This window comes from Caenorhabditis remanei, chromosome V (genome assembly GCF_010183535.1).
Source record: "Caenorhabditis remanei strain PX506 chromosome V, whole genome shotgun sequence".
Lineage (NCBI taxonomy): Eukaryota > Metazoa > Nematoda > Chromadorea > Rhabditida > Rhabditidae > Caenorhabditis > Caenorhabditis remanei.
The window spans coordinates 5967769-6089664 of NC_071332.1; the positions used below are offsets into that span (position 1 = coordinate 5967769).

At 37.9% G+C, this 121896-nt stretch overlaps 34 protein-coding genes across 34 annotated transcripts in view; 13 read left to right on the forward strand and 21 right to left on the reverse strand.

The window, feature by feature from the left end:
* GCK72_017600 (uncharacterized protein) overlaps positions 1-1674 on the forward strand; it is a gene marked incomplete at both ends in the record, with an annotated part of 2556 nt that extends 882 nt beyond the window's left edge. The window contains 7 exons of the mRNA XM_003112455.2: positions 118-163; positions 392-524; positions 573-813; positions 884-1166; positions 1216-1308; positions 1356-1481; positions 1530-1674. Coding sequence (XP_003112503.2) covers positions 118-163; positions 392-524; positions 573-813; positions 884-1166; positions 1216-1308; positions 1356-1481; positions 1530-1674 — 1067 coding nt within the window. The remainder of the gene's footprint in view (positions 1-117; positions 164-391; positions 525-572; positions 814-883; positions 1167-1215; positions 1309-1355; positions 1482-1529) is intronic.
* A 344-nt stretch (positions 1675-2018) lies between these two features.
* On the forward strand, positions 2019-3692 carry GCK72_017601 (uncharacterized protein; the record flags this gene model as incomplete). Its single annotated transcript, XM_003112368.2, has 5 exons — positions 2019-2058; positions 2126-2261; positions 2311-2596; positions 2810-2975; positions 3466-3692. 5 exons carry the CDS (start codon positions 2019-2021, stop codon positions 3690-3692), a joined length of 855 nt encoding a protein of 284 aa, XP_003112416.2.
* A 95-nt stretch (positions 3693-3787) lies between these two features.
* Positions 3788-4615, reverse strand: GCK72_017602 (uncharacterized protein; the record flags this gene model as incomplete). The annotated part of the gene is made up of 5 exons (XM_003112597.2): positions 3788-3888; positions 3937-4033; positions 4104-4316; positions 4360-4443; positions 4541-4615. The coding sequence occupies 5 exons, from the start codon at positions 4613-4615 to the stop codon at positions 3788-3790; spliced, it is 570 nt and encodes a 189-aa protein (XP_003112645.2).
* Positions 4616-5739: 1124 nt separating this feature from the next.
* Positions 5740-7005, forward strand: GCK72_017603 (uncharacterized protein; the record flags this gene model as incomplete). The annotated part of the gene is made up of 3 exons (XM_053732161.1): positions 5740-5852; positions 5934-6735; positions 6781-7005. 3 exons carry the CDS (start codon positions 5740-5742, stop codon positions 7003-7005), a joined length of 1140 nt encoding a protein of 379 aa, XP_053581074.1.
* Positions 7006-7597: 592 nt separating this feature from the next.
* GCK72_017604 (uncharacterized protein) lies at positions 7598-10657 on the reverse strand (the record flags this gene model as incomplete). Its single annotated transcript, XM_003112464.2, has 14 exons — positions 7598-7649; positions 7696-8087; positions 8136-8300; positions 8350-8421; positions 8468-8571; positions 8617-8677; positions 8723-8923; positions 9118-9414; positions 9462-9800; positions 9851-9957; positions 10010-10208; positions 10260-10361; positions 10408-10542; positions 10595-10657. The coding sequence occupies 14 exons, from the start codon at positions 10655-10657 to the stop codon at positions 7598-7600; spliced, it is 2289 nt and encodes a 762-aa protein (XP_003112512.1).
* Positions 10658-17158: 6501 nt separating this feature from the next.
* Positions 17159-20907, forward strand: GCK72_017605 (uncharacterized protein; the record flags this gene model as incomplete). Its single annotated transcript, XM_003112576.2, has 6 exons — positions 17159-17434; positions 18189-18329; positions 18692-18745; positions 18798-18890; positions 19467-20416; positions 20463-20907. 6 exons carry the CDS (start codon positions 17159-17161, stop codon positions 20905-20907), a joined length of 1959 nt encoding a protein of 652 aa, XP_003112624.2.
* GCK72_017606 (uncharacterized protein) lies at positions 19449-20772 on the reverse strand (the record flags this gene model as incomplete). The annotated part of the gene is made up of 4 exons (XM_053732162.1): positions 19449-19870; positions 20135-20386; positions 20433-20541; positions 20605-20772. 4 exons carry the CDS (start codon positions 20770-20772, stop codon positions 19449-19451), a joined length of 951 nt encoding a protein of 316 aa, XP_053581075.1.
* Positions 20908-24506: 3599 nt separating the features above from the next.
* Positions 24507-27387, forward strand: GCK72_017607 (uncharacterized protein; the record flags this gene model as incomplete). Its single annotated transcript, XM_003112679.2, has 6 exons — positions 24507-24702; positions 25600-25681; positions 25729-25960; positions 26005-26205; positions 26254-27019; positions 27194-27387. 6 exons carry the CDS (start codon positions 24507-24509, stop codon positions 27385-27387), a joined length of 1671 nt encoding a protein of 556 aa, XP_003112727.2.
* Positions 26619-29499, reverse strand: GCK72_017608 (uncharacterized protein; the record flags this gene model as incomplete). The annotated part of the gene is made up of 3 exons (XM_053732163.1): positions 26619-26814; positions 28397-29278; positions 29327-29499. The coding sequence occupies 3 exons, from the start codon at positions 29497-29499 to the stop codon at positions 26619-26621; spliced, it is 1251 nt and encodes a 416-aa protein (XP_053581076.1).
* Positions 29500-30651: 1152 nt separating this feature from the next.
* On the reverse strand, positions 30652-35353 carry GCK72_017609 (uncharacterized protein; the record flags this gene model as incomplete). Its single annotated transcript, XM_053732164.1, has 6 exons — positions 30652-30816; positions 31426-31708; positions 32707-32907; positions 33111-33673; positions 34591-34735; positions 34779-35353. 6 exons carry the CDS (start codon positions 35351-35353, stop codon positions 30652-30654), a joined length of 1932 nt encoding a protein of 643 aa, XP_053581077.1.
* GCK72_017610 (uncharacterized protein) lies at positions 31211-31991 on the forward strand (the record flags this gene model as incomplete). Its single annotated transcript, XM_053732165.1, has 2 exons — positions 31211-31727; positions 31903-31991. The coding sequence occupies 2 exons, from the start codon at positions 31211-31213 to the stop codon at positions 31989-31991; spliced, it is 606 nt and encodes a 201-aa protein (XP_053581078.1).
* A 5451-nt stretch (positions 35354-40804) lies between the features above and the next one.
* On the reverse strand, positions 40805-42413 carry GCK72_017611 (uncharacterized protein; the record flags this gene model as incomplete). The annotated part of the gene is made up of 6 exons (XM_053732166.1): positions 40805-40928; positions 41054-41255; positions 41301-41608; positions 41981-42104; positions 42151-42254; positions 42301-42413. The coding sequence occupies 6 exons, from the start codon at positions 42411-42413 to the stop codon at positions 40805-40807; spliced, it is 975 nt and encodes a 324-aa protein (XP_053581079.1).
* Positions 42414-44589: 2176 nt separating this feature from the next.
* GCK72_017612 (uncharacterized protein) lies at positions 44590-45832 on the reverse strand (the record flags this gene model as incomplete). Its single annotated transcript, XM_053732167.1, has 7 exons — positions 44590-44698; positions 44788-44989; positions 45039-45175; positions 45229-45348; positions 45392-45515; positions 45564-45667; positions 45720-45832. 7 exons carry the CDS (start codon positions 45830-45832, stop codon positions 44590-44592), a joined length of 909 nt encoding a protein of 302 aa, XP_053581080.1.
* Positions 45833-46204: 372 nt separating this feature from the next.
* On the reverse strand, positions 46205-48078 carry GCK72_017613 (uncharacterized protein; the record flags this gene model as incomplete). The annotated part of the gene is made up of 8 exons (XM_053732168.1): positions 46205-46238; positions 46286-46420; positions 46716-46917; positions 46961-47097; positions 47144-47263; positions 47308-47431; positions 47815-47918; positions 47966-48078. The coding sequence occupies 8 exons, from the start codon at positions 48076-48078 to the stop codon at positions 46205-46207; spliced, it is 969 nt and encodes a 322-aa protein (XP_053581081.1).
* A 375-nt stretch (positions 48079-48453) lies between these two features.
* On the reverse strand, positions 48454-49721 carry GCK72_017614 (uncharacterized protein; the record flags this gene model as incomplete). The annotated part of the gene is made up of 7 exons (XM_053732169.1): positions 48454-48631; positions 48680-48881; positions 48930-49066; positions 49124-49243; positions 49289-49412; positions 49456-49559; positions 49609-49721. 7 exons carry the CDS (start codon positions 49719-49721, stop codon positions 48454-48456), a joined length of 978 nt encoding a protein of 325 aa, XP_053581082.1.
* Positions 49722-49898: 177 nt separating this feature from the next.
* Positions 49899-51333, reverse strand: GCK72_017615 (uncharacterized protein; the record flags this gene model as incomplete). The annotated part of the gene is made up of 6 exons (XM_053732170.1): positions 49899-50106; positions 50152-50353; positions 50398-50534; positions 50581-50818; positions 50873-50976; positions 51176-51333. The coding sequence occupies 6 exons, from the start codon at positions 51331-51333 to the stop codon at positions 49899-49901; spliced, it is 1047 nt and encodes a 348-aa protein (XP_053581083.1).
* A 211-nt stretch (positions 51334-51544) lies between these two features.
* On the reverse strand, positions 51545-54132 carry GCK72_017616 (uncharacterized protein; the record flags this gene model as incomplete). Its single annotated transcript, XM_003112628.2, has 7 exons — positions 51545-51751; positions 52172-52296; positions 52348-52441; positions 53515-53617; positions 53663-53754; positions 53973-54062; positions 54127-54132. 7 exons carry the CDS (start codon positions 54130-54132, stop codon positions 51545-51547), a joined length of 717 nt encoding a protein of 238 aa, XP_003112676.2.
* Positions 54133-54524: 392 nt separating this feature from the next.
* GCK72_017617 (uncharacterized protein) lies at positions 54525-55748 on the reverse strand (the record flags this gene model as incomplete). The annotated part of the gene is made up of 3 exons (XM_003112501.2): positions 54525-54787; positions 55383-55611; positions 55659-55748. 3 exons carry the CDS (start codon positions 55746-55748, stop codon positions 54525-54527), a joined length of 582 nt encoding a protein of 193 aa, XP_003112549.2.
* Positions 55749-56475: 727 nt separating this feature from the next.
* GCK72_017618 (uncharacterized protein) lies at positions 56476-61288 on the forward strand (the record flags this gene model as incomplete). The annotated part of the gene is made up of 14 exons (XM_003112568.2): positions 56476-56563; positions 56992-57296; positions 57375-57442; positions 57494-57607; positions 57655-58127; positions 58174-58936; positions 58985-59091; positions 59136-59414; positions 59466-59553; positions 60037-60135; positions 60180-60357; positions 60407-60675; positions 60721-61080; positions 61126-61288. 14 exons carry the CDS (start codon positions 56476-56478, stop codon positions 61286-61288), a joined length of 3354 nt encoding a protein of 1117 aa, XP_003112616.2.
* A 201-nt stretch (positions 61289-61489) lies between these two features.
* On the reverse strand, positions 61490-62140 carry GCK72_017619 (uncharacterized protein; the record flags this gene model as incomplete). Its single annotated transcript, XM_003112580.2, has 2 exons — positions 61490-61871; positions 62085-62140. 2 exons carry the CDS (start codon positions 62138-62140, stop codon positions 61490-61492), a joined length of 438 nt encoding a protein of 145 aa, XP_003112628.2.
* Positions 62141-64377: 2237 nt separating this feature from the next.
* Positions 64378-66786, forward strand: GCK72_017620 (uncharacterized protein; the record flags this gene model as incomplete). The annotated part of the gene is made up of 5 exons (XM_003112669.2): positions 64378-64434; positions 64479-64578; positions 64753-65147; positions 65194-65299; positions 66629-66786. The coding sequence occupies 5 exons, from the start codon at positions 64378-64380 to the stop codon at positions 66784-66786; spliced, it is 816 nt and encodes a 271-aa protein (XP_003112717.2).
* A 348-nt stretch (positions 66787-67134) lies between these two features.
* GCK72_017621 (uncharacterized protein) lies at positions 67135-68241 on the forward strand (the record flags this gene model as incomplete). Its single annotated transcript, XM_053732171.1, has 5 exons — positions 67135-67219; positions 67275-67558; positions 67617-67745; positions 67793-68005; positions 68053-68241. 5 exons carry the CDS (start codon positions 67135-67137, stop codon positions 68239-68241), a joined length of 900 nt encoding a protein of 299 aa, XP_053581084.1.
* A 37-nt stretch (positions 68242-68278) lies between these two features.
* Positions 68279-69814, reverse strand: GCK72_017622 (uncharacterized protein; the record flags this gene model as incomplete). The annotated part of the gene is made up of 5 exons (XM_053732172.1): positions 68279-68347; positions 68393-68792; positions 68842-69182; positions 69231-69602; positions 69647-69814. 5 exons carry the CDS (start codon positions 69812-69814, stop codon positions 68279-68281), a joined length of 1350 nt encoding a protein of 449 aa, XP_053581085.1.
* A 210-nt stretch (positions 69815-70024) lies between these two features.
* On the reverse strand, positions 70025-71538 carry GCK72_017623 (uncharacterized protein; the record flags this gene model as incomplete). Its single annotated transcript, XM_003112758.2, has 5 exons — positions 70025-70045; positions 70090-70489; positions 70541-70881; positions 70933-71304; positions 71371-71538. 5 exons carry the CDS (start codon positions 71536-71538, stop codon positions 70025-70027), a joined length of 1302 nt encoding a protein of 433 aa, XP_003112806.2.
* Positions 71539-71785: 247 nt separating this feature from the next.
* GCK72_017624 (uncharacterized protein) lies at positions 71786-73405 on the reverse strand (the record flags this gene model as incomplete). Its single annotated transcript, XM_053732173.1, has 5 exons — positions 71786-72042; positions 72095-72750; positions 72876-72970; positions 73020-73306; positions 73363-73405. The coding sequence occupies 5 exons, from the start codon at positions 73403-73405 to the stop codon at positions 71786-71788; spliced, it is 1338 nt and encodes a 445-aa protein (XP_053581086.1).
* A 401-nt stretch (positions 73406-73806) lies between these two features.
* Positions 73807-74349, reverse strand: GCK72_017625 (uncharacterized protein; the record flags this gene model as incomplete). Its single annotated transcript, XM_053732174.1, has 4 exons — positions 73807-73876; positions 73926-74041; positions 74092-74149; positions 74198-74349. 4 exons carry the CDS (start codon positions 74347-74349, stop codon positions 73807-73809), a joined length of 396 nt encoding a protein of 131 aa, XP_053581087.1.
* A 4563-nt stretch (positions 74350-78912) lies between these two features.
* GCK72_017626 (uncharacterized protein) lies at positions 78913-80892 on the forward strand (the record flags this gene model as incomplete). Its single annotated transcript, XM_003112533.2, has 8 exons — positions 78913-78939; positions 78997-79147; positions 79193-79364; positions 79413-79600; positions 79647-79744; positions 79796-79948; positions 79998-80201; positions 80539-80892. The coding sequence occupies 8 exons, from the start codon at positions 78913-78915 to the stop codon at positions 80890-80892; spliced, it is 1347 nt and encodes a 448-aa protein (XP_003112581.2).
* Positions 80893-81030: 138 nt separating this feature from the next.
* Positions 81031-89807, reverse strand: GCK72_017627 (uncharacterized protein; the record flags this gene model as incomplete). The annotated part of the gene is made up of 22 exons (XM_053732175.1): positions 81031-81486; positions 81538-81833; positions 81877-82039; positions 82141-82232; positions 82293-82412; positions 82462-82747; positions 83792-84298; positions 84348-84643; positions 84868-84961; positions 85012-85103; positions 85152-85569; positions 85617-85783; positions 87516-87792; positions 87846-88168; positions 88211-88312; positions 88355-88441; positions 88491-88605; positions 88658-88752; positions 88856-88981; positions 89034-89127; positions 89179-89639; positions 89750-89807. The coding sequence occupies 22 exons, from the start codon at positions 89805-89807 to the stop codon at positions 81031-81033; spliced, it is 4725 nt and encodes a 1574-aa protein (XP_053581088.1).
* A 5401-nt stretch (positions 89808-95208) lies between these two features.
* On the forward strand, positions 95209-98070 carry GCK72_017628 (uncharacterized protein; the record flags this gene model as incomplete). Its single annotated transcript, XM_053732176.1, has 10 exons — positions 95209-95270; positions 95336-95564; positions 95615-95805; positions 95852-96122; positions 96173-96357; positions 96415-96601; positions 96647-97282; positions 97326-97544; positions 97591-97832; positions 97884-98070. The coding sequence occupies 10 exons, from the start codon at positions 95209-95211 to the stop codon at positions 98068-98070; spliced, it is 2409 nt and encodes an 802-aa protein (XP_053581089.1).
* Positions 98071-98639: 569 nt separating this feature from the next.
* GCK72_017629 (uncharacterized protein) lies at positions 98640-102322 on the forward strand (the record flags this gene model as incomplete). Its single annotated transcript, XM_053732177.1, has 12 exons — positions 98640-98675; positions 98731-98876; positions 98923-99094; positions 99321-99533; positions 99578-99931; positions 99988-100172; positions 100222-100429; positions 100478-100944; positions 100992-101492; positions 101553-101687; positions 101732-102046; positions 102094-102322. The coding sequence occupies 12 exons, from the start codon at positions 98640-98642 to the stop codon at positions 102320-102322; spliced, it is 2961 nt and encodes a 986-aa protein (XP_053581090.1).
* Positions 102323-102540: 218 nt separating this feature from the next.
* On the reverse strand, positions 102541-104765 carry GCK72_017630 (uncharacterized protein; the record flags this gene model as incomplete). Its single annotated transcript, XM_053732178.1, has 6 exons — positions 102541-102683; positions 102735-102814; positions 104028-104219; positions 104271-104354; positions 104407-104531; positions 104691-104765. 6 exons carry the CDS (start codon positions 104763-104765, stop codon positions 102541-102543), a joined length of 699 nt encoding a protein of 232 aa, XP_053581091.1.
* Positions 104766-105162: 397 nt separating this feature from the next.
* On the reverse strand, positions 105163-106601 carry GCK72_017631 (uncharacterized protein; the record flags this gene model as incomplete). The annotated part of the gene is made up of 6 exons (XM_003112268.2): positions 105163-105332; positions 105386-105548; positions 105648-105975; positions 106028-106164; positions 106225-106275; positions 106323-106601. The coding sequence occupies 6 exons, from the start codon at positions 106599-106601 to the stop codon at positions 105163-105165; spliced, it is 1128 nt and encodes a 375-aa protein (XP_003112316.2).
* An 8382-nt stretch (positions 106602-114983) lies between these two features.
* GCK72_017632 (uncharacterized protein) lies at positions 114984-119296 on the forward strand (the record flags this gene model as incomplete). Its single annotated transcript, XM_053732179.1, has 9 exons — positions 114984-115077; positions 115252-115412; positions 115809-115875; positions 116275-116369; positions 116420-116558; positions 116655-116733; positions 116778-116865; positions 118900-119140; positions 119184-119296. The coding sequence occupies 9 exons, from the start codon at positions 114984-114986 to the stop codon at positions 119294-119296; spliced, it is 1077 nt and encodes a 358-aa protein (XP_053581092.1).
* Positions 118666-120939, reverse strand: GCK72_017633 (uncharacterized protein; the record flags this gene model as incomplete). Its single annotated transcript, XM_003112396.2, has 6 exons — positions 118666-118755; positions 118891-119345; positions 119389-119458; positions 119510-119620; positions 120372-120474; positions 120869-120939. The coding sequence occupies 6 exons, from the start codon at positions 120937-120939 to the stop codon at positions 118666-118668; spliced, it is 900 nt and encodes a 299-aa protein (XP_003112444.2).
* Between the last annotated feature and the right edge of the window lie 957 nt (positions 120940-121896).

Genomic DNA, 121896 nt, shown 5'->3' on the forward strand with positions numbered 1-121896 from the left:
TCTCTGTGCTCTCACACAATAAAACACAGCAAAAAGACAACATTCTTGACTATTACTGTGTTCTTTCGTCACATTACTTCCTCTAACTCATGACTGATTCCCCTCTTTTTTTTTCAGTTGTGCTCGACGCGGTCAATCAAACCACCTCGCTCCTTTTCTCCAGGTAAGCCACTTTCACTTTCTGTCTTCCTTTCTTTTTACTTTTTTCTCCTCCGGTTTCCAAAATTAAAGCGATTTGTCACTCTAATCCTTTCTCTCTTATCAAAAGTATACATATGTGATGCTTCTTGGTCTTCTTTACGTAATGGTAGGGAGAAAAAATATTTGTGACAGTCAGAAACAGGAACCAAAAAAGTTGATAATATAATTATTTCAAAAAGAAATACTTCAGATTCCCAAATCAAACTATTCTCCCAACATTTGGAAACCATGACTATGCTCCCTCGAACGGCTTCGAGTCGGATTCAAGTCTCTACACAAAAACTTGGGAATTGTGGAAAGGAAAATTGGGAGATGAGAATAAGGTTTTGTATCTAGAAGACTAATTCTGAAACTCAAAATGATAATTTCAGGCCACATTCTTGCAAGGCGGCTACTATAAGTATCGTCTTCCGAATGCCACCGCAGTGGTTCTCAACACAAATTTATACTACAGTGCTAATAAAGCTTATGTGAATTTCACGAATAAGGCGGATCCAGCAGATCAATTCGCATTTTTGGAGACAGAGTTGGCGAAAGCTGAGAAATGTCCGAATAGAATTTCTGATAATTGTACTTCACTGGTTCATATCATTGCACATATTGCGCCAGGAGGTAAGTCGGTTACTCGTGGATTCTTAAAGAAATGAACAACGTCCTTTTCCAATAAATCACCAACTTCCAGTATTCGAAAAATCGCCTAACATCACTTGGTTCCGCGACGAATACAACGAACGATTCCTCAATTTGACTATCCGTTACGCCAACTCTATCGGCTGGATGATCTTCGGACATCACCACACCGACACTTTCCATTTGATCAAAGATCCTCTCGAGAATGTGGTTCAATTGGCTTATATGTCTCCTGCAGTCACTCCATGGTTCTCGGATCTTCCAGGAGCTGGAGCAAATAATCCGACTTTCAGAGTCTATGAGACGGATGTGTATAGTAAGATTGAGGATATTAAGTGAGTTTTGAATCCTCAAGTTCTGAAATTCTATGACTCTTGACTTCAGAACCTACTACATAAATCTCGACGAGCTCAATAAGAACGCATCAACGCCATTCGTCTTTGAGTACTCCTTCAAAGACGTTTATGGAATCACTGGGTTCGGGTTAACTCGAAATTCTTTAAAAATCCACTTTAAAATTTCAGAGATATCACACCAAGTACCATGTCAGATGTTCTTGAGAAAATGAAAACTGACGACAAACTGTTTATGAAATATATCGATTATAATACTGCATACTGGAATCCAGTGATGCCGGTGCAAGAATATAGGTGAGCAAACGCGCTCCAGAGCTAGATTTTCATGTGAAACATTTTCAGAGGCGCCCAACTGTGCTCCATGGAATACGCCGACTATCCACGCTACTACAGCTGTCTCTCAAAGTACACAAAGTCCTCGGATAGTTCTTTGAAACTACCAATTTTCTCACTTCTCGCAATTCTTTATACTGAATTTTTGTTGTAAATTATCTACTTATCATATCTATAGGTGATCTGGTAAGTGCGCTCTAATGACAACTCTTCAATGTTTTAATCAATAGAGCGTACTTTTCAGTCTCCCAATTCCCTGTTTTTTTGCACGGGTTGCTCCACTTCTCTTACTAAAAAAACAAAGTATCATGGTCACTTGCCCTGGTTTTCGGGCTATGGCCGTGCCGGTGTCCGGCCTGTCCCAGCCTGTAAATAACCATGCAAACCGACCGAAATCCTGACTCCGATGGCATCAATTAATTCATTTCTTTTCTCGCATTTTTCCTTCACGGTCAAAAATAAACGTTTCTCTCGATTTCATTTCTCGATTTCTCCCCGATGGCAGTAAGCCGCAAGAACTCATCAACAATCTACTCAGGTTTATTTTTTTTTCATTTTCAAAAAAACAAATTTCAGTTTTAAAAAAAGAAAAAAGAAAATTCCAGAGCACCCGACTAGTAAGAACTCATCACATTATTATCAGAAGAAGAAAGAGAAAAAGGATCCGAGAAATGCGGTTATCATTAATTTTTCACAAGGCGAGAAGGTTACTGTAGAGGATGTGAAAAGGGAATTGGCCAAGTTAGTTTCAGGTTTTAATCTTCTATTCCAAAGCTCCGCCCACTTTCAGATACGGATCAGTTCGTTCCGTTCAATTGTGCACAATGGATTCATGTCAGGCATTTGTCACGTTTCAAAAGTCATCTGAATTCTCAGCTCGAAAAATTGTGTCAAAACTTTTGAAATTAACCAGTGGAATCCTATTTGTCAAACAGTTCATTTGGACGATTTGTAGACCAGAAGAATGGAAAAAGTGTATGGAGCATCCTGCGGAATCCACGAATTTGGCTGGGAAAGGAGTAACGGTGGACGAGTTGAACAGCATTTTCACGAATTTCGTGCAGCACAACTCTTCGGTGAGTTTTCTCTATGAGATCTGAAGTCGTGGGGATTCCGAATCTGTTTTCAGATTTTGTCTAGAGTGAAAATGAGCCGAGTTATACTTCTCACCTTTGTGGCTATCTATCTCTGCCAACTTTTACGTTGGGAAACATTTAAAAGCAGATTCTGAATCCCCACGTCTTCAGCTTTTCATTCATATTTCCTTATCTCAAAAAGATTATTTCCAGATGTCTCAAACCTCGATTTTCTCCGATTCCACTCAATCGTTCTCCTCATTTTCCTCACTTTCCCTCTCCAGATCATACAGTTCATCTTCTTCACCAAACGCCGATAGTTGTGATTCTTCAGTGACAATCACTCCTTTTTCGTTTTACCCTGCTCAGAGCACTTCTGGTGTGTTCGACATTTTTTGGGTTTTGTTATCAGAAGGGATGGGGTGCGGTTGGCGCGTGAAAGGGAATCGCGGGAGAAAGAGAAAACATGTTTTAAAAAGTTGGAGGGACGTGACCTTTCCTGAATAAAATAATTCTTCGGAATTTCTATTGTAAATCGTGCAAGACGCTTCAGAACTATGAAGTTTTGCAACTATACCATCTAGATTGTTCTGAATGAGTCGACAAAATTTTGGCACCGTTCTAGAAAAAAGATAATACATGCATAGTTGCAAAACGTTTTAGGGTTGCGAAACTAGGAAAACTTATTTCGAATAAAAATTAGCCGCTTCAAAACAGACAAGGATGGGAACCACTACCTTTAGAACAACTTAGATTGACAGTATTCTCATTAGCTTCACGTTTCGCGGCTCCGTTTGGGTACTGTAGTTTGTCCCTACTGTTTGTACAGACTTAAACCAGTTCCCACCATCTGAAATTCTGATTTCCAGGATTCATCAACCTTCCGCCTCCGTACCATACTCTTCCGGACACTGCCTTCTTCCGTCGAACAAGAATCATTCCTCCCCCATCGATTCAACCCATCTCGATCACCCAAACCATCATGGATTGTTATATCAAAAGTATCCAAAAAGGGGATTCTCAATTCCATCGACGTCGTCCGTTATCGATTGGTTCACGGATGGATTTGGAGTGTAATTGGGCTATTTCTTTCTGATTCTAATTCTCTCTCTCTCTCTCACTTTTTATTGAACTCATCATGTTTCTGTTTTCTAAGTTTGAAGACATGTTCCGATAAATAACACCGATATTTTATTTTCTGTTTTCATTTAAATATAGATTCAAAGCAGCTTGGAATTTAGTTAAGAAGTTGATAAGGGCATTGCTGATCTCCGTGTTGTGCTCTCGAAGTACTGTAATTATTTATTGATTGACACTGTCAGAAAATGCGCTCTACTTACATTTCTCAAAACTTTGAATTTGCTCGAAATTCAAATAATTCACTGGATCAGCTTGTCGCGAGAAGCGTTGCATTGGGAACTCATCGTTTTCAAAGACCTGAATACACTTAATTTAGTTTTGTTTTCCATTGAAAAGAAACCTCGCTCAATCGAAATTTCAGACTTACTTTCAGAACTCTCATCGCCAACTCATCCGGTCTCTTCCCCTCTCTCACCGGTGCCCGAAACTTCTTTTTCCCATCAAAAAGAGTCGAACACATTCTGAAATTCTCGCATATCTTCTCAGCGGGTGTCCAATTCAAATAGATTCCAGCAACTTCAACGGCTCCATTACAGACCAAATCATTCTTCAGAAATGTGTTACATGTCTTCTTTTCTGCCTGAAAGAAGCGGAAGTTGTAACATTTTGTTCTGACGACATACTTCTTTGACAGTTGGTGATTTGTTCGTGTTTTTGACAGCAGTTGCAGCGAAAATGCACGGTTGACATAGTTGGTGAATTGGGTTCTGTAAATAAGGTTAGAAATGCAAAGAAAATTATTGTGACTAGGCCGAGCAATGAACTCGAGAACTTCAGATGCCCAAAACAGTTAAAAAACTATACCAAATCTAGCTTCAATTGCTCCATCTGAGCCTCCACCGCCACAATAAAGAGGACAATATTCAGAGAGGATCTCATTTTTCAGATATTCTCCTAAATTTTTTCACCTTTTTATACTCCTTTATCGACCTTTACTCCATAATATTTTTACATGTTCCTGCTTGTTTTCACTGTTTTTACATTGTCTGCTATGAGGTGGCATCTGTACAAACATCACGTTTTTAAAATAATTTCCAAAAAAAGTGCATCGGTGTCAGTATCAGTTTGAAAGTAAAGATGGTGAGACTTAAAGGAATTGATAGAACAATTCATGATTGTCTGAATCATGGAGACTGGTTGAATCGATAGTGGAGTGATCTAAAAATGGTGGTCATTAACATGGTCACAAACATTTCTTATAACACAACAAATATTTTCTAAAAATTACTGTGGCTACAGTAACTCAAAATCGAAAAAAAGACGCTGAAATGGAAGCGTTTGCCCATACTTTGAAAGTGACAACTCTGATACCTCAATACAATAGTTGAAACATTTGAGTTAAGTTTCAGTTTCAGTTCGAATCAAAATTCGTTTTCTTTTCAATGTTCTATTTGCATTTTTAGAACGATTAAAAATTCCCACCGATTTGGTTGGAAAAGATAATAAAACACAGATGTTTTGAAACTGGGACTAACAATAATTCATTTGATTAAATAAGCTGGTTTCGTGATTGCTCAGATTTCTAAATCGGCTCTTCTGGTTTAAGTTTTCAAGAAAGCAAATCAATTATTCGGAAGATATTGGGTAGTTATAGCAGTTTTCGCTTTCTCTGATTTACACGTGGATTGAAATTCCTACACATCCGGAAAGTCAGTGAAACATGAATTTGAAAAGAAATGGCTAGCTCTTCCAGTTCGGTAGAGAAATGATAATAGTGGGTTTCTTGTTCAAAATGTTTTGGATTTCCTGAAAAAGATTACGAAAACTGTATCTGACGTGATCCTTTTTCTCAAATGCTCGTTTACTCCACACGAATAGTTTTCCATTCTTGAACGTGACATGAGCCGCTCTACTTTAAATATACAACCATTAATTCCGTTTTGTGAAATTCACTTTTATTTTTTACAAGGGGTGCATCACTTCTCCCATTCCTTTTCGAGTGAGTTTTTCCTGGCTAAAAACTAAATTATAACATGTTTTCAGATAACAGAATATTGCAACAAATGACTTCATTCGAACCAGAACAAGTTGATGTCGGGCTCATGCAAACAGGACTTCTGACCATGCCGGACTTGGTGGAAAGAAGGATCCTCGACAACGTTGGATTCCTTGCTCTGTAAGTTTGGTCTCTCCAATTTCTGCAGATTGAGCGAAAGCTATCAAAAATGAGATCAAATAAGCTTGTATCATTTTACAGCATCCAACTTCGAAAAGTGTGTCGCTATCTCCGTGACCGTATTGAAAAAGTGAACCCGGATTATGGAGTGGAGTCAATCTACTTGGCATACTATCGATCCTCCATTAGAACCTATATAGATTCAACGGACGGTTCAAAAATTAAATTAATATTGGCAAAATGTGGAGACGATACACTAATACAATGGGATAAACGAGATGCTCGAAAGACAATGTTGATTAAGAATGAGGAAATCGGAGCATCGTTCTGGAAGATATTGGAGCCTATTTTTGTGAACCAGAAGACACCATTGACTTCGTTCACTCTCGAAGAAAGTTACTTTAATGTATTCCAAGACACACAATTTGATGAGTACTTCAATGACACCACCGGAGATACAATTTGCTCTAAGTGTGGTCATCAACTTGAGAAAGACGGCCACGGAGTATTCCATCTTCGTAAATTGAACAAAGATACACGTCATGCAAGAATCGAAGAGCATCTCGAACGCCTCAGATGTATGATGGGATCAAGAAAAAAACTCCTAGAAGTAGATAACCTGATACTGGACGGGATCAAACAAGAGCAGCTCTATATAATGTCTACATACATCAATATGAAAAAGGTGAAGACAATCGATATTGAGGACTTTCGGTCTGAGGAACGAAATATCCGTTTCGATTTGAAAGGACTGGATTCTATTGAGACACTGAGTTTATTTGGACCTTACCTGGCGGCGCCTATTCACCCCTTTAACTCCATTCGATCAATTCACTGTGCTGTGGCCACCATCGATCCAAACTTAATAATGGAACTGAAAAAGGTGGTGTTAATAGGCAAAAACGGTTTCTTCATTTATACTTTCCAGGTAATCTCAACATCCCCGTCCCTCCAGGATTATGGGCTTTCATATGATACAATTAATGAGGAAGAGGAGATGTACAGGAGACTTGGACCCGACACAACTGGCGAATGGTTTTACTCGTTGAAAGGCACCAATATGATTCTATGCATCAGTAACAACGATGATTGTTTTATCAGATTCCAGAAGATCGAAAAATCAAAACTACCTGTAAATGCAATTATTCAGTGATCTAATAAATTATAGTTTCTATATCAGTTTTTTCAAGCATGAAGTTTCAGGTGTTTGAATTAAAAAAGTCAAGAAAATTGAGTCTTTATAAACAATTCGGAATTTAAAGACTTCATACAGACTTCAGACAATTTCCACATTATCCTTTTTGCTTTTAGATGGAGATCGTTGCGATGACGATTAGTCTCATCTGCCTTCAGTCGTTTGTTGAAACAGAGTGTACTTGCTGATAGTCTGAAGGGATCAATTAGTGTTCACTAGATTATCGCATTTCCGCGTTTTTATAATAATTTCAAGCAAAAGTGCATTAAATTCAAAGTCAGTATTAGTCCGAAATGTAAAGATGGTGAGGAGAAAAATACAAACAATGGGATAAAAGTTAGCAAAGTATCCGGGACCCATAGCAACGGGAAGATAAGAGAGAAGGGGAAAATGGCATTATAATACAGGTAAATCGGGACGAAAAAAAGAAATAAAAGAAGCAACGGTAAGATTATTGTTGGGTGTTAACATGCTAGATCGAACAGGAAGACTATTTCACATGAGATACTAAGAAAACTGCATCAAAATGAAAGAACGAGTTGATAATTGCTTAGGCGAGGTAGACAAAAGTGTTTATATCATCTGGACGACGCTCCATGTATCTGAAAACATCAAAATGAAAATTGAAAATGTTATTATGAAACTAACTGATTCTCAATGAGCCAATCGATTTGTTCTTTGATAATTTTCCGATTCGGAATGAACAACGGCTTCAAAATCTCTACCAACTCCATTGTTAACTGAGCGAGAGTCGTCGTTTTTCTTGTCTTCAAAATCTTCACAATTCCCTCTTGTACACGATATTCTCTCAGTGCAACAATACTTTCGTGTTCTTTTTCAGCATTTGCTTCCAATGATAATTGAAGACGTCCGATCAGATTCACTTTTCCACGTTGTTGTGGCTTTCCATTTTTAATCAAATGAAAGTTGTGATTGATATAGAAATTGGTTGAATCAGTGAAGTCTCGGAACGTGATATTTTGAGACGGCACATCGCAAAGGAGAATTTGAGAACGCATTTTTGGGTAGGCGACGAGAGACTAAAAGGAGAGAATATAGTTTTTCCAACTAAGATTCTGTTTAAATACCAATAAAGTTCGCATAAGTTCTGCATCAGGCAACTCTGTTGCTAATCGAAGAGTTTCCAACGAGATTTTATCATTAGCTCTATCATTGAAACAGAAAAGAACTGCCATTTGGAATGTAGTGATTTCCAGATCGAAACGGCCACCACTTCCAGTTCCGAATACCATCTGAAAATATGAAAGTTGCAAACTAGTGTAAGATAATAACAGATCCAACCGTTCCACTGCTCCAGTGATGCATCCAACAAAGCTTGCGGCCATTGTGTTGTTTTTTGTAGAAAGCTTCCATCTGATATTACAATAATTCAGTGAAAATCAAACACTTTATTGAATACCTCGGGAACAAAATCTTCAAGTTCTCTCGGAAGTGAGAATCGAATCTTTTCGGAGCCACCGCGTCCCCAAGCTCCACCATTGAGTACTTTCAGATTTATTGAATCTGAAAATTATTATAAACATTACACCTAAAATATTAGGATAATACCAGCGACAGATTTGTTATTATTGGTTCCCGTCAGCGCTTTCTTGAACGATGCATTCATATCCTGCGAAAAAATAAATAACTTTGACACGAATGACGGTGTTCTCACCTTATTCAGCTCAATATCCTGCAACATTCTCGACAATTTGTTCACCGCGTCTGACGGCATTCCGCATTCTCTCAGTTTTGTCACCATCATTTCTTCTTTCTCCTGATCGGCGCTCATTTCGAGAATCAAGCGACGAGAGAGATGAGCTCGGTGGAATCGCATGAAAACGTCCTTGTTCTCGACATATTTTAATACGAGAAGCTGAAAATTGATTGTTCATTTTTTGAAACGCAAGCTTCTTTCTGTCAAGTAGCCAAAGATTGTTGAGAACTTTTAAAAATTAGCATTGAAAAGTTGCTTTGCGCAAAGAGCCATTATCGTGTCGATTTACGAGTGTCCGTAAATCGACACCAAAAACGGCTCTTTGCATCAACGAGCGATACACAAACACGTACCACTTGATTAAGCTTCTCATCAATCTCCTCCGATGTCAACTTCTTGCTCAATTGCGTCTTTCTCAGAAGCAAATCACAATAATTTGCAAGCAACTCGGCGCATTTTGACTCAACGGCAAATGAACGACCTTTCTTATTCATCATTTCGGTTTTGAATATCGACGAATCATTGACAACCGCTCGGAAAGCTTTATCACGAGCAGTAAGAAGACGCGCGTCGTCGCAGAACCCTTCACGAACTAATGCGGAGAACTTGTCGAACATTATGAGAAGCTGTTGAACGTATTTTTCAGGGTCCTGGAATTTTTATTATATCTATAGGCTGACAACAAAAAAACCGATACCGTTGCGAGACTATCTGCATTGTTCTTCATGTCATTCAGTCCTTCTGTTCGGATATGAGCATCGATACATTTGAGAACAGTGTCGATTCCGGTACGGGTGCGACGAATCAAGCGATAAAGACGCTGTAATCGTTCAACATCTCTTTCAGCGATGAGTCTTGAGCATTCGGCGAGAATGGTATCTTCAAAGTTTTCAACCAATGCGATTACCGCTGCTTCCATGTGACGAATCGATGATGGAGAGCTCATTTCGAGATATTTCTGTGCTCTCTGTTGTTCTTCATCCAACTTTTTGTCAGCGTATACCATATATTCGAGCACTCCGAGCTCGCTAAGCAGCTAAAATGAATAATTTAGTTTTGTTTTATATCTGAACAAAGAAAAATTACTTTTCCGCAGATTTTGCTGTAATATTCTGAGGTCTGCTCGATGAATTGTTTCTCAAATGTTTTTTGGTACACGAGGAGCTCCTCCCCGAATTGGTTGTTCAATCCAACTGAAAATTATCAAGTTTTTATATTTTATAATTTTAGTGCAAAAAATCGAACCGAAACTCTCGCGAATTCCGATGACGTTATCGGCATTAACAATATTTCCATCCCGTTCCTCTTTGACAAGACGAAGTGCTTCAATCAGTAAACTGTCGGAGATTTTTGAGAATATGACTTCATTCCATTTGTCAAGCATCACTACTCGAATTGGTTCAAAATGTTGTTCTGAACTTTTTACTCTGTTATCGTCGAGTTTCTGAAAATATTGAGAATTTAAGCACATTCTTCAAGTGAATTTCACAAAAACCTTGAATGGAAGCGGCAAAATACTGGATTGCCGATAGAATCGATTCCATTCTTTGATGTATCCATTCAGAAGACTCTCATCCGATTTCAATTTTCTAATTTTCTGGAATAAATCATTGAGCATAAAAATGAAGCATTTCAAAACTTACTTCACTTGCTTCCTGAACGTATCCGTTTATTTCACGTGTGAGAATATCCCGTAACCGTTGAGGTCCATCTTCGACCCAAGAAGTGATTTTGTACACGTAGAAGAAGAGATCTTGCCATTCCGCCGGTGTCACAGACTGAAAAATCTTTCGATTCATGTTTTTTAGCTGGAGAACTTTCGCGACAAACCTTTTGATGAAGAAGTGCGTTCACAATTGGTTCCGCTTTGACCCATTCATCGTCGAATAGCATATTCTGGCTGACTACTCTGGTTCTGAAACAAAACGAGTTGCGAAACGAAATGGAGCTCGAAAGAAGGTGATTTTCGACAAAAGTTTAATATAATTAGAGTGAAAATAAGAGGTATGCGACGAGTGAAAGTGAGGGAAACTAGATTTGATAGAAAGAAAAAAGAGAGAAAGATAGAGTGAGAGAGTGGCGATGACAAGAACCGGTTGGCGTCTGGGAGGCAGCAAACGCGCTCCGTCGGACTATGACGAGGGCGGTGGCCATATCACGGTGATTTTTTCTGTACATTAAATTTGGGTTTCTCTTCCATATTTCTGCTTCTCGCTAGGTCACGACCCCGTGAGGGAAGTGCGCTCCGCCAGACAACGCAGTGTAATTTTCTCTGCCATAATTTTTAATCAGCTATATAAAAAAATAGAAATCGAAATTGAAAAAAAACGGCCTCATGAGATTAATTTTTTTCGATCTAGTTTTTGTAGAAAAAAATTCCTGCCGTTTTAAGGCCTCCTTCGTATAGAAAACGGGAGTTTGTTGAAGTGATTTTCGTCAGTGTTATTTTCTCTTCCACAAACTTTGAAGAGGTTTTTAAAAAAACTGAATCCATGAATTAAAAAAAACGCTTTCATGAAAATTTTTTTTTTCGATCTAGTTTTTGTAGAAAAAAATTGGGATAGTTTCCGATTCGTTTTCTTATAGAAAACGGGAGTTTGTTGAAATTAAAAATTCCTGATGGCCTAGTTTTTAAAATGACGATGGCCTAGATTTGAGAAAGCTCACGAAGAAGCACATCTTCTAATTTAATTAGGGAAATATCACGAATCGAGATGGAGTTATGGGTCAAGACATGTATCACAAGAATGGAAATTTTGTACTGATTTCAAAATTTTATTCGAATTTTGCAGAACGATTCTGTGAAAAAAGTTATTCAGATTTTAGTGAGATTTCAGTACTAAAAATGGAAACTTTGAAGTCATGTAAGTCGTCCAGAGAGTGGATTCAGCGATATTGAAATGAACCATAGTATGTTTCAAACGACGGTGAGCATTTCCAGTCGTTTTATAGAGAATTAAGGAGATTTTCAATCGGCAAGAAACAAGATCTGGAAGAAGCAAATCGGGAAGTGACGAGTCGAGAATAACGTTTTTTTCTAAATTTCAGTGTCGGAAATGAAAAAAACTGTCATTTGAAAGTGTATTGTGTATTTATTGTCACTTTTAATCGTGTTTTTACCTGTCTTTGATGACAACTTTGAACTTCACACGAAATATCATCGTCGCGAAGCAAATTTTCATAAAATCAGTTCAATAACATGAAAACACACCATTTGTAAGCTAAATAACTAAACTACACAAAAAATTATCAACTTTTCGTTCCTTTCAAACACTGGAACTTGCGAAAAAGTGTTATTCGCGATTCGTCACTTCCCAATTTGCTTCTTCCCGATCCAACATTCTTTCCGATTTGTACGGTGTCTCTTGTGTGATTGTAAATGTTTCAAATAGGAGTTTACAACGTTTAATTTATCAGATTATCTCTTAGATGCCTTGAAAAAGTTAGAAACGAGGGAGATTGATCACTGGATTGCACTTTTTACGCTTCTCTTCGCCGGAAAACGGATGAAGACAGTTGAAACGTCAAATTTTAGATGTTTTTCACTTGAAACTTTCTGGTTTGATAACATAAATACGTTTTTCGAGCAATTTTTGACTTATCTACCATGTTTTTGTTTCCAAACGAACACTTTTCATTAAACTTTCTCTGCACTTCACTGCAATTTATTAACCTCATTTTTCTGTGCCGCGGGGTTACATCCTTAGCCCCGCCCATTTTTCTGCGCACCATGGGGCGAAAAATTGTCAACGGGAAATGTACATAAAAAATCACCGTGGCCATGTGCACACGAGTGAGCTGCTGATATCATGTATATGTACATGGATTACGATGAGATGAATGCAATGAAGTGAAAAGGAAGGAAGAGAGATTATATGTATTTCTTTTCAATCAACCCACACTTTATCTTCTTTTCAGAGATGGAATTTCAGATTGAGCATTTGCACGAAAAAGATCAAACGTTTCTATTTATAAACTTTTGTTTTTATATAAGAAACATAAATCTTTTCGATTCATATCAACTTAGAAAGTGACGAGAGCTTCCTCTCCACTTGCAATATGTCATTTCACTACGATGACGTCACTTGGAGTATGCTGCTCGACGTCGCGTCCTTCAACAAGAAATATTTCAGTTCGAATTTCCTTCCGGAGCTCTTCGTTTTTCCTCTTTTCCCTGCTCTCATTCTGCTCTTTTCCGTGTTCAACGAGCTCTTTTTTTGTTTAGTCACGGCACAAATCTAATATGTGAAATTAGAAGAATTCAATTTCGAACTGCAACGCCCACTCTGCCAGTCCCCATGAAAAAATTATTCTTTGTATTCAGATTTTCAGAGAAATATCAAATCAGAATCGAGCAGATGACTCAGTTTTCTATATAATTATTTAGAACAGCTGAAAATCTGAAATTCAGAATGCTCGTTCTCAACGATTATACTACAATTTCCATATAACATTTCACCAAATTCCATTTTTCAAATCCTCATTTTCTCACGAAATTGAAAAAACTAATATGAAAAAGAAATAATCTCTCTCTTTTTGTTTGTTTTGCGCTTTCTATACAGCTTCGTTCTCTGCAATAAAATTGGATATTATCTCCCATTAACTCACGTCATTTTAGTTACCCACTGGATCTGTTATTCTGAACTTTTTCTAGTTTTTCTAGTATCAAATTTGCACTTTTCGTCTAGTGGTTATTGAGAGTACATTGCAAATATTTTTTATCGGAAATTGGAGATTTCAGAAGGTGTTTTTAATGATCTGACTGGTTGTGGAAGTTGAGGAAAGGGTACTGTAGCTTCACTGTATTTTAGCCGGTTACCTTCGAAAGAACTTTTTTCGAAAGCTAAAAGAGTTATGGAAAAGTTATCAACTACAAAAATGATCAGCAGAACGTTTTCTATATTTGGTCAGTTGACAAACTGTTAGTAGCTTTGTTTTTTTCAGAGATTTGTGCATTCCCAGTTTTCACTTTTCGTTTTTCTTGCTGTTTCAGTCAGTAGTCTTTAAATGCCTATATCTCTGTAACTATACAAGTTATAAAAAAGTTGTCCACTACAAAAACATTAGACATGAATCTGCCTATAATTAATTTGTTACCAACTTCTTTCTTTTTTCCTCGTTTCTGAGATGATTCGGTAGTTGTCCAAATGTTATGAGCATTTTCGGTTGTCTGTCTTTGAGGACACTCATCTCCAAAACTAGAATAGCTATCAAAAAGTGGCCAACTACTAAAATACTCATAATAACATTTTTTACACCTTGTTAGTTTACACTTTTATTTTAACTTTTCTCATTTACGAGTTGCGCCTATTTTTGTTCGTATTCTTCATTTTTCCTGGTGGTGTTTCAGAAGTTTCTCTTCGAAGGACTCTATCTCAAAAACCATGAGAGTTACCGAAAAGTTGTCAACTACAAAATTGAAACTCTAATTTTTTTCTATAACAATCTTATAAATTCAAACGTGTTTGAACGGTTCCTGATACCTTGACGGTCCCTACAATTTCTCTGATTTTCAACTCCGTATTCTGAGAACTCTTCCAGTCCTAACTCTTTCTATGCAATCCTCTTATATTTTTGTATGTATATAACTATAACACCAATCCGGATGACATTAATCTAAGATTCCTCGATTCTAAGAACCCGAAACATTAATCTGTCGGTTTAATTTGTGCGAAAAAACACTTGAAGTTTTCAAAATTTTCATCGCTTTTTTCAGCTTCCTGGTTGATTTCGGGAATTCTGACACTTGTTATCGTCTCTGAAAAAACACAAAAACTCAAAGATTAGATGACTCAGGCTGTCATTTGTATTATATCTTGATGATTATTAAGTCTTCGTCAGAAAAAGTATCGTCTGGAGAAAATAAACCATTCAGTTCACTTTTCCGTATTCTAGCCACTCATTATTTTTCTATTGAACTTTAGAAAATAAATGTTGTTTTCAGCTTTTTCAGAAAAAAGTTCAATAGTTCTAAGTGATTCACATATCCAAATCATGTGCATAGAATCTAATGAGTTGTCATTCAACCGGAACCCAGAAGATTCAATACATTCAAAAGAGGTCAAAGAGCTCTTCCATTAGGTTAAGCTGCTTTCATGCTTCCCATGTCGTATGCTGAGAGAGAATAAGCTCTAACTCTTTTCCAAGAAAAGGGCTCTTTGAACTCTTGTTTCCTCCCTTCCTGAGAGTTGTTTTCTATGACCGCTTTGTCCCCCTCTATCTCTCTTCTGAATCCCGAAAACTTGAAATTTAATTTCCTGCTTCTTCAACTTTTTGATCATTGATTTTCTTTTTGGGTTGTTTTCAGATTTCTTCAGTTTTTTCCAGAAAAGTCTAGAAGTTATCATAGTGGCGAAAACAAGATTTGACTACATTGTTTTTCCGGTTGAAATTGAGAAAAATGAGGGATGTAGAATTTGTATCGTAGCACCACATGGCGTCTGTGAGTGCGCTCTATTCAGACTACAGTAAGATGAGGAACCGGGGAAATTCGAATTTTCGAGTGATTTTAAGACACATATTTATTCGATAAGTCAATAAGGTTCCAGATTTAGTAAATGCTCTCAAAATCTCCACATTTTTCATAATAACCTGCTAAAATTAGTACATATTCTGATTCTCCATTTATCATTTAGTATTTCAGCCAATTTTCAGAAAACTAGAACGAGTCATAACTTTTCCAGAAGAACGCATCTTCTCCGCGTTCATCATCTACAGTACCCTTCTGGCCTTTCCGAAATTTCTAAATTTCAGACAAATTCCCCCGAAACTCCCCTTTAAAATATGTATTACGCTTCCCCCATCATTTTCATCTCATTTCGAGCATATCTGCCGAAAAACACGAAGGGCTCCTGATGATGATGATGATGAATCTAGAGGGGCAAACACATATATCCAAGAGAGCACATCTTCTTCTTCTTCCCTCTTTTTCCATTTTTCTCTATGTGTCATTCATTTGATTATCTCTTCACTTGCTCTGACTGGAAACGAGGCAGAAAAACGGAGGGGACGACAAGAAGCATGTGAGTTGGGCAGAGACTCGATCTCCTCGGAATGTCCACTCTCTCGTCAACGTATTCAGGAGAAAAGAAAAAGACGACGTCATCTAGAAAGAGAGAAGACTCATGAGATCTCTTCTCTCTCTGTGTGTGCGTGAGTGTGCTCGTCGAACCGGAGCCGCCGCGCTCAGATCCTTTCTCTCGTCGGATCGATAAGATGCTGCCTCTGGAGTCGACGGACGACGGCTCCATCGTATCGATCAGTGCGGGCACGCGTGTGCGCGTGAGCACAGCTTTCGCCCCCACCACCTCTTCATCGTCGTCTCCTTTTTTTCTGCTTCTTCTTCTTCTTTTTCTTCTTCTTTTCCCTTCGCTCTGTCCCGCTGTCCGCACCGCCCACTTTTTCAGCATCGCTCTGACGGCTCAACCAAGACACTGACAGCTTCTTTTCCGTTGCTGCCCGAGTTTTTGCTCGAGCTGAGCGCCAAAAAAAGAAAAAAGATTTTGGCATTTCCGTTTTTCAACCATGTCATTATGAATTAGATGAATGTGTTTTGTTTTGGAAATGACAACTCACTCTTGTCCTTTTACTGCTCATTTTCATTCTGAACTCGCTTGACGATAACGACGTCACGTCTTTTGACGATAAATTAGAAGCAGTTCCGGGTAGAGACATTCTGACATACATACTCTTTTTCTCCCTGTGCTCTTTCTTTTCAGCGGAAATGAAAAAAGGGATTCATATTTTCCTTTTATCGAAATTGGATTAGAATGAATCATGGAATACAGTAAGCTTCGGTGTCTAGTGAAGAGCATTGAATTGACCTTCTGAATCTTTTTGAGATGAGTAGATCTAACATTGCAAGACTCAAAAAGCTTAAATTTTGCGGATTCCGAATCTTTTCTCAGATTCTGTTTAGGATTCAAATGAACCAAGATACAAAGTTTTTCTTTGTTATTTCTTGAAAAATTGGAAATCCCACGGTTTTTGAGATTTTTGAAAAATAATATAATTAGAAAGCTGAAAATGTGCGAATTCTGATGATGTTTCCAAATTCCTTTTAATATCAAAATAAGCAGAGATACGGTGACTCGCATATCGACCAATTTTTACTCAATTAAAATTCCGAAAACGTCTTTCTCGTTCCTTCCGCATTTCATACTCTTATAATCAGCATATTCAAGGAGAATGACAAAACATTGATGCCTTCAGGTTTCTAGAACTGATAAATATCTGTCATAACTTACCCTTTCTAGACCCATTCAACGTGCGTCGTTCAGAACACATCGTTCAGACAAAAAAACAGCTTGACTCCAATGACTCATTATCGTGTTCTTGCTCTCTTCTCACTCTTTTTCCTCCACTTTCTCTATTCTCAACTAAATCATTCCAGGTATGAAAAACACACATGTCGACCTAATATGTGTGTTCCTGTCGATTATAATCGGCATCGGTGAGGCGGTCGACGTCTACACCAACCATTTCCATGTTCATTTAAAAGAGGGAGGTGGACTGGAGGATGCGCATCGGATAGCCAAACGACACGGATTCATCAATCGAGGACAAGTTGCCGGAAGTGATAATGAGTTTCATTTCGTGCAGCCCGCTCTCGTTCATGCACGCACCAGAAGATCCACTGGTCATCATGCCAAGCTTCACAATGATGACGAGGTAAGAGGACACGGGTTACTGTAGGTGAAGGTGTTTCTATTTTTGATTTTGTATTAATATAATTTCATTTATGCTCCCATTGTATTACCTACTCCAATGAGAAAGGGAGAGTGTAGAGACTTCTCTGCACTCTATCATCTGAATTACTTTACTATAAAATCCCATATCTCCAAAACTGTAATAGCTATCAAAAAGTCAATAACTACAATAATAATTAAAGTGTTAGTTCCAACATTTTGGTAGTTGATCACTTTTTGATAACTGTGCTAGTTTTTCAGATAAAGCAGGCGAAAGTTTGGTGAGATGGTGCGGTAAAATCTTGAATGCACTTATTTCAAAGAGGCATGCCTCAAAAACTAAAAGAGATATCAAAAAGTTGTTAACTACAGAAATCATTTGAATAAAATTCTTTATATTTCAATAGTTGACAACTTTTTGACAACTACTCTGGTCTTTGAGTTATAATTCTTTAAAGTTGAGCCAAAAAATCTCGATCCTCCTTTCCTTTTTTCGATAAATTCCAGATAATTATCAGTCACTCTATTTTCCAGACTTTTTCATAATCTTTTTTGAATTCTAAGAATCACATTCAGAACAGTTTTAATCCTATTACCAGATCACAAACCACTAGATATCTGTCCGAATCCAATCGGAAAAATGTTCTAGTTGGTCATCTAAAGTAATGTTATATTCTCTCCCTTTATTGACGTCATCCATTTACTTTTCCACCTTTTTTCCATCATTGGATATTCAGGTGCTTCATGTCGAGCAGCTGAAAGGATACACCCGCACAAAACGAGGATACCGTCCATTGGAACAACGTCTTGAGTCTCAGATCGACTTCACATCAGTCATGTCGCCATCGGATCCACTCTACGGATATCAATGGTACCTGGTAAGTTGGAATATTCTAGAAGTCTCATAGCCTTCGTGACGCACTTCTGAATACATGCATTAGATAATTAGAAGAGGGAGAAGAAAACAAGGGAGAGTTACCTAAAAAGGGGGAATGCAATAACTCTTGAGTGGTATCTTGAAATGCACGAAAACTCATAAAACATGCAGAACAAGTCTCCCCTATTGACGTTTTTTCTCTCATCGCTTCTCCCATAAATTAGGGTCCTTTTTCCCGTTTCCCTCCTTTTTTGGTTTTCCTGCCCTGAGGCCCTCATCAGGATTTCCTTTCGTCTCGCTTCGCTCTGTAAATAATTCATGAGATAACTCCTCGTCATGCAATGCAATAGAACAATTTTTCAGAAAAACACTGGACAAGCTGGAGGAAAAGCCCGTTTGGACTTGAATGTGGAAAGGGTAATTGCTAATTGGAGGGGACTGGAAAAGAGAGAAAACAAAAATAATTTAGGCCTGGGCAATGGGATTCACTGGAAAGAACATCACAACAGCAATCATGGATGACGGAGTGGATTACATGCATCCGGATATTAAGAACAACTTTGTGAGTAGAGAGAGATATCGGATTACAGATGTGACATTAAGACTTGTTTTTAGTAAAATAACTAGTTATAAGCTTCAGAAGCCATACGTTTTTTGGTTGACTGAATTTAAAAAATATCATTTTTTTTGAATGTCAAAACACAACGATTTTGAACAATTTTGATCTACTAAGTGTTGTAGAAGAGAAAGAGAGTGTGCAGAGAAGTCAGAAACTCTAGCTTCTCTGCCGTCTCTCACACTTCTCGTCAATTATGTCGCTTGTTTTCGAAAGCGCATAGCTCAAAAGCAAAAAGATTTGCCAAAAAGTTGTCAACTGCAAAAATATTTTACACATTTGAATCTCTATCTTCTAGCGTTCACTACAACCACCTTGATCGTTTCCTTTGAAAACGTATATCTCAAAAGTTAAAAAGCTGTCCGAATGTTGTAAACTACAATATTATAAAAATGTGAATCTTCATTTTCGCAATAAACAAGTTTTTGCTAGCATTGTTAGTTTTGGAGATACGACGGTTTCAAGCGAGCAGTTGTTTTTCTACTGACTTTTCGGACAATTCCCTCATCTCAATCTTTCCAGAATGCCGAAGCATCGTACGACTTCTCTTCCAACGATCCATTCCCATATCCAAGATACACTGATGACTGGTTCAATTCCCACGGAACTCGCTGTGCCGGAGAAATCGTTGCCGCTCGCGACAACGGAGTCTGCGGTGTCGGAGTCGCCTACGACGGAAAGGTCGCAGGAATCCGGATGCTTGACCAGCCGTACATGACCGATCTCATTGAAGCCAACTCGATGGGACACGAGCCAAACAAGATCCACATCTACTCGGCCTCCTGGGGTCCAACTGATGATGGAAAGACTGTTGATGGACCACGTAACGCCACAATGCGAGCAATCGTGAAAGGTGTCAACGAGGGACGTAACGGACTTGGATCCATCTTCGTTTGGGCAAGTGGAGACGGAGGAGAGGATGATGACTGTAATTGTGATGGATATGCTGCAAGTATGTGGACTATCTCCATCAACTCAGCCATCAACAGCGGAGAAAACGCTCACTACGACGAATCCTGCTCCTCGACTCTCGCTTCAACCTTCTCCAATGGAGGACGTAACCCAGAAACCGGAGTCGCCACCACTGATTTGTATGGAAGATGCACCCGCTCTCACTCTGGAACATCCGCCGCTGCTCCTGAAGCCGCCGGAGTGTTTGCTCTTGCTCTCGAAGCAAATCCGTCGCTCACCTGGAGAGATCTTCAACACTTGACCGTCTTGACTTCCAGCCGTAACTCTCTTTTCGATGGACGATGCCGTGAACTCCCATCCCTCGGAATCAAGGACAACCACAGAGATTCTCATGGAAACTGCTCTCATTTCGAGTGGCAAATGAACGGAGTCGGACTCGAGTACAACCATCTCTTCGGATTCGGAGTTTTGGATGCTGCTGAAATGGTTATGTTGGCTATGGCATGGAAGACCGCCCCACCACGTTATCACTGCACTGCTGGACTTATTGACACTCCACAGTAAGTTTTAATTCACTTTTAAAGATATAAATCATTATTTTTCCAGTGAGATCCCTGCCGATGGAAACCTGATCCTCGAAATCGAGACCGATGGATGCGTTGGAACCCAATACGAAGTCCGTTACCTGGAACACGTTCAAGCCGTTGTCTCATTCAACTCGACTCGTCGTGGAGACACCACTCTCTACCTGATCTCTCCAATGGGAACCCGCACCATGATTCTCTCCAGAAGACCAAAGGATGACGACTCGAAGGACGGATTCACCAACTGGCCATTCATGACCACCCACACCTGGGGAGAGAACCCAACCGGAAAGTGGACCCTCGTCGCCAGATTCCAAGGACCAGGAGATCATGCTGGAACCCTGAAGAAGTTCGAGTTGATGTTGCACGGAACACGCGAGGCCCCCTACAACCTTATCGAGCCAATCGTTGGCCAGACCAACAAGAAGCTCGACACTGTTCAGAAAGCCCACAAACGAAGCCACTAATTCTTGTACAATTCTCCCTTTTCCCCCTCTCTTCTTCTTTCTTCCATTTTCTCTTCTCTAAATTAGTTAAAAATGAAACAGATCATCGATATCATCCCAGTCGACCCTCCCATCCGGTGATCCGTATTGTTATAGTCGCTTCCGGGTGCCGCATTCAAAAGATTTACAGATTTCTATTTTGTAAGTATATTCCATCTAAAGTTGTCGTCCCACCCCTTTTCCCCCGTCTATTTCTTCTCTTTCCCTTCATATTTTATTGTCAGTTTTCGACCCGATCATCACATCACAATTGTTAAATGAGCTGAGCCACACACACACACAAAAAAATAACGACAGACACAAACACACCATCCAAAAAAAATCCATCATCATCTAGAAAGAATAACGAAAAGAGCCCTTTTGTCTTCTAATCATCATTTTCTTTTTCACTCAACATCCATTCATTCGCAATGCAATCCCCCTGCGCGTGCACAAGTCGAACCATCCCATCCCCCAAATCAACAACAACCCACAATAAATCGTTCGGAATTGTTATTAAATAATGCAAATAGTTTGAAAAAGAAGGCTTTTTGTCTGCTTCTTCTCAACATGATTCATCGTTCTTTTTTTAGAGAATTGGAATTCATCAGACCACATTTATTTAAGAATGACGCTATCTGGAGACCCGGTACCAGGTGCAAAGGTCGGGAGACAGAAATTCTAATGTGCAATTTTTGTTGGATACATCTGTTGGATGGTAACAGAGGGTGTCTGGTAGGAAACACGTGCTGGGGCCGTTTGAAAAATCCAATTTCTGCAGCTGGACAGCTTCAAAACCAGTTGCTTGTTTTCTGTTCCCAGACTGCTCAAACCGTATATAATGAAATAGTCTTGTGTCTTTTCTGGATTTATTAAAAGTATCAAAGCTTTCGTAAGATAATCATTTGAAAATACCATCAGATGTAGGTGAATTTTAATGCTAAAAACTGAAAATAGATTCTGAATTTGAAGATCTTCAGTTTTCCAAAGAACCCTGTCATTCCCAAAAGGTGCGAGTAACAAAATTCTACTTGAGAGCGATACTATACCGCCCAAACAGTTACCAACTTTTGTTATTCCCTCGAGAACGTATCATAGTTTCATGTTATAAATCTTGCAATGAGGGTAGATTCGAGTGGGATATTACTTCACTGATTCATAACTTGTGCCATAGGTCTCATCCCATGAAGTTGTCATCTATGGCGAACAAATTCTAGATGTAATCTACATAAAGTTTTCAATTTGACTCTGATGTCTCCTACATTATTTTGGATCTTACTGTAATTTCAAATGGATATTCCTAACAGACCTTTCCCTTTCTTGTTGTGGTGTCTCGAAAAACTCAAAATTTCGATTCAGAATCCTTGCTGTTATTGTTAAAACTTTCTAAAGAATTCCATCAAAGTTTAACAAGAAGTTGCACAATTGTGAGTTGGCTCTTTCAGCTTTTTTGCTATAATAATTTCGATTTAAAAGCGGCCTCAAATTGGAGTAAAATGTGTTAAAGTCGTCACCTTGACCTCCGAGATTTTACGATTTTGTTTATTATTTACTTGTTTTTTTCCCTAGAGCAGACATATATTGTCACATGTAGGCATTTTCACACTTTTTATCACAGTTTTGGTAAATAAATATATTCAAAAAAGGTACTTAAAATTGTTTTCAATAGAATTGTACAGTAAAGATCAAAATGATTCAGCATTTATAAAACAGTGGAGTTAGGCGAAGATTGGAACTTTGTTATGATTAGAGCGCACTTACCACCCTCCTTTCTCTCAAATACATAATGAAAAACCATTTTTCTAGATGTTTCAACCATTCTTGTTTATAAAAATAACTTCCTACTTCCTTGTTTCACTTTTCAAAACTATCAAACCATTTGTTTTCATTCCCTCTATCAATTTCTAGTTCTTCCAACCCCACCCCATTTGATTTTTGTCCAAAAAAGGATGACCGAATCCATCTCTCTTTCCATGCCATCAGTAGTCGTCAGACGAAATGATACGCCGTCTATTTGTCCCTCGTTTTCTCTTTCTCTACAACAACGGCATTATCACATTTGTATACAGACACACGGAGAAAAATGATCATTTCAATTCTTCCTGTATTTTCTTATTTCTTCTAGTTCTTCCTACTTTTTTCCGTCTCATACGAATGATTTCATTCCTTCCTTCTTTCATTCAAAAACTTCATTCATTCAAAACGAACACACCTTCTCTCACTTTTTTGACATTTTCTGTCAATTCCACCCTGGCAAATTGCCAATTACCTCCATTAGTCACATCCATAAATCGTCTTTTCCTCTTCATATCTATCTCCTCACTCAATAAAATCTTCATTGATCAACCCCTCATATGATATCATCTTTTCCTCCCGGGTATCATCTTTTCTTTTGAATTTTGTTAATTCGAACTTCTTCGTCAAACTAATTATAAGGACAAATAGTTCCACATAGTCAGAATAATTGTTTTTTCAACCGCCGACCGAAAAACACGAAATGACTAGAATCCTGCCAAACAAAACATATTAATCCGTCTATCTACATGTTTGTTTGATTCTCTTTTTTTTCGTATTTACTTTGCTTCTAGTAGTAAACGAGACTGTTGTTTTTAGGAAAATTGAAACGCAGGTTTTTGATTTGGAAGAACATTTTGAAATTGAGGAAGAAAAGTTAGATAGAGAAGAAGAGTAGTTTTGCGGGTTATCTTTTGAAAATGTTCACAAAAAACCTATTCAGAAAGTGAGCTCTCTATTAGCACCCACCTCTTCTTACAAGCACGGGTCATCGAAAACGAGAGAGTATCGAAGAGAGACGCAGAGTTTTTTTTTCTCGCATCGGCACAGATTTTCACAGTTTTTCCTCAATCTTCGCATTTTTTTAAAAATATTTTTTCTTTGTAAAACTGCTAAAAATAGTAAAAATAGACAAAAAAAGTTTGGAAATTCTCTAATATCAAGAGAAAAATCTCCAAGAATTTCCATTTTTCAAAGAAAATTACTTTTAAATATTTATTCGAAAACATTTTGAATCGATTTTAGCATTTTTATTCCGAAAACCGGTCCGGAAAAACTGTCAACACCGGTAAAATGCTGGGTGATTCAACTCTCTGCAGCCACTACAGTAACCAACTCTCTTCTGTATTCCGCATCTGAAAAACGCAAAAGTTTCCGAAAACACTTCACGTTTAAAACATTTTTCACGTGACTTTTTCAAAAGATGAACTAAGAAAAGGTTTCATACGTTCACGTATCGCCACGTGGCTGCCACAACAGGAAAAAAATAAAATTGAAAAAAAACATTTGTCATTCACTTTTTTCTCTCTTTCTCCCTCCCTTTTCCCCTGTATTTCTCCAGTTTCCAAAAAAATTCAAACATCCAAAAATTCATATCTATTCCAAAAAAGTTCCTGTAGTGGGTGTCAGTCACCTCTCCATCCACTTTACATACAATACACAATTCCCAGTAATTTGCATATTCTCTTTCGAGTTCCGTGCGAAAATGTGTTGAGTCTCCGTGTCGATTTCCTCTTTGCCACCGTTCTCGCCTTCAAAAACTTCCTTGATTTTACAGTAATTCCATCATGGATTACCCTTACCCTGAGAAGAAGGTGGAAGTGAGGAAGCAAACGGCTCAACGACCGTTTCTCAGAGCGAGAGATACACCTCCGCTCGCAATTGCTCTTCTTTATGGATTCCAGCAAGTGATGGTCTGCGTCTCCGCATTGCTTACAGTACCCATCATTATGGCTGATTCGTTGTGTCCAGGAGAGGATATTGGTGAGTTGTTCGTTTTTTTTGTTGGGAGCACACAAGGCTTGGTTTCATTTTTTTCGAGCTTTTTTTTCGAAAAGTTTCACAAAGTATCAGCAAAGTTCATATAGAAGCTGTCCTCAAAAATAATAAAAATATGAGAGATAGAGAGACAGAACTCGCAGAGAAATCAAACACTCTCTTTTCACTGTTGAAATTTCATTGAATTATATTTGACAGCTCATATCTCAAAAACTCTGAGAGCTATAAAAAAGTTGTCAACTAGGAAATCGTTTATCAAATCTTGTTGGTGGTTTTTGCAGTTAACAACTTTTTAGAGACTCTTGTGGTTTTTGAGATATGCAGATTCAAAGAGCGCACCGCAACCCTCTTGTTCCTGTCTTCTCTTTTCCAGCTAGCTCGTCTTGAGATCATAATAACTCAAAAACTATAAGTGATATCGAAAAGTTGACAACTTCAAATTTTTAAATTAACTTCTGATACTTATTTTTGTAATTAATAACTTTTATATAGTACTTGTATTTTTCGAGTTATGTGTCTTCAAAAAACGCATCGCGAATCTTAAGTGATAATGTCCTGTCACAGTTCTCTCGGTTTGATATTGTCATATTTCAAAAACTATGAAAGTTGATTGAAAGCTGTTAACTATATAATTGTAAATCAAGTTTCGTTGATGCTTTTTGACAACTTTTGAATAGCTTTTTTCATTTTCGAGATACGTGGCCTAAAAGATTAGTTACCAGAAAACTGAGAGAATGAGAAGGCGCAGAAAAGCTAGATTTTCTGAATAATTTTCTCAAACCTCAAAATATTTCAAAGTGAAAAGCAATTCTGTTAGTTTAAAATTCTTCTTTTGAAAAGTACAAATTTCGAAAAGTATTATCTTTAATTAGCTTTTTTCAGCCAAACTCCGCCAAGTACTCATCAGCTCCACATTTGTCAGCAGTGGAATTTCAACAATCATCCAGACACTCTTCGGAATGAGGTATCCAAATTTTTTGTTCTAATCATAGATTACAAATCAATTTTCAGGCTAGCTCTTCTCCAAGGAACAGCCTTCGCTTACGTCCCATCAGTCCAAGGATTCATGAGCCTTCCCGAAAATCTATGCAATGCCACCGAGCACGACCACGTGGATCCCTCTGTATACTATGCAAAACTGTGCATTCTTCAAGGATGTCTGATGGCGTCATCTCTGATTCCAATGTTCATCGGATGTACTGGACTAGTTGGAATGCTCACAAAGTTTATTGGACCATTGACAGTGAGTTTAATTTTTCCTAATTCTATTCTGAATCCTTTTTCCAGGTATCTCCACTGATGCTCCTTCTGGCTTTCAGTCAAACTGATTTGATGGTCACCCATATCAGCAAGCACTGGGTTGCTATTGTTCAAGCGGTCACTCTATTCGCCACAATTCTCTACCTTGCTGAAGTGAAAGTCCCAGTTCCTGGAATCAAAGATCGCAAATTCCATTGGTACAAAGTGAATATATTCGGACAATATCCAGTAAGCACTCTTTCCTTTTCATATCCAAATTTATTTTATTTATTTCAGTACCTCATCGCCATCTGCACCTCCTGGTTGTTCTGCATCGTTCTCACTGTTTTCGATTTGACTCCACCAGGGAGTGCTGCTCGTGTCGACAAGAACATCTCCCTTCAAGTCATCGAAAGTGCTTCTTGGCTCGAAGTACCGTACCCAGGGAAATTCGGAGCTCCACAATTCAACCTTGGCCTCTTCTTGCTCTTTTGTCTTTCCGCCATGACATCAGTATTCGAATCTGTTGGTGATTATCATGCAGCTGCCAGAGTCTCAGAAGAGCGTCCACCACCAAGTCATGCTATCAACAGAGGAATTCTCGCAGAAGGAATCGGATCCTTGATCTCAGGACTTCTTGGTCCAGGTGTTGGAATGACCACTCACACCGAAAACATCGGAGTGATTGGAGTAACTCGAGTGGCATCCAGATGGACGATGGTTATGGCTGGCCTCTTCCTCATCGTTCTCGGACTTCTCACCAAGATCGGAGCCCTTCTCTCCACCATTCCTGATCCTCTTGTCGGTGGAGTTCTCGCTTCTTCAATGGCAATGGTAGTCGGAGTTGCAGTTTCAAATCTTCAAACAGTCGACATGGCTCTTTCTCGTAATATGGGTGTCTTCGGATTCTCGATGATGTTTGGTATGATCGTGCCAAAGTATTTCACAAAGTTCCCAGTGGCAACAGGATGGTCATGGGCCAATGATATTCTCAATGTGTTGCTCCAGATGCCAATGTTCGTTGGAGCGCTGTGTGCTTGTATCCTGGATAACACTATCGGAGGTAAGGCTTGGAAAATTAGGAGCCTTGTTGAATTTGCTCCGCCTATCTTTGCGATGTAGAAGTTGTAGTTACTGCGAAAGTGGGAGGAGATTATGTTCCAAGATTTTCTACCTAAATAGAATATTTTAATAAACATATTGTCCTGCTCTCTGATCACCAGCTCTATGTTTCCAGGTGCAACACGAGAACAGCGAGGCCTCCGACCACGAGGAGAAATCTACGAAGGCGGAATCGACGAGTGCACCTACAGCTATCCGAAATGGGTGATGAACATCTTGAACCGTATTCCTGGAGTTCAATACATCCCGTGTATGCCAAAAGAAAAGAAGGGAACGAATCGTGTGAGCGGAGAGGAGATTCGTCTTTAAAATCTTCAATTTTTTATCCTTTTTGTATTGCCAATTATCTTATTCATATTTTGTATTATTGCCTATTTATAAGCCATTTGATTTGGATACTTTAATAATTTTGTGTGCGCATAACAAAACAAAAAATCAAAAATGTCAAGTTTTTCCTATTGCTGTTGAACTAAAAAAGTGAATTTTCTCATAAATTTTTCTTCTTTATACATTGTTTCCGCTCCACTTTCCCTTCTTTTTGTTTTATTAAAAACACCTTTCCTCTCATTCTTTTCTTCATTTTTGAGGAAAATTATGGTTTTCGAAGGAAGTTTCCGAAATTGTGATTATTTTGCACTGGAAAAAATTTCGCACTGAAAATTTTATCTTGCAAAGTTACAGTATGAATAATAAGGGTGAATAGTACTTTGTCGGGTTTGAAATAATCATGAGATGTACAAATAGGAAAGTCAAATTTTTGTAAAATGCAGGATTGCGTAAACAAGATAAGTGATTATAAATTACAACGAAATGCAATAGAAAACAAAGAAGAAATGAATGAAAGTTGTACCAAATCTGATTGAACTGAATTGGTTTCTTCAGAAACTACTGTAAAATCGTCTGCGTTTTAGACCTCGTTCAATGAAAATTTTGTGTATGATGGTGAATTGCGTTCAGCTTCACAACTTACCCAAAACATTCCAATGTGATTGTTTTGGACTAAAAATTCACCAATTGTTCCATCCGGACGACGTAGGCAATAGTGAATAATACGTTTGACTCCATCATTATCCTCATATATTTTTTCTTCCCGATGGACTTGAAGATTAGAATTTCTGTAAAATTATAGTTTCAGGGTAAGAGTGTCAAACGGACAGCCGCGGATTAACTAAATGTACAGAATTTCTGCACATCGATCTTCTGGTCTTGTACAAGTTCGCCTGAAGAAGCAAACATTTTCGATGGCTGGGAACTCCGATATATAATTGCCCCAGAGCCTGTTTGCCAGCATTGTTTCAGAGTGAAAAAAACACCATACCTTTCCATGAGTCTTAATGAATCGAAACATTCATCAATATCAATATCTTCACAATAATCTGTTATTATCATTTTCCATGGTGGTATCCATCCATCGTTCCAACTTTCGATAAACCATTTGAAATGAGTTTTGTTTAAAATTGAATTTGATAGACGAATAATAGATGATTTACATTTGAGGATCTGTTCAAAAATAATCCAATGAGAGTGATGAGCTTCAAAATAAATTGGATTGCGTTGCATATAAATAGGGTTGAATTTGAACTCCGGAGTAGGTTCCAATAGGAGCTGGAGCTTGTATCGAGCTTCTTGGCGGCAGAGAATTGAATCAACGACTTTATCATCTTCTGGTGTATTCAAACGCTTTCCAACCAATCTCAATGATTCTACAGCTCGTTCCGTTCCACGATTACGACAATAAAACTCAATAATGTCTTCGTTTTCCACTCTTGTGAATTCTTGGAAATGTAGTTCAATAGTGAGCAATGGCACGTTGAAAACATCAGATAGGTGGAGGATGAATGTGTACATAGTTGCCGTTTGACCTTCTTGTGACGTGAATAACTGGATAGACATCTCGGATATTGATTCGTTTTCCATTGGTACCCAGTTAAGTATAGGCACTTCTATGTAACCAGGTTTTGGGCTTTTTTGTTCGTTTTTTGGAAACATTGAAAGAAACTTTTGTAGAAAATTTCTTCGAGGTGGAGTGCTTATTTTGAAAACCCATTCAGTTTTCGGGTAATAATCAAACTTCAAACGAATCTCATTATTGGATGAAAACTTCAATACGAATTCTCTTGTCGACTTATAACATTGTAGTTGACTCCGTGTTGACTTACAGATCATTTTACTTTTCTTACTGCATAGTGAAATGGCAACTCTAAATTTAAAAATAAATGATTTGACATAATCTTATAATAAAACTCACAATTCAAATGGAGTTACCAATTTGAGAATTCGTTTCATAATAAGCATTGGTAGATGAAACAAAGGGAATTCAGAAGGCATTTCGTGTTGGTATTTGGTGGATGAGAGATGGAAGAGACTAGGAGGAAGAGGAGAGGATGGATTGAAGACAAAGAGGATTGGAGATGTTTGCATTCGATAGGTTTGTTGGTTTTGAGGTAATTGCTGGTTCATTAGAGAGAGTAACGAATAAGACAATAGTTCAAGTGAGACAGGTTTATTGGTCGAAGAGGTAGTAGAGATACATGATGATGGATAACTCGGGAGAAGCCACGAACAACGTGAATAATCATATTTATAGACCTTCATTGGAATGTGGGGCGGGGCATCAGTTGGAATGTGGGCGGGCATCAGTTGCTGCAGTTCTTAAAATTGCATGCTCTTCATGGTGAGAATCTTTTTAAAATTGTTTTGACGATTGCTTGCGAACCACCTCACAGTCGAACAGCATTTCTTTATTACGTTCGAGACCTAATCAAACCAGTTATGTCATTTTCAATAATTTTGAACTCTAAAATCACGCTTTGTCCAATTTGATTTCGTTCCGAGTAAGGCTTTCAAGGAAGTTGGTGGTTCTGAAAAAGTCGTCGTCGCCACGAACTTTTTGAAAACATAATACATCAATTTCGTACTAGAAAATCGGGCTCTATTCCAGTTTAGATGTCCTTTGAAAACTTGAACGTCCCAAAAAACACTTGGACGTCCCTTAAAACACTTAGACGTCCCTTGAAACACTTAAACGTCCTTTCAAACATTTAAACGTCCTTTCGGTTCCGAATTATGTTCAAAAATGTTTAAACGTCCCGAAAAACATTTAGACGTCCCAAAATACGTTTCGACGTCCCACAAAATTTTGAGACGTCCCTTGAAGTCCGAAAATTTGGTTTTAAATAATTAAACGTGCTAAAAAACATTTGGACGTCCTAAAAAACATTTAAACGCCCCAAAAAAGTTTAGACGTCCCTTCAACACTAAAAGTCACTGAAAGTGCTCAAGGGACGTCTAAATATTTTTTGGGACGTCTAAATCTTCAGAACTATGTTTTGGGATTTCAAGGGACGTCTAAACATTTTATGGGACGTTTAAACGTTTTTTGGGACGTCTAAACTTTTGAAAGGACATTTAAAAAAAATTAGAGTTTGAAAGGACGTTTAAGTGTTTCAAGGGACGTCTAAGTGTTTTAAAGGACGTTTAAGTGTTTTTTGGGACGTTTGAGTTTTTAAAGGACATCTAAACTGGAATAGAGCCGAAAATCGAAATAAAATCTCCACTCTCATTAATCTTATTTCAGGAAAAAGTCCGATCGCTGGCTACAACGTCCTCATGACTCGACTTTTCATCAAAGCAAACATGCCAAAAGTCGAAGAGTTCGCCCACTATCACTCCATCGTCGTCGCAACGATCAAAGGGCTCGTTCAACTCTGGTTCCCGCTTCTCAAAATGACTAGAATCCTGTCAAACAAAACATATTAATCCGTCTATATACATGTTTGCTTGATTCTTTTTTTCGTATTTACTTTGCTTCTAGTAGTAAACGAGACTGTTGTTTTCATGAACATTGAAACACAGGTTTTTGATTTGGGAGAACATTTTGGAATTGAGGAAAAAAAGTTTGAGTTGATCGAGAGGAAGGGTAGTTTTGCGAGTTATCTTTTGAAAATGTTAACAAAAAACCTATTCAGAAAAATGGGCTCTCTACACCCACCTCTTCTTCCAAGTAATTGAAAACAACAAGACTAGAAACAACAAAAAAGTTTCGGAAAACTCTTCACGTTTTAAATATTTTCTACGTGACCTTTTGAAAATTCAAGAACTGAAAAAAAGTTTCACGCGTTTACGTATCGCCATGACATCAGTGTTTGAATCTGTTGGTGATTATCACGGCCAGAGTCTCAGAAGAGCGTCCACCACCAAGTCATGCTATCAACAGAGGAATTCTCGCAGAAGGAATCGGATCCCTGATCTCAGGACTTCTTGGTCCAAGTGTTGGAATGACCACTCACACGGAAAACATCGGATGGTTATGGCTGGCCTCTTCCTCATCGTTCTCGGACTTCTCACCAAGATCGGAGCCCTTCTCTCCACTATTCCTGATCCGCTTGTCGGTGGAGTTCTCGCTTTTTCAATGGCAATGGTAGTCGGAGTTGCAGTTTCGAATCTCCAAACAGTCGACATGGCTCTTTCTCGTAATATGGGTGTCTTCGGATTCTCGATGATGTTTGGTATGATCGTGCCAAAGTATTTCACAAAGTTCCCAGTGGCAACAGGATGGTCTTGGGCCAATGATATTCTCAATGTGTTGCTCCAGATGCCAATGTTCGTTGGAGCGCTGTGTGCTTGTATCCTGGATAACACTATTGGAGGTAAGGCTTGGAAAATTAGGAGCCTTTTCGAATTGGCTCCGCCTATCTTTGCCGATGTAGAAGTTGTAGTTACTGCGAAAGTGGGAGGAGATTATCTTCAAAGATTTTCTACCTAAATAGAATATTTTAATGAACATAGTGTCCTGCTCTCTGACCACCAGCTCTATGGTTCCAGGTGCAACACGAGAGCAGCGAGGCCTTCGACCACGAGGAGAAATCTACGAAGGCGGGATCGATGAGTGCACATACAGCTATCCGAAATGAGTAATGAACATCTTGAACCGTATTCCTGGAGTTCAATACATCCCGTGTATGCCAAAGGAAAAAAGGAACGAATCGTGTGAGCGGAGAGGAGATTCGTCTTTAAAATCTTCAATTTTTAATCCTTTTTGTATTGCCAATTCTCTTATTCATATTTTGTATTATTGCCTATTTATAAGCCATTTGATTTGGATACTTTAATAATTTTGTGTGCGCATAACAAAACAAAAAATCAAAAATGTCAAGTTTTTTCTATTGCTGTTGAACTAAAAAAGTGAATTTTCTCATAAATCTTTCTTCTTTATACATTGTTTCCGCTCCACTTTCCCTTCTTTTTGTTTTATTAAAAACACCTTTCCTCTCATTCTTTTCTTCATTTTTGAGGAAAATTATGGTTTTCGAAGGAAGTTTCCGAAATTGTGATTATTTTTCACTGGAAAAAATTTCGCACTGAAAATTGTATCTTGCAAAGTTACAGTATGAATAATAAGGGTGAATAGTACTTTGTCGGGTTTGAAATAATCATGAGATGTACATATAGGAAAGTCAAATTTTTGTAAAATGCAGGATTGCTTAAACAAGATAAGTGATTATAAATTACAACGAAATGCAATAGAAAACAGAGAAAAAATGAATGAAAGTTTATCAAAACTGATTGAACTGAATTGGTTTCTTCAGAAACTACCGTAAAACCGTATGTTGTTACTCATCGTCATACCAGTCATCCCATGATGTTGGGTATGATGGTGAATTGCGTTCAGCTTCACAACTTACCCGAAACAATCCAATGTTATTATTTTCGACTAGAAATTCACCAACTGTTCCATCCGGACGACAAATACAGTAGTAAATATTATGGCTGACTCCATGATGATCATTAAATATTTTTTCCTCTCGACGCACTTGAAGTTTAGAGTTTCTGTAAAATTTTAATTTCAGCGCAAGGCTGTCGAACGGACGGCCGCGGATTTACTACATGGGCAGAATTTCTGCACATCGACTAATCTGGTCGTCTACAAGGCCGCCTGAAGAAGCGAAAGTTTTCGATGACTGAGAGCTCCGATATAAAATTGCCCCAGGGCCTGTTTGCCAGCATTGTTTCAGAGTGAAAAAACACCATACCTTTCTATGAGTATCAATGAATTGACACAGTCATCAATATCAATATCTTCAGAATAATCTGTTAATATCATTTTCCATGGTGGTGTCCATCCATCGTTCCAATTTTCAATAAACCATTTGAAATGAGTACTGTTTAAAATTGAATGAGATAGACGAATAATAGATGATTTACATTCGAGGATCTCTTCAAAACTAATATAATGAGAGTGATGAGCTTCAAAAGACATTGGATTGTGTTGCAAATAAATGGGTTTTAATTTGAACTCAGGAGTAGGTTCAAATAGGAGCTGGAGCTTGTATCGAGCTTGTTGGCGGCAGAGAATTGAATCAACGACTTTATCATCTTCTGGCGTATTTGATCGCTTTCCAACCAATCTCAATGATCTTACAGCTGACACTGTTTCACGATCACGGCAGTAAAAATCAATAATGTCTTCGTTTTCCACTCGCGTAAATTCTTGGAAATGTAGTTCAATAGTGAGCAATGGTACGTTGAAGACATCGGATAGGTAAAGGATGAATGTGTACATAGTGGCCATTTGATCTTCTTGTGACGTAAATAACTGGATAGACATCTCGGATATTGATTCGTTTTCCATTGGTACCCAGTTAAGTATAGGCACTTCTATGTAACCAGGTTTTGGGCTTTTTTGTTCGTTTTTTGGAAACATTGAAAGAAACTTTTGTAGAAAATTTCTTCGTGGTGGAGTGCTTATTTTGAAAACCCATTCAGTTTTCGGGTAATAATCAAACTTCAAACGAATCTCATTATCGGATGAAAACTTAGATACGAATTCTCTTGTCGACTTATAACATTGTAGTTGACTCCGTGTTGACTTACAGATCATTTTACTTTTCTTACTGCATAGTGAAATGGCAACTCTAAATTTAAAAATAAATGATTTGACATAATCTTATAATAAAACTCACAATTCAAATGGAGTTACCAATTTGAGAACTCGATTCATAATAAGCATTGGTAGATGAAATAAAGAAAATTCAGGAGGCATTTCGTGTTGGTATTTGGTGGATGAGAGATGGGAGTGAATAGTAAGAAGAGGAGAGGATATGGATTGATTGAAGACAGAGAAGATTGGAGATGTTTGCATACGATAGGGGGGAGGTCTGTTGGTTTTGAGGTAATTGCTGGTTTTTGAGGTAATTGCTGGAGATTTAAGAGTCACTGTATGTTTTCTTTCTCTGAATAATATTTTCTCGGATTTGAAATATTCATGAGATGAACATAGGAAAGTCAAATGTTTGTAGAATACAAGAATTTTATACAAGATAAATGAATGTAAATTACAATGAAATGCAATAGAAAATAAAGAAGAAATGAATGAAAGTTTTAACAAGAGTGATACATCAAATATATAATTGGTTTCTTCAGAAACTACTCATAAACCCTTTATTTTTAGACATTGTTATTCAATGAAAATTTCGGATAGAATGGTGAATTGCGTTCATCTTCACAACTTACACAAAACCCTCCCTTTTTATTGTTTTGGACTAAAATTTCACCAATTGTTCCATCCGGACGACGTAGACAGTAGTGAACATAACGTAACATCTGCTCATCAACAGTATCTATTCTTTCTTCTCGATGCACTTGAAGGTTATTAATTCTGCAATATTTTAGTTTCAGAGCGAGAATAAAAAATCACATACCTTCCAATGAGTATCAATGAACGGACACATTCATCTATATCTACATCTTCCTCAAATATTGTTGCTATCATTCTCCATGCTGGTGTCCATCCATCGTTCCATTTTATAATCAGTGTTATTAAATGTGTTCTATTGATAATTGAATTCAATAGAATAATAATACGTGATTGGAATTCGAGGATCTGTTGAAAACTAATCCAAAGAGAGTGGTGCGCTTCAAAATAAAATGGATTGTGTTGCAAATGAATTGGTTTTAATCTGAACTCCGTAGTAGGTTCCAATAGAAGCTGGAGCTTAAATCGAGCTTGTTGGCGGCAGAGAATTGAATACACGACTTCACCATCTTCTGGCAAATTCAACCACTTTCCAACCAATTTCAATGATTCTACAGCTAGTTCCGTTCCACGATCACGGCAATAAAAATCAACAATGTCTTCGTTTTCCACTCGTGTGAATTCTTGGAAATGTAGTTCAATAGTGCGCAATGGTATGTTGAAAACATCAGATAGGTAGAGGATGAATGTGTACATAGTTGCCGTTTGATCTTCTTGTGACGTGAATAACTGGATAGACATCTCGGATATTGATTTATTTTCCAATGGTTCCCAGGTAATTATATATAAATTGTTTACCACTTTTATGTAAGCAGGTTTTGGGCTTTTTCGCATTTTTTTTGGAAACATTGAAAGAAACTTTTGTAGAAAATTTTTTTGAGGTGGAGTGTTTATTTTAAAAACCCATTTAGTTTTTGGGCAGTAATCAAACTTCAAACGAATCTCATTATTGGATGAAAACTTCAATACGAATGCTCTTGTCGACTTACAACATTGTAGTCGACTCCGTATTGACTTACAGATCATTTTACTCTTCTTACTGCATAGTGAAATGGCAACTCTAAATTTAAAAATAAATGATTTGACATAATCTTATAATAAAACTCACAATTCAAATGGAGTTACCAATTTGAGAACTCGTTTCATAATAAGCATTGGTAGACGAAACAAAGGGAATTCAGGAGGCATTTCGTATTGGTATTTGGAGAAAAAGAGGTGGAACAGACTAGGAAGAAGAGGAGAGGATGTGGATTGAAGACAAAGAGGATTGGAGATGCTTGCATTCGATAGGGGGGAAGGTCTGTTGGTTTAGAGGTTATCGCAGGTTCATTAGATAGAGTCGTTGATAACTGGAAATGAGATGTTCAGCAAGTTAAGGACAACATTTGGATAGAAGATGCGGCAGGTTTTTTTTATATCAAATTGAAGAGAGTAGAATGGAGTTTTTAGTAATTACAGATAGGTTTATGATGTTGGTTTATCTTTATTTAAAATCCAGGACTCTATTAAAAGCCATTCGTCACATATGATTATTAGATGGTTATCGGTTATGACTGAAATATTATACATTTCTCACCAAGATCGGAGCATTTCCAGATCTTCCTGTTACTTCCATTAGATGGAGTCACTGCGAAAGTGGCAGGAGTTTATATTGCATGACGTTTCCACTAGAATATGATAAGTTAATGAACATATTACCTATGCTCTCTTACCACCAGCTGAACAAATTCTCGTTGTTTCCAGGTGCAGCACGAGAACAACGAGGAGAAATCTACGAAGGCGGAATCGACGAGTGCACATACAGCTATCCGAAATGGGTCATAAACATCTTGAACCGTATTCCATATGTCAAAAGAAAAGAAAGGAACGAAGCGGAAAAGAGATTCGTCTTTAAAATCTTTAATTTTCAATTCCTTTTGTTGCCCATTCTCTTATTCATATTTGCCTATTTTTTAGCCATTTTTGAGGTACTTTGATCATTTTTGCGGGCACAACAAAACAAGAAACCAGAAATCAAAAATGTCAATTTTTCCCTGGTGCTGCTGAAATAAAAAAGTAAATTTTCTCATAAATCTGTCGTTTTTTCTCTTTTTTATATTGTTTCCGCTCCCCTTTCCCTTCCATTTGTTTCAATAGAAAGCACCTTTCCTCCCCTTCATTTCTTCCCTATTTCCTTCTTCATAAGTGCTCAAACTTTTTGAACCTCTTCTTCGAGTATCCAAGACATTTGGTATCGGTAGGGCAGTGCGAACAATCGGACAGCAGAGTAAACAGAACTCTGAGCGAGCCGCTTGAAAAGAAGAGAAGAGACAGGTGTTTGCGCACTGCGAGTTACTTACTAACTGCCACATCTATCACCATTTCATTACCTTTTTATTATATTTTCTCCCTCTTATCATTCTGTGATTTGTGTAATGTTTTCTCGTTCGCATAATTAAATTTCCGTTAATTCCGAAACCTTTTCTCACACCTGTGCCGATGAAATTTAATCCGTTTCCGTTTCATTTCGCCGAGCAGGAAAAAATTCGAAAAAAACACAACCAACTGAATAATTCCACGAGAAGAACACGCAGCTTCTCTAGAATATTCTCAAGAATTTATGAGTTTTCCAGACGAAAAAAAGTTCTGGAAAACAAGTAAAACTTTGAGAAAGAACCCTTCCAACCCAGGAATTTCTTGAAAACCGTATGAGTAAATGTCAATATATTTCGTTTTCTGGTGACACTGTGATTCACGAATCATTGTGATATTTACTTTCCCGACCGGGTGAAGAAGGACTTTTGTTGAGAAACAAGCTGATTCACTTTTCACTTTTTGACTTTGGTCGGTACTTCAGAACTTGATTATTAATGTTGTACACATGTTGTTCTGTTTTTGATTTCATTCGTAAACCAATAAAAATTACTTTTTCAAAAAAAAAGGGAAAGGAAACGTCATTTATAAAACCGCACCCTTTGATTTATTTGAAAGTTTGAATTATTTTTAGAGCTGAAAGTTTGAAATCATAAAATTGGTGCCTTAGACTTCTGATACCTATTAGAGAAAACTTTACGTTTTCTGAAATCGAATTAGAAGATTTCTTTATGCGGCCACCATTGTTCTTCTTTTCATTTTTATGGAAAACATTCAAAACCTGGAAGAAATACTTGAAAAAATTAATGGCCGATGGCCTAAGATCTGTGAAAAAAGTTCGGCCAGTACAGACCGTTTTCGTTTTTGGGAATTAATTAAAAACCGTATTTTGATTTTTGAGCTTTAAATTTCTAAACTTTCAAATTGTTTTGTTGCTCTTTCTCGTCATTTCCCTCCAAACCTATTTCCACCAAATCTGACGCAATCTAAAAAAAAATAGCATTCTTTCTCTCCTCCCATTGCACCCAACACATTGATCTGTAAAATGGGCAATTCGTGCTAATAGCCACCAACTCAATCAAATGGCGACAAACAAGAAGAGAGAGCAAACGACGACTCTTTTGTTAGAAGAAGACGTTCCAAACTCTTTTTTTTCAATTTCTTCTTTTCGGGAGGGCGTAGAAATGTATCAAGATTCCTCCCGTTTTCCTCCCGTTTTTTGCATGTTTTCTTTCTTCTCTGTCTCAGTTGAGCAAGCCAGCAAGGATTATAATACTTAGCAAGGCGAGATCTCTTCCCCCTTTTCTTCTATATATTATTTTTTCCTTTTCTTAATTTCCTACTCCTTTCCGCTTCTTCATCTTCTTCGTTTCCCCCCATCTTCTTCTTCATCTTTTTCATTTTCTTCCCTTAGTTTCTTCTTCTTCTTCTTTCACACCATAAGTTCTTTCCACCTTTTTCTTTTTTTCGTTTTGTATCTGGTGCTTACATTATTCATCATCTTCGGTTTCCATTCTCCCACTCTCTTCTTTTTCTTCTTTCTTACGTAGAAATAACGAGCAGCTGGAAAAATTATTGCCGAAAGATTTCGGGGGGGTGGAGCTTTCTTATTCAAAGAGAAATGCGAATATAATTAGTCGAATTTGCAGTTTCTAGAACTCAAATCTAAACTTTTGAATCCAATATTTTAATTGAAAGCAGCTGCTCAATGAAAGGTTGTCCTCTTCTCTCCAAACCCTTGAATTATCTTTTTCATCTGGTTTGCCCATGTCTACCTCTTCTTTTCTTCTTCTTCTTTCAACAAATGCACTCTTCGAACAACAACTTTCTGGCAATAATCCGCCTTTTCTCATCTTTTGTCCTTGATCTTAGATTTCTTAGGTTTTTGAAAGGATGTCTGGTTTTCGAGAGTCTGACATGGATCACCGGATCCATTTTCAGTTTGGTTCTAAAAATGTTAATTTCCAGTCAGATTTCAAATTGAAATTTCAAGGAAAACCAAAAGGAAAAGTCCGAATTACTTCTTAAATAGAAATTTTCAATTTTCTGTGACATTGTTATAGAAAGAGCCCTAAAAGCATAATTACATTCCAACTGGAATTCACTGTTTTGATTTTCGAAATCCGATAGCATTTTCAGAATCAGAATAGTTATTTCAGTTTTCAAATGGTGTACAAATTCTCCTAAAAAACCCAAACTGGGTTTGAAACTGCGCTTCACCGTAACGGAAAAATGAAGAAAACGCAAGACAAGTGATCAGTTTTTCAAAGTTCCGGTAGAGCGCGATTGCCAACATCGTACTCTGACAATTTATTATTAACTGATTTCACGACCCTTACCTAGTGGAAATATCTTTCAAACTGGAGGAGATCAGAAGTTCCCATTTCAGGAGATTCAACTTCATAGCTCTGATTTTTATCACTATCTCTGTATAAACCCAAAACTCCTCTTCCGATCTTCACCTTTTGCCAACACTCTAGTACACCACCTGAGTTATTTTTTCCCATTTTCCCCTATTCAAATAACCGTTTATCACTCTTCTCGGTCAACTCCCATTTGTCATTGTATTCGTCACTCTCTGGATTATTTCCTCTTCTCACTTTCTCCCCCCCCCCCTCTTCTCTACTTTCCTGACAGGTGCATTTACAGTGTGACTCAACACTTTTTGTCTTCTCCTTTCTCGCCCTTATCAGCTCTCTCCATATACGTCAGTTATAGTTAACGCACGCTGTGTGATAAGTCAGAGAAAAGGACAAGTCAGAGGAAAAACATTTTGATTTTTATTTCAGATAGAAGAAGAAGAAGAAAAAAGAAGAAACGTGAACTGCCACGCACTCATAACACGTAGAACCCCCCACGTCGACTGCTCCCCTCAAAGCCATCTCTGATTATTCTCGCCTCAAGAAATGTTGCTTCTCTTCGTCTATCTTGGCTTCAACTTCATGGTTACTGTATTTGGATTCACATTCTTCTGGAAACTCTTCCCGAAGAATCGGATGGAAGCCACGTCACGGCCGAATGGTGAGGTGAATATTCATTTTTTGTGTTTGGGTTTTGATATTAGTTGGAACTGTGATTTCTAGCAATCGCGCTCTAGCCAGATACCAGCAGAGCGTGTTTACTGCGTGTTTACTGCATGTTTAACAATACGTCCTCGTGAGTAGTTCTCCATAACCAGTTTCCCAATTTTCAGCCGATTTGAAAAAGTTGGACAGCGAGAACAACAATACAATTGAATCGAGAATAGTGGAGGAAGAAGATCGAAAGTGCAGATGAAACTGGAACAAAATGGAAAACAAAAAGAAAGAAATACGAGTAAACTGTAATTCCGGATACCCGAATATGTTAGCAATTCATCGGTTAGATCTATTTTATATTTGGTTTGTAAAAAGAAAAATAAAACTTGTAAATTTTATTTTCTAGGGTTTTTAAAAGCATAGCGGGTTCCCGTATTCCAAAGTGTTACGGATTTTCGATTCTGTTCGAAATACGTACCATTTTTCTGTTTTGGTAGAGCGCAATGTGTCGAGAAATCAGCAACTGCGTTCCTCCGAAATTACTGAAGAATGGATCTCGATTTCTTTGAAGTTTTCGGTTAAAATAATTTCAGTAATTCTAAATTTGGCTCGAAGAAAAACTGTGTCTAAATCATGATTTGTGATTTTTCAATATGTGTTTTCAAGTATCGTTTTGAAAACATTTCAAACTGCTTGCAGCAAAGTTCTGGTCAATACAATTATGCAAAATTCATTTAGTAGAAAATGAGAATTTGTAGAATATCGAGATCATATTATTATATCAAAATGAAATATGTTTCCGAAATATCACATTCACTTTTCCTTACGACTCCTGCGACTTCGTTGCCTTTCTCAAATTCTGAAGTTCACTTCCAGAATCTGCAAACGCTGGAAGCTTCACACATGAACCATCCATCAGCATCTTTACAGTCAGTTGGTATTCGGGGCTGAAAATAAATATTGGTGATAAGACTAAACAAATAAATGTTGTCTCTCCAGTGTTCTGGCCTGATTATCAGAAAACATGTGGTTTTTATTTTGTGGCAGTCGTTAAATTTCAGTCTCTACTCACTTGATTGTATAGAAAATAAATAGGTTCGATGATATTGCAATGTTGACTGTAATTCCAGAATACATTTGGATTAAATTGAAAATTTCTTGGTCATCAGTAACGAAGTAGCCAAACGTGTTGGATACTGTAGTGATAGCCCATCCAAACAGAACGATTCCAACAGTGACTCCTATAGATTTGAAGACTGCTTTGAAACGAGAACCTGTAAATTTGAGAGCTACAGTAACCCAAAACTCGGTGGACTCACTCGTGTCGTGAAACTTCAGAAGTACAGCTGTCATCGCGTACGCCAATATAATTGACACGTAAATTGCATGGCTTGAAAGAGTGAACACTTTGAAGGAAACGCCTGCCAAAGCAGTTGGTATCGCACACTTCACTTGTCTGTAATTACGGAAATGCACAATTTGGAAAAGGGCATAAATCAATTCGAGGGGAACCCACTCATTATTCCGTTCGATGAAACCGAGGTAGAGGATGGCTGAAGTGTAGAGAATGGGGAAGATGAGGTGGATTGAGGTGTAGAGAACTTTTTGGAATTGCAGCTCGCGATATCTGGAAAAAGGGGTTTGAGTATTTGTCAGAAAACTAATGGACATCGGAGTATTCAGATCAACAGACGATCTGTCATTTGGAAAGTCAGAAGCTGGGACTTCTGGACAAACAAAAATACAAAAATAAATTTCTTTGGTTTCAAGAAAGTCATGAAAAATTGCCGCGGGAATTTTTCGATGTTTCAAAAATTGCTCGAAAGTTATTCCAAAAATCAGAAGTTCACTTAAAACCTCTTAAAATTTGACAATATTTGAGCATTTTCTGAGAAAAAGAAACTATTCTTCCGAACTCTTCATTGCTGCTACTATTTCAATAGATCTAAATTTCTATTTCCCTCGACATCCATACTCACAGACATACAGATAGACTCACTTAATTGGAAACGAGACCGCTAATAGTCGATCCAGACCAATTTCCATTAGAAGTGGAGCTGCAATTGTCAAGCCAATTACTGGGAAAAAGTTCAAAAGATAGCATGTTGATTGGTAGGAGAAGGCTGAAAACGAATTTTCATACCCCAAGTTTTTTTGTCTTTGGCCTACAATTCGTGAGCAGTTGAATGACGAATACTATTTGACCGCAGACGTGAATTCCATCAGCCAGACAGGTCAACGTGAGGAGAATATGAAATGGGGAACGGAGGCGACTGGAAATAGAGAGAACGAATTTGGAGAACGGATATATAAACTCACGGATTCACGAAAAAGCAAATGATCATCACGGCATTGCTGAAAACTCCGATTGGAATAATAATCAAATAGAAAAATGTCAATGGAATCATCCATGGATGCACATCTTCAAACATTTTCTGAAAAAAAAGAGAAATCTGAAAATCTGTTTCGAAAAAAAGAGAAAAAAACAAAGATCTCGAGACAAGATATGAACCGGAATCGAACCAAAAAAGTGGGAAAACATGAAGAAACGTTGAGTTCACAGAGGTGGTTTCCGGTCTAACTTTTGCACTTTGCAGAATTTTTAAGCGAGTGGGAGGAAGCCCTCTCTTCAGAATTCGTTGGGTCCATAAAAACAAAACTATTTCAGATTCCAGTCTTAAAACTGAAAATGACTAAACTCTGAACAAAACTTCTGCTTTTATAGTAAAAAAATTATTTTGTATTTCCCAAGTGAGTTTTTGGATTCAGAATTCAGGGAAAAACAAGTAAGCGGATTTGTGATTTTAACTAAAAGTACATGTTTAATTAGCTACAAAAGGAATAAAAGTACATATAAATCACGATGTAAACGTGATATGAATCGGATTTATATTTTCTTCAAATTCTCAGAATTTCGAATCTGTAAATAGAATAATGTGTGAACGGAGTCTGATCCTTGGACTGAAAAACAGATACATGTGTTTCAATCATTTATTCATTACACCACGCAAAGGGTCCCGTCGGAATTTTATTTTCGCTGGTTTTCTCAGGATGGGAGCAGTGAGAGCTCTTCTTTCATTTCATGTTTCTCAAATTTCTTTTTATTTTTTCCGGGGAAAATTTGGAAATGAAATCAATCAGTGACAAATTAACGAATTTTTTCTTCAAAACTGATGTTAACCAAAATCTGAAAATCACAACTATTTCAAAAACTCGAATTCAATTCCAAATCCGAAATCTCTCATGTCATAGATCAATCAACTAAGACTCATCTCCAATATACATCGCTTCAAAGCAGTTGACACCTGTTCACTATGTTTTACACGCTTCCAGACTCCTCCCACTTTTCTCTCTTTTGTTTCTGAAGGCAAAATAGAACATGATTTTTAGAGAAAAGTGCGATTCTAACGATTTGAACTGTTTTTCGAAAATAAAAAGATAAAACAGCGAGAATGAGACCAATTTCTGACGGTACAGATATGAAAGTTTGATGAATATATTTGAAATTTTTTAAGTTAGCAAAGCTTTTATCTAGATTTTTAAAAGCGAGAAAAAATTAACTTTTAAAAAGTGGGAACTGCTAAAACAAAGTGAGTTTTCCATTGAGTGTCCTCTCAAAAAAATGAACAAACTCGTGGTCATTCTTACAAAAAAAGGAATTGCAAATAATGTGTAAAAGTAGAAAAAAACGAAAACACATAATCCTTAAAGTGACTTCCTTCCTCTTTGAACCCTCTTCTCTCGAAATGAAATAAAAATAGAAACGATCAAAAACTAAACGGATCCATTAAATAGTTGATGAGCAGTGAGGGGAATGAGAGAGTGAGAAAAATTAAAGAGAGTAGAGAAGGGACTACTGAAAATGACGTTCTCGTAAAACTCTAATTCTCTTATTTCTCAAATACAATTATCTCATCATCAAGTGTCTATAACTTTGCACTCTGAAAAATCAATATCTAGGTGCAAAATCATCAAGAAATTTTTAAGAAAAAAAAGAAGAATAAAGTAGAGAAAGAAGAAACGAAACATTCTTCCTAATACAAAAGATTAAATGTCTTCTTTTAATGAAAATGACCTTCTCGTAGGGAATGTAAAACGATGACAAACTCCCTCCCACGATGAACGAAAATCCAGAATCAAAATTGAAAACAAGTGACTGAAATCTCAAATTACACTATTCTCCTTGAAATGATCGGTGGTTTTTTTTTTGAGAAAGTTGAACCTAGGTGGTCTACGACTTGCAAAACATCGGACACATGTGTTGCACTTTGATGGACCATGGACCACAGAGCATATCGAAAGAGGTTTCGGATATTAATGCAAATTGAGTTTGGCGCGGGTTCACTTGTGTCTGTGAATCATTTTTTAGTCAAAAAGAAAGTGAGGAAAAAGAGAGATCGCCAAAGCCTACTGTGAGGACTTTCTGTTTGAAAATGGGATCAGCAGTCTAAATGACTCTTGCATCATTTCGAGCGAGAAAAATGCCGTGTTTCTTCTGCCCAGGTAATCATGAAGCTTCTGGTGAAAAATTATGAATTTTTTCACGAAATCAATTTTTATCGCAGTTCAAATGCTTTATTGTGAAAAAAAGAATTCCAATCTTTACAACTAATTTATCGATGCCATCGTCAACTTCCTTTTCTTCTGCATTTGAGAAACCGAAGATACCGTAACCATTGTGCTCGACGCCTCGAATGCCGGTGACTTTGCCTTGCTTCTGCATCCGAACAACGATTTGATCACTTCTCGATACTCCGAACGGAAAAACGAAACTATGATGCTTCACTGTTGCAAACTAGGACTCACTTGATTGCATAAAAGATGAAAACATTTGAAGCCGCTGCAAAATTGACAGTTATTCCAGCGTACATCTGCATCAGTTGGGCTGTGAATGCCACAGAAGTAATCTCGTAGGAGAGAGTGTTGGTGAGAGTTGTGGTAACCCAACCGAACAAAACGAAGCCGACAGTAACCATGATAGAACGAAACACACTTTTGAATCGTTTACCTGGAATTCGAGAATGATTAAATAATGGATTAATAATAAGAAAACTTACTAGCACTGCTAGCTTTCAGCAGGTAATATACAATTCCATAGACCACGACAACAAGAAAATAGATAAGAGCACTTGAATAGGTGAAAAACTGGAATGGTGTACCCATCAGAGCTAGAGGGACCGCGCATGCGACTTGTCTGAAAATCGTCATTTGTAAGTGAGTGGTCCCTAAAAATAGAAAATAACTGACAGCTCTTCATCTACAATTCGATAATGAAACCCGTAATAAAGGAGAACCAAAGTGTAAACTATCGGGAAAACGAGTTGTCCAAAGATATAATATTTTGCTTCGTCTTGCAATTGACGGTATCTGAATACACTTATTGAAATCAGCCTTCTAATAATTGGTTTACTTTGTAGGAAGCTTCACAGCAATCAGTCTATCAACACCCATTGCCAGAATCAATGGACCAGATGCACCAACTCCGGAGAGAGGGATGATGAGCATGTAGAAGCATTGAGCTTGGGAACTTGTCACTGGAAGATTCCGAGTTCAATAGGTTACCAAACTTTCAGACCACTTACTATTCCCAAACAAGTGAACACAATACACAAACTGTGCACAGAGATGCAATAGGTCAGCGATACATGTCAAGCTGATGAGTATATGGCATGGAGAACGGAGGCGTCTGGAAATTTAATTTTCAAAAAACATCCTGAATCCTAGTTCCAAAAACCCACTTATTTCTGAAGAAACAGATCAACATGATACCATTCCCAATGACACCAACAAATGAATTGATGAAGAAAAAGAATCCAAGTGGAAGGATCAACGGATGAATATGAGCGAACATTTGAGTCTAAAAACTTATTTTTGATCTCAAAAGTTTTAAAAAAGAAGAAAAAACATCATTCTATCAAAGCAAGTGCCAATTTACTGCATATAACTTCTAAAAATGAAAACTATGATTTATGAAAAGTGGGAGACACATGTTGTCTTGAGATTAGACTAGAGAAAAAACATGGGGGTTGATCAAGAGTCTGAACTGCGGAGTTTGCATGTGATAAGCGTGAGAATCGGTGTCCCAAATATGAAGTTTTTGTAAGATCCTATTCCAATCCCAGGAAAAAGCAAAGGTTTTGATGTGAGGTGATTCAGATGTTTCGTTTTTATTATCAAAAAAAGGATTCGAAAAAAAGCGTTGTGAATGGAAAATGATTGGAAATCAGTTGATAATGGGAACGACGGATTTTGATGACCTGAAAGGAGAAATTATTTTTGAAAATTTGAATGAAAATATGCTCACAAGATCGTAGATCGTCTCTTCTGTAAATTTGCATCAGACTTGACGGTGACCATAGTGCTAGACGCTTCGAATGCAGGGGAGTTGGCTTTGCTTTTCATTCCGAACAACGCTTTGATCACTTCACGGTATTCGGAGCTGAAAATTCAATAGGAGTTTTAAAGTAAACGTGGTATGGTTGGAGACCTGAATTGTGGGGATTCAGATAGGTTTTCAGATTTTGCTCAATTTCAAAATAAACCAAGTTATTCTGGCAAGTCAATTCAAAGACCTTCCCCATAATTTGTACTTATTCTCCCTGAGGTTCAAAAGATATGCACCCTATCATGTGTCCTCTCTAATTATCCCTTATTATTCAAACTCAAATTCTTTGACGCAGGTTCTAAAGAGCCCATAGTGCACGCCATGTGACTGATGATGTCTGTTTGCTCACTTGATTGCATAGAAAACGAAAACATTCGACGCCGCTGCAGCATTGACTGTAATTCCAGCATACATTTGAATGAGTTGAGCGGTATAAGGAGTGTCAGATATAGAGTAGGATAGGGTGTTGGCAGTGGTGGTGGAGACCCATCCGAACATGACAAGGCCTACTGTAACGGCCAGAGAGCGGAAGACACTTTTGAATCGAGCACCTGGGAAAGTAGTTTGAAGCAGGGATTCTTTTTTTTGACTCACTAGCTTTGTTGTTTTTCAGAAGCAGATATACTGTGAGATAGACTATAAACACGAAAACATAAATGACTCCACTGGAATATGTGAACATTTGGAAAGCAGTTCCATTGAGAGCCAGAGGGTTCGCACAGATTATTTGACTGGAAATTTACAAAATATTTATGAGAAAAGGAGGCGAATCGATACTTTTTGACATTAGTATCCCTAACTAGGAATCCATAAATCAGAAAAATGACAGCATAAGCCATCGGGAAGAGTAGTTGAACGAAGATGTACAGTTTTGGCTCGTCTTGAATAATTCGATATCTGGAATGCAGTTTAGAATGACTGACTCGAAGAATTGACAGTACCTTGTGGGATATTTGACAGCAATAAGACGATCTATACCCATAGAAAGGATGAGAGGGCCACCAGAGGTTAAACCGATAAGAGGTACGGTGAGCATGTAGAAACATTGGGCTTGGGTGGAGGTTACTGTAACAGAAATTGGTTTTTTGAATAAGGATGTAATGAGAACTGTGATTTTATGACTAAATTTAAATAGTTTACAGGATTCTCATATTTTCAACTTCAAAATCATGTTTCCGTTTTTAAATCACAATTGGCAAGTGGATATTTTCCGGATTTTTTCGTCTTCTGAACCTGATAACTCAGGTGTTCTCTAGAATATTTGTTACAGGTCTAGACACAACATGATGTTGTTTTTTTTTCTGGAGGCGGCAAGAATCAGAATACAAAAAATTAGGATGACTTAATTACAGATTTGACTGAACAGCTTAATATTATTCGATCCGGGAGGTGTTGTGGCACTCGTAGGCTTAAACTACGTTTTTCAAACAATGATCTCTGCAACTCACGATTTCCAAAAAGATGAACACAGAACGGAAACTGGCCACTGATATGAATAGCATCTGCCAGGCATGTTACAGTAATCAAGATATAACATGGTGATCGAAATCTTCTGAAAACCAAAAAGTGTGTGACCATTTTCCAATTACAGCAGCTCACTTTGTCCTGAATGAACACATCAGCATCACAACGTTCCCTGCAATCCCAATAACTGAACAAAAGAAAAAGAAGAATCCGAGAGGAAGAATCTCTTTTGGGACGTAGTCGAACATCGTTTGGATGTTTGAATGAATGTTGTTGTGTCACGACGATGACATTCATTTGGTTCCCACGGTTTCTCATGTACCCGGAGGAGTTGGTACGCCTACCGACTGCATGGTGACACATGGGAGAGAAAGAGTTCAAAAATCGTCGAAACAATTTTTTGAACTTCCACTTTTTTGGAAAAGAAGTTGTCACTTAAGTAACTGATCACTAAATTGTGACAGCTCAATGATTTGATTTAGAAATGTAATTACTCATATTTGATTATTGAAAGTAGATCAAATAACCAATTTATTGGACTCGCTATCAGAAACAACTTTTAAAGATTAAATGTTTACATAACTTTTCAGGGTAATAGAAAAATAACATTTCAAAATAATAATTCAGACAACTGTCATCCGACGAGCAGCTGCTGCAGGTGACTGTTGAAACATCACAGATGGCTGGGATACTGAACGGGGGACCACTTTGGTGACTGTCTGGGTGCTGGATGGCTCGAAAATCATTCCGCCCTTCTTGCGGATTCCAAACATTGATTGGATCACTGCACGGTACTCGGAACTGGAAATATCTCTTGTAAGGAGAGAACCCGAACACTAGTAGGCTTACTTGATCGCATAGAAAACAAAGACATTTGAAGCCGCCGCAAAGTTTACAGTAATCCCTGCATACATTTGAATAAGTTGGATGGTTAGCAAATCATCTGTGATAGAATACGACAAAGTGTTTGCTGTTGTAGTGGTCACCCATCCTAGCAACACAAAACCAACTGTCACAAGAATGGAACGGAACACATTTTTGAATCGGGCACCTGGAAATTTACAAGATTTTTGGTAGATATGGTATCAGAAAAACTCACTAGCTTTATTGGATTTCAGCATGACATAAACTGAAAGGTAGATGAAAAAGACTGCGATGTAGATGATTCCACTGGTATAAGTGAACATTTGAAAAGAGTATCCGTTTAGAGAAAGGGGATTGGAGCAGACCATTTGACTGGAAAAGGAAAGTTATATTAATAAAGGCCAAGGCGTTCCATCAAAAGCCACTCACTTTTTCACATCCGTATCCCTCACGAGGAATCCGTAAACCAGGAAAGCAATACTATAGAGAACCGGAAATGCTAATTGAGCAATCACATAGTTTCTTGGCTCTTCTTGATAATACCGATATCTGAAAACTCCTCAGTTCCTAAAAAATTTTCTCCAAATAACTCACTTTGTTGGAAATTTCACAGCAATCAATCTATCAATTCCCATACTCAGAATCAAGGGACCGCCCGTGGTGAAGCCAACAATCGGGATAGTGAGGATATAGAAGCATTGAGCTTGGGAGGATGTGACTGTATACCAGAACATGGACTCGGAATGAAAATTTCAACTTACGATTCCCAAAAAGATGGACACAAAACGGGAATTGGCCGCAGACATGGAGCAAATCGGCAACACAAGTTGCACAAATTAAGAGGTGGCACGGGGATCGGAACCGTCTGAAATTAAAAAAAATATATATCACAAAAATTGAGTTCAATAACTCACTTTGTCCTAATAGTGCAAAAAACCATAATTGTGTTACCAATCACTCCAATCACAGAGCAGAAAAAGAAAAAGAAGCCGAGAGGCAAGATAGCTGGGTTGATATAATCGAACATTGTTTCCAATTAGACAGCTTTCAGAAAACAACTTCTAGTTTGTAGTAGAAAGTTTAAAACATCAAAAGCAAGGCTCAAAAACACGGATTCATTTATTTTCACACCCCTCGTGCGAGGGTGAGCATGTAAGCAATAAGGGGGCGGAGTTTGGCCAGACAAGAGTTAGAAATTATCAAATTAGATCACCAGTGTCATTCTTCGTGATGATTTGGGAATTAATTTGGAGGATGAGAAAAATTTGGGCATTGAGAGTACAGAAAGAGACTTTGATCTCTTTGAACTATGAGCTCCGAGGTCTTGAGTGGTTGATGTCTCCGTGTGGGCAACCCCTAGTTTCTTGGATTTTCTTCCGAAGAGTTTTTGAATAGCTTCACGATATTCAGAGCTGAAATTTTATATTTTCACCAGATAAGATGTGTCGATAACTGACTTGATAGAATAAAACACGAAGACATTAGAGGCGGCTGCAAAGTTGACTGTAATTCCAGCATATGTCTGAATCAAATGAGCCGTATCAAGGTTATCCGTGACAGAATACGAAGAGGAGTTTGCAATTGTAGTTGTTGCCCATCCCAAGAGAACAAAACTGACAGTGACGAGGATTGAGCGGAAGACACTTTTGAAACGGGAGTCTAGAACTGGACAGTTGACGATGAAGGGGGCCTTGAAAACTTACTTGTCTGACTATGTTTCAATAGAAAATAAACTCTGAAATACACAAAGAAAATAGCCACATAAATGAATGCACACGTGTAGTTATACCATTGAAAAGATGCCCCCTTGAGAGCTAACGGGTTGGCACATGTGATTTGTCTGGAAGCGAAATTAAGATATTTTCCTTTTAGTGTTCCTCTCTCACTCATTAATATCTCGTTCCAAAAATCCGAAAACTAGGAAAAAAGATGTATAGATAGTTGGAAATATTAGTTGGAGAGCTAGATATTTCACAGACGATTGTTGATAATAACGATAAGATGTCGGGAACGTCACGGCTATGAAGCGATCAATCCCCATTGCAAGAATCAAGGGACCGCCTGCAGTGTAGCCAATGATTGGCAGGATTAGCATGAAATAGCATTCCGATTGACTGGATGTGACTGAAATGAGTTGGTAAGGTCTCCAGGAATCTTTTGAAACTTGAAAAAACCTACATCCAGTAAAGAATTGATAGATGAAGGGGTACTGGCCACTAATATGAAAAGCATCAATGAGACAGGTGAGGGAAATTAAGAAATGGCATGGGGAGCGGAGTCGTCTGGAATTAAAACTCATAGTTTTCGATTACCGAGGCTTCGAATCTAGAATCGCTCAGGAGATAGTCACGTTCAAATCGTTGTATCTCAAAAACTAAACAAGATTGCAGAACATTTCAGATTAAAACTCAAAGATTTATACAGTCACAAATTTTTGTGATTGATAAACCAATTATAGCTCTATTAGTTTATGAGACTCACTTTGTAATTGCACAACATAATATCATTATAGTATTCCCAATAACTCCAATAGTAGAACAGAAGATAAAGAATATTGCAAGAGGAAGAAGATACAAGTCAACCATCTGAAGAATCCAGGAACTGGGATCACTAGCAGCAAAATACGATTCAGTTCTCATAATATTCCCAAAAAACTCCCACCGACCCGTATTCGTGCACATTGCAACATTTGTCCCGAGACACGGAATACGTGCGTTTATTCATAAAAGTCAGCAATTATGTTTAGATTCAACTAGAAGAAAGTGAACCCTGCAGCGCGAGGGGAGAAAATAAATGAAACGAAAAAGAATTCATTGACACAACAAACATCACATAATTATAACATGACTACTACTTGCGGAGCATAACGATTAGAAGTTTCTCCTCAAATTCGAACTTTCCAGACTTGGCGACACAGAAGTCACGAATCGTGCGTTCATCACATTTCGGAGTATTTTTGACAGCTGGGAAGCATCCGGAGTACAGGATATTCTCCCATTGAACTTTATCGACACATATTGGGACGGCGGCGGAGAAGCAGGTGGCGTTGAGTTGGGCCTGGAATATGAATGGTTTGGTTGGAAGCTACGGAACGGTGCAGCTAAGGAAACTTCGAACGGTTTTAACTTGTCTGAAAGTTACCGTACAGACTGGGTATTACTATCGTTCGAATCGTCTTGGACATTTTGGTGTTCAAAAGTTGTATGTTTTATAATTTACTTGATTTGATAGCCCGTTTTACATAAAATCATGCTCAAAAACATTTTGAAATTACTTTTTTAATTCAATAAATCCTGTTTTACTCAAATTATTGTAACATCAACATTCTTCTTCGTCATCACAGCCACCTCACGTTTCAAGTCATGATCAACATCAACCCCAAGATCTCAAATTCTAGTCTGATGACCGATGTTCCCATGCCTCCGTGGGAACTCATTCCCAAATTCTACGTAAAAAGTCAGGTGCATGATCACTCACTGCATTTGCTGATGCAAGCAATTCCTCCTTCGTCGCTGCAAGTTTTCTCCAAAGCATCAGACAAACGTCTGGAACTGGAAGTGGTGGATTCTTCGGGCGAGAGAAGAGAACGATCTGGCCAGAGTCTGGAAGATACATTACTAGATACATTACTGTGGTTTAGAATGCTTGATTACCCTTGAGAAGTGGTTTCAACTTCTTGAACAGTCCATCGATATCGCCGACTTCATGGGAGATCTCATTGAAGATGATCAGATCAAACGGACCATTCTGAAACTTGTTGTTCATAAGGAAGTTGTTTTTGGAAAAGTTCTGCAACAACATTGGAGGTGTGGGAAAATCAAAAAATCCTAGAAAATATCTTGTAGTCGTGGTGCAAAAAATGTATTGAAAGATCAGAACACATTTTGGTGGTGTTGCTCATGGGAATCTCGGGAAGAAAGGAGAAATCTGGGGAAGGGACTTGGACAAATGTGGTAAGGTTACTGTAGTTGCCCTGAAACTTTGGGTCAAATGATTTTCACTTGTATGAATTGTTAGAAGAAGCTGAGGCGTCTTCGGAGTACGGTATCTTGTAGTTACAGTATCCATCTGCACCTTGTCTGTGCAAATGTGCTCATTTGACCTCAATCAGCTTGATTTTGAGCCATTTTCAAAAATATCATCTATTAAATGATTTATCTAGAATTTTGAATAAAACTCCATACTTTTCCAAGTTTTTGATTCATCAGAATCGTTGCTCAAGGTAATCTTTTGCCTTCTTTTCTCCGAGCTATCTGTGTTTACGGACAACCGGACACACAGAAATCCTCCTATTTTCAGTGTCAAGATTCACTGACAAGAGTGACAAGATTCTAGACATTTCTTGTTCCCAAACTTTGACCTATTCTCCCATGTACTCTCCCCTACCGTAACAATTTGTACACATTTCTGAAGTAGTGTCAAAACCTTTCCTAAACAAAGTACGTAATTCGAGTGATTTTTGGCCTCTCTCTCTTCTCCCGCCACTCCAGACCGTGTAACCCAATCCGCCATTCTTGAGCCGAAAAAAAACTCGCCGATGGCGGCGTAAACTTCAAAAATCGGACCTGGATCGAAGGTTCACGCCTCAGCGACAAATGTTTTGTCGCGTTGTTTTGGGGTGACTCCAGAGAATCGTGGCATGTGTTGTTACATAACAGATGGCTTAACTCACTTATCTCAATACACACACGTACACACACAACACACGTTGAATCAGATCTCTCTTTTCTTAATCAATTATTTGATAGGTCACATTATCTTGATTTTAATGGGATTGGTTCCTTCTTCAAGTGGTTGAAAACGAACACTTTCAGACTCACCGGAGCGATCGCATCGGCACTTCTTGTGATATATCCTTTGTGATAATTAACGTTCGACGGGAAAGTGAATGTTGGCTTTTCAGCGGACGACATAATTGTTAATCTGAAGAAAAAATATGTAGTTCGAGATTTTCTGGGGAAATCTTACTTATTAGTTGGATGGTTTTCAGCCAAAGTGAGAGCAAAAAGACAGGCTTCATCGGAAACATCAAGGATGGAGAGGCCATCGGATTTTCCGGTCTGGAATTACACAGATCATTAAAGAATACAGTAGGCAACTGGAGGCAGCCAGCTAATATCATATATGCCTTCGCTATTAAGTTTCTGATGGCTGGGTGGCTCAGTTGGTTTTGCTTTTGCCCTATGCGCGGAGGGTCGTTGGTTCGAAACCAACTGAACGTAAACTCTTTTGTGGACCAATTGAAGTCCTTTTTGACTGAGAATAATCGTAAACTAACTTTATCCATAATCAATTTCCAGAAATCTCCATGATGTTGAACCTCGAACTTTTTGATAGCATCATACTGATCCTTTCCGAACTTTACTCTCTGAAATTTCATAATCAGAAACTCGATTTTAAACTCAAATTATAGAAATGAAGCTCAAACTGACCACCATTTTTTAGCGTTGATTGTTGTACACCTGGACGAGAGAGGGGACAGTGAGAAATATCTTCTTCTTCTCTCCTCTTGTTGAGGGTAGAGAAATGAGGAAACAACACAAGTGGGGGAGTGGGAAATGAGGATGAGATGAAGAAGAAGAAGCAGAAAAAGATGGATGAGCAACAAGTGGAGGAGCACCGCGGAGGAAGTTTGCACACTGTTAAATTTCGATCGGCTTTCTGGCGAACACATGTAGTTGACGACACATTGTGGGAAGTTTCGGAGATTTACACCTGAAGCTAGGAAGAGGAGATTTATGAAGTGGAAGTATACTGAGATTCAAAAATTTATAACCCTTTTTCAACAACATAAAATTACAACAAAAATGACTAAACATGAGAAAAATAACTAGAAAGAAGGAGTATTGGATTTAACGAAAATGCTCTCTCGATAGTTTTTCAGCTCGGCAATCGACTCCATGATATCGTCGAATGCTCGATGAGTGCACGCCTTTCTTGGATGTTTGAAGTCTGGATACCACCGTTGAACGAGTCCTTTGATAGTTGAGACGTCGATGCATCGATAGTGGGCGAACTCATCGAGTTTTGGCATGTACTTCTTGATGAACAGTCGATCCATGTAGATGGAATTTCCAGCGATCGGACTTTTTCCTGAAATAAGAATAATGGGATTAGAGATTTTATTTCAATTTTCTAGTACGAAATTGATGTATTATGTTTTCAAAGAGTTCGAGGCTACAACGACTTTTTCAGAACTATCAACTTCCAATTAAACGCCTTGCTCGGAACGAAACCAAATTGAAACGAAAATAAACATCGATGTTTTTAGAGTTCAAATTTGTTGAAAATTCGTTGAAAAACTGTCTTGATTAGGTCCCAAACCAAATAAAGAAAAGCTGTTTGATTGTGAGGTAATGGTTTCTCAAACAATCGTCAAAACCATACTTGCAACAGGCCGGGCCGGGTCACAGTACAAAAATTTGAAAATTTGAATTTTTTGAAAATTTTTTTGATTTTTTCGCAAAAAAGTCGAATTTTCGACTATGTTTTTACATATCGATAAAACTCAAGTGTACATAGAATTTTTGAGTATTTTTGATGAAAATTTCTAAAAATTTCGAAAAATTTTGTGAAAAAATTGTGCTCATTTTTTGACTCCGGGCCGGCAACTTTCTCTACCGGCCCGAGCCGGGCCGGGCCGATATTTTGCAAGTATGGTCAAAACAATTTAAAAAAAAATTCTCACCAGGAAGAGCATGCAATTTTAGGAACTCGACAACTTCATTCTCCGCTTCGGTCATTGAGTACTTGCTGCTGATGATTTTATCCATCAGCCCATTCTCCAAAAACGTCTTTCTTGGCCAGTCTTCCATTTTGTCGAGAACTTCTTTTGGCTGATGAATGACAATATCTGGGCCAGTGGCAATCGTGTTCAATTCCGAGTCTGTGACAATAACAGCGATTTCACAGAGAGTCTAAACAAATAAAAGATTAATTTTTATAAACTTCCAAAACTAATTACCTGCTTCTCGACATTTAATCCCGTCATCTCGCAGTCAATCCAAATGATTCGCTGCTCGATTTTGTCGCAGACGTGGTAGAGAGTGGACATTGCTCGCCTGGTAATAGGATTATTGATTGACTTTATCGCAGCAGCAAGCATTCTCTTCTAAAACGAATAGCGAATGAGAAAGCTTGTTGAATTGAGACAATTTTTCGTTTTACGTTGTTTTAAACACAAATTGTGATGAAATTTCGAAAATTTCACGTTTTATAGATAAATTAATTTTTTCTTGTTTTAACCGAATAATTTTTAAGCTTGAATAAGTTGAGAAAAGTATAGAAATCAAGTCTGAAAGTCTGAAAATTGAAAATAAAGTTAATAATGCAAGCGCGCTCCGCTGGACCGGCAAAGCGTTTTTTTGAGCCGCGACGCCTTCAACGAAATGAAATTTCACGAAACTTTTCAAACTTTGACGCCTTCTACTCTTTTTTTGCGTCTATTTTGTGCCAAACCGGTTTTACGTGTATTCATCTCCATTCATTCTTCTCCGAAAAATATTATTGTCCTTTCTCACCGAAAACTCCGGGCTTGAAACTCGTTTTCCCAGTTTTGCAAGTCGTATTTTCCAGATTTTTGACTGCAAACTGCTTTATTGACATAAAAAATGATGAGCAGACTGGCTTGAAATGCGGAATGTCGCGAGTAACCTCAAAGTTAAGGTTTGTATTGGTGTTGTGTTGAATTCTGTGCATAATTTCGCAATGTTTCCTGGAGAAATTCAGTATTTGTTCGAAATTTGTTTCTCGTAATTTATTCTTCTTCAGACTGGTTTCACATGATGATGCAACAGCACATGCTCGGACCGTCGACTTCATTAGGTGGTAATAATAATTCTGCTCTCCAATCATCCGTCCTGTCAGACGGTAAGTTATTTTATTGCAAAAAGAAGCGAAAGCTAGAAAAACGCGTTTCAATGATAAAAACCTCACTCGAAGCGAGCGAAATTGTATTTTAACCATAAAAATGCCAATAGCAAACTATTAATAAGGCAAAACGAAAAATTTTCAAATTTAAATATACATTTTGATAATTTCACCTGCGACTGCTACCCTCCACCTTAATTTTATTTTGAAAATTTAGTTGTTGACAATAAAATAGATGTTTGATCGGTCCGCGTCACATTTGAAACAAAAACTGAAGAACTAGAGAAAAAAATGTATGTCTTGTTCCGAAGCTACTTTGATTCGTTGAGCCTTATTTGAGATTTGCCGATAAGAATCATTACCGAAAATCTCGTTTTTTAAAGATGAAAAAAGTAAGATTCGAATTGACGAATTCCGTGTTTTTTCAGGTGTCCTTCTGTCTCATTCTCAACCTACACGAGAAGAGATAAAGAAAAGTTTCGTGGCCGCAGACGGCGTCTATCGAATAGTTCAATCGGCGGAATTATCGCGCCCTCGACCTCTTCCTCACTACCAAATGGCGCCCGGACTCGGTGCGGCCGCTAATCAGATTGCAGTCGCAGGCTCGACAGTTCGCGTCAGTTTCCTCAACGCGGCGACGAATTCGGCTGGTACGCCTGACACTGCAGCGGGTAGCTCCTCCTTCTATGAAACACACAAAAAAGAACTGAACGGATCTCCAACGCGACTAGAGGTAAGATATGACCTTTTCTGCAGAAAGGAATTCGATGAGATAAGATTTAGTTTTAAAAATAATTTTTCGTATTTATAGGACAACGAGGACGCTGCGGACATCATTTGCTTCAATGTCGGGAAGGAACTATACGTCTACGGGTACAGGTTAGTCAATTCGCTTCGTTACTGTTATTTTCACTTTTTTTTATATTTCAGAGGCACTCAAACCGATACGGATCTGTCTCGTCCTATCGATAAGCGAGTATACAAGGGTACCTCACCAACGTATCACATATTCAACCAGGAGACAGCTGGAACAGGCAGTTGCCAGTAAGTAACCGAGACTTTGAAGCATAATTAATTCAATTTTTTTAAAGATTGGTGATTGGATTCACGTTGGGTCAGCTACAAATCATCGACCCACTGGATAAAACGACACCTGTTCCAACTAGTAAACTGTACAACGAGGATCGTTATATCGACAAAACCTCTGTCACGTGTATCCGTTTTCTCCCGGGAGATTCAAATATATTCCTAGCTTCTCATGTATCTGGAAATTTGTATGTTTATGATGAACGAGTATCTGCAAGTAGCAGTAGTAGCAACGGTAGCTCACAGCCACCGCCATGGATTGTACAAAATGAAGGAGAAAAGTACACAACATACGGTTGGAAATCAAAAAATCCTCGAAATCCCGTGACGAGGTGGCAAATCGGTGAAGGGTCAATTCATCAGTTCAACTTTTCTGGTCCAGATGCAAAAATGATGGCAACTGTTTCTCATGACGGGTTTCTTCGCGTTTTCATGTACGAAACACAGGAGCTGATAGCAGTGATGAAATCATATTTTGGTGAGTTTTCTGTTAATTTCATTTCGAATCATATTGATATTTTCAGGCGGGCTACTGACTCTTGCTTGGAGTCCTGATGCAAAACTGATTGCTACTGGCGGTGAAGACGATCTATTGACGGTTTATAGTGTTGTACAGAAGAAGGTCGTTTGTCGAGGACAAGCTCACAAAAGTTGGATTAGTCAGGTGCAATTTGATCCGTATGTTGTTAGAAGATCGAAAAAAGACTCGGAGAGCAATGGAATCGCACCGACGACGACTCTAGATGATGTGAGTAGAGAAGTGACTATGCGAAGTGGCCCCTCAAGTAGTGGAGAACCAAGTTATGGAATTCCGAAAGCAGTTTCCACGTTATCGAAAAGTTCTCTCGCTTCTTCGAATACGATAAATGGAACACAGAAAGGAGATGAAATTGTCTATAGGATTGGAAGTGTCGGCCATGATACATTCCTCTGTTTATGGGATATCACTAACGATATGCTGAATCAAAGCAATCATCGACGTCATCGCAATTCAACAATCATCGCTCCTCCAATTGGTTTAGATTGTCCCAGCAATCAGATGATGGGAAGGCTTGAGGATTTACCGGAAATTTCACCGGGCGGTGCAGGAGGATCATCTACAGCATCTGATTCTCAACATAACACACTCACACAGAATCAGTCCGCCCCACAGGAGAAACCGAAGAAGAAGAGGTTCAACAGAAAAGCATTTGGACTTGCCAAGTTTACTTCCGGAGGTAGCTCGAATGCTAGTTCAAGTGGACAAAGAACGAATACGTTGAGTGGTGCAGGGACCAGTAGCGATGGGTAAGTAGTTTTTTTTTCAAACAATTGAATGCATTTCTTGGATTTCAGCACCAGAAGAAACACTCCTGGCATCACTTCTCAAATCAGTTGCTGTAAGGAGACTCGTCTCTTGGGTTCAACGTTTTGTCCTGGTATTCGAGATGTTCCTATCATTGGTATGATTTTCATATGGAAATTTCACTCATATTTTTCAATTCAGAGCCTCTAACATGCAAGAAAGTGTCTCATGATCGTCTGACTGTTCTGGAATTCCGAAAAGATTGTGTCGTCACCGCTTGCCAAGAAGGATTCATCTGTACTTGGAGTCGTCCGTCGGATAAAGACGACATGAAACAAGAAGGTGTCAATTCTACAGCCGCTGCCACTCCAGAATCAGAACAAAAACCATCAGTTTCTGCGACGGCTTCATCATACGGTTATGGTTCAGAAATGTCGAATGGAATCCCTCCATCTCGTTCGTCAAGTGCCTACAGTAATCGTAAGTATCTAGTTGAGAAGAACTGACTAACTCTTTTCGAAAGAGTTTTAGACGAATTACAACAACTACGTTCGCCTAATGCCACATCGCCTTCGTATAGAGTAGCGGCAGCAAGTACTTCCGCTTATCATCGTCCAACGTATGCCTGGCAGAATGCAAACTAGCTATCCTCGTACCGGGTAATGTAATTTTCTCATCTAGGTTTCTATTGTATCGATAATTATTTATTTTCTCTGTATGTTTGTTTCAAAAGTAATTATCTCTAGGATATACTCATATAATATGATCACGAATATTCTCTTTCCTTTCGACAAACTGTTTGCCATTGTTGCGAACCCTTGAATCACTTGCTCACTGTTTTGTATAGGTTCCCATGTTTGTAATCATTAGTTCCCTCTCTTTCTAATCAATTCCTGTGCTAGATGGATTCATGTGCCTAGTTTCTGTTTCTTCCCTCCCCCCGTTCCAAACCCCGTTGTCTCATTTCTGGTCAAATAAATGTTTGTAATTATTTTCATAATATTATCAATATATTCATTTTTTCTGGTTGTTAATCCACATTTGTACCTTCATTTGATATATTGTTTATTGTGTGGTTATTACATCTAATATCCTGTTACAGAATGACTATCGAGCAGAGTGAGAACGTGGAGGTTAGCAAGCAGGAGCTGCAAATCTACGATCGGCAAATTCGCCTCTGGGGAATGGAGGCACAGACAAAGTATGTTTTTCTCATTAAAATATATCGTAACTTTTATGTTTCAGGCTGAGAAACTCCAAAGTCCTCGTCATCGGAGGCTCACAACTTGGCGCCGAAGTTGCCAAGACACTTTCATTGGCAGGAGTCGATGAAATGCATTTAGTCGATCACAGATTCGTGGAAAACTCGGAAATCGGTGCCAACTTCTTGTATGATGCTTCGATTGATAACACAAGACTGACGGTGAGTCTAGACAAATGTTCAAAGTCCGTTATAATTTAATTTATTTTAGAAATGGGTTGCTGCGAAAAACTTTCTGACGAATCTTAATCGCAATGTGAAACTTTTCATTGTTGAAGACGATATTCTATCGAAGTCTGACGATGAAATCGAATCTTATGTTCGTGGTTTCACTATAGTCATTGTTCTCGATGAGACTTACACCAGAACGGCAAAGTTGAATGCAATTTGTCACAAGCACCAGATCCGCTTCGTTGCTGGAGCAATCTACGGATGGGTTGGATACGCATTCTTCGATTTCGATGGACACTCCTTTTTGACGTAAGAATCTGGATTTTCTTTTCTAATATACATTATCGTTTTCAGAAAAGTCGAGGATCCATCGTCGCAAGGGATGACAACACTTGATGATGATCACAAAAATAATTCGACCGCTGTGGTTACAGTAGAAGATGAACAATTCGAGCAGAAAACCTACTCGTACCCAACGTTTTCCGCCGCTTTCAACTCGGATTTCTCCTCGAAAAAAGCAATGAGAAAGTGCAAAAGAGTCATTCCAACTTCCTATTTCCTCGTTAAAACCATGTTGCGAGCTTCCATGGACACCAGTCTCACTGGAGATATCGATAAAGATATTGAGACATTGACACCGATTTGGAAGGAAGAAGTGCTCGACGGAAATCATACTATCGAGATGCAGCCAGTGCAACCTGATAAATTCGATCAGTAAGATGAATACTATTGCTTCAATAACTCATCATATTGTTACAGCCTCTACCCACCGGAGTTCAGCCCAACCTCAGCCTGCATTGGAGGAATTATCGGACAAGAGGCTATCAAGACAATCACCGAGGGAAAACTGCCGATTCGAAACATTTTCATTTACTCTGCTCTCGACTCCACCGGAATCGCCTGCGATTTCCCACTGTCATAATCACGTTTCATAATTTATTTCTTTTATCAAATAATTCCTTTGTATCGTTGTTATCTCCTAGCCAGAATCTCAACATTCTTGACTAACTTATTACTTTTTCATTGGCTCGGTTTTTCACTGGTTTTAAACGATTTCATTCTTTTTTACAATCTCCGTGGGTGCATGATATAAATTTTGACAAAAAAGTTATATGAGTAAAAATTATAATCCTCTCCATCCACCGAATGGGGGTGGTGGTCCTCCATGAGGAGGTGGACCCCATGGTGGAGGTGGTCGTCTCCACCATGGTCCACGTCTCCATGGCGGACGATGATGCCATCCATCAAAGTCCGGCGGTGGAGGTCCTCTATCTCTCCAATCCGGTGGCGGCGGCCCTCGATCCCGCCATTCCGGATTCCAATTCTCCTCTGCAGGTGACTGATTCTCTTGTTCTTGTCCCCAATTGTTCTGTTGTTGTTGTTGTTGTTGCCACGTGTTGGGTGCTTCAGTTTGAGGCGCCCATGTTACCGCCTGAGTAACCACCGGTTGTCGGCGAATTGGAGCAGCAGTTACAGGATTTGCCGATGGTATTCCAGGAGGTCCTCTGAACGATTTTGTGATAAATTATTTTTATTTGAAATGGAGAAAGTTAGGAATTCGTCGAACTGAATGACATTAAATGTCAATTCGATACGAAGACACAAACTATGAGACCGAGAAATCGCGTATCGAACTCGAATAAAACTTATAAAAATATGGCGATTTATCGAACCATTCAAGAATTAAACATTCAGATTTTACAACAAAAAAAACTAACCTTTGCTCGGATTCATAGACAAAAAGAAGAAGAATAGAAGTCAGAAGACGTTTCATTTCTTACGTTTTACCATTCATCAACAGTTCGTGAGAATTGAAAAAAAGAAGAAAGAAGAGGAGAACCGAAGCATTCTCTCTCTCTCTCTTTGTGTCCAGCCCACCAAGGTTCGATCATTAACCGAAGAAAATGTTAAAGAAGAAAGAGAAGAAATTAGAGATTGATAATGTGATTAGAGAAACACAAAAGAAAACAGAAAATTGGAGAGAACATATGATCAGAATAGAGAAATGAAACCAGTGAAGCAAGGTTGTACGGGCAAAATGAAGAGTTTGAAGATCGCAGTTTCAGAAATAGTAAAAATGAACCAGAAAAAACCAGTTTAGAAATCGATTGTTGTAGTTTATTGCTAACTTCTTGGAAGAGGTGAGATCTGGAAGTCTAGAACAGCTGTATCTTAGAAACCTTTATAGCTATCAAAAAGTTATCAACTACAAAGTTAAAGATACCATTAGGCACAATAGTTTTGTAGTTGAAAACTTTTCGATAACTTTTTTAGTTTTTAGGGATGATTGAATTTGTGCAGCTGAAACAAAGGATGATGGTGAGGCTAGCGAACCCCCGTTCAAGTCGTTTTTTATAATTGTCCAATGAACAGAATTAGCAAGAAACATTGTAAAATTGAAGATACTGTCGCAGTTTTTTAGTTTACAATTTTCTGATACCTTTTTTTAGTTTTTGAAATACGGGCATTTAAAAGAAACTCTCAAATCTATCAAAAGTCATCAACTACACAAATTAATTTCTAGATTTCATCTATATGGTTTCTTCCGAATTCTGCGATTATTTTAAATTTTTGCGTTTTCTTTGTCTTACTGTAGCTAGTACTGATACAAATCTTATGTTCCAGCATCACATCAGATTTCGATACGCCTACATGTATACATACATTCCAGCTGCATTTCAGATAGATTTCACATATTTATCAAACGGATTATTTCTACAATTTCATCGAAGAAAAATGTATCTGTGGCAATAAAAATCTTCCCTACAAAAGGGAGCATCCTACCGAGAAAATCATTCATTCAGTTCACTCATAATCAGCTTCTATACGAATTCGCTTTTTCCGTTCAAAAGTTTTTATTTCACTTTTTCCTGAACAGAAAAAAAGTTTCATGAGAACAGAGAAATCTGATGTAAAAACAAAAATGGAAAGGTTGAATTTATCATAACTGATTGTTTGATCTCGACCTCGCCACTCCAATAAGTTATGAAATTCTAAATTTCCAATTTCAAGACTTCCTACGTTATCTTCCAGAACAATTATCCCGCTTACTGTATGTACTGTGCAAAAGGAACTGGAAGAAATCAAGTTTCAGACTTAATTTAAAGATCTATTCAATTCTATTTTTATCTTCATATCCCTCCTCAAAAGTTCACCTTTTGATACCACGCATTTCTCACAATCTGAGGCGGCGAACTTTCTTTTTTTCTTTTTGAAAAAAATCTCGAAATAGGGAAGTCTGAGTCAAAAAATGCCACTATTTCCTGAAGTGCAGCCTAGAAAAATGAACGAATGAATTCAAATTGAATTGCACTGAACTGGATTACTATTCCTGATGATTCTCATTTTTTGGAAAAGGCACGTTTTGGGGGAAAGTTCATTAGAAAATTGAGAGACGACTAGGGTTTCTAGAATTTCTAGAATCTTTTCAGATCCCATATTCATTTAAAAGATTATTCTGACTGCCTGGAAACTGTGATCTGAGATTTTTAGCAGTTTTTCTGCGGACTGAACAGAATGGAGGGTGAATAGCGTTAATGGGTTACTGTAGTTTTGCACCTGCATCTGAAATTCCCCCACTATAAGTGTTCTGAAACATCTCTAATTGATCTTTCTTATAGCAATAATAATAATTCATTTATTCTTCTGCTTATGACATCATTCATCTGTTTCACAAACAATATTTTTCCATCTACTCTTCCCTAAATCCATCCTCTCCAATTTACATTTAAATAGAGATATCCTTCTTCATTTTTCTTCTTCCACTTTCCCGTTTCTCTCTCGATTTCCTCTCCTTTTCGTATTATTCGAGTGCATCTTCTTATTCAGATGCAATTGATTCCGAATGCCTCAGCTATCCTGCTAAAAAGTAAGATATCTTCGTATCGGCAAGCATTCAACGTGTGAGTTTTTGTATCTGAATCCTCTTCTGCACGGCTTTGTTTTATAGTTTTCACCCCAATTTTTTCCTGTTTGAAGTTTTATAATTCTTGTTCCAGGCATAGCGAAATAATGCCTCTGATTTCCTACAGCCAAGAGTCATTCTATTCAAACAACACTTTGATTAAAGTGAGTTGAGTTCAACATTGATTTTCTGAGAGTAAGATTTCCAGAGCGATTTCATGGATGGGATGATGATTTTGACGTATTTCACACATCTATTCAGTTATTTGTTCAATATAGTCTTGTTCTATGTGGTCTCAAGGAATAGAGGTAAGTCACGTTTGACAAAGGAAGATAGTTTTTACTATTTTGAATAAAAGTTGTTTTACGTTTCTTTAATTGACAACTTTTCGATAGAATTGCTATTTTTCGAGATACACGACTTTGAAGACATCCGTCTATCTAGTGGGAGTGTCATCTAGTAATTCTTACATTTCCTTCCAGCCATCAAAACGAAAGCCTACGTAACCCATATGATCTGGGTGGAAATAATTCTCAATGTGTGCCAACACCTATCCGTTGAATTCGTATTGGGAATGGAGGATCAAACGAATATTTATGTTTTCAAAATGGTCTGTATCCTATTCATGACTCTTCAAATGTGGACAGTCAATACTATTCGATACACTATGACATTCATGATGGCTGCAAATCGATTCATCTGTATTCTGAATCCCAAATTCAACAAATATTTCGACTCGGAAATTATTACTTTATTCGGGATTGGTGTGTGGATGTTGGCGTTTATTGGTTCGTGGTATCTTCTCCTCCTTGGATGTTTCCCTCGTTTCAACACGTCAACTTTTGTGTTGGAAACTGATTGCGACTATCTCACATGGGTTGGTGCGGGTGGTTTAAGAAAACAATTAGAAATAAATGTTTCAGCCAGACTTCATCTACAAGTCCCATTATCTGCTGCTTCTGACATTGATCCTAAATATTTTGATGGTTGTTTATGCGAAACTTCGAAGGTGTGGATTCTTTAACGTTTGTGAGTTCTCTCTATTGCCGTTATATCAGGCTGGTGCATAAGTTTCTTTCTTTTTTTGGATCATTTTTGTCATGAAATTTCTAAAAGGCTAATAACTCACATAATGAGAAATATAGTTATTTAGTACCTATAACTTATTGTGATTATACCTGTGACATGACGTCTGCCATTTGCTTAATCTCAGCCGTAGACAAGTCAAAATACTTGAGGAACCCTTTTTTGGTACCATTCTTCGTCTCTATTTTTTTCTCAGAAAATGTTGACGAGAATGGGTGATCTATTCAAAATTAAAACAAGCTAAAAAAATTATGTTTAGAAAATTAATAATGGCATTTGAACTAAGCAACTGTAGTTTAGTGCCGGTCGCTGAAGAACGGCGAGGATCAGCAATTTACGGATGTGTGAGTTTTTTCGATTTTTCTTTAACGCTAGATAAGGAAATTGGTAGAAATGTTTATTATTGAGTAGAGTAGGCATTGACGTTTCTGAATTTATTTAGTTTCAGATGATTAAGCAATTTGCTTTTTTTCACAGGAAGCGCGAACTCAACTTCATCAAAATCACGTGATTTCTAAGTTTCATGAAGCCTGCTACTCGTGCTTCTGAATCAATCCACTAGATCTTTTGCACATTTTTAGAGCAATGTATCTACTGTTGATTACTTGTAAAGGGAAAGTTCTGACTTGCTTGAAAGCGTTGAGAAGAGACCTAGACTTCACCCAGGTCTACTACACAAAATTTCTTAAAAGCACCAAAATCATAGAAAACACGCGATCCACGTTTTATCACTTAATTGAATGGTTTTCTTATCATTTTTTTCTGGAATCACTTACTCATGTTGCCTTCTAACTTTTACACATAGTTTGGCATAAATGCTCTCTCGGATGTTTCTGTAATATCCTTGAACGTAGCTGAACAATGATTTCTAGTTGCTCTCAATCGTCTGATCATAATTTTTTCGCCTTTAACGTTCTGACCGAAAACTAAAATGTGACAACAAGATAAAGTATTTTTCTATAATTTTCATTTAGTTTCCCATTAAGATTGTCAAATTTTGATACCAATGTCGACCAGAACCAAAAACTTTCCAAAATAGGCGTTTGGTTGACCACAGAAAAAACCATTGTTTTAACGAGCGGAATGTCTAGGCACCAACATAAAACTGTATTTGTTAGCCACTGAGAAGGTCATTAGAATGCAAAAAAGTTTGGGTCGATAAACAATCACAGTATCTAGAAACCGTGAGTCAAAGTTCAACCTCAAAAAAAGAAAGAAACTTATGCACCAGCCTAATAATAACGTGCATCTTCAATCCTCTTTTAATTTCAGCCGTCGCCCGAGTATCTGTAGTCGCTGCAACTCGTCGATCTCGCCACGAAAACTATTTCATCATTCAATCTTTTATCGTCTTCCTCGTGATGGCATATGACGCAGCCTACACATCACTTCGTAAAAATTACGAGCCAGTAATATTTATTACCTCATAAACTTTAACATGTGACTTGTTCCTTTTTCAGCAATTCCATTCACTTCCTTTCAATCTTCGCATATGTCTTGGCTGGTTTAACATTTACTCGTCGAATTATATCAACTCTTTAATCTACTTTTTCTTCCACAAAACAAATCGAATTCTGATTCTTCGCACTATTTTCTGTGAGCCAAAATGGCTGAAAACTAAGAAGGTCCGTCCGGCATAGACAAATTTACTTCCGAGAGCAATTATCTTTTTCAAACCTCATAAAAATTCCCATTTCTTTTTTGATCTCTTGTGTTCTTTATAATTTTCTATTCTTCTTTTCTAGTTCATTCTGTTTCCTTCTTCCCCAAACTAAAAAATGATCTGGCAAGGCCCGGTGTTTGCAATTTTCATGCATGTCTTTGCTTACATTTACAACGCAATTCTATTCTATATGCTTGAACGTAAGAAAGGTATTCTAGTTTACTTTCAGTTTCAATTAATAATAAATCATTCCAGTTGTCCATTCAAGAATATACATGTACAATATGATTATCTCCGAATTGTTTATGAATATCTCCCAAAATATTCTCGTTGAATACCCCTATTTTGTTACTCAAGACCCGAAATTCTATTCTTTTCCACTTGTAAAATGTGTGGAAATGTTCAGCCAACTCGGGTATCAGAGCAAGTTTTTTCTTGCTATTTTGATGGCAGTGAATCGTCTCTGGGTAGTCTTGATACCAATTGGAAGTGACGTGTTCAGTTCGTATCGACTGAAAATCTATATGATGATTGGATGGGTGAGACTGAAATTTGACATGGAGTCTATAATACATATCTAGTTAAAAATAATTTCAGATTGCTCTTTTTTGTCGGCAGCTCATCATCCTTATCCCTGATGACTGTTATTTCAAAATGGATTTAGTTCAGTTCCAAGTCATGTCTGTCTGCGAAGATGTGGAGAAGCATAAACTTCGAATGCGGATTGTGAGCCCCCTTACACTAAAATAAAACACTTATCCGTATGTTTCCAGAATTCCTATATCAGCTACTTCATCCACATAATCATCCCGTGGGCGGCAGTTATAATAAACGGAATAGTTTTCGTTTGTATAAAACTAAGAAAAAAGAAGAACCAAGTAAATCGAAGCAGTGGAGAACGAGCACTTATCATCAACTCTCTTGTGGTTTCACTTCTTCTAACAATCAATTATTTATATAATTATTTTTATTCAATGCTCAAGCCAGTAGGTCTAAAAGAAACGCAATCACTTCTCAAACGTATAAATTCCAGATAATATCCCAAAAATCGCACGAGTTCCAGTCCGCCTTCAGTTTCTTCAATTTATACGGATGCTCATGTTTCAATTTCCTTGTATATTTTGTTCTGGATCCCTCGAATCGAAAGAATTTTATTATGACTATAACGAATAAGAAGCCAGAAGTTTTGACAGCAACAAAGACAGTCACAACTGTATTTTAAATTTTATTAATTGGAATAAAAAGAGTTTTTGGAGTGGTTAGTAAGGTAACGGGGTGAAAGTACATTGGGGTGTCACATCGGATTCTTGGCGGTTTACTTGATACACCTGCAATTGGGAAATTTATCAGAATAGTGATAAACAGAAACAAACCTTCTGCCTGTTCAGCACTCTGACTCGATAGAAAATCTTCTCAATTATAAAAAACACGACCGCAATCCCACATCCAATCAGATAAATGTAGAACAATTGCTCCAAATGTTTCTTAAACGAGAGCCTCGTCTTCTTCACTTGAACTGTTATATCTTCTGCTTGCTTCTTGGTACCGTAACCCGGTCCCAAAGTTATACTCGCGATTCCAGGAAGGATTTTCAGCAGGGCTTTGTTGAACATCTGACAGAGTTTTCTGTTGCTGATACTGAATCCAAATGCGACATAGCTAAGAATTCCACTAGTATCTCGGATCACCGTGAGACCTTGTCGTTTATCCCAGACACTGACGGCTTGAGGGAGAAATTCGATATCATAGGTTGAGTAGAACACTCCTCCTTTTCTGGAACATTAAAAAGTTGTATTGTGAGAAGTTTTGAGATGAAACTCACTGAATTTCTTTAATCAAATCTACTTCTTTAGCTCGAACAACAATTGGATTCATAGCTAACGCACGTTTTATATTATACTCATTTTTCTCCGTAGAACCTTCCAGACTCAAATTGAAATAGTAGGTCAAGTATGTTTCCTTCTCCAATAGAAGCTCTATTAGTTGATTCTGATGGTAAAATGGAATTCGAGAAGATGGGGGAGCAGTCAGCCGAGAATTCATAGATGTCTGATAGTACTGAGCTATACTCATCATAGCAACTATTAGAAATCCTTCCAGTAACATTGTTGAGATAACAGTTGGGTCTTGGACACGTTGCTTCAACATCAAACCGAAAGTTTCCTGGAAAAATACATATTGGGAGTGGTCGGCGAGACAAATCAAACTAACCAAAACACTACTTGTATAAATATTGAACTTCGATCCAACTCGACTATCCCAATACAATGCACAAGCAAATCTCATAGTAGAGACTCCCATTATAGTAGCGAGAAGTAGTAACCACATATCTGTTGTGAATGGAGCAAATACAAAGTTTCGAAAGTCATTCTCTGGTGGCCTCTTGATAATATAGACCTGTTGGAAGTAGCGAATAGGAAATGTGAAATGAGCAAATGCCATTCGTGCAGGAGTGATTCTCATTGACAGACCACTCATATCTATTTTATCTTCTGCAAGAAGACCCATGATTCCAGAGAAGTTTCCATCGGGTTTTGGATTCCCAAAGTCATTGACAACATCAAATTCCTTTTCAGTGTCGATCTTCAAAATCAAAATGAAGAAAAGTTTAAAAAAAAAGAACTGACAACTTCCCACTGCCAATCCAAAATCTTCATAACCATCGAGATAATCTCCATTTCGGCTCCTGGCTTTGCACAAGGCTTCTTAGGCATCCGACGGAAACAGTTGAATGCATCCGGGTCGTGTTCGAATAATCCAACTCGTATAGGTCGACCTAGCGGGGACCAGGACATGCCAAAATGAGTCGAGTTTTGAGATGTTTGTTGTTATATATGAAATTTATATACGATATTCAGTTACCTCTTCTCTCAAGTATGTCTCCTTTGACCACTTCAAAGATCATAGAAATTCTATAAAGATTATGTGAAAAATATTTTATTAGTCATGCATAAAATTTATAACATTAGATGTCAGAAAAAATTGGATGTACCAGCAGCTGATCATTATTGATTCACTCGGTCTGCCTGTAATTGTTAAGCTATTTGGAGACTTAAGGATCTCAGCTAACCTTCTGTCTTCTCAAATCTTTGACTCGATAAAACATCTTCTCGATTACAAAAACCAAGACCGCGATTGCGCATCCAACCATCCAAATAAGAAACAACTGCTCCAAATGTGTCTTCATCGAAAGCTTTATCTTCTTCACTTGAACTGTTACATCTTCTGCTTGCTTCTTGGTACCGTAACCCGGTCCTGACATGATTGTAGGGATTCCAGGGAGTATTCTTAGCAAGGCTTTGTTAAACATTTTACAGAGTTTTTTGTTACTGATACTGAATGCAAACCCAGTCAAACTTCGTATTGATGTCGTGTCCCTGATTGCTATGAGTCCCTTTTCCTTCTCCCATACACTGACAACTGCAGGGAGGAGTTCCACGTCGTCGGTTGAATAGAACACTCCGCCTTTGCTAAAAATAAAAACATTTTTTATATTATATAACTTTTTGAAAGTCACTCACTGCATTTCTGCATCCAATTCCTCTTCTGTGTCACGTATAACAAGTGGATTGTGCACCATAGCACGCTTCAGGTTGACCTCATTTTCATCGGTTGTTGCTTCCAAGCTCACATTTAAATAATAGGTCAAATAAGTTTGTTTCTTCAGTAGCAGTTCTATCAATTCATTTTGATGGTAAAACGGAATATGGGAAGATGGTGGAGCAGTGAGTAGAGAATTCATGAATGTCTGATAGTATTGGGTGATGACCATTATGGATGCAATCAGGGATCCTTGAAGAAACATAATCGGTATTCCGTTGCTGCTCTGGGCACCTTGGTTTACCATAAACCCAAAGGTTTCCTGAAAACTTGGATAAAAGTAAGCAAGGATTGGGGGAGCCAAACAACTAACCAAGAGACTACTAGTATAAATGCTGAGTTTCGACCCAATACGGCTGTCAAAATACAATGCACAAATGAATCTCATCGTGGAAACTCCCATGGCACTTGCCAGAAGGAGAAGCCACATTTGAGTAGTGAATGGAGCAAAAACAAAGTTTCGAAAATCATTTTCTGGAGGATTTCTGATAATATAAACTTGTTGGTAGTATCGAGTAGGAAATGTGAAATGAGCGAATCCCATTCTATCCTGAGATATTGCCAGTGATAGACCACACATATCAATTTTATCATTAGCAAGAAGACCCATGATTCCAGAAAAGTTTCCATCGGGTTGAAGATGCCCGAAATCCCTGGTAACATCGAATTCTTTTTCCGTATCGATCTGTAACTTTGTGTTTTGACATTAAGAAAAGGCACTCCAGTGCAACTTAAAAAAACAGAAACTCACAACTTCCCACTGCCAATCCAAAATCTTCATAACCATCGAGATGATCTCCATTTCTGATCCAGGCTTAGCACAAGGTTTCTGCGGAAGGTCACGGAAACAGTTGAATGCATCTGGCTGGAATTCAAATACCCCGACACGAATTGGACGACCGATTGGGGACCAGGACATTCTAAAATAAACGAGATATTCAGTATTTTATCCAAATAGGTTATTTTATACAGCTGTACTCTCATACCTCCTAGTGTCGAGTGTTCCACTTCAAAGAACCTCTTTTTGAAAAGACCAAACTAAATATAAATACATATTTCATTAGCCATACATAAATACAAACATAGAAATACTAGATGCTGGAATGTATATGAAAGGTATGATCACTAGGAATTGGTTGACGGAAAAGTACAAAAACAAAATGGAATCAATAATTTAGACATGGAGATGTCGAGTTATCCATGGAATACATTGATGGATTCGCGTAGATACTCGCAATGCATTTGATACGATTATAGGCGTTTTGAGCAACAAAACTGGCTGGATAATATTCAGGGTCGTAGTAGAAGATAAGTCCTCCGTAGCTGGCAGGAGCACAGGTGCATGGAACCTCCTTCCAAGTCGAGGACCAATCTGGTTGGTAACTCAAGTTGTAGAAGATTTGGTCGAGTGGGACTGGCATGTCTAGAATCAAATGGGTTACAAACATCTGACATTTAGAAATAAAATAACATACTCTTGCAAGAAAGTGTCTGTTCTGGTCCAGTTGGTGCATCAAAGTACCCGCAGAACCACTTGAATGCCTTAATTCTTCTGGATTCTCCTGGTCCTCCTGGATTTGTAGGGTCTTCTCCGGAACATTCGTTGTTGATGATCAAAGATGTTGGTCCGAAGATTGGTCCGTCATACCCAGCTGCCTTATTCTTAGCTCCACTATTCCAATTACCCATAACAATATCGTGCATTGCTGGTTTCGGCGGTTGAGGTGTCATGTAGAACCAGAGAGAAGCGAGGACGGCAAGTGGAGGGTCCATTTTAGTCATGACAAGATTTGGCTCATTCAACAAGTCAACGTTAATATTCACTGATCTCAACCAGTCTTGGAATTGCCCATAGTTGTAATTGTAAGAGATTTGAATGGCTCCACGACCGAAATAACATCCTTTGTATGGAGCTGCGGTGTTGCCAATGGTAGCGTTGGAGCAAGGATAGAAATAAGTGATTTGATCGGAAGCAGAGCAGTATTGACCAGCAGAAGCACATGAGGCACCGTCAGCTGGAGTGTATCCAGGAGTTTTTGGATCGAGGAAACTGCTGGTTGGTCCTCCTTCGAACCAGTTGTAGAATCCTCCACGATAGAAACAGTTGGAGGCATCTTGGTCGGCAAGGGTGCTGAAAAATGTATGTTGCTAGAGTGCGTTTCCTAGATTCTTGATAGAAAAAAGAGAAAGATGGACCCCTCCTGTTCGGATAAATAATCGAATTTCAGCATTAGCGACACCCCTTTCCTCACTTACTCATAAAGGGCAATGTTATTCTCTCCAGTTTCCTGAACAGCGTGAGCGAAGAATGCTGCCAAATCACGCTTCTTGTTCTCATCGGCAGTGTACACCTGAATTCATTCTTCATACTTTTCTAAAAGCAAGATCTCGAAAACTCACTGTATTCGTCACATTGATAGAAGTACCAAACTCTGGGAAATATCTCGACGCAATCCTAAAAGCTGCATAGGAATATGGCCAGCAGCTAGACGGCCCCCATCCGAGATTCGCAAATGGGAATAGGTCTTCAAACATTTCTTGAGTGAACCATGACTCTAGTTCAGAAGGTGGCATGTTGTTAGGATCAGTTGGTTCTGTACAGGATTCTGGGGGTCCTGTTCCATATTTCGCTGCTTTTGGACAAGAGCTCGCATTTCCATAATCGATAGCCGTAACAATTGAGTTATCTGGAAACCAAGCGCATCAGATTCATGGAAAAGATAGGGAGACTAGACAATCTTACGTGCTAAAACGGCGACCAGAAGGACACTTCCGATGCGAGTCATGATTAGAGGAGAGGGGGTGTCCTATTCGAAACGTCTTCTAATGTTTTCTTTTATACCGACTCTCCCTTCCGCCCGAATATTATTATCTTAGATTTAATATTTCCCTTTCATCCAAAACACCTCGGCAAGTGTCGCCAAGTCTAGCACGAGCCTCCCACAAGTCTAGGCGCACATCTCCCACAAGTGTTACGTAAAAGCAGGCCAAGACTTGTGGGAGATGTGCGCCTAGACTTGTGGAAAGCTTGTCCTAAACTTGTAGATTTGTTGTATTGGCTTTCTCATTTTTGTTCTAAAATGTTTGTATCGATTTAATTTATTTGAAAGAAAAATAGAAAAGAACATAATAACAAATAATGAATATAATAATGGGAACATGAAAAAAGGAACTGGGAAAACATTTGTTAGTTTTCGTTGATGGGATACGGGCTCATGTCGTCGTCGATTGGAGAATCCGATGCGCTTCGGCGAGACCTGAATAAGAATATCAGTATATTTTCAAGTTTTTTTCGAATATTCTTACATTCTCATCACATCTTGAATTGTGTAATTCTCCACATCTAAACCTGCTTCTCGGCGTCTCTGTCTCATTGCCTTCACATCGTCCCATCGGTAGTGCAAATGGCAGAATTTCCGATTCTGAAGACGATATTTGTTTTTTTTTTTTGAAATGCGGATTTCTAACTTACCGAGCAATAAATAAGTTGCTCCAGATCAATGTCGTAGTAGTAGTTACGAAGGTTTTGTCTGTATTAAATGACTGTTGATTATTTATCCCCATAGGAATGGACTCACAGCGAGTAGTAGATGCTTGAATTGATCACTGATTCCACAGTATCCCTCACTTGACGACGATATTTGATTTCGTCGTGAGCCTCGGATCCAAGTTTGATGAAAAACTTGAAAATGATTAGTTCAAGCAGTATTACTGATTTGCACTTACTCATTCTCTTCGTCAATATCTCCAGATAACAAGTTTACTGAAAGATAGCATCCGAGAGCATCGAATCCAAAGTCTGAAAATGAAAAAAATTCCTCGGAGGTAAGAAGAAAAAGTAATAACCTACCATGAAAATGTAGAATAGAAGGTTGTGGTTCAAAGTTCAAGTTGATCATTTCAGAGCTCATCGGTTCCAAAATTTCGAAATTGTCTTCGATTGAGACATTGTTTGATATCCTATTCTCGAACTCTCCGATTTCTCTTATTTTTCTAATAAGGGCGCTATCGAGAATTTCTTATTCAATAACGTTTTTTCTTAACACTCACGTGTTTTTCTCCTGATTTGAACCTTTCTTCTCTCCAATCGTTCCTTTTCTATATCGAATTTTTCTCGAAATGCCGTCCTTTTCATTTTTCTCTGAATACGGTAGTGGAATAAAATCAGTTAGAAAAACCCAAATAAGGTAAACGACATTCGAAAGAGACTGAAAATAAGTGAAAAGTGATAAAAATCGAATAATTAATAAAGAGGTTGAATGCTGAAAAATCAATATTCAAACTTTGGCCAAGACTTGGGAACCAGTCTCTCAATGCGGCGACAGGCGCAAAGTTTGGCCAAGACTTGTGGCAGCCTTCTCCCAGACTTGTGGAGGCGAGGAGTTCGGCCTAGACTTGGCGACACTTGCCGAGACAATATTAGTGAAATTGTTGTAAAATACGATAGTTTCACTTTTTTCCCACACTATAACATACACATTTGAATATTCTGGGTCTGTCAAGAAGCAGACGATTTTAAAAAGATAACGATAACGACAATGATTTTTTGAACTACTCTCTATTATTAATTTCATTTCTATGTAACGCTAACAGGTTTCTCAAATTTAGCGAAGATCGGCGTCACTCGACATCTAACATCTGTGTTATCTCTCACTCCTTGGTTATCTCCGATTTGGAGATTTAAAGATTTGAATGAATCTCACCTTCAGTTCCCTGGTTGTGTTGATGAACTCTGGATTCCCCGACGATTGTTGTATTGATGATCGAAGCATCGTCGAGGAGACCGTTCTGGAAAGAATCATTGATTGAGGATTTGAATAATTATTTGACATCAGTATCAAATTCCAAGCAGATTGCTGAATTCAACAGATTCCATTTTCGTTTTTCTAGTTGAGATCTTTATGGAATGAGAGAGCGCTGAGAAGCTAGGACTTTTGACTTTTCTACAATATTCCTCGTGGAGCCTTTTTTCTTTGTTTTCAAGCTACCGTATCTCAAAGGTATGCAAATTTATCAAAAAGTCATCAACTTCAAGAATGAAAATGAAGACATATACAGCATTTTTGTAGTTAATTAGTTTTGATGCCGGTAATAACTACGAAGATATGAGGCTTCAAATATCAGTGATCTTAAATGTGGATGATCCAAATCAGTACGTTATCGAACAATAACTTATGATTTATGTAGGTAAATTGAGCACTAATAATGCGACGACTTCAATTTCAAATCCTTTTTCAATATCAATACTCTAGAATATCGACAACCTGTCGTCCACAAACCTCAAACCCCTCCAAATTCTCGACACTATAAACTAGTGCATTCAGCACGGAGAGCAAGTTGTTCCATAGCAACATTAGCAACAAGAATATGAATGATGATGGTAAAAAATGGAAACTGGGCACACGGAGAGTTGCCGTCGTTTCTCTGTGCTCAACTGAAGATGGAGAAGAGCACACGAGGTGCGGTCTATTCAAAAGTGTGTGTAATGTATCTCTCCCTTTCTCTCCGCGCGGAAGCCGCGAAACCGTACAAATAATCGACCAGGGGAGGGAGCAACAGACAGAAGAGAGCTCAATCAGGACTGAGGGCGCCAACAGAGAAAGACGGTTAAAATACAAACACGAATTGAGATGGAAAGACTTAGAAGAGAGACAAAACGACCTCCCCTTACCCATATTTGACACTAAGTCGTGTCGCGATAAAAACAATGACAAATGGGATTAAGGAACAACCGTTCGGTTTCTCTGTTTTTTTGAGTCTTCTTGACATAAACAAAAACAAGAACCGTTCGCAGAGAAAGATCGTTGAAATGGTAGTAGCAGGTTTAGATGGTTTGATATGGGGAAGGATGAGCCTTCAGAGAACTTTCTGAGGCGTTGTTAGCAGCAAAGAACTTGTAGGGAGCTGTAATCTGATTCGAAACTCATTCCACTAGGGTTCTAAAGCTGTGTCCAAACATTCAGAAAAGTAGACGGCTTTGGAAACTATTATATTGTAGGTTTTTATTGGTACATTTTTGTAATCAACACTTTTTCCCGTAGTTCTTCAGGATTTTCAGATTTACACCATGCTTTTAGGAGGCACAGCGACAGCGCGTAGATGTTTTCCACTGAAGTTGCATTGGATTATGACATTCACTTATATGCTCTGTGTCTTTCGGAGTAAGATATTTCGTTTTTATTGTCTGAACACTATTCAGGAATTTTCCATTTTCATTGTATTCCCTCTCCCTCTCATTATTGAAAAATAAAGTTTTCCTATCAAACAAGTCCATTGTGTCCATAACAATCGAAAACCAAGTCAAACGCCTGTCCTCTTCTCTCCCTCAGAATAATATCAGTATCATTTCGGAAATGTGGACAATTTCTCAAACTATTCAGAATTATTTTTCCCTGAGTCTCCAAGCCTATTATCAATTGCCCTCTTAACGTCTCCCAGTTTTTTCAAAAAGCGAAAAATCCAAAACTATAGATATCATTTTTTATTTCGGCTGACTAATGTTTGTGTACGTCGGTTTTTCGAGATTTTGATCATATTCCTATCATACATTGTCTATTGAAATATAAACATGTTCTTCAATTTTACAGCTCGTGTTGCCACTCCCAAACACATTGCAAGTTGTACTGAAATAGATAAGAAAGAGCAGCAAGTGACATTTGAAGTTTTGATTTTCTATGTTTAATGATGGAATCAATAAAACACATTTCAATTAATAGGTTTTCTTCGGACTTCCTAATTATGAAAATCGTCTACTCCAAAAAAAGTTGTTTCCGGAAGTCATTCTGAACGTTTTCATTCAATTATTCATCCCGTCTCCCTCTCTCTTCCTCCTATAGTTCTACTCATTTCCATGTGTCCTCCGGTCTCCACGTGTTTCCGTGACAAAAAATATTCGCTCGTCCATGGACGTTGTGTGTAAAGTGTGCTCGTGCTTTCTTTTCATTTTCGAAATTGGATTATAGTTGAGACTTTTGAAATATTCCAGTCAGCTGTATATCCATATTTTAGAGATTTTAAGTGGAGAACAAACAAGTATAATATTGAATATAAAAATTCCGAAAATGTCCAAGATTTAGCAATTGAAGTACTCTCTCTTATGTGCACTGCATCAGAATTATGATTTTCAAATTTTCGAAAAATATATCGAAACCCGAACAAGACTATAAGAAGCTGAACTTTTCTTGTAAAATGTTTCGTTCTCTCGACATCGAATGCACATTTTTCGGCTCCGGGACATTTCGCAGCTAGACGTTTCGCAGCCGAGACATTTCGCAGCCAGACGTTTCGCACCCAGACGTTTCGCAGCCAGACGTTTCGCAGCCGAGACGTTTCGCAGCCAGACGTTTCGCAGCCGTGAGCTCCACAGCCTCAAGTGGACCGTTTTTTCAGTGATAACTTGACTTTTTCAGATAATTAATTGTTTGAGAAGTTATATGGAACATTTTTTGTGATTTTGAATAAAGGGACCACGAGATATTTTGCCCAAAAAAACCACAAAAAAAAACTTTTGCCGAAAAATATGAAAAAATAGGGTTTTCTCGTAGAAGTAGTGGTTTTCGTCATTTTCTGAAACTAAACTTTCTGTTAGTACGACTAGTTCCACGAGAAAAACCTATTTTTTCATATTTTTCAACAAAAGTTTTTTTGTGGTTTTTTGGGCAAAATTTCTCGTGATCCCCTTATTCAAAATCACAAAAAATGTTCTATATAACTTCTCAAACAATTAATTATCTGAAAAAGCCGAGTTATCATTAAAAAAACGGTCCACTTGAGGCTGTGGAGCTCACGGCTGCGAAACGTCTGGCTGCGAAACGTCTCGGCTGCGAAACGTCTGGCTGCGAAACGTCTGGGTGCGAAACGTCTGGCTGCGAAATGTCTCGGCTGCGAAACGTCTAGCTGCGAAATGTCCCGGAGCCCATTTTTCTGCAATAAAACTTGGCACACTGGTCAAGTTATGATCCCGTAAAGCAAAATTTTCAATTTTCTCAATTTTCAGTAAACGTTTGGGCTTTTTGTCCAGATTTTTCTCTAATTTTAGATAATTCTTTTAAAATAGACTATCATTCAATTAATTTCCAGAAAACCCTTCAAGACAGAACAATTATTCTTAAATTTAAAACGCGAGAAAACGGGCCGAGGGCGCGTCAGCCTTAACTGGTTTTTTTCAGAAGAAACCACGTGGCAATGCACGTAGAAAAACAAAGATCCACGTAGCGAGTAAGTGAGAATCAAAAGTTTATCGTCAGCGTACATAAATTTTTATCACTTTTTTCTCCTCTCCATGTTTGCCCTTATGAAAAGTTTCCTCTTGTTTGTGTTGGTTCGTTCATTCTTCTCTCCACTTTAGTACTACTTCGAATCAACAAATGATTTTCAGATGGATCCGCGAAGTTTCAAGTATTCACTCTTCGCAGTCTTCCTTTTCACACTTGCAATTCTCTACAGTTTTAATGTGACTCCTATAAATATTCTTCCTAATCAAACGTCTTCGAATGTAGCTGTTTCTAGTGGAGAAATTGATCCGAAAGGTAATTTGAAAAGAAAGGAAATTTGAACTTTGAACTGAATTTCAGACTTTCCAAACTATAAAATCGAAGGAATGGATAGGTTTGAATGGTATACAAAGAAATGGAAAAAGGAATTGAAAGATGAAAAACCTCCAAAAATTGAAGAAGTCTCAATGCTGAAAGCATATGAATTTGACGTTGAATACTCCATTTCTCTTACTACTCCAGGCAAATTCAAGTGAGTTTTAATAGAAATTAAAAATTAAAAATTGAATTAAAAATTCAGAGCAATCTTATATTGCCGTTACTTTGATGCAAATGGGACGGAGATATTACCAGCGTTCCAATCATATAACTTTCCGGAATTCGTTGTGAATTGTGAAAAACGGAAAGGAACGAAACGGATATCAGTCAGTACAGAGGCTAAGAATAATTACACTTATCCAATTGGATTTGTTGATAGAACAAAGAAAGGTGAGGCTTTTTTCCTCAGGTTTTGATGAAAATATCATTTTTACAGAATACAAACATGAATTCTCATTTTGTATGTCTCCAATTTACGGTAAAGAGCCGAAATGGCTTCTGATATCCGAAGTCATTGAGCACTATAAACTTCAGGTGAGTTATATTTTTCCATTATTTTCCGTTGAAAGCTAAATGGTTTTCCAGGGAATGACTCATTTCTACTTCTATATATTTCACATTGATGAATACAGTAATGCTTTGTTGGAAGATTATGTGAGAACTGGAGAAGTGGAGCTCACTTATTTATTGGAACGAAACGATAGAGAGCTTCTTCATTGGCAGATGGTGGCGTTTAGGGTTAGTTCGAGTATCACAAGTCCTTACTCCAATAATTTTAAAATTTTAGGATTGCACACTGAACAGTCGGTATCATTCAAAATGGAGTTTGTTCGCGGATATTGATGAACGTCTTCTGATGACACAGTACAATGGAACGATACTTGATTATTTGAGAGGTGAGAAGGATGAAACGATTGCTGGAGTTCAGTTCAGACAACAATGGATCATGAAAACTGAGTTCATGCCTGAGAAATATGAAGGGGATAAACAGGTAAGTATTAGTTATTAGGAGACTCCCACCGATTCTGCGGAAGAATAGTTCCATGGAAAAGTTTTGATGAAAAACGGAGTTTCAAGTTGCAACTCCTCCGCACAGCTTTTTCTCGATGCTGAATTTTGTAAGAATTTTCCGGGAATAGAAAGCCAGCTTCTGTGATTCTTAAAAAATCAAAAATTTTGAAGACTGTTAGAAAACAGTGTGCGGCGAAGTTGCCGTTTAAACCCCTCTCGTTTTCCATCAAAAATTTCTACCGCGGAATCGATGGGGTGTTTTTAGTTCACCTGAAATGCCTGGTCGGCGATCAAAACTCCAAAATTTTGGTTTCCAGATCGACGAATGGTCTCCAACACTCCGATGGCATAACTCTTCTGCCTACGGTCCTCCTGGACATACAGTCAAAACAATTGTGATGCCAGAGAAAGTTCTCGCAATGTGGACCCATTACCCAAGCATGTTGTTCCCGGGGTACCACATTCATGGCCTGAAAACAGAGGAAGGAATCGTAAGGCACTATCGAGACCTTCAAATGTGGAATTGGGGAAAAACTTGGTTAAAAGAAATCGTGAAATTCGGACCGATGAGTATGACGGATTATCCTGTGAAATATCAGAAGAATCTGACGAATGCGGTGAAGAAACGAACGAAATATGTGTATGAAAACTATCATCCGAGAGAAGAATAACTAGAAATTGTATGTTGTTAGCATAATCAAAATTCACATTCGGGTTATGGGTCTCTTTTGTTTGTTTTAGTTTTGTTTATATATGAAGATGATTTTTTAAATTATTATTTATTCAGTAAAAATAAATACTTCTGTTTTTCAAGGTAAAAATCGGGAATTTTCGTGGTTTCCAATATTTCTTCCTTCTGAATGCAAAAAATATTCGGCTGCTGCATTAAACGCAGGACAAATGAATCGCCTGTGTAGAACTCTAAACATATTTGAGTTCATTTTCCTGAAGGATTTCCACATATCGTTTGAAGTTGATGGCAATCTCGGTCTATCTCTCGATGATTCGGATTGTGAATCTCCGTCGATTTCTCTTATCTGATTGCTAGAAGTTTCCGTAGTTCGAGAGTGAGCGTCATCTATAAATGGGAAATCCGATGTCACGTCTTCTAGTTCATCTGGATTGTGATTGTTCGATCCCAGATTCTCATCTTGTTCATTATCCGAAAAACCAGAATTGATTTGCATTTCTTTTGACTCTGGTTCTTCAAGGTTTACCAAAAGTAGACCATCAAAAAATGCAGCTGCTCTATCGAACTGTCCTGTCTGCAATTCGTAAAATAGTTATTTCACTCTGCCTAAAAACAAAAAACAAACCAAAGCGAGACAAAGCTTGATTGTTAATAAGACAAATAACCAATCCCGTAATTTCTTCGAAAACGCGAAAACGATAGCCGCAGCCACAAAAAAGAAGATCTCCCATTTGTAATTCCATGTCCTATTCAAAAGTCTTATCAAGAATTGTGCAAAGTTTTTAATAGGAAACATGGCTTCCACGCATTCAGGTGAGAATTCGTTTTCATCTTTCAAACATTCGATGAAACTCTCGTCACATTGATTAAAAAAATGACGGCTACAGTGAATGTAAGAGTAGTTGCAAGATGTGATAGCTCCTGAAACGTTAAGATTACACCTCAAAAAGTGTCAAACTCTTACTTTTAACAGGGAAACACTTGAAAGTGATATTGTCATTTAGTTGACTCAATAGATATAAGTCATCATCTTGATAATGAACTCCGGGAAATCCAGAGGTGACACTTATATTCACAGGGACAATGTTATAATCGAAAGTAGTAGAATTGACAAATGGAAGAGACTTCTCAATGATTTTTACATACGCTGAACAAAATGTAGATCTTCTGCTCTCTTTCGATATATTCTGAAAAAAAACTTTATTGAATGTTTTGAATGTTTAATTACCTCTAGTCTCTCTAAAAACTTTGAAGTGCAATTAGTCAGTGCTGGGTTTTCAAGACAATCAGTTCTTCTGGCCCATTCGTGATTGATTTGGACTGAAAATATGAGATTATGTAGTATTTTAAATCTCATCAAAGAAAAATAGAAGAGCATACGTAATGACTTTTCTCCGCAGAGAGTTTCCACGAGATACCTGTCGACTTCTTTCCAGCACTCAATGTTTCTCAATCCTCCATAGTAGAAATGAATCGGAAAACTGGAGTGAGTAGGCGGATCTGAAGTTTCATTTATTATTATTATTATCAACATTTCATGATCCCTCACGGCTTCTTGGTCGATCATTCATTGGATGATTTGGACATTGGCAGAATGAAAATATCAGAGGGGAAAGTTCATTGATAACTGACAACGTTATATTTGAGGAATTTAAAAAGTCAGGATGTTTGAAAACGGAGACATCACAAACTTCCGAACTTTTTCGTCTCATTTTCCTGTGAAGAGCCTTGTCCAACAGCTTCATCATGTATGCATCTTTATTGTTTTCTAAAGATTCAGTTACAGTTTCAATCCATTTCTGGCAAATATCTGACTCCTCAGAAGACATTTTCCGCTGAAATAAATGAGGATACTGGGCGGAGTCAATATGTAAGTTCTCATACTTTTATGCAGAAACCATATGATTCTGAGCAATTGCCTAGGCTTGAAACAAGGCATTCATCATAGCTCGGGCGACACAGTTTATCCACAGTGAATTGATTCCAACACTCTTCACGGATTGATTCGTGTTCAGAATTTGACGACGCAACTAGGACAGTAAGAACTGGAATTTTACGATTTCGACAAAAAACTTTAAGAGAATCACGCCTAACAATAAAACTCACCGAAAATAATTATATGAGCAGCGTCCATTCCGGTTACGAATAGGTATAAAAAGCGAGCAGTGTCTTAATGCTGATTTCTGATTTCCTTTTCCAAAAATAGTATCTCATTCGGATGTGCTGGAATATTGCCCTGGAAATCAAGGTGGGATAGGATATTATAGTAACTGTGAAGAAAAAAGTGAGTGTGTGAATAAGAGAATCATCAAGGAAGGAAACGACAGTCCCTGCTGCTAAAATACGATTTTGTCTACAGGGTTTTCATTTCCACAAAATGACGTAGCATGACGTGAAAAGTAGGTTAGATCGAAAAGTTTACACGTATACTTTAAAGAAGAGATGTTCGAGTGGCCGAGAGACAATAATGACGGCTGGTAAACAAATAAAACGAAAGATCGAACGAACGATTTGTTAACTTATTTATTTGTTTAAACATCTGATGAACTAAATTTAACTTTTTGAACAATCTTCACTTCTATTTAAATAATTTTAAGAAAGTGTCCGAAAGAAATCAATATAATTTCAACAAATGTTTGTCACCCGAGAAAGGACAGCGCCGTAGACCCTGAATTACCGAGAGAGTGGTGACAAAAGGAGGTTCAGACGCCATTAGGCATTGTATACCGACTGGTTTTTCCTCATGGCCAATTGAAGTCATGAGACAAATGTAATGTAAGAAAGTGGAGAGAAAGAGTTATTCATTAAAATTAATACTTGAATAAACAAATATGATTATTTTTTCAGTAAGGTAACAGCCCTACTCGATTTCCACGTACTCTATTCCTTATAGATTGAAATCCTTCAACAGATGCATTGCGAATTGTCTTGAATGAAGGGAATTTGCAGCGTTGGTATAGAACTGGCCACATCGAGCAATTAATTCTCCAGAAAGATTTTCCCATGTTCTTTAAAGATGATGAAAACTGCGGCTTGTCTTTTGTCTCATCAAGCTTCGGATTGGCGTTTTCATTGTTAGAGCTAGTCATCACTTCACTTTGATTGTTGGATGGTGTCTGTTCTGTTGCTATATTAGAAATAGAAGATGTTGATGGCGTATTTGAAGTATTTGAGTTATTTTGATATTCTGCGGGAGGTAATGCATTCACAGGTAAAAGAGGTTCTCCTACATCTTCTCCGAATGATTCATGTTTATTGTTAGAGTTGTCAACTGTACTAGTAGCTACCTTCTCCACTTCGGTAGTACCCGTGTCCGTTCTCCTGTCTTCTGAATCATTTTTCAGCAAGGCATCAAAATAGTCTGCACCTTTATCGAATTGTCTTGTCTGAAATTGAAATTTCGTTAGTTGCTTTCATATAGAACAGTTGACATACCAAAAAGATGAAAAGTTTAATCGACAGTGACTCAAACAGCCAGTCTCGCAGTTTCTTACAACCGGCAAGAACGATGGCTACCAGGAACAGTGCAATAACAGTCCAATAATGATTCTTCGCTAGATTCACAAATCCAGAAAAGACAGCAGTAGAACCCTTCGAAGGAATCAATACTGCAAGGCACTCCTGTGATAACCAATTATCTCTTTTGAAACATTCAATGAGCTGTTTGTCACACTGATCATGAGAAGAGCGGTTACAGAGCGAATAGGTGTAGTTACAGGCGGTTATGGTTCCTGAAATACTACGATTTTTATCTCACTGGTTTGCTACCACAAATTATCATTTTTGAACGAGAAGCACTTGAAAAAAATATCGTCATTCAGGTCACTCATCAGATACAGCTCATCGTCTCGATACTGCCTCCAGTGATGATCAGAGTCAATTTTTTCACGTATATGAACGATGATGTAATCTACAAAAAAACTAATTTACAATGTCCAGTAGGCCTTTCTCTTACTGGAAGAAGTTCTATTGAATATTATAAGTGCCTTCACAATTATCTCGACGTATGTTGAGCAGAACAAAGGCTTTTCACTCTCTTTGGATATTTTCTGAAACAAAAAACGTCTATTAGCAATCGGTTTTCCCCTTCTAAACATACTTCTATTTCCTCAATAAACTTTGGAGAACAGTTAGAAAACTTTGGATCCTCTAGGCAATCGGTTCTTCTAGCCCATTCCTGATTGATATGAACTGAAAAGTTGGTAGTAAATTTGTGATTCATATGAATAATCAACTCACTCGTTGAATTTTCTCCGCAGAGAATTACAGCGAGATACTGGTCGACTTCTTTCCAGCATTCGTAGTTTTTCAATCCTCCGTAGTAGAAATGATTTGGGATGATTCTTTTGATGGATTGAGGAGGTGGGCGTTCTTCTACTTGTTTTTGCATCTCAATCGGACATTGACAATACGAAACTATTGTTTTTTGAACTGTTTCAATCGCTGACAAGGATGCAGTTGATAAATTGAATAGATATAAGTTGTGGTATTTGAAAACGAAAATATCACACATTTCCGATGTTCCCAATATCATATCGGTCCCTAATGCTCTGTTCAACAATTCCAAACTGTAGCTTTCTTCTGTTTCCTTCAAAGGGTTGGTAACATTCACCAACCATTGTTGACAAATGTATGACGCTCCTGGTAAGGCGTTTTTCTGAAAAAGAGCTATAAGAACAGAGAGAGAGTGGTTAATTTTCTCACTTCTGCACACGTTCTGAAAACTTCCATGCAGTTTCTTCCCTTGGAAATCAGGCATTTATCATATTTCGGGCGGCAAAGTTTCTCTATTTTGTATTGATTCCAGCATTCAGTTCTAGCGAATGATTCATCGTATTCAACATTCCCAGTCACAAACAGAAACGTGCAAACTAAAATTTTTATATTTTAGAGCAAAATGGAAAATCAGGTTTGAAGAAAACATACTGAGAAAAAATTCACGAGCAGTTGCCATTCCGGTCATGAGAAGTACTCAATTTCAAGACGTTTGTAGCCAAGTGTCTCCAGGTGGAAGTCGGATAAGTATTGGCACATTCACAGATTCTTCAACGAGTGACACAGCTAGGTCTGAAAATAGTCGAAGTGAACAACGAACGATTGAAGTGAGAGAATAATACATTATTTCTAATATTAAAAAATGTTTTGCATCGAAGGATGGGTGGAGTTATCAGTAGAGCACTCTATCAATGCCTCAAGGTCGTTGGGTGTCGAATGCTCTAGATGGAAATATAGAAGAGCAAACAGAGGAGGGAAAAAAGTGACTAATATGGACTGTTCTGACTAGGCCGTAAATGATACTCTGAAACGGTGCGAAATGAACTAATAGAAAACATAGGCGACACAGATCAAGTTTTTTTGCCTGCCAAGTTTCGAATAACTTCTCTCCAGGATTGTCTAAGACGTTGTCTTACCTTCCTCCGGTAAAATCGCCATATCTCTATCTCTTTACAATCTCATTAACTGGTGGTCTGGTTCAAAATTGTTCCATATTTACGTCTCCTCATTTCCTATCTTATGGGTCTATTCTTGGGACGTAAAAAACGTTTGTTTTTGATTCACAGAAGCAAAAAATCAGCGAAAACTAAGAGTTTTTCGCTTATGTATTTTACGATTCGCTTTGAGACCTGCAGTGTCGAAAAAAAACGAGCGAAAAACTCTTAGAAATCAGCAAAAAACTAATAGTAAGAGTTTTTTCGCTGATTTCTTGGTTCCGTGAATCGAAAAAAACCAGCGAACAACGTTTTTTGCTGCCAGAGAATAGGTCCATAATTTACTATCTACCTTATCTTTACTACTAGTGTAGCATAAGTGGCCTCTCCCTCCTACAATAAATAAATACAAATACTAACGGCAAGATCAAAACTCATGTTGCGAAAGTGATCAGCCTGATGCTGACCAACTGTCGTAATGCTTCACACATCGCTAGACTATTATCTTCTGATCGAATCGAGTAGACCTAGCATGTATTGGAAACTCTAACCAGGGAGTGCCCAATGCTTTGAAGCTACTTTCCTGTGTCACCTTGTGATTTGCAAGTGAATTTTTAGTTACAGCAAGGCGTTTCTGTATTTGCATACTGATATGAGCTTTCTTGTCTACTCCATTTCACAATCTGTTTTGATAAAGTGTGGTCTCCAATTGCTCCACCTTGTTCCACCAACCCCGTATTTGACATCAGAAGGTATCAGAAGTCATCTTTTGAAAAACATTCATTGTATTTACACGAGAAAAATTATCAAAGTATGAAACAACGGAAAGAACAATTGAACAATCGGGAGGAGGTGGGAGGTAAGATCAAACCGGTGAGATTCAAAAATATATTATGAGATGAGGGGGTGGGTGAGAGGGCAACTTGGCTAGTAACAAGATTATTAAGCTTCAAATTGTTACCTATAAAAAGAACTCAGAGAACAAAACAAAAGTGATAAGGACAAAAAATAGTACATATTATGAACAATGGAATCAAGATCTAGTCGGAGAATCGAAGTGTTAAGTGATAGTATACATTTTGCCTACAATCTCGAAATTTCTACGTGTGGTCTACAGTATCCTGGGGGATAATAATAAAATTGTGAATTGAATCTGTCTCAGTTTTTATGTTACTATGCTGAGAATCCTCTTGATTGTTGCTCATTTGAATAATTTCATAATTGTCGTCATTTCCAATTCGGGCTATCTCTTCTTCACCATCTAGCGGCTCTTGATCATTTGATTCATCGTTTCGAGGTGATGCTGCATCTGTTTCAGCAACAGTAGCTACATCGGAGCTAGATGAACTCGGAGCCTCCACCAACCGATCTTCTTCCTGTTTTCCCTGATTCATGGAATGTTTTTCACCGCATATCTTTCTGGCACCGGACACGCAACCTTGTTGATATATCTAAAATGAAGCACATATATAATTGGAAGACCTGATTATTTCATGTAACTTACAGCTGCACCAATGGAAATGATAAGTAGAGTGATTACAACAATGAATACAAAAAGCGCAATCATTCTGGCTATCCACCAGAAATAGTCTTCTTTTGCTCCACGAGTGATAGCTTTTGCAGCATTTGATTCGCCAGTCGGAACGGGAGTAGTAGCCGTGCTCGGCCAGAGGAAACTTGAAATCTCCTTTATTTTTTCTTCGCAGGTCCCATCTATTCCATCGATATGATCCAAACAAATGGATAATTGAATCATACACTCTTTTTTTATCTTGTGAATGCAGTACGCGTATTTGAATGCACATGAAGTCACGACGTCTGCAGAGTCTATACATCAGTTAGGATAACATTTCACGAAAAACAACTTACTCTTCGATTTCCCGCAAGACATTGAAACATCCTCGTAAAGTTGTTGAAGAATGAGCGGAGAATTCTGAGATGCTTCCAACCGTACAATATCGTTTTTGGTTTCTGAAAAGGGATATTTATGTTTATAGGAATACAATCAGATACCTCTTCTTGTCATTGACCCCTTGAAGAATCCCTCAAATCCCCGAGTGAGTGAATCTCCATTGACATCAATCTTCAAACCATTTTCATCTAAAAAAAACTCAAAGAATGGAACCTTAGAATTGTAAAAAAAACTTACGATAATCAACAGCCTCTTCATAGAATTGAGAAGCTCTCAGAGACTGAACTTGTTCAACCAAATCGATGAACATCTTGCATTTTAACTTCTTTGATTCAGTTGTTGAGAGGGTGTGCTGAAAATTCCACTATTGAAAAAAACGAACGTAGTTCAAGGGAGTTACGAACCTTTGTGTCTCTGCGATACTTCTCATCACACGCAGAACGGTTAACTCTTCTATCATAGCAATTCACTCGGACAACGCTGTGATGGTTGAGCTCAGCTGAAAATATAGAAATTTTGATTTTTTTAGGGCTATTCAGCTTAATTTAAAGCTTGAGATTTTGCCACACGGATAATATCTTTTTGTACATTCAAAAACTTACGTGAAGCGTTTTCACAAGTTTCCACAGCTAGAGCCCTAGTCACTACTCTTCCGATTGACCCGAACTCGGCTCCAATGAACCAAAAGCGATACGGGATTTCAAGACGGTTCACCGTTGCCTCATCAACTGAAAGAAAATAATCATTAACCCATAATTATTTGAAAATTAAATAACTTACGATTCTGCAGAGCATGTTCGTATTGGTCGATTGACTTCTGACATTTCTCAGATTTTGAAATAAACTTCTCCACATTGACCATTGCGAAGAATGTCTGAAATTCACAAACTTTTAGTTTTTTTTTCAGGAATCATAAAAAAATTGCCATTGTCATGGGAAACAGTCGGTTAGTTGTATTCAATGATGCCAGCATTCGAGCCTCTTCATCTTTAATCTTCGACTCAATTCCACATTGTTCTGCCACGGTTTTGTGTTCAGAACGGATCTGATTCAAATTTTTCTCTATCGCGTTCACAGCTGGCTTTGTATTCTCTTCCACAATCTGATTTTTGAACAGATTCCCTTTCGAATGAACTTTAACACAAGCACTATTGAGATGATCCAGACACTTTTGTGGAGTTGAATCATCTCGAATGTATCCGCTCTCTCCGACACAACCACAGAATTGGTGATCACATTCCCTAGTTGCTCTCATCAATCCAAAACAATCTCTGTAGATCACAATACAGGAATCCATCTGGCTCAATTGATTGGGACATTCTTTACGAAAATTGGTCAAGTTTGAGCCGTACAACATTTCGGGGAACGCAGAAACATTGGTGAAGCCTGGAAAAAAAGGAATGAGAGTGCGAATGGCTTAGTTGCCCATCATTTGCCCAAAATCATACTCGCGGTTTTCAGAAGTTTTCAGCCTCCAGATCAGAAAAACAACTCACTCTTAGCCGAGGTAGTTACCACAAGCACGAGAACGATGAACCACACCTGAGAAGCCATGGTTCATGAGCCATACAAAAGAACTTGGAAGTATTGGAACTCTGGAAAAAAGAGATTCATTCTGCACGGAACAAGAAACAAATCAATATCAAAACAGAAGAATCAATTTGCAGAAAGAAAGAAGAATTGATGAAAAGTCACATGAGCCCTCCCACAATCACAAAGTTCATCAAAGATTTCAAGATAATGGTTTTGGGTTTTTTCAATTATTGTTTGTTAGAATTTCAGTGGAAAGAAAATGGCGGGCATTTTTTATTTCATATTGATGGAGGGGAAACTGAAAGAAGATAGTAAACGGGAGGGAGCCAAGGGGAGAAAGAACGGAATGGGAAGGGGAAACCACCATCATAGTAGAAAAAGACACAAAGACACAAAAAGAAAAAAGAGAAGATGAGAGATAGAGAGGGAGCAGACTGTCAGGAGAAGGTCAAGAAACTTCTATTCTTGTTGCATATTACACTTCTTGGAACAAGAATCTGTTACATATGTTGCAAGTTCCAAAGAGCTCATTTCAACTACACAAGCAGTGTTTATTGGATGACGTTTCATTAAAAATTTGGGAGAAAACAGAGAGATAGAAGAAAAGAAGAAAAGAGACTGGACGGAGAGAGTGTCAAAAAAGAATGAGTCATCACAATGATAGCATCTGTTTCGGTGACCTCGCGTAAATCTTTTTCAAGTACATAACAATATTTATTTACGCAAAACAATGCATGCAGAACTTGCAAAGTAGAAAATGTCATGTCAATTTCAGGAATCATCTTATTATCTTCTCTTATCTTTCCTTCCGGCTTTTTTTCCATCTGTTCAAACAAGGATGATGTGGTTTATTTATCAATTTGTGCAAGCTCATCGTGATCAGAAATTGTCAGACTAAAGATCAGATCGTCATTGGGAAAGTATGCACTTTGCTGTTATGATCATCCCTCTTAGTTGTTAGATTTGAAAATTGGAATATTTCACTATCATAAACAATATTTCGTTTTAGATCTCTAAAAGCAAACCAAAGCAACCTTAATTCCCTTTTTAAGAAAAACCAGAAAGACGATCAATTGAAAATTGAATACCGCAATAAAATTTATTTACGCCGCATTCTCACATTCTCGAAACAAAAACACAACATACCGCTTCGAAAATTTATGTACCGAGGTCTTTCCACACTTTTCGAGTAGAAAGTAACAAATAACCTTACGAAAAAACATTAGAAGTTCCGAATCTCTTCCGGAAAACTACTGACCTGACTAGTACACGTCATCATAGTGAGCCACAAAGGAATTCGAAGTCTTCACGGAGTCAAATGAGCCACTGCATACAGACGGCTTTTTTTGAACTCAACCACAATTTTCATATACTTTCAACTAGATCTATTTATAGTCAAACGAGTGTGATAACTAGCAAACAAAGTTATGTACTGATATCGGAATGCTCCTAAATCAAACCAATAAGAGTATGACCAAAATATAGGGCAAAAAAAGAAGAAAAGTTAGAATATTTCGCAATTTTTCAATTGAGCCATTAATCAAAGGGTATCGGCTGATCACAATTTGACCACCCTACTTCTCAGTTTCTCTCTTCAAAAAGTTTTGGGAATCTAGAGAAAAACGGAGAAAACTGACAGATGAAACGCGTTTGAAAGTCTGATTGATAAGAATTGATAAATCATGTTACAAGAAAAAAGAAACAAAAGAAAGACAAAAATGAAAAAAGATTCAAGATATTGTTCATTTGTTCTAGATTCATCCAGAGGATGGTTCGAGAACGAGCCATGAAGCACACCACTTTGATTCAAATTCTGTGTAGAAACACCGAAGTTGACGCGCAAAAAGTGTGCTTTCTTAGTGCTTCTTTTGTGGACGAAATAAGAAACGAAGTTGGAAAAAACTGAAGAAACGATGAAAAACTGAATTCAAAAATATTCAGAAGAGGAAAAACATGAAAAATTACATAAGATCAATGAATTGCTATAAAATTCTTGTAAGATCAGATGACCTCTAAGATAACGATTGTTTTATATGATAATTGACACCTCAGTTCAGACGAATAAAAGGTTAAAGAGACCGTTTATGAGAAAAACTGAAAGTTAGAGACGGAATTCAGTTACTTTTTTATTGGGGATTGTGGGAGAATAAGAGAGATGTGCTAGACATTGAACTGGAGATATAGTGGTGGGGAGACTTGGTACAGTCTAGAGCATTGGGTTGGGGAGTGCGAACGTTTTCATCAATAAATTATGATAATATTTATTTATAGTGCACATTTTATTTTATACACCTTGTGAAAAGAGCATACATATGATAAGGTTGGCAGAGATTCCGAACATAAAATGGTGGCACAGAATCTGAAAAGACAACAAAACATAAGTCTACTGTGAACTGGAGAAGATCTAAAGCTGAGCTCAAGAACTGCTGATAATTTTTCAAACGCATTTCGAAAGATTCTAAAGCAAAATTGAACTGCTCGGAAAATCGAAGTGCTTTGTTCAACATGGTCACAAAGTTGGCAATTGGCAAATAATTTACTATGAGAGTAAATTGTTTTTTCTGTCTTTTCAGAAAATTGGTACTCACATGGGAATTGATGGTTTTTCGGTACAAGACAGTAGTTATACTAACCAAGAAAACCCTGAAGTCATAGCGGCGTTCTTCCAGGTTTCGCTGAAAAATCGACGGATAATTTTGCTCGACTTATTGTGAATCTTCATAACTTTTAAAAAAATTTTCATATTTTTACAAGATCTATTTGGCAAATGATAGGTGAAGACACTTCCTTCATTTTTGCTAATAGGGTCAATATCCTACTACTTTAGATATTTCAGAAAATACGGGAAACCTGGCATTGTATGAATTCAAAAACACCCAAAACCCAAAAGATCTGCGTACCCCTACGCTGGTCATTCCCATGCCAGTCCGCAATGAAAATCTGGAAAAAATCGTTCCCTGCAAACTCTGCAACCAATCAAAACTTTCTGATCTTTCAACAAGAACCAGAATTCCACGACATCTGAAACAAAAGAGTGTACTATAATTGAATGCAATAAATCATTTATCACAAGTTTTCCCTCGTTCCATTGGTCAGATGGGCATGCATACATACCAGTTTCCTCCTCTTATCATGCCCAAAAAGTTCATTTTTAGGACAGTCGTTAAAACTTTTCCTTTTTTCAGAAACTGCCTTCTGTTTCAATCATTTTTTGTCCATGGTTCCCATTCAAAGAGACGTTCCCAGTGTTTTTTTTGTGTGGGACCATGAACATAGAGAGAGAGAGAGAGTCAAACTGAGCTTCCTGGTATTTACTTCTTCTTCTTTCCTCTCTAGAAAAAAAAGAATCCCAAAAACTTTATGCATCTTCTTTTTCGTCTTCTTTCCCGTCGTCCCTCTCAATCGGCCATTTTTCGAATTTACGAGCTTCGTCAAAACTGAGGAGGACTCAGGCTCAGAAAGGATTCGGAGGGAGACGGGAGCTCAGTTTCTCTCCAATTTTGGAGATGAATAGAGGAGATAAAGAACGACATGAAATCTCCATTTTCAAGTGTTCCGAGGTTCTCTTTCTCTCTTTATTTCTCAAGTTGTTGTGTCCTGTTGTTAACTGATTCTCCATTTTTAATATTTTATACATTCCCCGCCTATCAACAAAACCTCTTTTCTTGTCTTTTTCTACCTGAAACTGTTCAATGTATTCTATTCTATTCTCCCCTTTAACATATTCTGTTATTCTTTGTAAATTTGATGATAAATGTTTTGTACCCATTTTATTTGAAAATATGTATTGTTGAATTCGTTCGAATTCATCCTCAAAAACTATAAAAGTTCTCGAACCTCCCCACAAAAACCAACTCTTCTTCCCAAAACAATCTCTCCTTTCCATCTGAAAAAGCGCTTCTGGCTGGCCTCCTATTTTTTTCTCCTCGTTTATCAGATGTGTATGTTATAAAAAATTCTGGTAAAACATTCATTGACGGGGGTGGACGGGTGGACTCGGATAGAGAACCAACTTTTTAAAAGTTCAAGAAATCATGTGATGGATGATTAATGTACGATGTTTTCTTGGTTTTTGAAAGATCTTCGTTTTTCGTTCTAGGTGGTTCAAGGATAGCTCCAAAGAGTTAGTGCAACAGACTTTTTAAAAGTTTTGGTGGATTAATGTTATCAGAATTTTGACCTACAGAGATTAATGGAATTCCATCGATTCTGTAGTTTGAATTTTCAGTATTATGAAAATGTTATGTTCTGAGCAGTATTGAAATTGTATTCATGAAGTCTAATTGTTGTATAGTAACCTTTAGATCGGGTTTTCATCGCTTTATCGTGTTTTAAGCCGGCCTTCTAGAACTCAGAACAAATAACATTGCCAGAAAACCAAAAAATCGCGCTTGATTGAAGGATTACTGTAGTTTTATATAGTAATTCTGACGCTTACTTCATGAGAAAATGGTGTGTCTTCAAAATCAGATACGGAATTTAGGATTCTTAATAAAAGCTTAGCTTGTGCACTTCACTCAGCTTTTTTTCCGTATATTCAACCTTGATTTTTCAATTTTAATAAACCGAATACCTTATAGACGAGTTTTGAGCTCTTCCAGTCCAGTAAGACTTGCTAGAACTTTTATAACTTTTGTGACTTGATAGGGTTTTGTTGTAACGTTTTGTACAAATATCAACATTAGAGTTCTTCATCAATAAAGACTGTGCACAAGTGGTTAGTTTTACTAAGAAAAGTCATAGTTCCTAATCTAATGACAAATGAATTCACTTCTCTACACCATGCACTATTGAACACCTCTGATTCTCTATTCCAGACAAGAACCCAAAAAATAAAACCTGTCTAGTTCAATAGAATCAAACGATGAAAAAGTGTGTGCGCACTGTAATTAGTCTCCTCATATTCTCTCATCCACTGGCTTCTAATCCAAATTTCAAACATACACCTCGTCCGGTTCCTCCGGTCATTCCGTTTGCTTTTTTGTTTATTTTCACCTTGAGCCACCGAGCGCTCAAGAAAACAATAGACTTCAGATGCCATTTGCAGATTCTCCATTCTCTTTTCCACCCTCATTTCTTCCTCTTATTAATGAATCACATTCTAGATATTTTTTCGATTAATTTTGGTTTTGTTCAGATTTTTCAATTATATTCTTCTGGAAGATAGTCTATAATTGCATATATATTAAGGATCCTTTTTTGCTATTGAAACTGACACATTCTGTATAGTAGACCGAATTCATTTGCAATAAGAGAATACATCTATTGTTTCAGTTTTAAAGAAAAGTACAGTACCGTCGTGGTAGACAGCGCGGTTATTCATACTCTGCGCTTTTGTTTTACTTTCTTTTTAACCTGATTTTATTTCACTTTTTGCCAGTTTTTCAATCATTTTTGCAGGTGATTTTAATACTATACGGAGATGAGATTGTTGCTTATACTAACTTTTTCGGTACTAACGATACGGACTCTGGCTGAAACCGCGTGAGTAGTCGAAAACTAGCACTAGCCGAGTGCTACTTGCTGATCATCGTTTTCTGATTTTCCAGAGACGTATCATGGAGAAAAATAACTAATACCCGCCTACCTACTAACCTGTATCCATTGGAATATACCTTAAATCTCACTACTTTTTTACCTGGATACGCATGGGAAGCTAACGAAAGAGATTTATCTTTTGAAGGAACTGTTTTCATAAAATTAGGTGTGAATGAAACTACAAACAAGGTTGTTCTACATTCCGATTCATTGGAAATATACAATGCGGTTGTTAATGATGTGAGTGCTTCGAAAGATATTTCAGTTGAAAGATTCTGATTCAATTTAAGATAAATTCATCGAATCTCACTGTCACTACATGGGAAGCTTTTCCAGAAGATCAATTCATAATTTTATATTTGAACCGAGAAGTCAATCCAAATGAACAATTTGAAATTATAGTAAACTTCAGTGGAAAATTGAGAGATGATATGAAAGGATTCTACATTACTAAATCTACGAGAGCAGACGGGCAGGAAATGTGAGCAGACATTCTGAAAATGGTCCAAAAATATTTATTCAAACAGGCTGAACGCTGTTACCCAGTTCGAAACCACTGCTGCTCGTTATATGGTTCCTTGTTTTGATGAACCTGAATTCAAGGCCACGTGGCAAGTGAATTTGACATATCCAACTGGATCTGTTGCCTTGTCGAATACAATTGAAGATGGGACAGTAACAAGTGGAAATTTTACAACAACGCATTACAAGAGGACTGTCAAAATGTCCTCTTATTTATTGGCGATTTTCATTGGAGACATCCAATATAAAGAGACAACGACTGATAGTGGTGTCAGGGTGAGAACTAAAATTTATTATTTTCGATCCTCTCCGGTTTGAATGTTCAGCTCCGAGTTTACACTGACCCAGCAACAATCGATCAAGTGGATAACGCATTGAATGTCAGCAAGATAGTTGTGGAGGGTTTTGAAAACTTGTTCGGAATCAAGTATCCAATGGAGAAACTCGATTTTGTCACTGCTTATGATTTTGAAGCAGGGGCCATGGAGAATTGGGGTCTTTTGGTGCACAAGTGAGTTGAAATTTTGTCGAAACCGATACAACATTTTTGCAATCTATCGAAATTCAGACCTAATTTCCTTCTTGGATGGGGTCAAGAAGTAGCTGAAGTAGTTATTCATGAGCTCGCTCATCAATGGTTTGGAAATTTTGTCACAATGAAATACTGGAATCAAATATGGTTGAACGAAGGGTTTGCTAGTTATATGGAGTCAATTGGCTATTCATTCATCAAACCTAATTTTGATTTTGACCATGTGAGTGTCTACGTAGAAGTTTTTCTGCACATTCAACAATTTCAGTTCCACCTGATGCAGCAATCTGAAGCAAAAGAATTGGATAAATCTATTCCACTGAATGAAATGACTTATACGGAAGATGGTAGTATTGATATAATTACTTTCTACTATCCAAAAGGAAGCTCGTTAATTCGAATGCTTGAGATAATAGTTGGAAAGGAGAATTTCATTAATGCACTCAGTTCTTACTTACTGAAACATCAGTACTCTAATACAGAGGACAAAGATCTCTATGACGCTTTGAAAGAGTTCCACCAGCCATTATTATGCGGGCCAGAAGAAGTAGATATTGAGGAGTTTGCAAGATGTTGGACACATCAAAATGGGTACCCAACTGTCTACGTGGAGAGTACCGAGACAGGAGTTATACTGACTCAAAGAAAGGAATCTCCGATCGAAGCCGACTTCAGAAAGTATGAAGAATGTGGAAACAGATGGGATATTCCAATTTGGTACCAGGAAGCTGGAAGTGATAATGAGTATATTCAGCGGAAATGGTTTAAGAAAGAAGACAATGAATTGAAGCTGACTGTTCAGGAACCTGTTATCATAAATGCCAACTCATATGGATACTATGACGTGGTTTATTCAAATGACTTGTATGAATCGATTGCAGCTCAATTGAAAAATAATAGTGAAGTATGAAAAACGCCATGAAAGTTTTTGATAGAAACAGTTTCAGACTTACTCTGACAACTCGAAACTCCGTGTGCTGATTGATGTTAACAAGTATGCTATTCTCGACAAAGTTCCAGTACACAATGCGATCCTTATTGCGGAGTCTTTGCTTAATGATAAAAGTATTTTCATCAGAGCAAATGCTGAAAGGGCACTGCTCAAAGCAAAAGCTAAATTGGAGAAGCAGAAGAAAACAATTGAAACTGATATTCAAGATATCGAGGTATCTTTTTAAAAGACAAGATATGAGGAAAAACTAAAACTTCTAGAATCGCCCAACAGAATCACCAAATGTCAATATGTTCTCCGGATGTGACTCATCTGAAACCTTCTTAGAGTGTTACAAGAGAACCTTCGACACTAACCTTGATGCATGTCTCACCTTTGAAAAGGATAAGAGTGTGGACACTACTGATAGACTAGCGGCTTGGCTCAAATCAGATAAGAGCGATGAAAGTAGACAAACAATTCTGAGATTATTGAGTTGTGGAGATATAGAAACTTTCAGGATGTGAGTGTAGCTGTTAGACAATTGATTTTTTATTTTTTTATTTGTTTTTAGGTTTGTGAGCGATACCAGCTATAATTGGACACCATTTGAGAAGGAGTTGATCGTGGGCTACTTTGAAAACTATTTATTCAAGAAGTATGGTCCAAAAGAAAAGAAGGGCAAGAAGGCTTCAAAATCGAGAAGTTACTTTGATGAGAAATCAATGTCTGCGAGACAATTATTGAGTACTCAACACTAAACTGTGGAAGAAGTACCTCTATTATAACGACACTTTTTTCAAAACCGCTCAGATTTGATTTTCACAATTATTCTCCATATTTTAATGTGTCTATGTAGGTTTTAACGATACCGTTATACTAAACAATTATGTATATATTTCGCTTAAAAATTTATAAAAATTAATATTCCCAAAAATGTTTTTAAAAAACATATTTTTCCAAAACGTCCTCTTACACATCCGCAAAAGGGAAGGCAAAGATCATGTAACATTTCTCTCCTCTCCGTCGATTCTCCCATTCCATAAAAAATCATTGGACACAAAAGAGCCATCCAGTAGCATCCAGTATTTTTCACATGTTTTCACATGTTGTTGAAACAGAACCCAGTAATAATAGTAAGCCCTCTCTTTGAATTTATTCAAACTTTCCCATTCCCATACAATTCTTTTTTTGTTTTTTTCGTTCCAATACTATTTGTGCGTGTTCCTCCCTCCCTCCTTTTCTCGTCCTGACCCTCCCGTTTATCATTCTTTTTCTCCCAATCGTTCACTATCCTTATCATCATTCTTTCTCACTTTCTGTCTATTCCATGTCCTTCCCACAGAACTATGGCTCCTTCTCTCAGGTGTTTTTTAAACCTTATCATCTACTGACTTAATTATAATAATCTGTAATTTCAGATGGGCCACCCGCCACCAAAAGAAACCAAAAAAAGCTGTGAGGTGAAATCGTTCGCCCTTCCAGTTTTTTGCACTTTGCTCGGTATTGTGATAACTGCATTCATCACGTGGCACATTGCTCGAGGACACTATACCACTGGTGAAGAGTTAGTCAATTTCTAATTATTGAGTCAAAAAACCTGGAATTTTCAGAAATGAAAACAACTCCCCGATTACAACTCCACTGCCAGAAGACACCGTTCCAGCTAGTGATCTACGTCTTCCGGATTCAGCAAGTCCGATCAGCTATGATTTGGTGATCAAGACGTATCTACCTGGCTACGATTATGTGGCGGATAGTAAGAATAAGACATTCGAAGGACAGGTGAGTAAACTATTTCAAGGGGGAAACGTTTTAGTAGTAAAATTGTTGATTTTTAAAAACGTTTTTCTGAATCAAAATCTGTGAGATACGGTAATTTAATAATTGAAAAAGGGTAACATTTGATTGACCTTAGCTAAAAACCACTACCATTAGGATTCTATAGAAAACTCACGCAAAAATTTGACTGCGCCTGTGGTACCCCAGCTTACTATTCTCTTTTTTCCAGGTCACCATCAAACTGAACATCACCAAAAGTGTTAAGAAAATCACCCTCAACTCGAAAGACTTGAATTATTCCGAGGAACTTATTAAGAAGAGCAGTTTATTCGTGAATGGAGAGCAGGTCTCATTCACACTCGACGATAAACAATCCACGTTTGAGAAGATATTCTTTAATCTTGACAGAAGTGTTGGACCGACAACTGACGCTATTCTTAAGGTTACTCACTTTCTTTTTTCTCTTACATTATTTTTTGTTTCTAGGTGTTCTTTGGTGCTCCTCTCCGCACTGACATGTCTGGATTGTATCAAACTACATACACAAACAGTCAGGGAGTTGTGAAAATGGCTGCGGTCACTCAAATGGAGCCGGTTTATGCTCGCAGAATGGTTCCTTGTTACGATGAACCTGCCTATAAAGCCACATGGACAGTTACTGTAATTCATCCGAAGGGAACCGTTGCAGTGGCGAATGGAATTGAGGACAAGACAGAGGATATTCAGACAGAATTCATTAGTTCTAGCTTCAAGACAACACCGAGAATGTCTTCGTATTTGTTGGCCATTTTCATTTCGGAGTTCGAGTACAATGAGGCTACTACCAAGTCTGGAGTTAGAGTGAGCAACATGACACCATTGTTGAATTCGAGATTTACCATATCATTCCATTTCAGTTCCGTGTTTGGTCTCGTCCAGAGGAAAAGAATTCAACAAAATATGCAGTGGAGGCTGGTGTGAAATGTCTCGAATATTACGAGGAATACTATAACATTTCCTTCCCTCTCCCTAAACAAGACATGGTTGCTCTTCCAGACTTTTCGGCTGGAGCTATGGAGAATTGGGGGCTTATCACTTATCGGTATTTCACAATTCGTAATTAACTTTTTACCAAATACTTAATTTTTCAGCGAGAACTCTTTGCTCTACGATCCAAGAATCTACCCAGGATCCCAGAAACGTCGTGTTGCTGTAGTAATTGCTCACGAGTTGGCACATCAATGGTTTGGAAATCTAGTCACACTGAAATGGTGGAATGATTTATGGCTGAATGAAGGTTTTGCCACTTTGGTCGAGTACATTGGAACTGATAAGATTAGTGATGGAAACTTCAGAATGGTAAGAACCAGAAACTGAAATTTTAATTCTATATTGAACAATTTTCAGAGAGAATGGTTCACAATGGATGCTCTCTGGACAGCTTTATCTTCTGATTCCGTTGCTTCTTCTCATCCAATGACATTCAAAATTGACAAAGCTATGGAAGTATTGGACTCATTCGATAGTGTCACTTATGACAAAGGAGGTTCTGTATTGGCTATGGTTCGCAAAACTATTGGAGAGGAGAACTTCAACACCGGAATCAATCATTATCTTACACGTCATCAGTTTGAGAATGCAGAAGCCGCTGATCTCATCACAGCACTTGCTGATAAGCTACCGGATAATGTGATTGGTCCGAAAGGTGTCAAATTGAACATCTCCGAGTTTATGGATCCATGGACGAAACAATTGGGATACCCGTTGTTGATGGCTACAAGAACAAACAAGACTCATATCTCGGTGACTCAAGAGAGATTCAAAATATTGCAGTCAGGAAAAGAAGAGGAGAAGTACAGCAACCCAATTTGGGGGTGAGTTAGTCACTCAATAGAAATCGTGGAACAATTTCAAATTTCAGATTCAAATGGGACGTCCCTGTTTGGTATCAAGTTGCCGGTTCGCCAGACCTTGAAATGAAATGGATGAAACATAACGAGCGACTCCTAATCAAATCCGACAAACCCATTATTATCAATGCAGAATCCAACGGATTCTACCGTGCTGGATATACAGATGAAATGTGGAAAGAGATCATTCAAATGTTGAAGGACAATCACGAACAATTCATTCCACAGACCCGTGTCCGATTGATTGATGACTCGTTCTCAGAGGCTCGTGCTGGTCTTCTCAACTACAGTGTCCCTCTCCAATTGATCACTTACTTGCAAAAAGAAAAAGAATATATGCCATGGTCTGGAACAATTGCGAAGATTCGCGAGTTGTTGGATATGTATGGAACTGATCCAGAGAAGGATGTGGTTCACAAGTTTATGATTGCACTGGCTGAAAAGACGCCGGCGAAGAGAGATGTCGATTTCATCTCGAAAAACTATTTGGATGACACGAAGTTCTTTGAAGTGTGAGTATACTTTTTGGAGATTTTTTGTAAAACTCTGTAAGATTGCTATATCTGTTTCAGGAGCGCTGGCCAAGGAATTCTCCTCAATGACTGTACTCATGGAGATCAAGCTTGTGCAGCTAGAATGGTGAAGATGTTTAATGAGGAAGTGATTGCCAAGTGTGATTCTACTAGAATTTTGTCTGAATGCTCACAGTGAGTGTTCCAAACCGCAACCTTCCATTCCTACTCTTTTCCAGAATCGCTGCTCCATTCCGAGGTGAAGCTTACTGTCAAGCTGTAAAGAATGGAGATGCTGAGACATTCAACAAAGTTTTCCATTGGTATAAGACTGAAAGAAATCAAGTGGAGAAAGGAAATCTGATGAATGCAATCACATGTTCAAGAGATATTATCACACTGAAAAAGTTGTTGTTGGATGCAATGAAGCCAGAAGGATCTTCATTCCGTCTTCAGGATTGTGCATCTTTGTTCACGAAAGTTTGTACAAATGATGCCACGTCAGATGCGATGTTGAACTTTATGATTGATAGATGGGATGATATGATGATAAGGTACAGTAATCGCCTGACCACACTACCTACCATTAATTTGATTTCAGACTAGCCGGTGACCACAGTGGATTCCACCGTATCCTCAGCTCTATCGTCAACACTCTTAAGACTAGAGGAGGACTCGAACAGCTCAGAAAGTTCCGGAAGAAGGTACCATCAGCAGCAGAACTTGGAATCGATAAAATGGAAGAGACAGCGGAAGTGACCATCACTTGGAGGGAGACTAACTTGAAATTCGTAACGAAATACGTTGAGGATCTCATGAAGAGACTTTGAAGCCTTTCCTCTCTTTACTATCATCATACGGGCTCTTTTTTCTTCTTAAAATTGAATATTTATTTGATTTTCACTTGTTTTTTTTCAGAATTCTATGCGCTTTCCATGTACATTTCCAGCCAAGAGTGTTATGCAACACTATATTTTTGTCTCGCTTTCTGTTTGCTGCCATCTTGAATAGTTGTCTGTTTTTTTTCAAAAGATTTTATTTTTTAATTTCAACTGAAAATAATTCTGTGAATCAATAAAAGAATGAGTGATGTGAGAATCTGAAGTTGGCATACTGAACATCTTGCGTCCATTTCAGTCAGACACGCGGCATCGAGGAAATCCAGACGACGTTCGATGTTTGTTGCGGCTCCTGAAATACTTATTCACCCTTTTCTGAAATTTCAGAATCCTGAATTCTCACCACATGCAGCTGCACCAGCACTCGCTCCACATGCTTGTACTATTTGTTGCCGCACACAATCGGTCACCTCCAGTGTTGCCCTGCAAGGAAAACACGTTCTTGTATACTATTGGAGGTTGATGTCGCCACCGCCACAGGTGAACCGCTGTGGATCCTATATGTGATCGCGCGGTGGCGTATATGCAGCTAGAAAGAATCAGGGATGTGTCCTATATGTGTCCATATGGATCCACGCGCGGTCGGCCGAAAAGCGTGTGGCGCATATGGATCGTATATGGATAGCACATCAGCATTAATTCTACCAACCGTATTTGGTTGATTATTCTGTATGAAACACTAGAAAGGCCTAATTCATTGTTGTGATTGTTATGTAATGCTATAATGTTGTTTTATTTTTCCTTTTTCAACTTGTTCACTTTCCATTTCTCGGACTTGTACATTTTCTCCGTTTTTTTTTCAAAGTTCTTCATTTTTTAACAGATAATGGCAATATTTCGTGAAAAATTGAAAACCACACGGGATTTCATATAAAAATAAAAAATTAGATTGGCGTTATAAAACAATTTTTGATGCTCGAGCTTTTCTTTGAACTCTGAAAGAAAAATTATACCCGTCGATGAAATTCGAAGTCTTGTATTTTGACTTTACTTCGGTATGACAACTGCTTATTTTCTTACCTTTAAATCCACCTGAAAAATATGATTTCTTATCATACCGAAGTAAAGAAAAACACAAGAATCGAACTTCTCAACATAAAGTAAAACTCAAAGTTACTTGAGAAAACGACAAGTTTTCTATTGAAAAAAGAAATTTCCGCAAATTTAAATATTTTTATTTTTACTTTTGAAGTTTGTCATTATCTGTTTTCAGCAAAAATAATTAAGAAATTCGCTGAAAAACTTCGAGAAACGGAGAAAATGGGCCCGGACTTATAAAAAATAATGTCGCGTCGATTTACGGTAAACAACACGCCCACGTGTAATTCCGGAGCGTCGTTGCGGCGGCTGGCCGCTAGGCTCAAATATGGACCATATATGGAACGTATATGGATGCTATATGGATGCACGCGCGGCCAGTACACAGAAAAGACGACAGCACATATACGCCACACGCGCGGTCCACGTTTCATTTGGGGACACATATAGGACGCTATATGCACACTTTCACATATAGGATCCATCGCGGTTCACCTGTGTCATTGGCTCAGTGGCAGAGCGTCTGTCTAGTAAACAGAAGGTCGCTGGTTCGATTCCAGCATGAGGCACCGAAACTTTTTGCAGTTTTAATACTCACGGACAAGAATTATCATTGACAACCAAGCTGGATTGACCACATTGTTGCATTCGGTTGGTGAGTGGGACTTGCTCGAAAGATCTTTGAAGACAATCGATGTTGTTCATGAATAAATCTTTTCCATTTCCACAAGCGAATTCGAAGAAAGCATGGTTTTGTAGATAAGCAAGAGCTTCTCGTTGTGGGTCTCTTCTGGATAAATTAAATTCTTTGTAAAAAGAAAGAGTTCGGATGAAAACTGACCCATTTGCATATGAATAAAACACATTGAAACTGACACAGTAGGTAGCTGCAGCACCAATGCAACTTGTTAGTTCATCGAAGTCTCTGGAAACAAAAACTAAAATCTGAATCCAGTGAGAAATTTGTTGAAAACTACTTGCAAATAACCGGTAATCCGTGAGTCGTCATTTGTGTCAACAGGAATTCTGAACGAGGCAAATAGCCATCGTCTGGGACCACTCCGTATTTTCCGAGATACGATATGTAGCAGTTATATAAGGTCTGTAATAAAAAAAATGAGCTTAGAAAAAAAGAAAAAAAGTTTGGCATGTGGTGGGTTTGAACCCTGATTGCTTGTCCCAGTTGCAAAATTACTACCAGTTGCGCCACGCAACGTTTTTAATAGTTTTGCACGCAAGGCTCTGATAAATCAGAGCTTACCTGAGGAGTTGAGCATTGCTGTGCGTTTGAAAAGTGAACAAAGACCAGAAAAATAAATGCAAGCGATGAAATCATTTCAGAATTTTAGTCAGAATGACTCAACTCAAAACACGAATAAATCGTCAGTCAGTTCTCGAGTATTAAATCGAACCAGTTTGAGTTTTTTTCTGTTGTAAATAGTTCAACTCCAATTGTGTAATTGAATTGTGAAAAAAAAGTCCTGAGTCAGTGTGAAATGAAACCAAAAAGGAATCAAGTGGTAACCGAGAAGAATGTGTTTCGAAGAGTGACCATACATGGTCAAACACAGAAAAAGGATGAGTCAAGAAGAGTGTCAATAGATTGAAAATGTATCGATACTTTATGGTTGACAAAGACTCACAGAATAACAAATCGGGGGAAGAGAATCAGAAAGAAGAAGTGGAACTTGTAAACTTGATTAAAATTTTGTGAGTAAAAACAATTGAGATCATTATGGGATTGGTGTCCATGGATTATCGATCAGTCTCTTCTCGAAATCCTCCTTCTTGATATTAGTTTTGAATGCAATCGAGCTCCATCGACTCGATTCAAGATCCAACATGAATTGATCTGTATCGATCATTAGTCGCTTGTTGGCGATTTGTGGTCGGTATTTCGTGGCTGAAATTTATTACATTTTGATGGCTTTTAAAGAAAACTTTAGCGAAACATACTGAGTAAATCGAGCCCAATAATCGGATCAAGATCCGCATCGTCTGGAAACGGTGCCCATGGATGGTCGGTTCCGTAGATGTTTTTGTCGACTGGTACTATCACTGGATTTCCGTATGCATCGAACACTTGTTGTTGTTGCGGGACGACCGTTCCGTTTCGATACTGAAAAAATTTCTAAATTAAAATGTTGTCAAATTTCAGATAAAAACCAATTGAAAACTTGTCAAAACCTGATTTTCTACAAACAAAATCAATACTAACCTGACTTGGTTTCTCATCCCGACGTCGATCGTTTCTGCGTTGTTTATATGGAGCTGACTCGCTCCGTTCGATTCTTTCCCCTCGTGAACCAGCCAATTTAATCGCAATTCTAGTATTTCCAACACGAGTTCGATGCATTTCGACTAACGCCATCTGCTGATCAGTTTGGTTTCCGAATCGAACGAATCCGGACCCTTTCGAACTTCCGTCGACAAATCGGAACATTTTCGCACCGCGACACGAGTGATATTTATCGAAAATTCGATATAACTCGGCATCGGCCATATCATCGGGAACTCCTGACACGTGGAGATTGAATTCCGAATTTCTGGAATTTTAATACATAATTTTGTTATAATTTTCAAGAGAAATAAACTTACGGATTATAACTGTCATTGGCGAAACACAAATTGTAGCGAATATCTTTGAATCCGGGAATTTTGACACCGTTCAAGTCGAAAAGTGTTTGACGAGCCTCTTCAAATGTGATAAATTCGATGAAGCAATATCCTTTCAGCTGAAAATTTAATGAATTATTATTATTGAAAATTCGTGAAACAATTGTTGTTATCAATACCTCTTCCTTGACATAAACCCGCTTGACTTTGTAGGGAGGATGCCCGCTTTCCTGAAAAAAATCAATAATTTTCAGAGAATTTCTAGTAAAAAACCTACAGTGAACACTTGATTTAATGTATCCTCCGTCCAATCTGTAGGAACATCTCCAATCCAAAGCGTTCTTTGTGCATTGTTTCCGGAGAGTGAGATGGCTGGTAGTTGAGTAACAGGCAACGCCGAAATAATTACTGGCTCAATTGTTTCAATTGTGTCCGGAGTATCTATTGGTGTCTCTGATCCTCTCTCTGATCCTCTCTCTGATCCCGAATTTTCAGAGATTGATGACTGTGGCGTCGGTGACCGGTCTTGGTCTTGTTCATCGATTTCAAGGTCCATTTTCTGAATAAAAATAATAAAAATGAGAAAGATATCGATTATAAAATGGGCAACGGGTGAACGGGTGAACAGAGTGTAAAAGAGACAAGCGAATAAGCATGAAAAATGACTGGGAAAATGACAATGAGATATGTGAATAAGTCCGTTGCGTTCTGTGTTTCTGAAAGCTGCGTTCTTTGTGTTGTCCGCGAGGAGTACACGGCCGGGAGAAGAGGACGCGTCTGCATTTCCTAGGCCAGTCATTTGCGAGGGTGTTTAAAATTAGTTTTTTACAGTCAGAAAATAATAGATGAATGGATTGTCGAGATTGAAATTTAGAAAAAGAAATTAAATGTAATATAATACATTTAAAACGAAATATCGGAGTTCAGTTCACAGATTTCTGGTTTCCAAATTCAGAGTTTAGATCTTCAGATGTTGGAATGTTGGAATCTGGTTTTTTGATTCTCAATTTGGGGTTCGGAATTAAAAATTCTTTTGTGAACCGAGTAGTTACAGATGTAAAACTCAAAATTGATCAGTAGTAAGTACGTTTTTAATAAAGACATTGAGGAATCAATTTTTCGCGTTTAATTTAAGATTCAAGATATAGGATGTTCGATTCTCCAGATTCAGAATGTAGGATTCAGGAAGTCTGAATATCAGAGTTCTTAGTTCAACATACTCGGTTTCGATTTTGGATAAAAAAATTCAAGGATCCACAAGAGTCAAAACTCGGAATCCAGAATTCAAGATTCACAATTAATGATTTAATGATTCAGACTCTGATATTCATAGTTTGAGATTCAAGAGAAAAGATTCAATAGATTCAAAATACAGGTTTCCAGAATCCAGGTTCCTATTTCAGGTTCACACTCTCAGATTCAAGAATCCTGGGTTTAAGAATTCTTCATGAATCAAAAAATCACTATTTCAAGATTGAAATGAATCACACACGTTTCCAAGTGTCCATCAGAAAGTAACATCATAAACTGTCTCTATCAATCACTTTTTCAATCGTTTCACCCCGTTCATTGCTCACTTTCTTCCTTTCATTTTCCATTTCACCGTTCCTTTTCAAAAACTTTTTGAAATGTTCAATAACGCTCTCCGGAGTTCTATTTAGTTGTGACCTTCTCTTTTCTTTTTCATCTCTTTTTTTGTGTTTCAAAACGTAGTATCTGTTGTCTGTAGTCAAATATAAGATCTCTCTTCATCTCCACGCGGCAAATTTGTTCCCGATGCGGGGTGCCAACCTAACCTTAGATATTTTATTTACTTTTGTACTCGTTCGCTCCCCGTAACGACTCGCGCGCCAACTTCTTTTTTCTATCGTTTTGACAGTGCAATTTCGTCTGCGTCTTGAGATATATTAGAGTATTTGGAAAAGGAAATGGACAGAAATTGGGAGAGTGGTTGGCAAATGGATTGTGACTTTTTATGGTTTGGAATAGAGTGGAAATTGGTTTTCTTTCGGTTGGAAAGTTTGATTGTTTGATTTGAATCTCGAAATGAGAGCCTTAGTTTGCATTTCCTGGATTCTGTATTCTGGTACTCGAATTTCGAAATTCAGGACTCAGAATCTGAAATAATGAGTGTTGAATTCTGGCTGCTAGAATACTAAATCTTTAGTCTTGAATCCGAAAACCGAAAACCAGAATCTCAAAGTTCTGAATACAGTATACACAATTCAAAATTTTGAGATCTTAACCATGAATCTGGTCTTCTGATTTCTGAATTTGTGAATCCGAAATCTTAATTTTAGAATCCAGAAACGAGAATCCAAAGATGTGATCCTCCATAACCCTGAGCCCTCAATCTATAATCTAGTATTCAGAATCTGGGTTCCTGATTGCCAAATCTCAAAAAACCAAAAATTGTGCACTTGAAATTTGCTAGCTGATTTGCAGTTGATTTCTCTGAAAAATACACCTGCCTGACAACCTGATACACATTTGTATTCCGTTCCTCTTTGTTTTGTAACTGATGTGTTCACTCATCATAATAGTAAGAAACAAACAAACCAAAAGTAAACTTTCTTCAAAAAAAGTTGGCAGTTAGATGACAGGACAGCTAGAGTCCACAGATCCACGCCGACCAATTTTTGGGTACTTTCTTGGGAAAGGTTACGGTATGTTTGTTACGACATGTTCCACATCTACGGCGCCACTTCTCTCGTCCTAATTACTGTATAACCTCTAAATCCACTCGAAACTATTTCAAAAGTTGACCTTTCCGAATGAGAATACACACAGACACTACATGAAGCTATTTGCATGCACTGCCAACTGGTTTTCTGCGTGTAAATACCTATTATATTCTTGTGCGCGGCACAAACAGTTTGCTTGCTCACTTTGATTCTTATCACACTATTTTTACATCATTACACTCAAGTAGTACAAGTGGAAACTGATAAACATATTTAGATTTGTGAAACAATCCTTAAAACAATGGGATCGACCTTTTTGTTTGCTCAATCCTCCGGGAATAGCTCTTTTTTGCAGTTTCCTGCCATTTCGAATCAAAGTGACTTTTATAAAGTATGTAGAACTTGCGATTGAATAAAATATGTATGCAGTTGATTTTTGAATTTTCAGGAAGAAGAATTTGAAATGTTGGGGAATATAGAAATATGAGCAGGGAAGTATATTTTGAGCTACCTATAAATGATGTTTCTGCTTTGAGCTCAGTTTTATGGCCTCGGTTCATTCAGAGTTTTAAAGTTTTAAAATGATACTCCCCACGATACGATGTGAGAGTTCGGCTCACAAGATAATGCTATATGATAGGGTCAGTTCGAATTCATGGTCTTCCATAAGTACCAATCTAATCAGCCATTCTCCGAGCGAGCACACCAAACCGCCCATCTTTCAGCTGCTCCAACCCTGAATTTCAAAGTCGCGCCTCCACATTTTGCACCCTAAACCGTTTCCATACTACATACACCATCTCCTTTTTTTGTTTACCATCCAACCGTGTACCATAAAATCAATCACATTTTCTGCCATGTTGCGTCCAAAATTTAACAAGTTACTGCCCCGCCTCGGTGGTTACCTGTGCCCCCTGCTCCACCCTTTTCTCCACTTCTGCTCCCAGTGCTCCCCGTCGAAAGCAGCAGTCTCGAAGGCGAAACGAGGGCATCCTCAAAAGACAAATAAACCAAGTGTTGCTCCTGCTCTCTCTCTATCTTTTAGCTGCTTCTCTACCTGAACTCGCGCAAGGATGCTCCACCTGACTTGATTTGATCTCAGACATTTTTTAAAATCAAGTAGATATCTCTTTTTTTTCTTCAAAAAACAATATATTTGTAGTGTGTAGTAGTTGTTCTTTTCTCTTTGTCATTGTTTATTGCTCTATCCTTTCGCCTCCCCTTTTGTGCTCTCGGCTAGGCATCCTAGCAACTCGGTGTCGACTAAGAGGCATGGAAAAAAGCACTTTTAAATTATTTGTGACTAGGAATATATCGAATTTGTGTGATTTGGACGGATTTTTAGTGTCCATTTTTGTGATTCTGCAACTTTTTCGTGGCTTCCTGACAACCGAAATTCCAAGCTACAGTAGAGCGCATTTTGAGAACCCCTTTCTAACCAGATTCTTGATTTATAATCTTCCAAAACAATCGCATTCATTTTTAACTTTTTTCTGCAATACTCTGTTTTTCTGTTTTCTTAATCCCCTATCTATCTTGACGTCAATACCCAAAAATTCTCTATCGCCGTTGATCTATGCAAATTCACTCCTCTGGTCTCACTTTCTCTATGTCAAACAGTACCTATTCACCTACTCTCATTCTCTCTCTCAATCCCTTTAATCGTTTTCATTTTCATTTTGCCCCCTTTCGGTTCAACCTCATCTTCCCCTCCTTGCTTTTCGCTGTAAATCGGTCAAGCAGGTAGCCGCAGTTTCGTATTTAAGCACCTCCTCGAATCGTTCCTTTTGCCACCTTATAATCCCCGACGACGACCCTCTCTCTCTTTTTTCTCTTTCTCTCACTTTTTTTGTTGGAAAAACGTCCGGAGACAATGATGGCCTTGGCGGGAAAAGAGAGAGAGAGAGAGAACGGCCGGAAACTGTTTTGGCTCATCTCTTTTCAATATCGGATTTCTGCGGAAAGAAAAGCGATTTCTCGTGGATAAAGATGACCATTAAGTGTTTCAATTTTTGGTTTTTATGGCGACAGATCAGAGTCTGACAACACTTTTGAGATCCGTCTATTTGAAGGATGAGATGAAAACCTGCTACTTTTTGTGGCTGAAACTTTAATTTTTAATTGAAAATCACTGTTTTGGAAAGTCCCTGTAGAACTTTTCATAATAAAACTAAAAAAAGATGGACCCTCATTGGTCCTTCTGGCAGATTCTATCGTAACCCTGACCGCTTTGGCACCGCCGAAATGTTAGTTTTTCGAGACTAATTTCTCAGAATCTATGTATTTTCGATCTATTATATTTCAAGTCTTGGAATTTTATTATTTCTTTGAGTTACAGATTTTATTTCTGCTTGTATAGAAAAATAATGACTTTTGACTTTTGACTTTTGATACTAGATAACTTATCCGTGCAACCCAAATTCTGAGATAAGTCCTTAAATCTGTTTTTAAGATGCTTCCCCCTTTATACAAGTTTCTATTAGAACTACTTTTCCCAAAACCAAAAACTTTTCTTTTCAAACCATTTGAGAAAACATTGCATAGTTCAAAAATGCATGTCCAAGATCCGAACGTTGATACGATTTTAATCCTTTCCACCAACAATTCGAGACCATAAGTCCTACAATTTCTCATGGACATTTATTCTTTTTTTTGCATTTGTCATTCAATTCGAAACTTCTGCACCAATGCGCGAGACAATCCGTGGTTTCTGCATCTTCCTTTTTCTATGTTCTGTGTTTCTGTTTCTCCTCTCGTCGCTGTGGTCATCCATAAATCCTCCTCACTTTCGCCTTCTTTTTTGAATGCTTCTACCGGCTATCAATCCCGATTCAAAAACGATTGGCTGTAGCCGTAAGCCATTCATTCGTCCTTCTTTTTCTTTTCTTCCAATATCATCATCGTCAGGGAGGCCGTCCCCTCCCACCCCCTCTCTTTTTCTTCCGAATCCAGTTCGGTTTTCGTTCGCCCCATCCGTCAGATCTCATCTCCTTCACGGCCCTTTTCTATCCATCTGGCTTCTTCATTTCCCTAAAACCAAAACAACTAAGAAACTGAAATGACGAAAGATGTTCGGATACTCACTCTCATTCATTCCATTCACTTCTTTCATTACCGAATCCGAATGAATATCCCTCTTCCGATTACGCAATCATTGCATTTCTCCCAAATTGGCAACCATCATTCGGGCTGCTGTCTATATCTATCATTTTCCGATTTCTTCCGTATCTCACTTTACTCTAATTATACACTTTCTCTTTTTCCTACATTTTCTACAGTGGGAAAAGGTAGTCCAGAATCGCCTCAGTAGTCGTTTACCTGCTTCTAAGAAAGTGCAAATATGGTTTCTGTACGTTTTTTGAAATCCATTTTCAGTGAGTCACAGTGTCACGGTTTGTTTAGTTTTTTGTTGTTTTCCGAAATGTTTTAGAACACAAGAATGTTCAGTTAAACAAACCTAGATTTTTGATTTTGTATAGTAGTTGACATATTTTTGACTATAAATATTCTCTCAATTGTTCATATTATTTTTTGATAGCTTTTTCAAGTCGTCTCAATAATAATTAGCAACAGAGCGCACTTGCAGACCTCGGCACTTTAAAATTCTCAAAAGTTCTGACTTAGACGATTCTGGATCAATAGGACCCCATTAAAGTTCCATTTTCACCTCCAACAATTTTTAAAACAGAGAGTTATCTCACCTGGAAAGTTCTATAATTTCTAGAAATTCTAAAATTTTTAATTAAATTTTTCTGAAAACTTTGACTACATCGTTCAACTCTTCAGTTCCTATCAAAACATTCACTGGTAAGATTAGAATCAAAACTACATTATACATAACTTTTAAGATGTCTTACAGCAGAAAACGAAACCACCCAACCATTATAATAATTCAAACTGAAAGTTTCTTCGAAAATAGAAATCAGAAGCAGAGAAAAACCGAAAAGTTTAGTCACACTTCGCATTGTGTTCCATGCTTATCAACCTGTGACTTCTCTCTCATTTTTCATTTTTCTTATCGTACTCTGAAAACTATTCTAGTTTTCCGCAATGAACCAAAACATTTCAGAAGCAGCACGTGTGCTCGTTTGTTCTGAAAAGAAACAAATGACGTGATCTATTCTGGAATATGATTGTATAGATCAAATTCTAGATCAGTTCTTCCATATGTTTTTTCCATACCAGTTGACCACACTGGACTCCACACACAGCTTATGACTCATTGTCTCTCTCCCTTCTTTTTTGTTTTGTTTGCCTGTCTTCTCTGTATAGTACAAAAACTGTAACTGAACATTATACCACATTTGTTTAAAAAAATTAATTTCGAAACTTTTTTCCAAAAACCAATTTGTGCTTTGTGGGGTACCCCGTGTTTTCCGTTGTAAATGTGTGTAAGAGTGTGTGTGATCACGAAACGATTTTGATTGTGACTCGTAAAAATGAGTGATAAATTCGCTGTAGCTCTCTTTTTTTCTCGTCTTTCTTTTCATTACTATTTCTCTTTTCTATTTTTTGGAATCTTCAAAACCGGAAAATGAGTCTAGGGTGCCTTTGGCGCGTTTTAATTTAAATTATTTATCTTGTTCAAGTAGTCAAAAACCTAGGCTCAACTGTCAGTTGGGCTCGAAATTGAATCTTTAGAAGTAGGTCATTATAAGTCAACGTGACCTCTTCCTGAATTGTTTCCTAATCTGATTATCAATTTGTTCCTCTTTTTCTGATAGACTGTTCTTGAGATAGCTTATCAAATGGGCTTCTTCTTCTTCCTACCTTTTCGTTCTTTACACTTCTCTCCTCTCATTTTTCACATATCTCTTCTTGAATCTTCGTGGTCTTGCATCCACTTTAAACATGTATCACAACAAACCTTTTGCTACTAATTTATTACACTTTCTCCATGCAAGAAGTTACCAAATTCATGTTTTTTTCCTGTGCCACTTTTAAAAATCAAGAATTGAAGTTCAATGACAATTTTTCTCCCAATAAAAGGCGTGAATAGCCTTATCAGTTTCCTCCTCTTCCAAAACTTGTACAGAGAAAAAAAAACAATGAAACATTTCCGACTCATCATTCTGTGCCAGTGTGTAGCGTACGAAAAGTGTGGTTTCTACAGGAAAAATGTGTGGAGTTCGGGTCAAAAAGGTGTCGAGAGCACAAGTAGATAGAAACTTGTCATAGTTTTGGAATGACTTATGATGAGTTTCATCATTACTTCAATTCATTTCTGGCATGTTGTCACTCACTTCCACAGAAGGACATCAGTGATCGGTTAGTGTTTCTTTCTTGTTGATAAAATATTATGGGTGTTTTCAAAGAGTATTTCTTGTTTATTCGTGGGGAAAAAGCATGTTTGAACTACTGTTCATTATAAGAAATCAGGTCAATATCGGTTTTAAATAAGATTTATTCTTTTATAAATTCGTTGAGGTGGTGATTGGTGGTAGAGAAAATGCAAAAATTCGGCCACCTGACTATTGGTAACTGAGATTCCAACTTGACCACCTTTTAATCTTCTCTGTCTGCTTCTTTTCAACTCTCTTGAATTTTTTTATTAGTTCCTATAAAACAATCTTTCCGAAAGTTTGCTCCGTCTGATCCCTACAATACTATAAAAATATGAAGAACATGCCATCTGGCTACAATTTTTTTTCTCTAGAACTAGAACTAAGATTGTATTCAGATCAGAATTCCTCTTTTCTTCGCATAGTGACCACCGCCCATCTCCATTTCATTCCATTTCCAGACATCCGTTACTCCGTTCCTCCTCCTCCTCCTCCCAAATTCTAATCTTCCTACCAAATCATCACTCCATTTGCCAATTGTTTCATTTCTCTCGATAACCAATCGAAGCCTTTTCCTTTTGAATATTGCCAAACCGTTATCCCCCCAACACTGTCGGCGCCCAATTATGTCGTCCTCGCCTTTTTTCCTTTTCTTCTTATTCTTTCGGTTCGTCTCTATGCCAAACACACCATATTCCTGTTTAAGGAGAAGCCCCCGCTCTCTGATTATCTCACACTATTTCCCTCGTGCCCTTACACATATCCACACATTCCGTTTTTCAGAAACATTTCTTCGATCGGCTGCGTCAGATGCCCTCCAACTTATCCTCTTGATCTGATCACACATACCTCAACCTTCGTATTCCCTCACCAAGTCAACGCCTTCTCATCTATATTCTCCTCCCTTCGCATCACAAAAACGCGTGGGAGAAGAGATCGAACGTTCGCCAGCGTAGTGGTGGCATCTCCTATATGACACGACTCTTTATTCTGCCTGCCATATTTGGCATCTCATCACTTTCATTATGGTATATGATATGCTCCGCTCCAGGATGGCCAGAGTCAGGTTTGCCTTTTTTGATTTGGGTTTTTAGTTTTTAGGGAGCTCTTTCGTGAATCCAATTTGAAAACTAATCTGCTGCATTCGTGCTCCATATTTAACTATTTTCTCGCTGTCTGCGTCTTTCTTGTCCAAAAGAGCGCCCTTACAAAAACTTCGCTTAACAAATACGCTTTCCAGAAGGAGGAGTGTTCGAAATTCCGAAACAATTCGACAACTTCACAGTGTTAGCTGATAAATTCCGAGCGTATAAAGAAGATCATTTCGGGTACATCACAACTCTCTTCATTTGTGCATATCTCTACAAACAGACGTTCGCCATCCCCGGATCATTCTTATTGGTGAGTGCTATCACTTGTTGACATTGTCTAAAAATATATATTTGTAACATTTAACATTCGAAAAGTGTTACGTAATGATCTAGCTTCGTGACGTTGTCAGCTTCCGACTGTAATCACGGTGTCGTGTTGCGTCCGCTACTGTTAGCTTCTTTCTGTGTTGATGATGGCACGAAGGGCGGCGGATAAACTTGATTCCGACCGGGTATTCTCATCACTTTTCGCTTCTTATCACGTCACACATGCTATCAGCAGATAAACGCGTACACAAAAAGAAGAAGCAAAAAGGGAGAATGAATTATCCAAAACGATTTCGTTTTTGAAAAAAGAAAAGGGAAAGATAAAGTGAAAGACAATGGAGAAAATGCAAAAATATTCTAATTTCCTTTCTGGTTTCAGAATGTGATCGCGGGAGTTGTCTACGATCTGTGGTCAGGATTCATCCTTTGCTGTTGTTTAACAACTCGTAAGTTTTTTTTTGGTTTCAAGATTGTTTAGGGTCAAAAATAAGGGGTCAAAACCTTATAAGGTTCAGGATTCTGTGCAGCAACCTAAAGTTTCTGAGGGACACGGAATATGTGGAATCAGACTAAAACCGTATTTGCTGTCTTCGAAGATTAAGGTCCGAAAGCATGTGTACGAGCTCATTTGGCTTCAGTTCGGTCACAAGTTTGAAATTTTCGTTAGCCGCTGTTTCCTTCAAATTCACAAAGCATCGACTTATAGTCATCACTACTGTGTTAATAAAGATACGAAGCTTTACAAAAATATCGTTATTTAGAAATCGCAAACTTTTTGGGACCCAATCTCTAGTTGGATAAATCAAAATGTTTTCCAAAAAATGCTCAAACTTTCTGATTTTCAGTTGGAAGTACACTGTGCTACCTGTTCTCTGAACTCTTCGGAAGGGAGTATGTCTTCTACTATTTTGGACAGAAACTCACTTATCTTCAACAAAAGGTTAGTTATCAGAACGTCTAACTAGACAAAGCGAAAAATGAAATTTGCAGATCGACGACAACTCGAATCGATTACTACCATTCCTTTTATTCGCTCGAATGTTTCCCATCTCGCCGTCATGGCTTCTCAACATCGTCGCACCGTTTCTCAACATTCCTCTTCCAATTTTTGTCGTCTCCGCACTTTTTGGTAAAATTTTTTCCTTGTCTTGTCCGTTTCGTCTCAATCTTGTCTTGTCTTGTCGTTTCCGTCTCATTTCACAAGTTTCAATTCGAATCTGTTTAGGTCTGGCGCCGTACAACTTCATTTGCGTTCAAGCCGGATATATTTTGAGGGATTTACGGTCTTGGGATGATGTTTTCAGGTACTTTTCTGGGTATAAGAAGTTTCTGAAACTATTTTTTTCAGCACAACAACAATGCTGAAACTCTTCTCGTTCGCTCTGATACCTTTAGCCTATGCAATCTACATTCGCCCCCGTGCCAATAAACATCAGGTGAGAGAGAAAAAGACAGTAAGAAAATCAAAGAGAACTGAGTTAAACGAAAACCAATTTGCTCACGTTGTCATCTTTCTCTTTATTCGAAATGCAAACAGTGGCGACCCGAGGTGTATTTACAGAATAGGAGGGAAAACTACTTGACTTTTGACTATTGCCAAAGAAAACGATTAATCTTCAAAGATAATTTGAACAAGGCGAAGGGAAAACTTAGAAGAGGGAACAGTTTTTTGTTAAAAACAATTTATGTTGTTTGTTGGAAAAATGAAACATTGCGTTTATTGCTCCGTGGAGTTTATAGTTGACGGAATAGTAGAGCATAAACTCCGTAACAGTAGACAAGTTTTATCAGCCAGTGATGCAATTTTTGCGAAACAGAATTTGAAAAAAGCCAAAAAAAGTTTTGAAAAGACAACACCGTGATGCATATACATTAACTCAAATTTTGTGAACTCAGAAGTATATATAATCTGCAACTCACCTATCTGATCCCTTGGCGTCTATTTCAGACTGTATACCTTCTTTGATAGAGAAATGGATTGTCTGGAAAAGTATCGAGACATTTCTAGCTAGATAGACTTTCAGACTTAATCGTTTGAAAAACTATTAAAATTAGAGCCACTTACCAAAAACTGGGACATATCTGACTCTTGAAGATCAAAGATTCTCACAAGCTCTGCCGTAAACGGTTTTCACTCGTGTCAGTTTGAAAACGGATTGTAAGACAGACTTGCAATCCGGACCGAACCAAATTAACTGCTCCTGTTTTTTGAATGAAAAAATGATCGAATGAAAATCAATAAATTAAAAAATTGAAAAATTATTTTTGCTTACAAGAGTTGAATCATGGTTTAACTTTGGTATGAATCTTTTGGGTAATCAGATCGTTCAAACTTCTCGATTTCTTCTTGAAACAACCGCCTTGTATTTATTTTGATTCTCAATTCTCCCCCTTCTTCCAGCTGGTATCAAGCTCCGACGAAATGGACGAGAAAGTCAAAAAGATGGAAATTGTATGACACTTTCATATATCATATACTACTTCAACACCGCTCCATATCAGCCATCTCGTGCCACGAAACACCCCCTACGACAACATATCATCTTGCCAATCCACGTCATTCACTTTTCTCTCTTCATCTTTCGATCGAATCCATAATATTTAGGTGCCTCCCGATCCAATTTTCGGTTATGAACAGATTCCGATGAAACCACCCACTTGACATTCTTGAATAGCCTTCTTTCTGTTGTTAATTTTCTTTTGATTCCATATTCAGAGTCTTGCAGTTTCAATCCGATTCTACTATTTCAACAAACCGGTGTCGAAATTCGATTTGTATATTTATTGTTGTTATCTGTTCTGTTCATTTCTTTTTTGCTCTCAGGCTTCCACTCATTTCACTTTTCTACTCTGAATCTTCACTCAAATGCCTTCTCTTCTCACCCACTTCCTCAAAAAATGTGCTCAACAAGTTCAAAAACTGTGTATGTGTTCTCTGAAAATCATAATCATCCGATGTTTGTACTTATCATCACTAGGATTTTATCGATTCAACGATTGTTTTTTATTAATATAGACAAGAAAATTTGCCAAAAAAGACATAAAAATCTGAAATTTTTGTTTTGTTTGTTGTTCGCAGAGAATGTCCATAACACAGAAAAATAACAGGAGAGAGATTCGCAAGATATGCGGGAAAAGCGGGAAGAATGAATGTGGGAATTGGGAAGATAAATAAGAGAGAAATGGTTGTACAAGCAGTTATCAAAAGAAGAGAAAAATGGATCCGGATGAGTCATTCAGTTACTGGAGTTCTTCTTCGAGCAAGGCACTTTTGATGTATCATATGTCAAGTCATAGCTGGAGCTGGAGCGTGTTATTGACTGTCCCTGAAATGCTTCAAATATTTTCTTTGCTCGCCTTCTGAATCCCAGAATCAAGTTTCACTAACAGATAAAATCAAGAAGAAATAAATTCTGATCTTCTCATTCCTAACCTAAGATCAGTTCAAAAGTCCATACTACCTGTTTAAGATTGTCCATAATGTAGGCGATAATCGCCAACCATGCTCTCCTCAACTCCTTGTGCTTCCTCACTGCCTCACATCTTCTCCTAGCACAATCCATGATTGTGTCTCCCAAATCATCCCAGACAGCACTCGAGAGACCCTCCGCCTTCAGATGACGATGTTGTTTTCCAACTTCGGTGAGATAGCTGGTCACTCGATAGTGATCAGTGTCAAGACTCTTGATTACTGTATCGAGAACCTCTACAGTAACCCGACAGTGCATCATACTGCAATCCATATCACTCTTAGAGAACATTGCGACCCCATTGGCCTTTGTCATGAGCTCCTTCGCCTTTGCATTCCGAGCACTCAAAGTGGAATACAAGCTGTTGGCAAATGGGCCACTGGCTCCAGTTGTGTAGATGTTTGGCCAACTTTGAACCAGAAGTTTCTGCTGGTACGCAGTCAAACCTACAAGTGAAAACTGTTGAAGCCGAACAACCTCCAAACTTACCGATGACTTCATTCAAATTACGACGAGTTGGTGACGGAGGACACGATAAATCTCCAGCAGATCGTTTAGCCTGTAAGACAAAAGAAAAACATCTTAACGGAGATGCTAATCTAAAAGATACCGTTAATGGTAGACGAAGACTTTCCACTTCTGGGCATTCAGTTCTTGAACGGCCCATTTGACCCAAGTGTGGACAGGTAGTATGAGTGAGGGGACTCAGAGAGTTCTTCTCCTGGAAAAGGTCGATCAATGAGATTTGACAGCAACTGGTTTTGACTCCGTAGTAGGATGGTTTTCGGGAGACTTCAGAGTTATCGGTCATGGTTGATAGGGAGGAAGTGATAGGGAATGAGTTTTGAGTAAGAATGAATGAATAAAGATAATGAGGAGTGGGCTTGAGGGACCGAATGTTATACTCCCATTAGGGTTGTCTGGTATTTCCTTTTTATTGAATCGAAATCAGAAACTGTTAGTCGAGGAGAAAAATAAGTGATGAATTCGTATAGTTTGTCTAGGTAAACAGTCTGAAGAATGAGGAAGTGATAGTTGGATCGCCTACTGTCCGAGCACATAACTAAGTGGCGTCGATTTTCGATTAAGGATCTTCAACTAAAACTAATCCAAGATCTGCAAAACGTCATCAATCCTGATCCAGATTCTCGGCATTTCAGATTTTTCTCATTAAAAACGTATAGCAATCAAAGCTTGAAATGTAATAAGCTATCATGTGGTAAAGATTCTGCTATTCGCTCAACACGAACCCTTCAAAACACAGATTCACTTAGATTACGAAATTCTGCGATTAGGTATCAGACTCACATATGGCTATCGACCAGTCACGTTCAGAAAGCTATGCCTAATGGTACGAAGAGTAAATTCTAGTTCAACTGATGTCATTTATAGAAATTATAACCTCAAAAGGAAACCTATAATGTAAAAACCCAAAACTACGAAATCATCAATAATTAGAAAAGTAAACTAACTTCAACACTGCCACCGTTCTCCATGATCCGCTGCCTTCTCAGTTCTTTGCGACCATTTTTCTCCAACGAATCCAGCGAGTCTTCGGAAAACGTACGAGTAAATCTGAAATTATTCTTTTCTTTCTCGTTTTGCGGGCCGAACCAATTTCATCCGAAAGCCCCAATTCTGATTTACGAGTATATCCCCCCTCCTACGCTGATTGGTTTCATGTCATGTCAAAATGAAAGAGTGTGTTTGGGAGTGAAAATAAGAAAAAACAAGAACAAGAAATTGAAAAAGAAAAAAAGAGCTTATGGCTTTTGAGGATCTCACAAAGAAATGAAAACGACAAAATGTCAAGACGACAAGGCCGCTTTTTCGTGTTCAAATTTTGATGAATGTGCACGAAACGGCGTCGGCGGGGGCAAAGTTGTCTTGACAGCCAGGCTAACAAGTTTTTAGTTTCAGTTGAAAAAGAATAAGAAAACAGGTGAATAATATGGAAAAAGAGACTTACCGAAGTGGGGAACTAACTGAGCAACGACGAGTTCGGGTGATTGAGATAACCGGCATCATTGAGTGATCCATATTCTGAAATAGGGGAATGGAATGAGGAATGGGAAAACAAAAACCAAAGTGTCCCACGGTATTAAAACGTTTCTAATTCTCAAGAAGAAGCTTAAGAGTATCTTCAAACAAAGTTTAGAGTTTGAATTTCCATTGGTGGTCGTTTTCTTCAGAGATCAAACGACAAATTCTGAGCAAAAGGAACTTTCAAAAGTCCAGCTCTAAATACGGGCTGGAAAACACCGTTTATGCAAAAAACTATGCATAATAAATGCGATATTTTGAGACAACATTCGTTGAAGGTTAGAGATCAGAGAGGTCTGTTCTAGGGCAGCAAATGTTTTTGTGAACCAGGAGGAAAAGGTTGATCGGATTGGGCTGCGTGACTGATGTACAGTCACGGCCATAATCTTATTCCGCAAGGGTTTTTGACCCCTAACCTCTTTCAAATAGGTCGGATTGTCCTGGAACTTTGAGGAAACATTTATTGTAAAGTTTTTGTCATATTCAATGAAAGTTCAGTGTAAAAAATCATGTTTCACGAGTTTTATGTAAAATTTTGCGACACATGAAGAATGCGGCTCCTGCAGTTTTCAGTTGAAAATTGTCAACTTTGTGGTGTGGCACGGCCTCCCTGATAGTCTCACAATATCGATTGCTTATGGACTTTACAGAACAAACATCGAGCTTCATTTTTGTAGTTGACAACTTTTCTGTATGGGCACATCCTAATAAGTTATCAATCGTCAAAGAAATTTCCCGCAATTTTTGCCTTTTTTCAGTGCTAAAAGGTGAAATTTTTGAACTGTTTACATTAACTGCCTGTAACTTCTTAGGATGTGCCCGTACAGAAAAGTTGTCAACTACAAAAATGAAGCTCGATGTTTGTTCTGTAAAGTCCATAAGCAATCGATATTGTGAGACTATCAGGGAGGCCGTGCCACACCACAAAGTTGACAATTTTCAACTGAAAACTGC